General features: G+C 40.1%; 1 protein-coding gene across 3 annotated transcripts; it reads right to left on the bottom strand.

The window, feature by feature from the left end:
- Nucleotides 1–33099: 33099 nt before the first annotated feature.
- Nucleotides 33100–137562, bottom strand: LOC104561327 (transducin-like enhancer protein 4). Of its 3 annotated transcripts, none has more exons than XM_062017556.1 (20): nt 137390–137562; nt 136857–136954; nt 135676–135739; nt 134222–134266; nt 104891–104953; nt 95979–96053; nt 80139–80343; nt 79782–79798; nt 51255–51374; nt 50668–50721; nt 49912–50064; nt 48509–48641; nt 48054–48247; nt 47789–47865; nt 40784–41033; nt 39451–39698; nt 37868–38015; nt 37122–37272; nt 36740–36816; nt 33100–34750 (listed from the first exon to the last, which is right to left on the bottom strand). In XM_062017556.1, the coding sequence occupies exons 1-20, from the start codon at nt 137432–137434 to the stop codon at nt 34643–34645; spliced, it is 2325 nt and encodes a 774-aa protein (XP_061873540.1). In that variant the 5' UTR covers nt 137435–137562; the 3' UTR covers nt 33100–34642. The 3 variants fall into 3 exon arrangements, with proteins under 3 accessions (XP_061873540.1, XP_061873541.1, XP_061873543.1); XM_062017557.1 differs by having other exon boundaries at nt 80139–80340; XM_062017559.1 differs by lacking the exons at nt 104891–104953; nt 134222–134266; nt 135676–135739; nt 136857–136954; nt 137390–137562 and adding an exon at nt 100058–100111.
- Between the last annotated feature and the right edge of the window lie 6617 nt (nt 137563–144179).

Below are 144179 nucleotides of genomic sequence, written 5' to 3'. Positions count from 1 at the left end.
CTTTGCCAGAGCAGGACCACCTACAGTAGGTCACACAGGAACTTATCCAGGTGAGTTTTGAAAACCTCCAGAGAAAGAGACTCCACAACCCATCTGAGCAGCTTGTTCCAGTGCTCTGTTCCCCTCACAGTGAAGAAGTTTTTCCTGAAGTTTCTTTGGAATCTCTTATGTTTAAGCTTGTACCTGTTGCCCCTTGTCATTTCATTGGACATCATTGAAAAGAGCCTGGCTTCCTCCTCCTGACACCTCATCCAGTTATTTAACATAGTATGCGAAATGGATTTTGAAAATAGATGTTATATATTGGTTCCTGCAGTAATCAAGGGCCAGGTCACTTAGTAATAAGAAAACAAACAAATAAACAAATCAACCAGCCTTGTGATAGTAGCTTTGGGAAAGTATATTTCCAGTAGATAAAGTAAAATAGAGTAAATGGTTCTGTAGAATATAAGACAGGCTGCTTTTCAGCCTCTCTCTTGCCTTCAAGATTCCCTATTGCATGAAGCAGGAACAGTAGTTCTCATTCCACCACCCCCTGGAAATCTCCCCAGTGATCCTAAACCAAAATTCCTGGGGAGAATTTTGCCTGCAGTGGCATAGTGATCCAGAGGGGACCAAAAGAGTACCTGTCAACCACCCCACTCTTCAACAGAAAGCTCTCCTCTCCACTGCTTATTTGTACTCTGATTGATGGTACCTCTCTCTCCTATGTGAGCTGCCTGTGGCAGGGCAACTTTGGGGGATTTGCTCCAGAAATGGGGGAGGCAAAGCAAGTTGAAAATATAGGGACCAGGGCTCATCCATATCTATCAGTACTTCTCAGCTCTTTCTGCATATGCATTACACCCCAGACTATCCTACAGATCATGCAATAGTCTGCAGCTGAGTCAACTTCTCACTATAATATTCTCACTCTTAAATATATGAAACAAAATTCAGTGTTTGAGCTGGGCCAAAACAAGTCACAAAACCTACTTTAGCAGTAATTTCAGCAAGGCACACTCAAAAGTTCTATTTATGGCCAGAAAATATATTAATGTTAAACTAAACACAATAATGAAAGTTCTTTTCTTTGATTAATTGAATTATTGTTTTGCTGCCTATGTAAAAATGGATTTTCAGCCCTGATTGCTTTGTTCATGTGTTTGACAGTCTGGAAAGTATAGAATTCCCCTAGAATGTCAGTGAAGAGTTTAGTTTGTCTACATTTCTGAGAGACATATGTCAATGTATTGAAACTATATCTTGGTTTGATTCTTCAGTGTTATAACATGGATCTCACATTTCACCTGCTGCATTGGATGGTCTTCTCATTTCAAAGTTTTATTTGCTCATTAAAACTGTAGATCCCACAACACAGATGATGTATAAAATATATCCAATTAACTGCATTTCATTCAATCCAGAAAAAAACCAAAAAACAAACAAAAAACCAAACCAAATGCTGCTGAGAGTCTGCCAAAGATTTTTAACTTAGCTTTTGCCTGTACTCAAACCGAAATTTTTTAAAAAATGAAATTTTCAAAGCTTTCATACATAATTTTATCATTGATAAAATGCAAGTTGTTCACTCCAATTTCTCAGATAGATATTTCTAGAGAATCTTTAAGATACTTTGAAAAGCTCAATACCCTATCAGATCAGTGGGGAAAGAAGGAAGAGAAACTATTCATAGTTCAAAGCTGTGTTTTATTTTTCTATTACAGTTACTGAGGAGTATAAGCCCAACCAGAAAACTGTTTTGAACAGAAGAGTGAACAATGACTCACAGACCATAACCTGAGTTTCTGCGACAGCTTTGATGCCACCTTGACCTAAAAAACTGACATGATTTTTGAAAGTCATTCCTCCTTTGTTGTTACAGATTCCTGAATCTTATCCTTTGGGCTACAACACATTCCTGTTTCATGTCATTGTGTGGCTTTTAAGCAGTTGGTTTAGAAACCAAGTTACTCACATAGTTAAAAAAACTTCTTAAAGTTTTTCTGGAACTTGTTTCCCTACTGAAGAGAAACAATGTGTGCAGGCTTCCATGGATTTAAACAGAAACAAAAAAGACAATTGATATACCTTTTTATTAACAAAACACACTTAGAAATAGCACCTCTTTAATGGAAAAGAATGAATATACTATAATCAGTAATTTAATTTGAATCCATGGCACAGATTGCATCTTCTAAGGTTTCTTTTTAATTTTTTTTAATTCAGAAATTTGCAGTTCATTCGCTTTACTTACAGACCTGCTAGGCATTTGCAACTGAAGCATATTGGAAGTTACCAAATTCTTTGCTTGTCTGAAGGAATTTAAGCTGACTCGACCTCTCTAGAATAAGATTTCTGACTCCAGAGAAGATCAGCTCCCTCAGTGCAATATGAGGTCTTTTTGCTTAATGATAGCCTTGTATAATTCAGAGATTTAATTAAAAGACAATATAGTTAACATAAAAAATAATCAGACTTACTTTGAAATACATATAAGGCACTACCATTGAAAAAAAATTGTCCACAAGGAGATCTTTTCAGCTAAAATACAGTATTTCTTTCTACTTAGCTGAAGTAGTTAAAATATATGCACCTTGACTACAACAAATCTGAAGCAATGTCACTTTACAGTTTACAAAATAATGAGGAAACACAAATTTTCTAGAGATACAGAAAACACTACTAGCTTATTTCTCTAATATTTAGTCAGTTTTGATGGGTATAAGCAAAGGAGAAAATGTTTCCATTTATACTAAAAATAGTAAAAACTATTTTTAAAATATTGTCACAAACTTGTGCTTCTTAATGCTCTGTTCTGTTTTTATTTAATTTCTGAAAATTGGTATTTCTTTAGCTTTCAGTTTGGTTTTGTATCGTACTCTTAATATGCATTGCCTAGACAAATCTTTAAGATTAACATTACCAAAATATCGGTAATAATACATTCCCTGCAGCTCACTTCCTACTTATTAATAATTTAATTAATTAATAATGTTTGAGGTTTCTTGTTTTGGGGTGGGTTCTTTTTCATGAAGTTGGATCTTCAATACTGTAGTTTAAATGACAGACACAATTCCACCTCTCTTTCCCCATTATGATTTCACTGAGGAATGAATATCTCCTGAGAGAGGATCAAATTTAAATTATTGGATTAAAAATTGCTTATTTTAGCAAAATTACCTTTATGAATTAAATCACATAAACAAGCTTATGTATAAGTGTGTGTATGTGTGTATATATATATATGTACGTATGTGTATGTATGTATAAAAAACAAGGTTATGCACCTGTCAGTCCGTTCTTCAAGGCTCTACAGTTTTGGCCAGTAATGGTAATATTCTGCCATAAAATTTATCATTGGATCAAGGAATTCATCAAGTTCAAAAATTGCTTAGTCTGTAGAACCATGTTCTGCTATGATGAGTAAGCTAAAAACACTGGTCCTTCAGATCCCAAACTGTAAAGAACTACTCCCACCATGCAGGTAACGAACTCTGTTAATGTTCCTGCAGTGATTCAAAAAATTAATCTTCCAAGGGTGCAAAGTTAAATGATAGCCTTGTCATATTTCAGTACCATGGCTACCAACACAGTTCAGAAAAGCAGGAATTTGTGTTGTATTTAATAATAACGAAATAAGATTTGCTGCCAGGAGTTGAGATTATTTGCACTGCACATCAATGCAGTGGGACATTTTACACACTCTAGAGACAGGTCTTCTTTTAAATCATGCGGTGATGTTTATTCTCCAAACTGCAGAATTTATTTCAGATTATATGAAACTCTGTGTTCTAGTTTTATGATAGTCTTAGACCCAAAGACATGGGTTAAGTGTTGGTTTGCATGACTCATATCTCTTATTTTTTTCACATATATTTGAAAGAAAAAAAATAGAATGGCAAGAGTGACAAACACCTTAACTGCTTTGGCATTAAAATGTTATACTGCAATATGGGATTTACAATCAGTAGTAATTTGTGTTTGACCAAAAAGATTACAATAGGCATTTTTCCCAATGTATATTGGATGGAATTTAACACCAATATTGATTTTGAATAAGTATGGAAGTACAGTAGCCATAAAAAAAATGCAAGGAAAATTATTAGAGAAAGATTTGATGAAGTAACTGTTTGCAAGCTTTTTCTTATTAAGATTTTTTTTGGGGTGTTTTTAATTTAGTCAAAATAAGTGTATTTCAAATGGAAATGAAATTGACAGAATTTAGTTAAAAAAAAATCTAACAATACATCTGATAATGTATCATTTTTATTACTGTTAATATGTTGTCCTTATGTAAAGTTGGAGCATAAAAATAACCTTTACATGCACACAGAAATACTGATGATGTTCAAGATTGTTTTTGCACTTTTCATTAATGAATATTTAACTCCTAAAAAGAAACAGCACTATTTGCAATATCTTTAAATGAAAAGGAAATTATTTTTGTACTATTGCTGTCAGGAAAACTGGACTGTATGTTTGTTTTTCTGGAAATGGATTTTTATTTTTGTTTTATTTTGTGAGAAACAATTATACCTCTCTATATTTTTAAAAATTTAATAGATGAATATGACACTTTTCTGGTGTAGCTGTAGTATTTAGAGGAGAATGACACAATCCAATAATTTTCTTGATGTTTGCAATTTTTTACAGACTGTAAGAAATTACCTGAAGGCTTACATAAAACCTAGCTTTCTCATAAGCACGTGGGGATGTCAGTGGAAGGCTAGAGCTTATACAAATGTAGCTTATACAAACCTGGATTAAAACCAAGGTTATTATTTTGATCTGGTGTGAAATAACAACACAGTTAAAGAAAAAAAAAAAAAAAAGAAAAAAAACCCCACAACAAAGTAATAACAACAACAAAACAAACAACAAAAAAAATCCCAAACTTCTTGCCAAAAAAAAGGAGAAATTCAACCTTTTTGAAGCCATATGGAAGTGTACAATGTTCTGTCTACAAGGCCTTGAGGGATGTATGAACAACAGTGGGATAAGGACCCAGCAGAGAAAAGCTGCAAAATGTACTGCTCTGGGCACACAGCTGCATCCTCAACTGGCAGCTGTTAGTTATGCTGTTGACTATGCATCTCTGAGGCCAGATGCTATGCAGGCATATAGCCTCTTTCCTGCCCACTTCCCTGCAGCCCTGATGGAGACCAGTGCCCTTGTACAATGGTGCCTTGGCTGCCCTCTCCTTCTCTCCACAGTCCCACGTGCTGGCTCGATAGAGCTGAAAAGACACTAGTCATCACCAGGGAATGAACATATGTCATGTTTGCAGTCATTTACCATAAGCCTATCTTGATTCTACAACACATACAGCAGTGGTACCCCCAACCTAGCCACCTCCTTCCCTCCAGTACGCAAGACTAGGAAAGAGATTGGATCATATACCCTTATCAGATCTGCTGTCCACCATTTTTATGACAGCCTCTAAGGATTTGAGAATTTCTGTACAAACACTGCCATATTGGTGAAATACATACCCTCATGGCAGCTACAGCATTGATAGCTTGATATAAAATGGTATGCATTGATGTGGTTTACTCCTGTTTAAAATTAGAGTTATTAACTCCAAAATAAACTACTCTTTACCTTGCAGCAGTTTACTTCCTGTGTACAAAGTAGTGCAAACAGTCATGATGTTTACAACTTCAATTAATCTCCTGCTTCAGGAATCACCTTTATTTTATAGCCAATTTACCGATAAAGCCAGCCTCTACTGGATGAAAGCTAAAATTATAAGACTGAAAATGTGTCAGCTGACTTTGAAAGCTTTCAAACACTTTGCTGAGATGAAAACCAAACCCACAGAATCAAAAAAATCACAATTGAGAAAAGGCTCTATCCTTCCCGAAACACCATATTTGGGAAAAGGATAACAGAAGAAATCAAAATGAATGAGGCTCAGCGAGCTACGGAAAACAGACATTAAAAAAGATTATACATTAAATGAAAATACTCATGGGTGTGTATCATGAACCAGATTCAATAAACACTAGAGCAGATGTTTAAGCACTGACTGCAAAGTGTCTTAGGTGCATGCTTAAGTGCTATGCTGAACAGAGATTTTTCAAGTGAAGCTGTTTGTCTGCTTTACTGATTAACAACCTGTTATGTCTTCCGTAAAGAATATTTTACTAATGTTTTGCCCTCAGATACTTTCCTCATTGTCAACATTCCTTTTTAACAGTAGAAATGATTGAATATAAAGAGAAAATCCTAGATATAGACAAAATATTAGGCCTGTACATCCTTTCAAAGTATCCTGTAATACCATGTTTGGAAAAAAAAAAATGAAAAAACCCCATGAGGTCAGTAACAATAGCACTATACAGCTCCACAGAGATTAACAAGGCTAAAAGGATTAACATTTCCTACTTGTTTCCTGAGGGATACAATAGTATTGTGGAAGATCACATAGAGAAAACACTTGCAGAAAAAGTTTGGATTTTTTGACAAATTATGTTTTCCGTTAGCTTTATTTATAGTTTTAGAGCATATGGATGTTGGCAGCCATTGAAAAATTACATCATCTTTGACCCCAGAAATACGAGTGATAAACATAAGAAGATTATAAACCATTTTCCATAGTGCTTTAATGCTACTTCCTAGCTTGCCAGAAATTATTGCCTTAGAAGTAAAGTAGTAAATATTTAAAAGTCTTCACTGTTGGTAGATTTAGCTTGTTAACTGTTAAGGCAACATTAGCATAGATATATTTTAAATAGTGCCATTATCACTCTGGCTGTTTATATGACCAAGTCAGAGCTGAGCTGAGCTCATTGCCACACACCACTGGCAAAGGGTGTTTTGGAAACCACTTCCTTTCCATGGTTGTGGCTTACCCTCTCACATTCTTATTTTCACTAGGCAATCATTCCCATCCCTACATATTCAAAGCCTCACAGTTGTGATGCAGTTTACACTTGATGCCAACCAAACACAAGCCTCCTTTCCTTTGAGGCCCATACCCTGGAGCCACAACTCCACTGTGGAGCCATGCTGTCACACACACCAGTTTGGGAGTACAAAGTGCTTTAGCTCCACAAATGACAAGTGTTAACAACTGAATATCTTCATCATCTCTCTCAAAGCATTTTGAGGCAGTAGGCACTGGGTTTTATGTGCTGTCTAGAATCCCTGGCCTTTTTTCCACCTCCTGGTAGCTGCAGATTGCAAACAGCAGCAACATTAGAAGACAGTAGTTGCCTGTCGTGGTTCAATTTATTAGTTTACAGTGTTAATGTCATCAGATGAAAAGTTATGCTGAAGTGTCAGGTTCACAAAAACACCAAGACCATGGGAAAAAAAAAACAAAACAATGTACTTAAAATTTTTATAAAATATATAAAGTGTATAGAAACTTTCCTTTTCATAGGGTGCTAGAAATATTTTAGAAATGTTTGTATCAGAAATATTTTAGAAATCCATCAGCAAGGTATTTAAGGCACATTTTCTCCTAGGGAAAAGGGAGAGAAAGGCTAAGCTGTTATTTTTGTCTAACCCTGCTCTAGTGGGTTTTTTAAATTTAATTTTATTTATTTCAAACATCTAATCAAGCAACCTAGTGTCTGGAATAGGACGGTGTTGAGGACTAAAATTTTCAAGAGTGCAATATTTTGAATTGCAACCCTATATGCAGGAGAGAAGGGCTGTGGAATCAAACCTCCAGGCTTATTTACTGGACTTGGATTCTGTATATTTCATTAGCTATATGATTGCTCTGTACAGGCAATATGAAGCAAAGGTATCTGTTACACACTCCAAATCTGGAGTCCTGGAAACACTTACTTTTACAAGCAGCACTCAGCTTACTCACTGGAAGTTTAGAGAGAGAGCCTTCTACCACTGTCACCACTGGAGTTGCATGAGGTGGACTCTATACCAGCTAACCACATCTGCCCTGTGTCTGTCCCTGTTTAGGGATAACCTGTATAAATAAAGTTGCACTAAGAAGAATAGTTACAAATCCCAGACAACAAAGTACGTACCCACATTCTCCAGGAGAAGCAGAGGACCAATGGCCAACTTTTGTACTCCCATCAAGTCAATTCAAAATAAAGAAACTCACTAGCACTGAAAGAAAAGAGTGTCCACAAATATTACTTTTAAACTGGAAACTTAATGCTCAAAATTCAACTTTGGGTGAACCCAATTCAAAATAGTTAATTTTCTCACATTTCATGTTTGAAACTGATAAGGTGTTGCAGTTTTTCACAGAATTATTTTAAATAATTGATGATTGTTTACCCTTTACTGTTTGTCATATTATTTTTCCTTTAGAAAGGACTTATAGCTGCATAGCAGGATTGTTTTATCATTGGAGAACTAACATATCATAGATCATTGCTTACACAGAGCTCCAGTCCCAATTTCACCAGATCAACAGGAAATACCACATTGAATTTAATAACACTGAGAGTATTATTTTCAGCTAGGGCCAGAAAGGCAACACAATTCCCATATCCACATGCACACAGCCCTGGGTAAGTCAAACACTGCACTCTGACTCATACAATTAACAACACTTTGGTCTACCTGTTAAGGGGAAGAGAAATCTCATGCTGATGGAAATACTATTGCTACCCTATCAATTATACCTATATCAAAAGAACTGCAGACTGAAGTGTCAAGACGATATGCAATCAATTGCTCTGTGTTTTCACCTTTCCTACCAAAAGAGAACAGACTAGAAACTGTTTTCAGAGCTTTTTGCTCTGTTTTGGTTTGTTTTGATTTGATTTTTACACCAGCACAACTAAGCACCAGTCACGGGATAAAATATTTAAGAGAAAGATAAATTTCTAATCACATCTTCACATGGGAAAAGAATGTCTTAAAAAAACCAAAACAAAACAAAATTTAAATGCCCACATCCAACCACTACCATGCAGAAACAAGAAAAGAAACAAAAAGAAGTTATCGCTTCACTATTAGTTTTCAATATCCGCTACTCAACGTTGATCACATGGTACTTTCGGGACTATTTTATTAATTTCTCTAATCCCTCAGAATTTTTATCTAAAATGTTCTTTAAATATTAAAGTTTTAATTTTTTTAAATTTAAAGGAATTTGCAGAACTAAAAATTACCAACAAAAATTCTACTTGGAGTAAGTTTTCTTTTCTCAGAAAAGAGATTATTATGTTGCAGAGAGGGCCCATGACCCATCCGTGCTGAGGAGGAAGTTACTGTGCTGAGATTCCCCTGGCTGTAGGTTACTCTTCCATCGAATTTTCCAGGTGAACTTCCTAACATGTCATTTCCAAAATGCATCAAACTGTCTCCTTTTGAGTTATTCTTTGTACCATTTTAGCTAACCTGATGCATTTGGACTTAAGCAGCTAACAGAATATTCACATAAACAGCAATATTTCCAGCAATATATTTTTAGCAATATGGTGGGGTGTGGACCTCAGGAGGGAGGAGAAAGGAAGATGCAGGGCTGAGTACAGGCAGAGTACAGAGACAACTATGTCTCTTCCTGTCAGAGTTGTTCATAGAGCCCTCATATTTGTGTTAGAGCTGCTCAAAGAGCCTTAATATTTGTTTTCCTCTGCTTTTTAATCTTATCTTGCTCCATGTGCAGACATTCAGAAAAATAAAAAATCAATTATTTTATTTGAAACAAACAATTCTGTAGATAGCAAAGATAGTAAAACTTTCAAGAAAACTGCAAACATTTAATTTCAAGAGTCTGAATTAGCATGTGTGCTGAAAATAACTCATATTAATATCTGTGAGTTTCTAATTTGGAAAATACACATACAATCCTTTAGATAACTGAAGATGGTCCATGAGTATTGATGTCACACATTGAACTGGAGCAGATCCATCTTCAAGTCTGTATGTGATGTACACACACAAGTTCGCACACTTGAGTACATGTTTACATCTCCATGATCCAGTTGCATGGATCCAAGATTCACGGAGGAACTGCAGACTGGAGTAGACGGGAATCAACGAGATTAATAGCTGAGAGGTTTGAAATTTTCATATGCTACATCTTGTGAAGGTTTGGAAACTTCACAAAGAACAGCAGATGATGCAAGATATAGTACAGGTTTGAAGAAATTAAAATAAAAAGTTATCCCTTCAAAGCTAAAAAAAGTGGTGTGCATATATGTCCGTACATAGGTAGTAACTGTAAGAAAGCCAAAAATCATAAACAGGAATAAGCTAAGAACAAGATCAACTGTCAAAAAAAATCTAAACAAACCCAAATCCCAACAGCAAAGAATGCCTTAAGACAAGTGAGAAAGATCTTACGCAGCTGCTGGATCGAAACTAAAAACTGAACTGAAAATGTGCAACAGCAATGCCTTGTCAACACTAAAACAGAATATGGAGCAAAATGCACTGAGATAATTAGAAGTTTTCAACACCTCTTGCCTAAAGATGATTTTTAGTTGGCAATATCAAAAAGGCTGTGGTGATAGCCAACCAGGCTTATCTATAGAGCACCATCTGGAATGCTAAGGCTGGGGAAAAACTTGAGAGCAGATGACTACACTCAGATCTTACATAGCAACTTTGTAAGTGAGAAGCAAGAATGTTATGGACCTTGTCTATTCTAAGCTCAAAAAACATCAGCAATTTGCAAACCAATTCCTGCACAGAGCTTCAGCTAGAGAATGAGCTGAAGGATCTGGCTTATGACAGACAGAATGAACTAAAGAAACCACAGGCAACCAATCTATTCCCTACACATCCTATAAATCTATCATTTAATTTCCAATTTAAAGGCTAATAATACAAATAAGAATGTAAATGGAGATCCATATGGAGAGCAGTTCCTAAATTTGGGTGTTACTATAGCAAGTACTGTTTGTGGGCTGATATCTCCTGCATACTGCATTAGACTTCCCTGCCTCTTCAGAATATAATCATGCAATCCTACACTGCCCTTACATATCTTTTCGGTATGGATTACATTTTAAAATGGCAAAATAGAAAGCTAATAAGACTGAAACTCTAATATTACTGTTTTGGAAGAGGGATTGGCAGCTCCAGTCATGAAAATAATTTTATAGCATTTTTCAGATTTTGATTGAATGACAAATAACTTCTTATGGCTTTAGAGTAGAAAATTATTATATTTTTGAGATATGAAATACTCTGGCTAAGTATTTTTCACCAAGAGGATTATTAAGCATTAGAACAGCCTGCCAAGAGAATCAGTGGAGTCACCGGAGATATTTAGAAGACACATAGATGAGGTTCTGAGGGACATAGTTTAGTGGAGGACATGGTAGTGTTAGGCTAGTGGCTGGACTTTATGATCTTTTCCAATCAAAATGATTCTATGATTCTAAGTGTTCAAAAACAATAACCGCATAACTTAGCCAAAATCTCACACGTCCAATTTAAAGGTGTACTGTGAACAAAAAAAAACCACCTCACCACCCCATTCAATGTAAGGAAAAAATAAAGATCTCATAAACATGACAGGCCAATCATTAGAAAAGAAAGCATGATAGAATTTTCTATAGCTGTACTATTTGAGGGTCTTTTTACAAAGAGCTGCACTGTGTTTATCTTGTCTACAAGAGAGTTCTGCAACCATAACATACCGTGGCTGCGCCAACAGAAGAGGCAGGCAGCCGCTCTTTGCTTCTCAGTACTACGCATGGACAGATGACATTGTTGCTCCTGGATGACAATCTCACCTGAGTTTAAGATGTCCAAATTAGCTGCAAAAAACCCAGTCTCAATAACAGGTTTCTGAAACAGGATAGGCAGTACTCATCCAAATGGCTGGGCCAAGAAATCTCAGGGAAAAGTCACAGCTTCTAGGGAGACAGCTGATAGCATCCACCAATTCACCTGACAGAGATAGAGAATGTATTTCTACAGAAGGAAAATACTTGTCTTGGAAAGCTTACAAGGCGAATGGACCACATACAAAAAGGGAGATGGAAAAGGACTGGTATTGGACTGGTCTGTTCCATCAAAACATGTGTCTTGCTATGATTGAGACATAAATCTGTGCTCAAAGCTTTTGTCAAAATATGACCTGAGGAATTTGCTTGAGGTCACTTCTGGCACTAGTAAGAACAAATGCTGTGTCCTGAGCCTCGGAGCAGTGTTTTACTAGAAACACAGACTTTTCATCAAAGAAGCAACTGAGCTTGGTACAAAATGTCTGCTAATTTGACCATCCATACTTAAGCTCTTGTTAACCACTAACAAAGACATTGGTCTCCTTGGAAATGTTGGCATCCTTTAGAAGTTTAGACTGATCTGCACTTGGAGAAAACTCGAGGTGTCTATTTTGAGAAAAGCATTGAAGTACTTACTGTAGGACACATCCCTGTCTCAGCATTAATTTCTGGGATGGAATGTTAAGTTATCTTGCTTTATTCTAGAAATAATGCAATTTTGACAAAGCAGGAATACAATGTTCACAGCATAAGCTACGCCAGTAGTACGCAGTATTTTGAGGGTATGTTAAGTGAACATACATTGAGTAAGAAAAAACAGACTATTATGCCCACAGGAATGTGTATTAAGAATTAAAAAGCCAATTTATTCATCTAAATATTTAAGAATCTCTTTGCAAGATCCAATCCACACTCTTTTCATTCAGAAATACTGAATTATCTATGAGAACTAGACAGAATTATATTCAGTGTTAGCCAATTCTTGGTCTGGCAGGCAAAAGAAGCATCTGCTTCATGCCCATATTTTTCATTCTTGTTTTAACAGTCATGAACACTTTCTCAAACTGAAAAAGAACAGGGCTGCAATTCAGATAAATTAAGATTTCTGAATTCTGAAACTGCACTTATTCACCAAATCAGAAGAAAATGGATTTTATTCCCAGAATGTCACACTCTATACAAGAACTAGACAAGGTTTCAGCAGTTTTACTCATCCATTTGCTTTTGCATTTTGCAGTCCCAAGAATGTTTAGTAATGCATTCAGGACCACACAGTTTAATCACCTCAGATACCTATATCACATAAGTACACCAAAGAGCTGTCAAAAAACAGGAAGTCTTCATCCTAAGACATTTAACAGCAGTAAGTTGATCACTGATGTCTTGGGAGTAGAAGGCCTTCAGGAAACTAATCTTATCCTGAATATATCTTCTCTTAATATTCACACCACAGAATAAGAAAAATTAGTACGTATTTCCAAATACAAAGGAGCAAAATAAAATCTCCCTTTTCAGTTTCAGGAGATTTTTTATATTTCCGGTTCTCCCACTCAGAGAACAGAACTACAGAAATACGTACATAGGGAATACAAGCACTGAAATACACTAATAAGGAACAAACATTATGCCCAGTTAGATAGAATGTTGCATAAAAGGACAAGTTCTGTACAAAATATAAAACCTTTTTTCACATATAAGTACAGATCTTCCCTAGATAGAGAAGGATCAAAATATACACTTTCGTGTTTTCCTGAAGCTGAGCCTTAGATGACTCTTATTAAAAATAGAAAAAAGACTACAAACTCTCCTCTATTATAAAAGATACAACACCAAAAAGACAAGGTTTTTCCAACATAAAAAAATTTCCTCTCTCCTTTAAAGTTCTGACACTTAACAATTTTCATTAAGATTAGACTTTTGTTTTAAGAAATCTAACCACTTCAGGCTGACCTGAACTTAAGTGTCACCAAAATACAGGTTTTAGGCAGAATTCTTCTCTGAAATGTTTCAATTACTCTTTCATTTTGCAACAAATAGAGAAGAAAGATTGAACCGAGAACCAGGCAAAAGTCCTAGGAAGTCTAAAAATGTTCCATACAGTTGAAAAACACACATACAGACATACACACAGTCCTTCAGTCTACAATACTATCATAGAAACACAGAATCTTAAGGTTTGGAAGGGACCTTGAAAGATCATGTAGTCCAATCCCTCTGCCAGAGCAGAATCACCTAGAGTAGGTCACACAGGAACTCATCCAGGTGGGTTTTGAATGTCCCCAGAGAAGGAAACTCAACAACTCATCTGGGCAGCCTGTTCCAGTGTTCTCTCAGTGAAAAAGTTTTTCCTTATATCTCTTTGGAATCTCTTGTGTTCTAGTTTGTACCCGTTGCCCCTTGCCCTATCATTGGACATCACTGAGAAGAGCCTGGTCCCATCCTGCTGACACCCACCCTTTACGTATGTGTCACCCCTCAGTCTCCTTCAAGCTGAAGAGCCCCAGCTTCCTCAGCCTTTCATCCCGGTGGCCTTGTGCTGAACTCTCTCCAGCAACTCCCTGTCCTTCTTGAACTGAGGGGCCCAGAATTGGACACAATATTCCAGATGTGGTCTTGAGAGGACAGAGTAGAAGGGGAGGAGAACCTCTCTTGAGCTATTACCCACAGCCTTTCTAATACACCCCAGGATGTCATTGGCCTACTTGGCCACGAGGGTACATTTCTGGCTCATGCTCATCCTGCTGTCTACCAAGACCTCCAGATCCCTTTCCCCTACACTATTGTCTACCAGCTCAATGTACCAGCCTATACTGGTACATAGGCTTATTCTTTCCCAGGTACCAAACTCTACACTTGCTCTTGCTGGATTTAATTTGATGCCTCCCTGCCCAACTCTCCACCCTGTCCAGGTCTCATTGGATGGCAGCACAGCCTTCTGGTATATCAGCCACTCCCCACAGTTTAGTATCGTCAGCAAACTTGCTGACAGTGCCCTCTGTTCCCTCACCAAGGTCATTAATGAATATATTGAATAGTACTTGTCCCAGCACTAACTCCTGAGGGACTCCACTAGATACAGGTCTCCAACTAGACCCTGCCACATTGATCACAACTCTCTGCCTTATTCCCTTCAACCAGTTAACAATCCACCTCCCTAACTGATCATCCAGCCTACACTTTCTCAGTTTTGCTGCTGGATGCTGTGGGAGACAGTGTCACATGTTTTACTGAAATGAAGATAAACACTGGACTACCAACTATAATTACATGGTCTCATACAAATCATAGCAATAGAAACAAGGATGAATTAAAAAGGAAGAGTAACAATATTTGCCAAATATAACTGACAGAAATTAGATCCCAATCAGTATAGAAATGTAATGAGTCCTTTTAAGAAACTGGAGGGTTCAGGTTGTAGTTAGCTTGGAAATCCTGGTTTGAGTGAGAGTAACAAACAGAAATCCCTCTACACATCTATCTCCCTCTTCATACAGCTCCAGTTTACTTACTGTAATAAAGTCTAACTTATGTTTCAAGCTTTGAATCTGAGTTCTTCTGAAATAGTACTTATGAACAACTACACCATTGCACACATGAGCTGGATGGACAAAGACTAAGTGGCAGAGATTAATTATATCAGCATGATCGTATCTTACAAGACCTTCAATGACTTTTTTCCAATAGTCAAAGGGGAAAAAACAACCACCAGAGAAGTTGATAAACATGGATAACTTGATCACTTAAAACTGACATCTAAACATAAAAAATATCTTTTAAGCAATCACAGCAGACTGGGGGTATGCCTGGCATGAGTTTTCCACAAAGTATGCTTATCCTTCTATGATGTGAGAAGTCCATGCTACCTAATCTATTCCTTTAAGATAGTAGACAGAAGGAATATCACTCCCATCAAGAATTGCACGTGGTTGTATTTATCTACCTACAGCCTATATCTGTATTGCATCCTGCTTGACAACCCTGTTAAACACTTGAAGACATTTTTAACGAGGACATAGGTTCAGACTACACAACTAGCCTGATGCCATTCCTCTTTCCAAAGAAGGCAAACTCAGTATCTGTCAACTTCAATTAAATGTCTAATAATTATCTTCTACTCTGTAAGAAAATTTCAACAATCCAATACAGCATACAGCTCTGAAACGGAAAAAAAAAAAAAAAAGGAAACCAAAACTCAGCTATAGTCACTAAAGAAATCTGTTGCCCTAAATAAAGTCAACCCCTAAAGCATACTGGAAGTCTCTCTCTTCTGCCTAAATTGTTTCAGATCTGTAAGTTCCAAAAAGTCTGAAATGTTCAAGCGAAGCCATTTACCCTTTCACTTTTATCTTGTTATTGGAAAGGGAGAGCAGGAGTCTCAAAGCATAATTTCGTAAGTCACTTCAGCTGACAAATTTTCCATTGTAAATTGATGGGATTGAGGTGTTCAGGTGCCTTTGAATAGATCCCCTCTAACTGCTTTCTTTTAGTTACATCTTATAGTATCATTTCTTATGTCTTATAAGTGATTAATATTTGTTATAAAACTAGTGAGAATTTGAGCTCAAGTGAAGGGCTGTTTCCTTTATTTCACTTCCAGAGTATATTGTAAATAATTTTACACAATGTGAAGAGCATACAATACTAGCAAAAACAAAGTTTTTACACTTTGAAATGTTAATGTATTCCATGCAAATAAAATAAAATGAAATATAATAATAAAATAAACCAAAACATTTAAGAGACTTGGTGACTGTATTTAACTGGTTTTCCAGAAACCAAGATATCTTTCCAGAGACGAGTATTAGTCTTTCTTGTGGTAACAGATTTTCTTTCTTGACTCTCTTTCCTGAGCTGCCAAAAACATTTGCCCCTTGACAGGTAGCCATCACTGATTTTAAGTCCATAGCAGGAGCTATTCCCTAACATGGCTTCTTTCACTGAGAGAAGTTTTCTCAGTGTTGTACTAGTGGTTTCTGCAACAGTCAGCGCATTCTTGGAAACATGCTTTAGCTCTAAATTAGGGATGAGATGCTGCAGTACATTGCTCTAAATTTTGCACACCTGTCAGCAGTAGCTTTTGAAGCTTGGAAAGTGCTGCAAGATGATCCTCTTTTTCCATTGCAAATCAAGGTCTCCTTGAAAGAGGTAGCAAATGGCCAAGTACCCACTCACTCATTCCATCTTCTCAGTGGAACACCTCTTCCTGCTCTCACATTGCATTTCCTCTAATAGTGTCTCCCAGACAGCAACACCAGCTGAAAATCTCGACACTGAGTGATTTTTAAACCCACACTGCATTAATAAGGAATAATCAGAATAATACATTTTTTTAAACACAGAAAAAGAAGTGTGAGGTAGAAGTAGGTTGAGCTGAGCAAAAGAGATTCTGGTTTAGAGTAATTTTTGAGAAAGAATATCTTTTCCACTTGTTTATTGCTCTTCCAAAGATACAATATCAGGATTTCAGTGTGACTTCTAATGCACATCTCCATATTCTGAGAAGATTTCCTCAGGACCACTAAAGCTCATTTAATCACTCATCACCATTAATCACCAGATCCCTGTTGTAAAAGAAAAGGACAAGGAATTTTACTAAATACTCTTTGTTAATAACTGTAGTTGCAGCCAAGTTCTATCCTCTTAAGCTCCAGCCACTTGTATCACAAGTGTAGTTTTGCATGGCTTCGCTCTTGATCTTCTGTTTCTGTGAATTACTTGATTTGACCTAAAAGCGTTTCAGGTTAAGTTTCTTGGTGAGTGCAAGTAACAAAACACCATATCATAATCAATAAGTAGATGTCTGAATGCTGAGAAAAACCTCAAACTACCCTCTTTAAGACCTTTGGCAGGAATTCTCAGGGAACAAGATCAGATAAGTGTCATTTATCCATTCTCTTTCTGCTGAAGAAAAGAACACCTCTGTGAAATCTAACATTGGAGAAGAGCTATTCACATTCCTTTTTTTCTTCCTCTGCTTCCATCACCACACACACAAAAAACCCACCCACCAAACCACACATTAAAATAGCCTATTAAAAAAATATTATTTAGAATATCGCAGAGGGAACTGACCAAATGAGGCCTTCATCCACTTAGGCTTGTTTGCAGCATTTATGTTTAAAAAAAAGAATATTTGGGAAAAAAAAGGCCTCTTGAAAACCATATTTGTAGTGGTTTAGGCCCATCAGGGAACAAAGAACACGATTAGCCTCCAGTACCAAAGTGGCTGAGAATTGCTCAAGGGCAGGGAGAGCTTAATTGCCGCTTAAGGATCAGGACAAAACAGACCAGGCTACTCGGTTTGGGGAAGAAAACAGAGAAACAATTTAATGCAACATCAACTAAAACATACCCCAAAAACCCAAAACATAACCAAAATGAAACAACACAGAGTAATACATCAATGAAGAGTCCAACCAGCCTTTTTAAGAACACCTTCATGCCACACCTCCCCTCTTCCCGGGCTCAGAGCCCTGATCCAGGGGTTTTTACCTTGTCTCCCCTGAACGGTTCGGGGGGGCAGGCAGTGGGGGTTTCAGTTAGTCTGTTCCCAATAGCTTCTGCAGTTTGTCCCTCCTCAGGACGGGTGAACTCCACACCAAGTGGAGTTCAAGTTCCTGCAAGTCCGTGGGGTAGCTCACAAGCACGGCAGCCCTGCACGGGCTGCTCCGACGCGCACTTATTCCAAAGGCTGCAGCTCCTCTCTGCCTCTCGTGTGGGGCTGCTCTGTGACACACAGGCTCTCCAGCACGGCCTGGGCCATGGCCGTCTCCCCACACAGTCCCTCGCCCGTCCGGGCTCACTCACATGGAGCTGCTGGTAACTCTCGGTCCTGCCATGGATCTCCATAGGTTGCAGGGGCACAGCTTGCATTCGCGCCACGGCCTGCAGAGGAGTCTCTGGTCTATTGCTTCTCCTTCCTTCCTCCTTCTCTGGCTGAAGGGTCCGCGTGGTCGCCTCCATCTTGTATCACTCTTACACCTCCTGACTCACATTCCGAATTCCCGTCCCCTAAATAGTGATGGTAGAGGCGCCAGATTGGCCCAGCCGGGCCGGAGGTGGGTGTGAACCCAGGAGCCGGGGGAGAGTCCGCAAACTCTTTACCGGGTCTTCACTGCAACCCGCTCCCCTGTTACTAAGCCAAAAGCTGCTCCTTGCTAAACCAGAACAGTATTCTTCTGACAGCTTTCTTTGGACATTAGAAAGAGAAGCACAGATAAACAACAATCCTATTCCAGTCTTGTTTGGCTTAAACAAAGAGTTCTTTCTTCAACTGTGAGTGTCCTTTTGTATTCTGTTTCTCAAATACATCATGCCAAGTAGTTCACAGATTGAACTACCTTGAAGATTGTTGGTAGTCTTACAACTGGTCCAGAAAGTGCGGACCAAGCTTTTTGAATATAAATATCACTTCCACATTTGTATCAGATACATATTTACATAGCATACAGATATTTTTGAACAGTCCTTTCAGCAATACATTGTTTATCGGAAAAATGGGAGGTTTTTTATCATCATCTTTCCCACCTGAGCTGTACTTCACATTTGACTTGTTTCTAAAGAAAATAAACCAAAACTGAGAGTCAGTTTTCTAACATTTTTTGTTCTATAAAGATGAAAACAGATTGGGTTGTGGGGTTGAAGATTTTTTGACAGTTTATATTAGAATTCAAGGAAGTCACTTTTCAAAAGCTTTTTCATACCCCAGGTATTAGTTGCAGAGCTACATGAACAAAGTTGTTTAAAGTGTACCTACAAAGCCTAACTGTATATCCTACTCCTGGCTCCAGACCTGAGGCTTTCTCCCTGCACAAAAATATGTGGAAGTAAAAGGCAATTTGCCCTAGTGAGACTAGATGAAAATCAAAAGACTGCCTCTTTAAGAAAAATACATCATCCTTTATCATTCTGAATGGTTGCATTACAGCTCTGTTACTTTTGTGCTTCAGTTGAGCAAGTTACAGATATTAAACAGAATGGCACATCACAATAGGACATGAAATGAATTATATCATAATGAGTGAACACATCTACTATATTATTATACATAGTCACCTTTTATGTATTATGTAAAAGAACCTAACTTGAGAAACCTATCTCATTTTTCATTTCAAAAGAATTTTGTAGAGAGTAGTTATAGTGTCAATTACTTCAGTATCAAACAGCAGATTTTTTGAAAGCCGTAAGGTGCAGGAAGGCCAAGAAGTACATCACCAGTAAGTACATAACCAGTCACTTGGACAGCACTGATCTTAACACAGAGCAATGCAAAGCAACAACAACAAATTTCAGCCCTATTTTGATACCCAGCAGCATAGCTGCTCTGCTTGGGATGACAACATCGTGTCAGGGCTCTGACAGGCTACACAGAGGTCTTGACAGGGTCTTGGGAGGATCTTTACTGTTCCATTCACCATTGTATTTTACAGGTAGCTGCCTACACTGATGAGAGGTTTTTATTCAGTAAAACTGATGTCCTGTGGAAAATAAGGCAAAATGGAACAAACCATTTTTTTCCATGAGGAAACATCATTCCCAGCAGTAGCTTGCACAAATATGATTGCCTACAGCAAAGAATGAGGTAGGTTAAAAATGACAGCATCTTTTTAAAAAGAGATGACAATGTTCTTCGGATTTTGTTATGTCATCCTGGAATACCAGACTCTTCGAGTATTGAACAAGTGTTCAAGATGATGCTTAAGCCACACATAAGACATCCTGCACAAGCTCAAACCTGAACCCATCAAAATTTATAGATGCTTACACAGAAAATATTTTAACTTCTTGAATTATAATGGCTCATATGGTCTTGTGACGTTTCAGTTACTGAAAACAAGAACTTAATCACAAATAAGACACAGGAAAAATACAAGAAACAATGGAAATTGTGCTATGCATACTGTCTCCTAATGAAGATTATAGCTTTTTTTTTTGTTCAAGATAACAAATTTGGTTTCTACATGTCAGTCATTTGTACCTTATATACATGCAAGCAAAAGGACTGTTGGATGAATGAAATGCTTAAATAGGCTAACTAACCACTTTTATGCAGACAATAATGGTTTAACAACTGCAAGAAACACAGTTCTCTTCAGAGGAATAACTTCATAATCATTTGTCTACTAAAAACCAAATACATTTTAAAGAAATTTTTAAGTATCCCTTTTCTCTTACCATGATAAAGAGATTTACTGAAAACATTAACGTACCTACTCACCACACATAATTTATAACAGAGGAAGAGCTTGAAATGCTTTTATGTAAACAAACATAGATTTTCCTGTGGTTACTAAAAGGCTGCTTTAAACTCTATAGTAGTAAGGGACCTTGAAAAAAACACTGTTTCTGGCAAATCTCAATGTTTCATTTAACTTTTGTGCAATATTTACCCTGCTGACATCATTTTTGTCACAAATCCTTACATAAACAATGTCTGTAATAAAAGCAAATGTACTTTTACCAGTTTAATATAAAGCAGGCCTTGGAATAGAAGTGCAAACAAAGATACTGGTGTAAATTAATAAAGCAGCTTCCAGCTCCTAGAGCTCATCAAGTAGCTTTAGCCATCTCCGTTCATGTAAGACATCACATCTTACCCTGAAAAAAAAGAAAATATAAGGACTCCAAACATCACAGAACAACCAGAATTCCATAATTACCACCACCTGTTATTATAACTGATGAGTAATGATGTATTTGAAAGAGAAAAAGAGATATGCTTACACACTTGCTCTGTCATAGAGTCATAGAATGGTAGGGACTGGAAGGAACCTTTAGAGATCATCTAGTCTCCCCTGTAGAAGCAGGTCCACCTAGATCAGGTCACACAGAAACGCAAGCAGGCAGGTCTTGAAGACCTCCAACTCCACACCTTCCCTGGGCAGCCTATTCCAGGGCTCCATCATCCTCACAGTAAAATAGTTTTCCGTTATGTTTAAATGGAACTTTTTCTGTTACAGCTTCTTCCCATTACCCCTTGTCCTGTTGCTAGATACCATAGAAAAAAGGGATGTCCCAACCTACTGACATCCAACATTTATATACTTATAAATATTACTGAGATCCCCTCTCAGTCTTCTCTTCTCCAGACTAAACAGTCCCAGTTCACTCAGTCTTTCCTCATAAGGAAGATGCTCCAGTCCTCTGATAATTTTGGTTGCCCTGTGCTGGACTCTCTCCAGCACTTCCCCGCCCCTCTTGAGCTGAGGAGCCCAGAACTGAACACAGGACTCCAGATGAGGCCTCATCAGGGCAGAGGAGAGGGGGAGCAGAACCTCCCTTGACCTGCTGGCCACACTGTTCCTGATGCATCACAGGATGCCATTGGCCTCCTTGGCCACGAGGGCACATTGCTGGCTCATGGTTAGTTTATTGTCAACTAGGACTCCCAGGTGTCTCTCTGCAGAGCTGCTCTCCAGCGAGTCAATCCCCAGCCTGTCCTGGTGCAGGGGGTTGTTCCTTCCCAGGTGCAGTACTCTGCACTTGTCCTTGTTGAACCTCATGAGGTTCCTCTCTGCCCAACTCTCAAGTCGGTCGAGATCCCGCTGAATGGCAGCACAGCCTTCTGGGGAATCAGCCAGTCCTACCAGTTTAGTGTCATCAGGGAACTTGCTGAGGGTACACTCTGTCCCCTCATCCAGGTCATTGATGAAGATATTGAACAAGACTGGCCCCGTAGAAGACTCTCAGGTTGGTCAAACAGGATCTCCCCTGTGTGAATCCATGTTGACTCCCCCTGATAACCATCTTTTCCTTCACATATTTAGTGATGACATTCAAGATGAGTTGTTCCATCACCTTTCCAGGGATGGAGGTGAGGATGTCCAGCCTGTAGTTTCCTGGGTTGTCATTCTTGCCCTTTTTGAAGACTGGAGTGACATTGGCCTTTCTCCAGTCCTCTGGCACCTCGTCTGTCCTCCATGATTGTTCAAAAATGATGGAGAGAGGCTTAGCAACCACATCAACCAGCTCCCTCAGCACTGTTGTATGCCTCCCATTAGGACTCATTGACTCATGAGTGTTAAGCTTGGCCATTAAATCTTTAACCTTTTCCTCTTCCACTCAGGGCATGTCCTCTACTGTCCTGGCCAGTCTACTATCTTTACTGGACTGGGCTTCCCAAGGGCCAGCCTTGGTTGTAAAGACTGAAGCAAAGAAGGCATTCAGTAGTTCAGCCTTCTCTGCATCCTCTGTCACCGGGGCACCCTCTCTGTTTAGCAGCAGGCCTACATTGCCCCTAATCTTCCTTTTGCAGATGATGTACCTTAAAACCCCCTTCTTGTTTTCCTTAACTTTCCTGGCCAGAATGCCTTCTATGCCCTCTACTCACATAACAATACTTAGAGAAGGCTTTCAACTACAATGCAGTCTTTAGTCCAAGTTCATCCCTCCAGAACCTGGGTTCAGAAATAGAGAAATGAGACTCCAGTTATGATAATCTATTTATTAGAGATATTTAGAAACTCAGGGTAAGCTTAGTATTTTAAGATTCTGATTTGCCTAGGAAACTACTACAAGCCTCTCTGCTAAGTCAACCTAAGAGTCTAATACCTCCAAGAGTAACAGCATGCATAGTAGCAAACATCAACTGACAGACATTATGATGTCTCTCAGGGAGGTACCTCACTTCATCATTATCTCTGCATAATGAGACACAATGTGTCAGTGTATTCTGGGATATCTACAGATATGTCAGGTTTTCACACCAGCCTGTCTTTTTATCTTGAGTTTTCTGAAGCAGGTGTGTTAAAAATATGTTTCTGTCCTTTATGTAGTCATTCCCAGAAAAAAAAATGCATAGTTTACAAATGAATCCCTAAGTAAAAGATAATAGTTACGCTTCCCACTTTTTATTCGTAGATATCAAAGTCTCTCATAAAGAAACATATTTATGAACTATATATTAATAAGGGATAAAAGCTAAGTTGAAGTGATTTCAGAGAAAAATTTCCATAGGTTCCAATGGAAGATATTATCAGAATATTTGGAGTCATCCCATACTCTAACTGAAGTTGTAGTTGTAGTTATATGTAATATAGCAGAAAGCAACATCAAACATGTTTTTAAGCTCTTCTAGCTTGGCCGGAATAGTATTGTAGGAGTTGATATTATATCTCCTGACCCATAAGGAAAACAAAAGACCCTTAGACCTACTATAAGCAATTGATGTGAAAGTTTAATTATTTAATTGGCAGTTAGTTCAGATGGATCTTTAGGCCCATGGCTCAGTCCAGATCTCTAGTTTGTGTTCTGATAAAGCACAAAGAGCTCAGAGAGGCCCAGGCACTGCACTGAAGTTCTCTTCTCACATCCAAAGAAGCTGCAACCTAGGAAACAAGACAGACAAAAGACACAAAGATACTGACATGTATTTGATGGCAGGGGTCAATAGCTTGCAATGTTTGTAATAGCCAGTGCACAAGCTCTCAATTCAACAGAGCAGGAGACTGAATGAGAGCTGCCCTCTTCACCTATGGTCATGGCCAGGGTGCTCTCATGCAGACACTGATCTTTGATTGTGAGAAAGCTTTCAGATGAAAATCTGTCTGAAAAATAAACTTCAATTTTAAAAAGTGAATTAATACAAATTGTGTGAGATTTTCCATGAAGCCATGAGGCTTTCTCAGAGATACTTTTATTGTGTTTGGGGGTTTTTATTTGGCTGTAATTTAGAATCAGAGAACCATAGAATATCCTGGAATAGAAGGGACTTAACAAGGATCATAATCTTCAACTCCTGACTCCATATAGGACAATCTAAAAGTTAAAACATGTATTTAAGAGTATTGTCCAAAAAATTCTTGAGCAAACATGCACACACACAAGCTTGGGGCTTCCACCAGGGCTTGACCACCCTCTCAGTGAAAAACCTTTTCCTAATACACAATATGCACTTTCCCTGATGAGCTTTAAGCCATTCTCTCATGTCCTATCATCAGACAACAGACAGATCAGTATATCCCACTTTCCTCCTCCTCACAAAAAAGTTGTAGACAGTAATGAGGCCATCTTTCAATGAGGTGAACAAATCTAGCATCCTCAGCCAGTCATCCTAAGTGGTGCCTTCTATTCAACATCTTTGTTGCCTTCCTTTGGACATAAAATCTTTCCTTTATTAAGGAAAATTTGCAAAATGAAGCAAAAAACCAATAATAGAAGGACAAATATCTATCCAGTTGGGCTAGTTAATAGGACTGTGGAACATAAACACTGTGATTGCATGGCTTGAAAAGATAATCTAGAACATGAACACATTTTTTTCCCCTAAAGAATACTTTGCCACAATCCAACGCTGGGCTAGAGCCAGACAGACATATGGGGTAAAAGGCAGAAAAATGAAATGTTTTCCTTCACCTTCAACCCCATCATTTTTGAACAAATTCAGTAACGTTTTTAAAGGAATTAATTCCTTTACACTATGTTGTTCAGTTATGCCAGTCCCTACAAAAACAAACCTCACAATAATTAAAAGATTTGTACTTTTTGTTGAGCTGCAAATACAGAAAACCCAGAAATTGCCAAACTGATTGGAGGCTCTGGTTGGACAAAATACAGAGCTGTCCCAAGAAGCTGAAGGGCCTATATAAAACTTTTTTCTTTTAAACCAAAACAGATTATCAGGAAGTGATATAAAAGACTAAATTACTTTCCTGAAAGACTCACTGAGACAATATAGGCCCAGCCAGGCCAGAGCTAGGTGAAGTATCAAGAACTGCTTATAGGGGCCAACATTGCAGCCCCCTTCATATAAACCCAATACTTTTAGGTGCAGACTCATGACTATTTTCTACATAAGAAATTGCGGCCATCTGCTTGTTTGGTTTCTACTGGGTGTTGCCCTACCAACCTGCTGCATTCCAGTTGGGTGTCATTCCAGGCAGCTAACTTGAATCGAACCAGATTGTTTTTTATAATTACCTGAAACTGGTGTGAAGCCACACAAAATACAGTTTACAGTTTTATCATGTTGTTAACATTGTACATTGGTATATTACAAAAGATCTTTGAAAAGCTATGCAAGATGGCTGACAACAATTTCCCTTGTGGACTGATGTTCATCTTTAGAAAAGAATGTATTTTAAAAGTAAAGAAAGAAAGAAAAAAAAAAAAAAGAGAGGAAGATGAAGGAGGGAGGGAGGGAAGGAAAGGAGGGAGGGAGGGAGGAAAGAAGGAGGGGGGAGAGGAGGGAGGGACAGTTGATGTGAAACAACTTGCACAGTGATCCATCAAGCCAGTACATGCATGTTCACATTCTTCCAGCTTCAGATTTGCCCATGCTGAAACATACAAAGTATACTTGTGGCAGGATCAGAAATTTTCCTTTAGCTAGGCATTGAGAAATGCCTGATTTAGAATACAAGGCTCGTAAAATTTAGCTGGGTGTGAGAAGGCTGCCTGTGCTTCACATGGAACAATTTTGGTTTTAACATCATTTTTTCCTACTCTTCCTGACATGGTAACTGAAGGGATCCTCAAACATCCTTGTCATCTAGCCACACCTCTCACAGCACTGCACAGTAGCAGCCAGTAAAACTGACTACACCAAGCTGTAATCATCTTGCCTCCCTCTTGTGCAGCTGAAATCATCTTCCCTCTCTTCCCTTGCTGTTACTCTGAGCAATTTACAGCTATCAATCTGCATAGCTGCAGCCTGGAATACAACACGGAACCCAGGCATTACAGACACAACCAGCGACAGATGTGGAGGAAGCATCTGCCGTATCTCCGAGCTCAAAAAACTCTAAACACTTTCTTAAAAAAACACAGATCATCTGTCTGGGCTGACATAGTACAAGCCCAGTGAGTCTAAGTAGCTGGAACACGCTGCATTAGAGTCTGAATAGTATGCAGTTTTCCTTTTAACTACTGCTTTTATATAAGCAGTGTAATAATAAACTAACCAAGGGGGAACTGCTTGTTTTTCAGCTGCAGAGAAACACTTCAAATGAGTGTTTTCTGACAGACCTTCTCTCTCACTCTTCTAATCCACCTTCCTCCTCTCCCTCTCATACCAAACATTTTTTCAAAATAAACACTCCTTCATTCTGTTACCATTACACATTCTTTATATATGGAGGTCAAGCACATAGGAAGGATTGCAAGAGAGCTACAAAGGCTATGGACTCTAATGCCATCACATAGGCTTCTTCACCTGCTTTAACTGAACAGTCTCGGTATTGGAAACCTGCTCAAGGTTTGCCCTGCTCTAACAGAAGCTTCTTTAACTCCAGGCTACATTATTTTCCTCACTTGTTTTTTGTGTTAGCACTGTCTTTCAGTTGTAATAACTTTTAATCCTTGATTAATAGATACATGAAGCATTTTATATGGCATTTGTATCTGGCCTTGGTCTGCAACTTTGCCAGATTAAAAAGATGTAGGTTTTTCTTACATGTTCTCCATTCCCTTGATTTTCCAGTCTGCCTGGTAGTCCTTTCCCCCTGTAGGTCCCACTTTCAATTAAATTATTTTGACACAGGTGACCAGGTTTATACCCATTATACCAGGTACAGTCTCATCAGTGCCTTGTACAATGGCAGGACACATTCCTGACCAAGGCAGACTTGCTTGAGCAGGGAGATTGGACTAGATGTCTCTATGTGTTCCATTTAAACCCTACCATTCTGTGATTCTGTGATTCCCTATCTCTGCCGCAAATTTTTCTCCTGACACATCCTAAATCCCCATTTGTCTTTTTCATGGCTGTCCCCCACTGGTATGCTGAGCCCAGCTAGGACTCTCAGCTCCTTCTCCTCCGTCATTTCCAGCTGATGAGCACCTGTGAAACTTGGTAGAGCAGAAGGGTCAGCTAGACCAGGATTGCTGCTATAGCATCTCTTTATTTAAGACTGCTCAGAGGAAGAAAGAGGCATAAATGAGTCTGTAATAGCTGTCACAGCAGTTGTTACAGTCAGCCAAATCATGTGAACACTTTCCATTCCCATTTGCCGAATAAAGACTGCGATCAAGACCAAGCCCCAAGCATCTCATAGAGCGCTGAACACCAGCTTCAGGAAAGTTCTCAGCAGGGGAGGAAGGAATGAAAAAATAGCAGCAGTAACACAATAACCCCCAAAACCCTGAAACTGATGTGACATAGAATCTATTCTAAATAGCTTAAAAGCCTGAATGAAACAAGCTAATTTGCAATTGAGGTGGCATTTTTTTTTTGATCATACAAAGATGTGTGAATAGGTAAACGAAAAGATGACATTACCATTGCTTTGAAAAAAAATATTTATAAGGAAATGTTGACATCACTGTCCATGCTTAGAAGATTATAGAATCACGGAATGGAAGGGGGTTGGAAGCGATGGCTAGAGATCATCTAGTCTAAACTGCTGCTCAAGCAGGTTCACCTCAATCAGGTCACACAGGAATGTGTCCAGGTAGGGCTGAAAACCTCCAGAGAAGGAGACTCCACACCCTCCCTGGGCAGCTTGTGCCAGGGCTCCCTCACCCTCAGAAGAAAGAAGTTTCTCCATCTGCTCAAGTGTAACTTCTTATGTTGCAGCTTGTGCCCGTTACCCCTTGTCTTGTCACACTGCACTACAGAAAAAAAAAACCAACTCATCCCATCATCTCGACATCTGCCCTTTATGTATTTATAAGCATTGGTAAGGTCCGCCCTTAGTCTTCATTTCTCCAGGCTCAACAGACACAGGCCCTCATCAGAGAAATGTTCCAGTCCTTTTTTCATCTTGGTCCTCCACAGGATTCTCACCAGAAGTTCTCTGTCTCTTGAACTGGAGAGCTCAGAACTCGATGCAGTACTCCAGGTGTGGCCTTACTAGAGCAGAGGAGGATAAATTTCCTTGACCTGCTGGCCACACTCAATGCATCACAGGATACCATTGGCTTTCTTGGCCATGAGGGCACATTGCTGTCTCAACAATGTCCACAGCAAATCTACACTGTCAAATGAGCAGATTGTTTTGTATAAAGTTGCTTCATGTCCTGGAGAGGAGAAAGTCCAGTAACTACCTTCATTCTTTCAATGTTGCCATGTTTTGTAAGGTGGCTAGGCATGCCACCATTAATATCGCAAGAGGTTTCCTCTTTATTCTGAAATGAATGTAAGTTGGACTTTGTATCTAACACCTTAAAGCCACATTGAAAGACAAAGAAGTGCTACAACTCACCTACACACCACATATTTTAGGATTTTTTTTCTCCCCACTCCAGAAGAAAAACAAGAGTTTATAACACAGTGGTGCAATTGCCTTGTTTGCACATTTCCAGTGCTTAGTAAGGGGATGAAATACTTGATTCCCCAGAGGTCCTCCTTGACCTTTCCCCAGCAGAAAAGGTCTCCTGGTATTTCAATACAGCTGTGACAATTTATTCCTAGCTAACAGATATCTCGCCTTTAGATAATTCCTTTCATGAAGAAAAAACACTTTACAGAGAGCTCATGCAAATTATTTCTCTACATGCAAGGCAGAAGAGAGCGGAGTCTGGAATCAGAAATGGAGCAGCTTGTCCCACATGGCAACTCCTGTCTGTGGTCCTGGGATCCAAGTCATTCCTATGCATCATTTATGGCACCAAAAACATCCTAAATTACAGTAAAAAAAAATCAACACAGAATTGTTGAAATCCCTCGAAGTTTCCTGAAGCCATACTGGAAAGACATTGAAATGCATTCAAATATACTGTAAAAAATTCATCTAGTTTTTGCTCAGGAAATGAGGTAAGACCTTTGTCCACCAAATCACACTGATATTTTTTTCTTTGTAATGTCAACAGCACTGACTAAAACCTGGTTTTCAACAGCAGCCCTATCACCTATATCCATTTATAACATTACTGTGGATTTTTCCACACCACATTTCTTATAAAATTCTTCAAGAATAATGACGATAAAGCAAAGACAATTACTCCTCCAAGCACTAGCACTGGGGTATTTTTTAAAGAACAGATTTGATTGAAAGGTAAAGATTAGCTTTAAATTCCTCCACCTCTTCTTTTATTTGAATATGAAAAGATGGTGTAATACAGATGCATACCTTTATATGACACTAAAAGACAGTTTGGGTCAATATAATTACTGTAGAACAGCAGAATTTTTTTAAAAATCCTTAAATATTTGTACTTACTGATTTTACCCTTCAGGTGCATTTTAGCATTCTGGGGTAACTGGCTTGGTCCAAATCACAGATGCAAAAATAACTACTAGATGGTTATTCCCTTGATGTGCCTAGAATGCTGTATCACAGCTTAATCCCCTTCAAAACAAGATAAAAAAAGCATTTCTGGAACAACATTTTAGAAGGTAACCACAGGAATCAAAGTGACCCCCCAGAAGAGCTTCTTTGCATTTGATGGTAGGTTTATGGACATGTTGTAAATTTCAGACTACATCATTTTTAATAAAAAAAGACACTATAATACTGTTTCCTTGTAACCGGGACAGAAAATCATTTGGTAAGAGTAAGAACATTTATTGGTTTTGACATAAAAATTTCTTGCTATGAGGTGGAAACACTGTACTCCAAATACCGGAAGAAATGTGAAATCTCAAGGGTTATGTTCAGTAACTCTTGGTTCAAAAGCAGACGTGGCAGGTGCATTATTTAAGACCTTGTCAGAGATGATCTACAGCACACCACTCCAGGATTCATCTCCTGCTATGCCTCAGAAGGGGACTCGCACATGTAAATGTGGAGCAGAACTGGCTGCACATCAAGCCCATACCCTCTTCAATACCACTCTGGTCATTACAAAACGTTAATACCAACAAGTATTCAGAGTACTGAACACAACTACTCCTCCCATATACCCCATGTAAGAATAGTTCTTTGGCTGAGCTCTTCAGAGTGCATTTGCTCTGAAAAACTCAAAGTGGCATTTTTCTCAGTAGTCACAGTTGGATGTTCTGAAGTACCTTTTGTATTGCTCTATTAACTACTAATTTCGTGCCACAAAGACGTAGCACAGTCAACACAAACGAGGAACAGTTGCACCTCAGCTACCGCTTTGAATTTTCTGACTCCTGCACATATAAAATCTTAAACATATTTTATTTCACTTTTTCCCCCCCATTCTTTCAGAGCATTAAATCCTTGAGTAGAAGCTAGTCACACCAGGGTTTCAGTAGGGATGATCACAGATGAACATGCTAGCAGAGAAACAGAAGAGGCTCAAAGGATCAAACTGTTAAAATCCAATCCAAATGGGTCGATTAGGTACTTTATGCTTATAGCAATGAGCTAGATTTTCAGCTGTGTAAGCCTTGCTGTCTTCAGCACAGATGAGCTCATTTGTATAAAAGATCTGACCTGCGTTTCTGTGGAAATCGACCTGCATAGCTACCTTCCCATTTCTCTCATGCAGCCATCAACATTTCAGGAAGATGTAATTTCCATATGTTTCAGTTGCCAGAGTTAAAACAAACACAAAAATAAAATCTGAACTACCCCAGTACAGATGTAACAATCCCTCATACAGGAAAATCACAGCTGGTAACATATTACTTTTTTTTTTTTTTCAAGTAACAGAGTAGTTTAAAAATAAATAGGAGAGAAAAATCTCTTTTGGATAACAACAAGCAGGAGAAATATAATTTAAAATTGTGTAGTTTTAGAAAATACTAGTTGATGGAAAATGCTCCTCTCAAACATGTCTGTACTGGCCAGTCAGAAAGGATAAAGAGATTTGAAAGAAATGGCAGACCTAATGTATCATTGCACTGTACAACATTTGAGAGAGGAAGAATAATATGAAGAAAGCAATGGTTGTATCTTGCGGAGTATGCAGACCACATATGAGGCATATTTTGCCCAAAATTGTGCTCTGCAGTGACATGAGAAACTAAAGAATGAAAAAGGAAGGTGACCTTATGTATGCTTAACTGGCAAACAGAAAGCAGTTGTGTGCCATCTCTCAGCTGCACCGAAGGGGAAAAAAATTAGGATGATTACATATTTAACTGCAGTAATCCTGCATTTTATTTCTAGACTGTTTACATGCCACCAACACAAAGATTAATAAGCAGATACATGGTAGGCTGCTTTAAAAGTATATTACTTTGCTGTCAAAGCTCTCTCTAGTCCAAATTCAGAAGTATATGATGTTTTACTCCTTTTAAAGGTGGCTTTGTCTTAGAGGTTTTAAGTAATCTCTTATGCTTGAACTACTACATAAAAAATAAAACATCCTCTGCCAACATTAAGTGGGTTGTTTCTCTTTTCTTAGAAAATAGAATGTACCCTAGCCTTTTACATTTTTGAATGCCTTTGGAAATAAAAGGTGTCTCCAGTATAATATTTGTAACAGGTAAATTATGTGTCTTCAGGCAAGAGTAACAACTGAATGCATCTGTACTATGTTTATCTTTATGAAGCATTATTGTAGTCAGTAGCACAGGACCTCAATATGAATGAAAACTTACATTATTTTGGGGAACAGTTGGAAAAGGGGAACATTTGGAAAATTCTCCACTGTTAACACTAGGGAAACTGAGAGTTCTGAAAGAAACTTGCCTCTACAACTCTCCTCCATCCATCACCAAGTATCATCCAGTCGCTTGCAGTACAGGAAAATAACCTGTACTTAAGCCTTCCAGAACAAAAAAAAAATTCTCAGCTTGGGTCAACATACTGACAGTCAACACAAACTGGTATCTCACAAGCAGGACAGGCTTACATGCCTGGCAATTCCCAACATGTGCAAGGCTGCTTTTCAGAGAGCAGGAGAAAGATTTAATTCCAATTTCACTCAGGGCTTTTTTTCCACTTCTCCTCTTATGAGCAGCACAACTCGTCCCCACACCATCTCAGCCCCAATACTGTGTATAAATTAACTTCCCCTAGTTCAACTTTATCCTGTGTCTTAACTCACCGGAAACTGGGATAAACTGTTAATCTAAACCCAATTGTAGTCAGGAGAAGCCATTCCATGGGTACAAACAGGTTTTTTAAGCTTGGAAGGGGATTTAAGCTTTGGTGTGAAGCTACAGTGCAACACCATTGCCCACATCCTGCTGAGCTCCACATCTACCCCATTTCATTCTCTCCAAAGTGTATGGGACAACATAGAGCTTTGTACCAGACAGCAAACGACACAAACAGGAGGTGGCAAACTCCTGGGTGACACAGCCAAAGTCTTGCAGCTGATGCCTCCAGGAGCTCAGAATCACTGCAGTCCGGTAAGGTGGGAAACTGCAAATTCACTGCTTTTGCTAGATTGGATAAATTTTGTGAAACTCTGTATCTCCTCTCAGAGACAAAACTGTAAGGCCCCTGTGGTGGCACACCCTGTGACCAAATGCCTGCTGTCCTTGCAGACAGTGTTCTGCACATATAACAGATTAGATTCCCACATGCAGAAAGAACAATGGATCGAGGGGAAAAAAGTCATAGAAAAATGCATCTTAGAAGTTACTTATGTTTAATGCTTAAAAGTCTGAATGCACAAACAATAATCTAACATTATAGAAGCACTGGTGGTCAATACAATGCATTAGAACTATGTACAATGACACAGTTTAGTATCAAAATCTTTCTACAATGTAGAGTATTACGAAACTGTTAATGACATCAAACACTAAGCACTTAAGACACCATTTTTTGCTACCACATTTGGAACTTCAATGAACAGTCCATTTTAACTTGCAGCATCAATCCATTTCTAGTATGAAATTAAGTAATTTTCTACTTATACAATAAGATTTATCTACACAGGTCTTTTGATTTTGATCCATAGCAGCAAAGGCACTGTACATCAGCAGATCCACAGACTTAAAGATTTTTTTTAAAGCATTCAAAAAAAAGTCACAGATCATAGTTTAACAGCAACAACAACAACATAAAAAGATAATACGTTGTCTCTTGCACAATGGCTCAGTCTGCGTCCGTTTTAGGGACATCCAACCAAGACTTGGATTGAACTGCTGGCGAACAAAGCAAGTCCTTATCCCAACGAGGATCCATTCCTTTTTTTTAATGTCGGAATGAGTACTCTTGAAAATCCTACCTTGGAGGTCATTGCTTTTGTAGTTTGTATATTGGTAGGCATCCATTCTTATTTCAGTGCAGTTTCCAAAGAACATATCAAATATTTTTTCGTAATCTCTTGTAATTGAAAAATTGCCCAAAGACACATATCCCCATTTTCAAGGAAACGTTGCAAAAGTTTCCAGTAGTAACAAAGGTGACTCTTTGAGGCAACTTATTGTACTCTCTACAATATAACAAAGAGAGGTGTTTATATTAAAAAACCTAGCTCGACACCAAAATGCTTTATGTTTACCAACAGAAAAGCATTGAGAACAAATCTGTACACAAGATGCTATATTAACGTTGCAAATATATAAATTAGCACATTCTTACTTAAAGTGAGTTTAATTTAGACGTGAACTGAATTTGCCATTCATCACAGGCATGTAGAGCACTGGCTACAGTTTGCAATTTCCTAAATTTCCAAGACTGTCTAAAATAGTTAAGATACAGCATCTTCCCACCAAATAATTATACTGTAATAACACTTAGAGGTCTCATCCAAGAACAGGACTAAAAAATATAACAAAGTTTATTTTATTAAATAGAAACTACAAGTCTATTTAGTGTAATTTTAATTAATCTCCTTAACATCCTTCTCCAGGATCCCCAATTCATCCACCTGAAAATAAAACACAAAGTATACGATGCACCTTTCAAACTAAAGCCGGGTCGGTCAGCTTTATTTAGTCAGTTTGTTGTTAGAAAGCCTTCTTTAAACAAAATAAATACATTACAGCTATAATACATAATTAAAGAGTCAAGTTCACTGTTAAGTATGCTTATTCCATCTTCTTTCAAGTAGGTATCTGACAATTTGGTATCAGAACTTCTCAATGAGCATTCACAAATCAATAGCAAGTTAAGAAGGTAAAAATAAATTTCACAACTGTGATGAGCATTTAAGTTCCCAGTTTAGAAAGAAAAAAAAAAAAGGAATATACAGCAAAGTGCTAGGAGAAGGTGTTCTGCCTGCATTTGGATTTGTCTCTAATAAATAACTTCATAGACTGTAGCTTTCTTGTCCCCGGAGCCAGTCACAATGTATTTGTCATCCACAGAGATATCACAGCTAAGCACAGATGAGGATTCTTTGGACTAAAAGAAAGAAAAGAAAAAAAAGAAAGAAATTTATGTCTTTCTAATCCTTCAGTACAGAAGGGCTTGAAGATTGATTGCAACAGTTTATAAGACAGGGAATACACCAAAAGCTCATTTAAATATCAGTACCATTGTGGCAGCTTTTGTTACAAGACTGTTTCTCCAAACTTCCTCCACCTAAAGCTCTATGGCAACAGAGCAGAAAGGGAAGTGAATGTTACGGACCCAGAGACATTCTATCAACCAAAAAAAAGAATCAGTCCTTTCTATAAGCTTTACAAGCAATAAGCATTCATTTATTAATATTTTATGTCTTAGCTTTTGCTCAAAAATGAATGAAAAGCCATCCTCTCTTTCTTTCCTTTTTTGGTCACAAACCAGAAATCCCTTTGGATTTCTACACTACAAAGCCCTACCCACCTACAGGTATGAACCAAAGACACTTCACAGAAATAACTGTACCTCTTCTCACTATTTCCTGAACACAGAATAAAAACTTGTGGACAAAGAAACTTACATTATCAGGGAGGATGCAAGTAAGAGAAGATACTTTAGTGGAATAGAATGTGCAACAGCATGCAGCAGGTGAACAGGAGGCAGGAGATGCTAGGATGCAGTAGCTCTGTCTCTTCCAGCTTTTCTGAGCTGATTCGTATATGTTGTCACATTTTACTTGCTGGTATACGGCATGTTTTCTTTATGTAACATGTCCACATTCTTTTCTGCCTGTTACTGCAAGCACTGAACACTTCCACATCATGCAAATTTTTTGCCAAGAAACTGCTGCTGCACTGCACGAAGTTTCTTTCTCTAGCTCTCATTAAGAAAGCTACACTGAGTTTTAACAACACTGTTAAAGGAGAAGTGTTCTGTTAGGACAATTTGGGCTTTCTGTGGGATGTGGTTCCAGAACTGAATAGCCTCCAATAAGAAAACTCAAACCTCAGCTTTCTTATGTTGTCTTGGTTTCATCTGGGACAGAGTTAATTTTCTTCCTAGCAGCTGGTACAGGGGTGCTTGAGCATTGGTCAGTGGGTGATGAGCAACTGCACTGTGCAGCACTTAGTTTTGTTTTTTCTTCACTTGGATTTTACCTATTTTCTTTATTATTAGTAAAATATATAATAATTGTTATTATTATATTTTATTTCATTTTAGTTCATAAAGTGTTCTTAAACAATTATTTGGGGTTTTTTTTCCCTCTGATTCTCCTCCTTTTATCATTGCAGGGGTGTGTGCATGAGTTAGCAGCTGTGTGGTGATTAGTTGCTGGCTGGGGATTAAACCACAGCACGTATCAATGTAAACTGCACTTTCCCCAAAGGCAGAGATGTGGTAGGTATCAGTACAGGTGAGACCTGACCATTTAAAAGAGAACACCAGTTAATTAAAAAAAAAAATCCAAGCCTACAGCTACCTGTAGGTGAGAGAAGAGAAGGACATGACAAAAATTCCACTTTGCTTTAATGGTACTGAAGCGGCACTAAAATTGGGCACAGAGGGATTAAAGACTGTAATAGAAAGGTTACAACTTCCAGTTACACTCCATGAGGCTCCTCCACAAGGACATAGTCCAGCTCTGGAGTCTGCCCATCCAATCCACTGACTTTACTCATCACATCCAAGAAAAATATACACGTTGAGTATGACTTTCACTGACTTAGTCACATTTTAGACTTCCAGTGACTGCTCACCTAACAACACAACTTAGGTATTGTATTACAGCTATATGCACAAGAAGGTGAGAAAGAAGGGTATTAAAAACTTTCAGATTCAAGGGCTACTTTATTGTAAGGGCTAAACTATTCAAACAATTAGAAAGGACAAAAGTGTATCCGTCTTTAATTACTGATGAAGTCTTAAAGGAACACAGTAATTCGACAAGAATTTCCATTTTAAAACTCCTTAAGCTAATGACAGATCCTGAGATGTGCAGCTCTACTGCATTGTAATGTATGTGGAAAATGGCTTTTGGGAGATTATTACCTGGAATATACTGGCTCCGTAAGGTGTTCTCCAGGCATTAAGAAGATTATCTTTTCCAGTGCTTACAAACCATTTGCCTGAAAGAGATTGTCGAAATATTATTGTTGCATTTTGTTTTCAAACAATCCACCCCAAGAAATAGATTAATCATCAAAACAATGAACTCACACATTAATAGAAAACATTTTCAAAGAACAATCACATTATTATCTGGTTCCACTACAATGTTCCATTACAATATAAACAATCATATAGAATTTTCTGAATATGTACATACTGAAATTTAACATCTAATTTTTAACTATATCTCCAGTTTCATTTAAAGGCAACCTTGAATTAATTTCTCAGAAGGAAAAACACTGGCATAAAAACATTTGCTTACCACAGTGAGCAAATTTGAGTGACAACACACAGCTCTCGTGAAGATGCAGCTGATACTTGTCTGGCTTAGTAACATGCAGCACTTCGACGTTGCTGTTCTCCATTCCCACTGCCAACCACTCACCAGTTGGACAATAGCCCAGTGAGAAGATCTGGAATTAGCACAACACATGCTTCAATCAATAAAGGAATGAGCCTGAGATATTCAAAACTGACTCTTGCTTCACTGCTAACACTATGTAAAACCACAGTTTGATATACTACAGTTTTAAAAACATGATAATCCAATTGCTATACTAATCAAGACAAATTAGTCCATGTAAACGAAGCTCAATTAAAACTGTAATAGTAAAGCACTGAATCAAGCTATAAAAGTTAATGTCCTAGCTTATCTGACAGCATTTAAAAATATTTTCAGAAATGTTTTTCAACAAGAATCTACAGAAACAGAAAGAGATTGCACACAGAAATAATTTAATCTGGCCATTCTTTCATAAAATGGATTCTCTGCTACTCTCGTGGGAGAAATACTAATCAGTCAAATGGTCATAATACAGACAGATGTATAGATGCCACATAAAAAACCCAAAATCCAAACAATCAAACCCCAACAAAAAATGAAACAGAAAAAAAATCGACAAAAAAATGGTGTGATACTAAGTGAAAAAACATCCCAAACCCAAAAGTGCTTAGTTTGGAAAACAGTGACAGATTTTTCTTAACATGTCGAAATTTCTGAGATTGAACCTGTGATGTGAAGTCATGTTGCTGTAGCTGTCTGCCTTCTCTGAGATCCCAGGATCTGACTGTATTGTCCAAGCCCCCTGTCCATAGTTTGGTGCCGTCATTAGAAATGTCAATACAGCTTGCTCCATCCGTGTGGCCCTGAAATTGCCTGAAAATATTGAAAAGCAGATACTGCACACTCTCACACTGGAAAGAGTTGCAGTAGTATATATAGATATATATACTATATATATATATAGATAAATAGATAGATACATCCTTTTTCCTTCATTCCCTGACCCAGAGACGTTAAAGACAACGGTAACGTAGATTCCAATAGCAATCTGAGATTAACACAAACTTTGACATGACCACTTGAGTTTTGAGAGGAATTAATGAAACAAGCAGGACAGACAGCCAAGAGCTGATCTGACTTCAAAAAGCACACTGTACAAGTCAGATACTCTGGGTATCTTTGCTCCTTACTGTGCAATATCCATACTTTGTCTGAAAATATCCCACTCCCCGCCAAAGGAACGTAGCACAATCATCAAAACTGACAGTTTCAAAACAATCTCAGATTGTCAACCAAGTTGGAAAAAAAAGGAATGGTCTAAATGGGAACATCAGGGAGAAAAAGCCTGCCTTTATATGCAATACTAACATATTACACGTAACATACTCAAAGCACAGTGCACACAGAAACTCTGTATGACTGGCTCCTAGCTTACTGTACATTTGTGATGATAATTTTGAAATGCGGTAGTTTACACACATCTTTACCCAAGACATATTTGTTACAGCAATGACTAAAGAGACTGGAGTGTGAGTGCAGGGTACTGTATGGAAACAAAGAACCTACGAAAATGTCAATATCAGCTGATCTTGGGAAATTATAGCTATGGGCTGCTGAACAGGCCTGGAATTACGAAACTCTCAAAACCTATACACAATTATACAGACTTTTGTAAGGCACTACCATGGTTATTGCCTAATGATGAACTACTAGAAGCAGCTAGGCTGACAATATGGGGAAAACAGCGTATGTATGCAGGGGACTGGAACATCTGTCATATGAGGAAAGGCTGCAGGAAATCATAGAATCAGAATGGTAGGAGTTGGAAGGGATCTCTAGAGATCATCTAGTCCAACCTCCGTGCAGAAGCAGGTTCATCTAGTCTAGAAAAGAGAAGACTGAGGATCTTATTAATATTTACAAATATCTAAAGGGTGGGTGTCAGGAGTTTGGGACATCCCTTTTTTCTATTGTAGCTAGCAGCAGGACAAGGGGTAATGGGATGAAGCTGGAACACAAAAAGTTCCATTTAAATATAAGAAAAAACTATTTTACTATGAGAGTGAGGGAGCAGTGGCACAGGCTGCCCGGAGGACTTGTGGAGTCTCCTTCCTTGGAGGTCTTCAAGACTTGCCTGGACATGTTTCTATGCAATCTGATCTAGTTCAACCTGCTTCTGCAGGGGAGTTGGACTAGATGATCTCTAAAGGCCCCTTCCAACCCTATCATTCTATGATTCCATGAAGAACATGTAAGGCTGAGTCTAATTAATTTTTCGCAACCTGATGATCCACTTCTGTCAACCTACCTTACTAAAGTCTGGTTATGCAGATCCCACACTGCAATGTTCCCATCACTACAGCAAGAGAAGCAGACCTTGGAGTCTGGGCTGATAGCTAGGGCATAGCAAGCTGGAGCAGACGATGTCAGCTCTGCTTTGATGCGAGGAGTTGGAGCTGCCAGGTCCCAAATGGATAATGTGCTGGCTTCCCCACCAACAATCAGGGTGCGGCCGTCGGGGAGCAATCTGCAGGAACGGATGTAGTTATCTCTGTTCTGTGGAGACAGAAACCATCAAGAGATTACTCATGAGGAAAGGAAAACAGCATTAACATCAGAGCAGAAATCCATAAAAGTATTGTATTCCCTCCTGGTTTTAATGAGCCATTTATACTTACGACAATGATCAAGTGTATTAATGCCAGAAAATTACATGACATTAGGGAAGTACTTAAACTTGATCTACAAAATTCAGTAGTGAGAGATATTTAATCTTAATTAGCATCAAAACGCAAAGACCTAAACCCAGCCCAAAACAATTCCAGATAGCTGTATTCAACAGCTTGTGTAGAAAGTTACATTTTCATACTCTGTTTATTTCAGCACATTAACCTCTCGGCATGGGAGAGTGCCAAATTCCCTGCATGCTCCCCCCGCTCTGCTCCAGCGAGACTCGATGCCACCATCTAGGAGATGTCAGAGGAAAATATTTGGGCAATTTTCTTCATTTGTGTAGCAACTTGTACAGCAATTCATTATATGTCTACATGTGCTGCACAGTTCTCATTTTACTGCCTCTGTAACAAGAAGCAATATCTTACTGAAAACTGGTAAATGACACAAGAAGAGTTGCTAACAATGGTTTATCATGTTAGCACATTCAAATAATTTGTGAATAATACTCAGGGATTTTTTAATTGTCACATTAAGACACACCAATACATTCATACACATACACAGACACAAAATATGTGACTCAATCTTCAAATATTCTTGGAGAATACAGCTGCAAGCAATTTTCAGCATGATAGGATATCAAACTTTAAGACTGCCAACAAATGTCTAAGTTTATAAGCACTATTTGTTGTGCTGTTTTTATCTTTACCAATACAATTTTAAGATATAAGAGATGTTTTGATTCACTTGGGGTGGGGCGGGGGGGGGGGGGAGAAACCACAAGTACAATATGTAACATACTTCAAATTCAGTTCTAAAAGAAAAAAAAATTTAAGTGAAATATCAAGCTTTGATATCAATGACAGCACTCAGCCAGTCATTCGTTTTTTTACCTCAATGGTATCATTTCAATCTTAACACAACCTGCTATCTTCTTCCATTTTTGCATGCTGCTGTTCACCTACCAGGCAGTCCAGCTGAGAGACAGGGCTCTTGTTGCCAGGGTGGCTGATATCCCAGACTTTGACACAGCCCTTCCCACCCGTGTACACGTGTCTCGTGGGGTTGCTGATGGTAACCGCACACACAACTTCCCCGTGGTTCAGAGTGTTGATTTGACGGGCATGGCGAGGGATTCCTGGACCGATGAGGGCATCAGGAGGGAAAGGAACTGGCTGCATCTGACCATCTGCACTTACATGAAATGAGTACGCTCTGAGGGTAAAAAGAACACAGGGGCTCATTTAAGCCTGTTTAAGAAAACACAATTAAAAGTGTGTTTTCCTTGTAGGCATTCAGATTGTGCACTCAGCTCCTTTTGCAATATTTGTTTATCTATAATACGGTCCTCAAAGCACAAACTTATGTACTTTAACATGGAATCTCATAGAATCATATAATTGTTTTGGCTGGAAAAAGTCTTTAATATAATTGATTATAACCACTAACCTAACACTGCCAAGTCCACTACTAAACCAGATACCTAAGCACCACATCTACACCACATCTCTTTTAAATATCTCCAGGGACAGTAACTCCACCACCTCCTTGGGCATCCTCTCTCAAGGCTTGACAATCCTTCCAGTGAAGAAATTTCTTGAAACATCCATACTAAACCTCTCCTGGTGCAACTTGGAGCCATTTCCTCTTGCCCTATCATTTGTTACTTGGGAGATCAACTCATTACAACTGCCTCTCAGGTAGTGGTAGAGAGTGATGAGGTCTCCCTTCAGCCTTCTTTTCCCTAGGCTAAACATTCACAGTTCCCTCAGCCAGTCCTCATCAGACTTATTCTCTAGACCCTTCAACACCAGCTTTTTTGTCCATCTCTGGACATGCTCCAGCACCTCAATGTCCTTCTTGTAGTGAGGAGCCTAGAAGTGAACACAATATCTGAGATGCAGCCTCGCCAGTGCAGAGTATGGGGGCACACTCACCTCCTCAGCCCTGCTGGTTACACTATTTCTTATACAAGTCAGGATACCATTGGCCTTCTTGGCCACCTGGGTACACTGCTGGCTCATGTTCAGTCCACAAATACCCCCAGGTCCTTCTCCTTCAGGCAGCTTTTCAGCTACTCTTCCCCAATCCTGTAGCATTGCATGGGGCTGTTGTGGTCCAAGTGCAGGACCAGTACTTGGCCTTCTTGAACCTCACACAATTGGCCTCAGCCCACTGAATCAGTCTGTCCAGGTCCCTCTGAAGAGCCTTCCTGTTTTCTAGCACATCTATGCACCCACCCAGCTTGGTGTTATCTGCAGTTTTACTGATGGTGCACTCAATCCCCTCATCTATATCACTGATAAAGATGTTAAACAGAACAGCTCCCAACGCTGAGTCCTGGGGAGCACCACTGATGACTGGCTACCAACCAGATTTAACTCCATTCACCATCACTCTCCAGGCCTGGCCATCTATCCAGTTTTCACCCACCAAAAAGTACACTCATCCAGGCAATGAACACACAGTTTCTCCAGGAGGATGCAGCGGAAAATGGTGTCAAAGGCTTTACTAAAGTCCAGGAAGATCATTTGCACAGTCTTTCCCTCATCCACCGAGCAGGTCACCTTGTGACAGTAGAAGGAGATGTCAGTCAGGCAGGACCTGTCTTTCATAAACCCATGCTTTCAGGACCTGAGCCCTTGATTGCCCTGTACATGCTACCTAATGGCAGTCAGAATGATCTGTTCCAGAACCTTCCCCAGTACTGAGGTCAGGCTGACAGGCTTGTAGTTTCCAGGATCCTGCTCCTGGCACTTCTTGTAGATGTGTGTCACAATTCATAACCGCCAGCCCGCTAACACCTCCTCAGCTATCCAGGACTGCTTGTAGATGATGGAACGTGGCTTGGTGATCACTTCCAATGGCTCTCTCAGTACCCTTGGATGGACTCCATATAGCCCTATGGACTTGTGTGCATCTAAGTGGAGCAGCACATTGCAGCACCAGGTCAAACACCATTTACAAATCAAATGAGCTTTTACAACTCACGCAATGATGATGTCGGGCATGAGTAAGGATTCACAATGCTAATTTTAAACTGGGGGTACAGGGAGACCACAGCAAGAAGGGAAGGGAAGGGAAGGGAAGGGAAGGGAAGGGAAGGGAAGGGAAGGGAAGGGAAGGGAAGGGAAGGGAAGGGAAGGGAAGGGAAGGGAAGGGAAGGGAAGGGAAGGGAAGGGAAGGGAAGGGAAGGGAAGGGAAAGGGAAGGGAAGGGAAGGGAAGGGAAGGGAAGGGAAGGGAAGGGAAGGGAAGGGAAGGGAAGGGAAGGGAAGGGAAGGGAAGGGAAGGGAAGGGAAGGGAAGGGAAGGGAAGGGAAGGGAAGGGAAGGGAAGGGAAGGGAAGGGAAGGGAAGGGAAGGGAAGGGAAGGAAGGGAAGAGAAGAGAAGAGAAGAGAAGAGAAGAGAAGAGAAGAGAAGAGAAGAGAAGAGAAGAGAAGAGAAGAGAAGAGAAGAGAAGAGAAGAGAAGAGAAGAGAAGAGAAGAGAAGAGAAGAGAAGAGAAGAGAAGAGAAGAGAAGAGAAGAGAAGAGAAGAGAAGAGAAGAGAAGAGAAGAGAAGAGAAGAGAAGAGAAGAGAAGAGAAGAGAAGAGAAGAGAAGAGAAGAGAAGAGAAGAGAAGAGAAGCACAGGTCAGGGCCCTCTGGAAGGCAAAAACAGTTGGCTGGTTGCTGCAGAGCATAGTGGATAGTTGAGTGCCAGGGGACATTTGGTTGCCCTCCTACTGACTTTAAAGTGCAAACTTAGTTGGACTGCTGCCAAGCTGCCCCCAAAGCACTGCAGGTCTTTTGCCCCTTAAGTGAAACCTCCACTGTCGAGGGATTACAGTTGTTGCCATCTGACATGGCAGACCAGTAAAAATGCACAGGACTTTTTTCACCCTTCTTTTGGACTTTTCTTTTTTTTTTTTTTTTCCTCGTGGGTGTGTGCAGAACTGACAGAACAACTACAAATCCCAATTTCTCTTGCCAGAATCAGGGCTCTCTCTGAGAAAGAATGTGGCGTGTGACTGCCAGTTATGCCAGTGACTGCCAGTTATGCCACCTGTGAATAACCTATCAACAGCTTCATCTCAAAATATTTTCCAGGGAGAATAGTTACCTTTTGAAATTGTCTTGTTGTGAGATGCTACCTGACACATCACATCTATTACAACAGCACAAACTTTATAAAGGGGTTCACCTACACATAACAGGGTATGCTTAGAGTAAGGCTTTAATTTCCTTAGATATAAAAAATCATCACAGTACTGATGAAAAATCGATTGGCACAATGGTGGGATGAGAAAGGCAGGCAAAAAAAAAAATCTCTTTATGAGAATACTTAAGAAGATCATCTCCTTAATTGTTTCTTCGAAGTCACAGAAGAAGCCAGTCTTCAGAATTCAGCTACTGAATTTGCTATTTAAGATTCATAGTGCATTAACACTAGAACAGTAATTTACAATGGGACAAATTGCAACTGCATTTTCACCTTTCTGCCCTATTCCCAGAGCTTTACACATTCTTCTCATTCTGTGCTGTTTCTTGTTCTGGCAGGTCTGAGTGACAGATCGTATCATCATCATCCATTTTTTGACATTAAACACATTCAGGAAAGGGGAGGACAGATTTCTGTGGTTGTCAGAAGCAGCAAACTGCTTGTATGAGTAGAATTAGGGTTCAATTATCATACAGAAATCTGAAATATCTTCCTTATTATCTCCCTGATTCCTGTTTGCTTCAGTAAGGTACCAAAAAAAGTGGTTGATGGTCAATTGAAATATCTAACAAATGAAACCTCATTATCATCTTTTCTGATTTCTGTATGCAGTCACTCTCTGCAGAGCCATGTTAAGCACTGAATTTACAATACTTTTATGAATGTAAGCGATTTTCAGCATGCTTATAATGTACACGGGGTACATATTTCACAATTACAGAAATAAAGCTTAATCTGGGGTGATTCGTGACTACATTATTCTCACTCCATTCATTACTCCATACTAACACATGTGATTAAACTGTTCCTTTGTTGTTTGATTTGGTTTTGTGGTGGCTGAGTGTTGTGGGTTTTTTTCCCACTCTGAGAACTAACACCACATGTTGCTTATTTGAAGTACTCTAAATTTCTTAGAAATATCTGACACCATGAACACCTGGAGAGAGCACTTTTGTCTTCTTTTCACAGTAGCTACCTTTTCTATTTATATATTGTACAATCCTCAGCATTTTGATGTATTTCTAAAGTGAAAAGAGAGTTATTAGGGGCCAGATCCCCGATGTGCCACACGCTGCCCACTCCATTTCAATAGACACTCAACAGCGCCGAGAATTTACACAACTTTCATTCTAAGGCACAAGAAAGAATAAATGAGAAAGCAACAATCCTGAATGATAGCTGTGAAAAGTACTGCACTTAAAATGAATAAAATGCAATCATACTAAAGCAACCACAGATTTTAAATGCTTCAGGCCCCACAGCTGACAAATGACAGTTACATTTAAAACAGTCATCAATAGGTCAACAACACTCAAAATCCTCGGAGATGCATGAGAATTTAACCAGTTTAATTTTAGTTTGCCTCATATTTTACTCCTCCCACCTCTACCACAAGCAAAAAGTGAGCGAGGAGGTCTCTGCATACCTGGTATTGCTGTTTCTCAGACCACAGCAAGAAAAGTCTGGTAGAGTCAGTTGTCCTTTCCAGGCAACTCACTTCATCAACCACAAAACTGAATCCAGATACCATTTGGACAATACATCGAGACATTTCTAGGGCATGTTGCATGTGTAGGATGAAGATCTGTGTGCCATAGAATTTTTAATGCGAGCAGCTGGTCAAGAAGCTGCTGTATGCAAATTTCTGTGCTCGCCTTAGGCAGTTACGTAACAAGGCATCACAACTAGTCAAAAAGTCAATTGTAGGTGGTAACTAGTGTGACATCTGATGGAGCAGGACATGGCTTACGATGTGTTGACATAAAGCCAAGTTACAGGCACTAGGACTGATTGCTTATCACCATGACAGATTATTAATCTTTCATGTACACAAGCTCACTGGCAGGTAAGCCTATGTATTATTTTATAGAATCATAGAATGGTAGGGGTTGCAAGGGACCTTTAGAGATCATCTAGTCCAACCCCCTGCAGAAGTAGGGTCACCTAGATCAGGTCACATAGGAAAATGTCCAGGCGGATCTTGAAGACCCCCAAGGGAGGAGACTCCACACCTTCCCTGGGCAGCCTGTGCCACTGCTCCAGCATCCTCACAGTGAAATAGTTTTTTCTTATATTTAACTGGAACTTTTTGTGTTCCAGCTTCATCCCATTACCCCTTGTCCTGTTGCTAGCTATTATAGAAAAAAGGGATGTCCCAACCTCTGACACCCATCCTTTAAATATTTATGTTAATAAGATCTCCCCTCAATCTCCTCCAGACTAAACAGCCCCAGTTCCCGCAGCCTTTCCTCGTATGAAAGATGTTCTAGTCCCCTCATCATCTTGGTGGTCCTGTGCTGGACTCTCTCCAGCACTTCCCTGTCCCTCTTGAGCTGAGGAGCCCAGATTGAACACAGGACTCCAGATGAGGCCTCACCAGGGCAGAGGAGAGGGGGAGAAGAACCTCCCTTGACCTGCTGGCCACACTCTTCTTGATGCATCCCAGGATGCCGTTGGCCTTCTTGGCCACGAGGGCACACTGCTGGCTCATGTTCAGTTTATTATCAATCAGGACTCCCAGGTCTCTCTCTGCAGAGCTGCTCTCCAGCAGGTCAATCCCCAGTCTGTACTGGTGCATGGGGTTGTTCCTTCCCAGGTGCAGGACTCTACACTTGTCCTTGTTGAACCTCAGGAGGTTCCTCTCTGCTCAACTCTCAAGCTGGTCAAGATCCCGCTGAATGGCAGCACAGCCTTCTGGGGAATCAGCCAGCCCTCCCAGTTTGGTGTCATCAGCCAACTTGCTGAGGGTACACTCTGTGTCCCCATCCAGGTTGTTGATGAAGCTGTTGAACAAGACTGGCCCCAGAACCCATCCCTGTCAAACTCCACTGGACACAGGCCTCCAATTCAATGATGTGCCATTAATCACCACCCTCTGGGCTCTACTATTCAGCCAGTTCACGCAGCCAGTCGTACACATGCATGCAATTGTGTGACTACATCCAAACCACTCCTCCACATCCTCCAAACACAGTCACGCATTCGAGAGTGAGAGAAGGAATGGCACAAACATTTCCTGTCCTTCAAGCTCACCAGTATTGTCTGGTCACAGTTTCCCACAAATACCACACAAGAAGTGGAACTGAAAGACCCTTACATAAAATCTGGATCAATTTGCATTGCTGATTTATTTTTTCCCCTCTGTAACTTGAGAGGTGTGAACAGAGAGTTCTTCGTATCTGTTTAATTCTTTTTCTGAGGCTCATAACAAGCAAAGTCTGGTAGAGCAGGTCACCTTTTATGGTCAGTTTCATCAAGGATGAATTTGAACATTATGATACAATAATTCTTTCCATTATTTTAAATCAAACAAAACATTTCAGTGTTCCTTTTTCTGCACACTGCTGTTTATAGTAGCTGGTAAGTTCACAAGTAATTGCAAGGCTTTTGTGAATAAAGAAATAATTTCTTTAAACTGAGAAGCAGAGTACAGTAGAGAAGGAAAGCCGAAATCCTGCTCCAGTCTGCATTTCCACAGAAGACTACCCAGTCAGATTCAGCTTGTAACACCTCAAAGTTCCACTCCTTTTTCCATTTATTTCTGTGGCCTTTACTCTAGATCGCCCAAGCTCTTCATTGGCTGCTATTGGTCTTTAAAACAAATCTAAAAATGCAACTTTAAGGTTAAAAAGTGTTTCGCTTGCTCTTGCCAAATAGTTGTATTTATTTCTATTCACACTGTAATTTTCAGTATCTAGGGGGAACTCCAGCTGCTAAGGGAATGCAACTTCAACGGATGATTGACTTTGAAAGTTGAATGTTTGATACTCACGGTTTTCCTCCTGGGATGCCTGTGAGATTGGGAGGGATGCCTGGAACTCGCATGTGATGATGTGGATCAAAACCAACCTATAGTTTTCCCCAAGCAAAACAAAAGGTGTATGAAAGATGGAGTTAGGCAAAAGAAGACTGTTTAATTCATGTTCTCCATAGCATACTCCTCAGGTTACAAAGAGACTGAACTAGATTTAACCCCACAGGTCTCATATTTAAATAAACCGCTCTCAACACCAAACACGCCGATGGCAAATACTTACCACTGGAGATCTGCCGTAAGCTGCCGCTGCTGCTGCCGCTGCTGCTGCGGCACTCATTTGAGGGGAAATATTGTGTAGACCAGCATAGGCAGCTCCAGGGCTGGTCAGCTCCCCATTCATACTAGCATGTGGCACAATCCCGAAAGGAGTAGGATAAGGACACGGCACTGCCATAGGCGTCCTTAAACCTGAAGCTATTGAGCGCAAAAAACAGAAGTCACACAGCCATCCCAGACTCATCAGATGCAATACTGTTTAACTGTTTAACAAACAGTAAAATACATATATATATATATATATATATATACACACACGCTACATTAAAGTGAAGAACCATCTCAGCATCCAATTTAAGCAACTGTAATATACTCCCTCATCACTGTAGATTCAGAGGGAGCCTCATCAGGGACAAACGGCCACCACTGCACACACCACTGAAATACACGGACACTAACCTAGTGGGTCCACACCTGGGGGTTTGCCAGGCACTGGCCTCAGTCCGGGAGTGGAATTGCTGCCTGGAGTTGGGGCATCAGTTCGTGGAGTTGGGGTATTTGATTTAGACACAGGAGTGGTAGATTTCTCATTCTGACCATCAACAAGGAAAAAAGAAGTTTATTAGTTATTTTACTTTTTAGCAAGCAGTTGGAAAGAAATCCAACAGTGGAGCGTGAGTGTGATTGTGAGCAATATTTAGTGCTTAGGTTTGGGTTTGGTCCCTGGCAATGAAAGAAGCTTCTTAGACAAGGAAAAAGATGGAATGACTTTAGGAATTACCTACAGCCTTCACAGCTTTCCTCATCAGGAGCATCAGTATGATTCAGAATGAGGTCAAAGACTGAACACCATTGCTATCTGAAAATTACAATAGCAGCAGGTGAGAAATCTGTTAGTTGACTCATTCTGTTCATGGTGAACCTGCTCCCACTATGAGTTTCCAGGACAGGCCACGCTGGATAGATAAGAGCAGAAAAAACATCTATAACTGACCAACAACTCATGTCCAAATGTGGTGCTTGAAACACCAGATGGACACAGTGGTGGCTATAAAGTCAGCAACTGTGGTGCAGTGCCACTCTTGTGACAAGCTTGTTCGTCAGACAAACTGCTGACTCTTGGGCCCAAATCTGTCATTCCATCCCCTTTTCCTGAGCACCACATACACTTCAAGTTTTCTATTTATTTTATTTCTTTAAATAATTGCGTACCCTGACCTGCAAAGAACTGAGAAGGGAGTTACTGTGTAGCTCAGGCAGATGATTGACTGTGGTCACAAACAAGAAAGGAAAGAACACCCCAGACTTGCGGGAAACTCTATTTTTTTGCATTGTGATTTGTGAAGTCAAGGAAGGCTCTTGTAAATGACAGATTACTTTTTATATAGAAAATAAAATTATTGTTGTTGTATATGGCCTGGTAATTCAAACAAAGCTAACAACCAAATCACATCCAAGCAGGGAACTGAATTTGCTATAAACCACAGGACAAGAAAACAGCTCAGGGAACCCCTGTGTACTTTTATTTATTCTCAGAATGATAGTTTGTCATATGAGGAAGGAGAAAAACATCTCTCGGCACAAAACATCTATCATCTACCCACATCACCAGTGAAAATAACCTCTTCCTATCCCCCAAAAAAGGCTGCGGACTTTCTCCTTACAATTTTATTATATTCACTTGAAGAGAATTAAAAAAAAAAGAAAAGAAAATATTTTTAAAAGATACTTAAATTAAATAAATAGATGCCTCACAGTGCATTGCTAATAGCTGTGGAAATCCAAATCGCGCCCCCACAGAAATATGGTAAGCATGTATTTCAGCATGTGATCATGGGCCAGGAACACTTTGAAGCACTTACAAGGCTAAGTTCTTTGGATTTGGAGGAAGGAGTACTGCTGGAGGATGCAATAGACGCTGGACTAATTGGTGCATCTTTCTTTAGCAGTCGAGTCTTGTCCAAGCCATTCTCCCGTGGAGAATGTGCTGGGCTCCCACGGGGAGAGGAAGGATCCTAAACATCAGCAACATCAGTTAGTATAAAAACTTCCTAGTAGCCACTAGTGCTTGTCTTGCACAATTCTCACTTTGGAATTCAGATCTTTCATAAACAGTAACATTTTCCTTCAGAAAAATAGAGATGGATAATGAAAAACAATATTTTTTTTTCTTTTTAAAGAAAGCTTTAAAATTTGATGCCAGTAACCAGGAAAAACCATTAAAAATCTACAGATACTGAAATAGGCAAGTAAATCCTATTTGTCAGTTGACAGACAGAAAAGGTTTGATGCACTTGACAGCCTTCATAAAGTTCACAAATGAAGTCATGGCTAGAGTTAAAGAAAATACAGATATACGTTGTTATAAATTGCAATGGGTTGGTCTCAAATATCTCAAGCAGACTTTTGGTTCATACAAGAAACAAAAAGGTCCTTTGTATAACTGTTACAGATCTGATTTGCATTCTAAAGAAAGGTGACCTGAGTGAATTCCCTCAGGCATTTCAAGCTCCTTTATGAAAGCAAAGGTAGTAATCTGTTCATATATCCAATATGAACAGAAACCACAGAAGATATCACCATCCCTGTAAGATAGAAAAAACCACCATTGTGTATACCTCATTGGAAACATCAACTACCAAATTGTCGTCGCTCTTTTCACCATCGCTGTCCTGCAATGACAATTTTTAACGTGTTAAAAACATTTATTTAATATCCCAACTTCTCTCGAGTATTCAGAAAAAAACCAAACAAACCAGTAAAACGGAAGGCTGCCCATAACTATGCAACATAGTATTTACTTTTATCAGGCTTTACATGGTGATACAATTCTAATACTTAAATCACTCATAAGGCTTCTTTTAACAGGTTGCCACAGCTCTGGTGAACTAGAACACAGGATAAAAATCCTCACCCAAAGTTGCACTGCACTGAGATGCAGAGCCAAAACAGTATCCAGATCTACCAAGTCCCAGCCTAAGTAATGCTCAGTCTTCTTGTCACATACTTTCCTGGTGCTCTGTATTTATATTGTTAAAAATACTGTAAATCCTACACAACAAAAGCTTCCACCCAGCATGGATGCTGGAGGCAGGCAGTTAAACCTGTTAAAAAATTGATCCTCAATTTCAAAATTAGTTATGCATCAGGAACTGGGTGAAACTTCAGAGGAACACTTAAGTTCAACAGTGCACAATTTACTCACGTAACGAGCTGCTATTTCCTTCTCTTCTGTTTTCTGTTTTTTACTATCTGAAGAATAATCTGTCGAATTTCTGTGCTTTTCTGCTGTTCTGAAACTGGCTGAGGGAGATACAGAAGAGCTCTGCAGTTAGAAAAGAGATGGAGAAAACATCATCAGGTGCTCATTCAAAATAATGGTTCATTTGTCACCATCCTTCAAAGCAACTTAACTCAATAAAATGATTTGAGGTTGTTCTTACAGATAGCACTTTTGGGGTTTAATCAGTGATAGCTACCTACCAAGTGTCTTGTATTAAAAGTACCCAACGCACTGCGGACAGATAAAAGCTGATGGATCACAGTTGCTATCTGCAGTGTCAACAGGATGAACACAGAGCTATTTTGGACCGTTTTATGAATACTGTGCATTGGCCAGGTTTTTACTTGTTTCCTCTACAAATATGCAGGGTTAAATCAATACTGCCGAGAAGAGGGGTTGGGTGTGTTTGCCTGTGTAAATTAAGTGGCTCAAGGTAAGTCACACTTCAGTAAATGAATGAAGACTGCTATCAGAGAAAGAAGGGAGCTTCTGAACAGTCTTGAAACAAGAAAGAATAGGGGGAAACACCTAAACTCATTTTATTTTGGCACCTTTTACCCTTACAGGTTGCACATGCATGAAATAGACAACAGTGGCTCAGCAAGTCCCTTGCACTCTGCAGCCCCCATTTTTTAATGAAAAATAAAGAGTCCATGTACGGGACAGGAGAGAAAGGTGACAATATGTACTCTGTGTAGTATCATTCAATAATTCTGCTCTACTGTTTTAAACAAGGCAGGCGACATTTATCAACTGACACCGTATTTCCAAAGCTTGGTGGAGCCTCTATCTTAGTATACAAAAAAGGAAGTAATGAAAGACGCAAAGTTCCCTCTGGGATTGATTTTAGCAGCAGTTTTTGGCCATAGTTCAAGAAAGCATTTAAGCATGTGCTAAACTTTTTCTCACACTGAAATCAATGGTTGAATGTACATAAGGATATGTTGAGGCATTTTTCAGAATTGGAGCTGACAGTAAGGAAGATGAAAGTAATTCTCACTTGAAACCCTGTTGACTGCTTCTGTCTCTCTGTCTTCTTTATATAAGGGATAGGAGGAACAACAACCAAAAACTCCTCACTGCCGAATTTTACATCCTCCCATTCCTTCAGAAACACTGGTTTTAGGATCCTTCCTGCATGCACTACAGACAGCTGTTGTTTTGCATAAAACTACAACAAAGCAATTTGATTCTGGAGTTTTCAGCACATACCTCTCTAGGTTTACTTTATAGCTAGGAACACAAATGAAGAAATTAGCATTTACATTGTGCAACTTCTGTTCTATCACTATAACTGAATCTCTTCCTTTCCTTATCTTACTATACCACAAACTTCTGGAAAGGATTAAGAACACTTCATAGTGCAAGCTAAACTGTGGCTGCTGCCCAAGTCACGTGAGAGGGCTTTCTCCCTGCTGGGACACTCAAGTTCTCCTCTCCACTTCTCTAAAACGACAGCAGGTGGAATTTGCAAGAAATCTTCCACCTCTCTGACTGGTAATTGCAAGTTGCCTTTAAAGTATAGTGAAAGGAAAGAGAAATTTTGGAACAAAGCTAGTGCCAAACACAGTCTATGCCCTTCCATTTCCCTGCCTGCCTCCACCTCTCTCTTTCTCTGACAGTATAAAATAAGTAGACAAGGATTTCTCATCCCAAGCAAATATATTTTAAAATACATGCACTGATTTAGCTTTAAAGCAGATCATTAATCAACTATTACAGGAAACAGCAAATAGTAACAATGTTATTTTTGAGTCTGAAGAGACAACACATGTTAAGACATTTGGAGACAGCAGTGGCAGCCAGCACAGAAGCCCTTAAAATAAAGGCCAAGCAGAAATGCAACATGTAATGAACTGGTGGCTTAAAAAAATGTATTTGTTTACTGCAACCATATACCACAGACTTTTGGCAAAAGATTTTAATAGTATGCTCCTATTACATTCATATTCATTTACAGTTTGGGAGCCAATAGCTTGTAATGTAAATTCAATTCATTATTTCTCAACTTCACTCTACAGAAAGCAATTTGCTTTAAAACGAAGAAAAATAATCACCAGCAAACTACAAATTAGAGTAGTGTCTAAAGAATTAAACTAGTGCACTTATTTAAACAGAAATATTTATTTTCATAAACTTGAAACCATACAGTTTCATTTTTCACAATCTAGTTAGCTATGTGCTATGTACAGATACCATTTTAATCTTTGATTTCACTGCATAATAAAGTAATAAATTAAAGCTCCCTACTAGAATGATAAAGTAGCTAATTATCACTAGCATATAAAGGATGAGCACCACATTGGGCATTAGGGCAATCCACACTGCTTAATGATTTTATTGCTTCAAAGATGGATCAGACCTGATACCACTATGAAAAGATCTTGCCGCAGTATCTCACTTGACATTAGCAGAAAAATGGAGAGAAGTGACATCAGGAAGAATCTAATTTCCCAAACTGGAATTTGGCTGGTAGTACTAGGACTAACATTTTTTTGCCTCAGGAGTCGGTTAGTTACAAACCTAAACATTCTCAGTTTTAACTGCTTCCTTGCACAATTAATAGTCAATTAATATCCCCGTTGTGCTTGCTTCTTTTCCCTTCAATATGTGGTGTACCTGCCACATAAAGATCTCTAACCTCATGGAACTGCTTGTACTGGTGCTGACAGATGTAAATTTATCTCTTATGCTAAGTAATACAGATATATCATGTGCACAGCCAATGAGCTGTGGTCTAGATCATTCTATGGACCTAATGCATATGATTTTCACAGTGTGAAGGACAATACGATTACCCACACTGTGTTCCCACTATTGTTTACAATATTTTTTCAGCCTATAAACACTTGAAAGGATCTATTTCCGGTGAGAAATACCAGGATGTAACAATGTCCTCATGGTTTCCACTGACACCAGTTTGCTAGATATAACCCTGTATTCACCCACACCTTGGTTCCTGAGTGTTCAAGTCTACACACTTCAAAACAGGTCCTTATATTTGCAGACTGTGCAAGAGAACCTTCATAGAAGTGTAGTGTTCAGCTGTCAAATTCTGCCCTGTTTCTTGATTAAAACATTGGTGCTCTCCTAATAGCTTTAAGAAGCTGGTATTGCACAGATACTTTGAGCAATTAAGTGATTCAGCATTATGACTTAGCAGGCTGTAACTTAATGGGCCGGAGTCCTCATTTTAGTAACTATTAAAATTTATAGAGAAATAAAGTCTTCTCACACTGCTGTTTTCTTCAACAAAATGTGTTAATCTACCAGAAAGTAGCATTTTCCTGCTAACCAACGAGTTTGCTTACACATAATAATTAGATCAGACACAGGAAAAAATACTCCTTGGTGAAAGGATATTTGGTTTCTGGTATAGCAAGGCCTACTTTTTTCATATTTTGCTTAGGTAGAACATTTTTACTCATGTTACATACAGCACAAAACACTAATAAAAAAACAACTGAACACATACATTTACAGAAAGGCTGAGCACATTGCCTTGTTCACATAAGTTGCTTAAGTCAGTTGGAACAGTCTGTTTCTGGTGCTGAACCCACAGTGTGTTTTGCACTAGGCTTTGTAAAGCATGGCGTGTCATCCTTCAGTGTCCGTTTTGGGTAATAGTGGCAGTAGGCATGGATGCCTCCCAAACTGTAGATTAATATAAATGTAATAGGAGTATACTATTAAAATATTTTACAAAAGACTGTGGTGTATTGTTGCAGTAAACAAATACACTTTTTAAGCCACCAGTTCATTTAATATTTCATTTCTACTTGGCCTTTATTTAAAGGGCTTCTGTGCCTGCTGCCACTACTATCTCCAAATGATATTGCAGATGAAAATGTCTCTCAGCACAAGGACATCTCTGTTTTCTCTCCAACATTGTCAAGGCAATGCACCTGATGGAGTACTAGTGTCACACAAGTGTGAATTAGGTGAACATAAAGAAGACCATGAAAGCCTCTCACACAAGTGCAAAATTCTCACCAGTAACAGGGCAAATGTCAGTATGCTCACTGTCTATTTGGGTAATTAATATTTAAAATTGTTAGGAAAAGAAAGAGAAAAAAAACCCCAAAACCATTTTACCCCCAACGTCTACTGGAAGTTGCTTGCATTAACAGAAATGACTCACACTGTAACACAGCAGAAAATAAATCTATACAGTCAGATTGCACAGTCTGTCAAGCGCTCTCAAATCCCACAAGCTCCAACTTCCCATATGCAAATTCCTGCAGATGACGACCTGGCCTGAGTAGACTAAGTGATAATTAAATGAAATCAGTGTTAAAAGAAATGACTAGAGCTGACAGGATGAAAAGTCCTCCCACATAATAAAGCTGGTAACTCTTTAAAGCATTCACGAATATGACCATTCCCCAGTGTACCCTTACTACTATGCCAAAATGATGTATTTGGAGTGTAATAATTAAAACAATAATTCCCAACAAAGTGGGAATTACAAGATAATTGACCATCTTGAAGTACTAAGCAAACTTCAGTAAAAGGCAAGGATGCTCAATGCTAAGGTCAATTACGGTATAATTATCTGAATTACATTATTGCTGTTATAATGTCTGTTGAAAGTATAAAAAAACCCCATAAAAATGGATACAATATGCATCTCAGGGAAACGACCAGGCAGTAATGCTGCTTCATTGGCTGCTGCCAATGGATGGATATACAAGCATCAGAGTTTGGACTAGGATAAAACTGTATGCTTAAATTGGGAAATAAAAACAAAATAGAAGAGCTGCAACCAGAGATGAGATAGAGACTGTTCTGATGAGAAATGAGTGGTATAAGGTGGGAGAGGTCCCCCCAGAAAGGTTATAGTACAGGGCAGAAGAAACACCCAAGCGAGAGGAAGGGGCAGTCCAGGGCAGCCCAACAAGACCATGTGCCCAGGGAGAAAAACTGTAATCAAGAGCCCCCACACAGGAAACATAAGGCAACACCCATCTGTCTAAAAAAGTGCATTCATTTACATAAATCGATAGGTATCCACAGGCACCAGTACATTGCTTCTATTAAACTGAGATGGTGTCAGATGGTCCGTTGTGGACTACTGCTCTGCAGACAAAATGCAAAGCAGTTGCATAGTGCTTCTGTTCCTGAGGTCATCCACACCCACACTACTGCTTTGCCTGTTTGCTGTTGCTGGTTTTGCTGTTACTGCATGCCAGCATCCACTCCAGTCTCACAGATTTTGTGCTCTTTGCTTTAATTTTACAACACCCCCCTTTCCCATTCTTACTTAGGCAGGCAGGTTTTCCTCCAAGTGGGTCTATGGGGTGGGCTGTCGTCAGGTTGCAACAGATAACCAATATCACCCAGAGCACCGCTTTGGAAAATGTCTATCAAATGAAGGGAGGCTGGTAGCCAAATTATTCTTCCAACATATATCACTGGACATAGCAAACTGGTTTAATATCTTCACCTTTCTCTTTTCCAATTTGCTTCCTTACTTACTCAAACTGAAACCCAACTTCCACTCAGCTATACCACGGCTGCTGTTGTTTCATTTGCTGTCTCTTCACTTCAGCTGCATTTTTAGACACTAGACAAAGTCTCAGTAATTGCTAGCGAAAAATGCTACCAACTAGCTCGGAAAGATACAGAACAAAGTTGTTCTTAGTATCACATGACCCTGCCTGAACTAACTGGATTGAGTTTAGTAATCAAGCTTGTGATAATTATTTTTAATACAAACTATGATTAAAATGCAAACTTTGAAGTTTTATATAGCATTTTTACCCACTAATTAACTTCACTAATTGCAAAATTAATGAAGTTAATTAGTGGATAAGAGTGTCATAAAACACATCAAAGTCTCCATGTGCAGTGCTGCTGCAAGAGCAACAAGACAGCCATGAAGACGTTCAGAATAAAGATAATGTGTAGGCTCAGCAGTTAGCCTTGGAAACTTACGTATTCTTAAAAGTTAGAAATATAAACATAGATGTACAACATATCTAAGTCTATGATTTCCTTAAAAATGTCTGTGTAACTGTACACTGGTCATCTGCTTGCCCTGTTGGTACCACTGCAAACTTTAAGCTAATAAAAGCATTGAAGTTGAGATACTATAAAATGGATGATAAAACGAAAGATAAACTACTACAGTTGTACATGTTAATTCCAGTCATGTATTTCAACACACATTTATCAATTTGCTGGAAAAGCTAAGCGCGCCACACAGCAGAAGGTGGACATACCTAGCAATTTTGACATATAATCCTATCAGCATGTGCTGTTGTTTCTCCAGCCTCTCCTGGTGTACAGGTGCATGGTAGTGGCATGAAAAGTAGGTGTTTAAAGCAATGGTGAGGGCTGCTGGCTAGCCTTTCACAGATGGATTTTTACAATAAATCCTTTAAAATACAGCCTCTCCAGTAATCACTGCCTGAAGGACATAACACATATAAGGCCTAATCACTGCTGACACTATGAGGGTCAAAGGATGGAGAGAACTGATGCAGCTTAAGTACAAGCAGTGAAGCAGCAGCGGAACACAGCTGTGAGGCAAAAAGGAAAGACGGGTTTAGGTTAAAGTGTATCTTAGCATGGGCATATGAAGGTAGTGAAATCAAGGAGTATAGTAAGAATAACAAACCCTTTCATAAGCAAGACAGTTTGAAAAAAGGACCTGGTTTCAGCAGGGAACAAAAGAAAAAAAAAATAGATGGGCAAGAAAAGGCATTAAACAGTTGTGGTAGGTTTACAGAGCTTCAAAGTTCACAGATTGCATTTAGCATCAAGTCTGCTCCTGCCAACTAGTAAATATTGAATTTAATTAATCGTAACACAACCCAGGCATTGTCAAACATCCTCCCATTTAATCCACAGAGCAATTCACCTGAACCTTTCTCCATTCACCACCCCACACTTCAAACTTCTCCCCTTTGAACAAACCCCAAACTAAGACCACATGCTTCAGCAACAGCAAAGCAGGTAATCTGAACAGAGTGAAATGATTTGCAAGGAGGTGTTAAGGCACAAATTGCAACTGGTACAGGCAATACTGAAGGTGAGCCCCAGGACATATACAGGATGGAAAGGAATTCTGTCCCTAATGATCCCAGAATACATAAGTGCTCCTGGATAACAAGGGCATAAGCCTTGAAACGCTACTAGACAGAGAAAACCGTGCTGCTGGCATTTTAGAAAATAAATGGCAAACCCCAGGACAAACATGCATGTTGGTCACCACAGTATACAACCCCCTAAATGCTATTTTAACCAAAATCAGACATACTGAATCAGACATATTGAGACGGAGACATCAAAGGCCACCAAGTTACAGAGATTCAGAAGAACTGAGATTAAATATATTTGGAAATCTGAGGAACAGAAGAATGCCAAGAAAATGCGGAACTACAGCTCGCCTCTCCTCAAATATTTATTTGGGTTCCAATTACTGGTCTTCCACACTATTTCCTTCAGTAGAGACCTGAAACAGTTTGAGCAGCTCTAGCAAAACAGAAACAGAGCGGACAGTACTGGGAGTTAACTAGGGAGAAAGAGCAAGGAAGAGCGCACAATCACAGGATAAGAGAAAAAGATCAACTAGCTGGAGCATTCAATGCAGCAATTTAATTGTGGGCTCACCACCATGAAAGGGAGAGAGCGGGATAACCACTAGCCTACATTATAGACTTTGATACAACGGCACACCACAACACAAGAAAAAGCAGCACTCCATGAGCATTCTTCAAAAGCCAACAACAGACACACATAGAAAATTCCCTACATTCAACATATCTCCAGAATATTAGCATTAATTATATTTTCATAGCAACTGCATGTAAACAGAACATACAAGGTAATTTGGTTAGCTTTTAGAACAGTAAGAAAAGACTATGGAAAGAATGTTTTATGATAACCATTAAAGGCCTGTGTCAGTATGCTTTACACTTTGTTTAAAAATATCTGCAAGAATCAGAAATTCCTCTGCAGACTAACTGGCTTTTGCTTAGAGACCTCTTTTCAGACCGAGCACCACAGTAACACTGTTATCCTTTCACTTTGCACAGTGATTAAAATGGACTGTACGGCACTGAGCCAAGCTGAACACAAGCACCTTCCTGCAGTGGCTCAAGCCACAGGGGTTATAAAATTCTCGTCAGTACTAGCAACAGAGGTTAGCAGGTAAAAAATACACACACCTACACCCCTCGGATTTTCCATGTTAAAGTAGTAATGATCAGGCTCTAAGCGTTGCCTTCTGTGGGCACAGCTAAGTGGATTCGTTTTTCATATGACAGGTCCTAACAACCCTCTCCTGGGATTTGCATTCCCTATTGCATCCTTCATTTTGACCAGAAAGACATAACCTGGCACTAATTAGCTCTTTTTTGTTTCTCTTAAAACCACAGAGATCATGTTTGAAGACAGTCCCACGAGACACTCCATTTAGCTACCTTCAATCAGGTACTATGCCCCAGTGCCCCACATTTCCCATTTTAGTTACATCTAATGTGGGTTATATTCATGGCAAAGGCATCAGTTCTGAGTTTTCACATTGCTGTTCCTTTCCAATCTATCCATATGTATCAACCCTTCAGGGAAGAACACTTCTGTTTTCTTTCCTTCTCCTTGTTTGTCTCTAAAGAATTTTATAGTTGTTTTGCTGCTGAGATGACCTAGGAGATGATAAGAAAACAAAGCCAATTATTGTTTTAACTGAACGCTTCAAAGATAGACCCGATCTTTCCACACTTTCTCACTTGTTTCCATCCCTCTCTCCATTTATCATTCAGTTCCTTCCTGGCTTGATCAGAAGAAAAGTTATGGGAAAAGGGGTAGTTTTCAACAGCTAGGTTTTCTAATTTTTTTTTTAGGTTTTCTAATTCCCTAAAAGATTTAGGAACCCCCAGCCACAGTGCTAAGCACTCAGTGAAAACAGAATTAATTATTCGAACATTCTCCTAACTGGGGAAGTGGATTTAAAAAAAGCCAGATGCTACTAAATATTTGCAAACTCCAGCTCATGGTGATTCTGAATCAAAACATTTTCTCAGTTGTCTATAAAAACATCTTCCAGGAAGAAATCCTTGAGCAACACCGTTTGCCTCGCTGCCCAAATAACAACCAAGTCCCTTACATCTGCCGCGCTTCATCCACACTCACTTACTTGCATTCCCAAGACCCTTGTTCAGGAAATTATCCCATTTCCTATTCAGGAAAGCACTTGAGCAGATGCCAGATTTAAGGCACACACTTTGATCTCAGGAAAGTCACAAGGCAGATAAAGAAATGAGAGGAATGTCCATATATGCTGAACTTCAGATGCCTACAGCGCATTACCCTGAATCTGGACCTTAGACTGCTGCAAAAATTATTGTCTCCAGTTTCATTCTTCAAATCAAGAGCTCTAGTAAGTGCAATGCATGGGAGGGATGGTGAGAATAAAGATCCTGCAGTCAACCTTAAAGCAGTTACATCAGTACATAATAGCATATTATTATTACATACAACAGCTACTTTGAAGACAAAAAAACAAAACACGGTCCTTTCTGACAAATTTTTAGATGCCTTACAACTCCTGAACAGCCTAGAGCTTTGTCAAGAGAAGCAGCAGTAGCTTTTACTTTTCTGGATGTTTCATTATTTATATTAGACAGGTCATGCTGTTAATTTTTTAAACGTTAAAAGTCAGGCTAGCTGGAAATGTTTTGATGTCAGCAATGAGCAGCCAATACATTTTTAATTCAAGCTAAAAGAGAGGAAAAGCAAGAATCTCCCTCTTGTTCTGCCCCTACATTCTGCCAAGTAGTTAACTGGCATGCACACACATGACCTTCTGTTCTACTCAAATGAGTTATCTTAGCTAATTTGTGAAGACTGCTCTCTCTCATTTAAGTACTTCACAATATGATCCATCTTTCCCTTTGCTGTTGTTAAAGGAAGACTATAGTAACTCCCCTAAAACAGCATTCTGGCAAATGTTCCTAAATTGTGTAATTCACTAGGTTTAACTCTGTTGTTGCAATCACTTTCAAGGCAGACAGGTCTAATACATTATCATTACAGCTATATAATCCTGAACCGAATTTTCCTTGGCTGAATTCCTAACACTTTAATGCTGAAATCGATCTGTTTTAAAAACATCATGTGAAAAGTTTTTTAAATACCATACATGCTCAAGCTCTTTATTTTAAAAGGTTTAGAAAGGAGCTGATGGAAACAGGAGACAAAAAAAGAAAAAAAAAAAGTCTTATGTTCTGTAAGTACATTTTGAAGAGCAACAGGCATGTTTCCAAACAAACTACTGCTGTGTACAAATTACCCAGCAGGGATAGAGGTAGCAATACCTATGGTGTGGGTTTATATCTGAGAAGAAGTTGACATTTCATCAAGGTTGTCTAGGAAACTATTTTAAAAATTGATTAATAAAACAAAATGAAAGATGTTTATTTCTATTTGGGATGCCTCTAGAGAAACTGACAAGTAACACGTATATTAAAATGATAAGTTCAAGGTACTTTTCTTGTTGATTGTAAATAACCTCCCAATGAGCCAATTAAGAGTGTGGAGATCAAAGGCCCATGCAGCACTACAAAACTAGGAGCTGCAGAGTTAAGGGAAAGCCTCTCCAGGTCTCCTCAATGTGGAAAATTTCCTCCAGCCACCATTGACTCAGGTAAGTGTAACAGCAAAGATAAGCATTTTTGGACTTGCTTTGGAGTACATTAAAAACCAAGACACATATTTTCATAGACATGTAACCAAGAAGCTTGATTTTATGCACAGTCAGAAGTTATTTTGGTTGTAAAGACTGTTCCAGATGAGACTGAAATACATAGAGGGACAAGGCAAAAAAGGACGTGAGAAGGATGCATGGGGTAACTTGTACAACAGTTTTCTCAGTTGGGAAGGGTTATTAAATCCCAGATTGCAGCAGTTTGTCAGTGCTCTTTGGTAGCTGCCCAAGACCATGACTTTTCAATGTAGAAGAATAGCTGGCAAAATATTTCCTAATGCAAGGCATAACTACTGTTATCTCTGCACACATCATCTGCGAATTTGACATCCATATAGGACACACTTGCCCTCATCAGTGAGTGGGGACTTTATATGGAGTACACAAAGCACTGCTAGTGATCTAGCCAGAATTTAAGAGACTGAGTTATAAGTCACATCACCGTTTAATAATCAACATCTGGGCTGCCTAAGCAATGGCAGACTTCCTTGCAAGGCCACCTTGCTTACTCTCAATAATGAGCTAAATCCTGCCCTAAGACAATCTTTAATTTTTAAGTAGGTCTTCATTACTGTTTTCTACTACGATGGCAACAGAACCTGAGCCTGCTCAGTCCTTCCCTGCCCCTTATATTACAGGGTAGGAGGTTAAGGAAAGCCTTTCACCATCTGTTGTGACTTGTAAGACCCATCGGACTGCTCACTGTGTGTAGACTGTATTTCTGACAGTAAACGTAAATTTATATTTAAAGACACCTAGAGCACCAGATGGAGCCCTTACAGTGAGAAAGTGTAACAAGCTCTTTCACAGCAGGCACAATTGTATCCGGAGCTCCAACTTGCAGATGGAAATCCTTCTTTCTTGCCTACACACTCTCCCCACAGGGCACTTTCGCTACTGACAAAAATCACATTCCTATATTCACCCCTCTGGGGCTGCTCCCTCCACAGCGACACTGGAGACAGTCTGGGAGGGTCTTCCAGGCATGCAGCAGCCCATGCTGGCTACTCTGCTAGTTGGCAGTGGAGTACTGTGCTGAAAACCTCAATCCATAGCTGAACAACCTTGCTCTACATTCGGCAGTGGCAGTGCTGTGCTGTGCTGGCATGGCCCTAGGCCAAAGGCAACACGATGGGGAAGAGTTTTGGCACAAGAGTGCTGGGCTGCTGGAGTCGTGCTGCTGGCGGGTGATGTGCTACCAAGATGGGCTAGCATTAGCCCCAGAGTTTCAGCAGTGTGCCTTGTGGCATGGTGTATATACTGTGTGATGGCCGGTTAGCCTGAGTGGGACATCTCATGCGTGCTCCACTTGCTGTGATTCTCAAAACAGTGCAGGGGGCTAACACTTTACACTAATTCTGCTACATCTATAACTCTGTGTGGTACTGAAGGATTCATGTCACACACAAGACCAATGTAACTGAACCCCAACGAATGATGAAAATTCAACCAAAGCTTCTCTTCTGAAAAAACATCGGGAGTATACATAGTCAACTGAAACCAGAATAAGCCCAAAAGGGTCAAGCTGACAAACTAGACCACATGAGCTATCACCAGAAAGGAGCATGCATGCACTGAGAGACTGAGAGATTTTAAATGAAGAATTAGGTAAAAATGGATCACAAGGTAACACTGATGCCTGAACAAAAAACTAGAACTGTGAAGGATAGAAAACTATGTTTATATTTGGGTAATCAAGATTTGGTAGTCTGCTCTTTCATCTGATTGTGTGAAGTCAATTAAGCCTCTTCATGCGTCAGTTCATTATCTATAAAACAGGGATAATTTCAGAAGCCTAGAGAGCACTTGTTTCCCTTACAGTGTTGTTGTGAGGGATTTGAAGGTACTCTGGTATAAGAGGGATGGATCCATTATGCTAGACTGAAATGGAAAAATGGGAGGAAGAAGAGCAATTCAGTATATCTTGTATCAGCAAAATCTCAACTGGATGACTAGAGCAATATAAGTACAATAAGAGTGCCTATACTAAACTCCAGAAATTAATAGGTCAACAAATAACAACTTTAGCCAATTCTTGGTTTGCATACATCTGTACCCCACAGACATCAGAAATGTAAAAGAGGGAACGCTTCTGCATCATATGTAAAACTGTCAGCAGTTAAACTCATAAGAACCTAAAGCTACTACATGTAACTAACTTAATACTCTGAACAAAATTTCAGGAAATTTCAGGTGGTTGTTGTTGTTTTTCAAATTACCCATGCGTAACAGAATTAACCAGGAAATGTGCTATCTGCAAGCTTGTCATTGACATTATTTTTCTCAAATTAACCTGATGTATTTGAAATGTGAACAAAGCCAAACTTGCAGCTGCCTAATAAACTCAAACCTGTACTTTAGAATGTGTAAGGCTTTCTCAGAACCAGCCAGATGATAGATAAATGTCTTTGATTTTAAAAATGCAGAGCCAGTCTCCCCATCCTTTCTTTTACTAACCAAGTACACAGTCTTTTATTGCTTTCTGCTATGCAGTGTTTGCACTTACAGCACTCCATAAATAAGAAAAATAAACAGGGTGTGTGCTTACCTGATTAAAATCCAATGTAAATTATATGCAAAATAAGCGCAGCCCACTGGTTCGTGGCAAGTTGCCAGTAAAGACCTTCTGTGCTGAAGATTTTGCACCACTGATTTACGGCATCATCTCTCTGCCATACCTCTACTTCTGTCTCATTATTTCAAAGTTTCCTGCTACATTACTCTTTCCCATCTTCACTCTTATTCCTGTCTGGCCAGTTTACCAGTCCATTTTCTTAATATCTGACACCAGACATTGAAAAAAAAAAAAAAAAAAAAAAAATCTTGCACTGTGATGCATAATCACTTTGCAATTTGGGTGAGTACAATCCAATCTCAGTCTATGTAGCAGGCCACTTCTCTCTCCCTCTTGCTCCTGTAATCATTCAAAACTATTAGTACTCCAGTGAAAACCCTCTCCCGAAGCACTTTCCTGCTTCTCAGGTCTCAGCTTCTGGAATCTCCTTCTTTCTCTCGGTGAAGCACAGCTTGGGGCTAGTCTTACAGGTCTGCAAGCAAAGCAGATCAGCCTAAAGAGCTAACTTCATCTGACCAAGTACAGGGGAAAGTGAATTTCACATGAAATCAGAAAACTATCCAAGCTTGATTAAAAAGCATCCAGGCAATGCTGCAGAATAATTACATTTTGAGGGTTTTTTTTTTCTGAATTCTTGCACAATTTAGATTATCAAAAAGTGGATTTCCCAAGTGCTGTGTAGACATGATTATGGATTTTTTTTTTTTTTTGACTGGGCTTTAAGTCCTTAATTTTCTGAGATTTTTCATTTTTCTTTCATTCAAGGTTGAAATTTTCTATGAGAATTTCTTTAGTCCTCTGTAGAACTGTTCAGGGTACTCCCCAAAGAGGGAGACAAAAAGTGTTGGGCATTTATCATGCATAAGCTGATATTTACAGTAACACCACTCCCAGTATGTGTTTGCTGGAAATAGCTTGGCATTTTTTCACTTTCTTTTAATATTTGTGGGATTAATAACAAATTCAGGCCCTGATCCCACAATATTTAACATCTGGGCAAAATGCTCCTTGCTGAGGTCAACAGAACCATGGTTTGGCACAACAAACACAATGCATGTTACAAGAAACCTTAGCAATGGCAGCAGTAAAAGGCAATTTAGTCCTTAACTCTTGTACTTCCCTTCTTCTCTTATTGTGAAGAGTATAGGAACAATAAGGCAACCATAACAAAGGGGAATAAAGAAAACACTTCACAGATGATTGCTCAAAGTGGGTCCACAAACACCAGGATTACCTCACTACTAAGTCACTTGCTTTTAGGACAACTTAAAGCTGCATGAAGGCAGGTGACAAAAAACTATACCTGCATATGCCAACTTTTGTGCTCTGAAACCCTTTAAGCTCCTCAGACACCACTAGACACACATGCTACAACAGTAGAAACAAGGAATACCTTTGTATGCCTTCAGACAGTGAATATAAAACTGTGGTGTTTTCACCCCTGTAAACTCTACTGCCACCTTCCAGAAGAGCTGCACAACACTTTTAGGTGCATTGCTACAAGAAAACTATAGCATTTTGAAAACATGCAGCAGCATTTCTCCTGCTAAACAGTTAGACCTTTTAGATCATACACTAACTTCCTCCATGACCAGCCAAGAAAACCATATTGCACAACACATTAAATACATTAAGGGTCTCAATCAAACAATACTCAGGCACAAAACTCAAGAGCCAGAGATGGCTAGAACAAACTTGCAGCTTCTCCAGGGCCAAAACTGCCTTTCAGCAAAGATATCCTAATGTGACTCTATTCTTCTGCCTCTATTATCTGTCATCCCTCAAGACAGATTTGAAAAGAAAGGACAGCTGGCAAAAAAGAAGCAGTGACAAAACCGTGAATCCGACAGAGGTAAAAAGGTTAGTCTCCAGGAGCCAGAAACCACAAGGATAGGCATCTTAGACACACATTTTTAAATGCTTTCTTTCTCTCTCCTTCTCTTCCTGAAAGACTAAATGCAAAATGAAATCATCTTAGAGAAGGACAGCCGCCTCCCCCCTGTGCTCAATCATTCCAGTCACACTATGTTGTCCAGTAACCTGCATTGATAATTCCTCATGAATAAAATGCCAACATTATCATCCACAGCTATGTTGTTGACATGCTTTTGCTATTTCACTAAAAATACCATTAATTTTCTGGCTTCACAACAGCTGAGCTACTCCCCATCTGAATATACAAAAGAGTATTTTGTTTAAAACAAATTAAAAGCGTTCCAGTAAATGACTTCAATTTTGCTGGCTATACTACTTAGTGTATACTGTTCTACTTAATCCTCTCTTTTCTCAACTCTACCCTTTCTACTTCCCCCTCCTTTTCTTTCTTTCCCCCCACCCAGCCCCACCCCCCGCCCCTTTTAATGCTTAATCCTTTCATGCCAGGAACTGGATTTACCCAGCAAGGCATACACAGTCGGAAAGAGCTTCAAAAATATGGTGCCAAAGAGTTAAGGCACTGGTGAAAACGCCTCTGCTCTGTTTTTATTCACTTATGTTTGCCAAAACATATTTAGCAGTAAGAAAAGGAAAGGAGAAGGGAAGCCCCCAAATGCTGAACACACCTTCCATTTCCCATCCAGATAAGGGTCAACATTTCCCATTTAAGTCGGAATGAAAACGATCATTACTGCCAAGCCTTCCTGGCATCTCACCACTTTATTTGTTCCCATTTGTATCTAATGCTTTTGTCAACAGTTCAACAAAAGTCAAAGCAAACAACCCACTACAAACACTAGGGGTAACAGCAACAAGAATGAATCCTTCACAATTATCGAGCCCAGCTGCTCAGAGCCTGTCCAGGCTGCTTTCATTTACAACAGTGTCAACAAAAGGCTGAAACCCAATAACTAGGTGGGTCAATACTACCACTGTAAAGCCTCCAGAGAAGGAAATGCTGTTCTCCTGCTTAACTGCTTCAGCAAACATGCAGAATAATTCAGTTAGATAGACAAGTGCTTGCCTAATCATTTGTTGTGTGAATTATTCAAGGCTTTCCTCCTAAACTACTAAACGATGGCTCTTCAAATATTACAACAACAGATGTTGGACAGGAGAAAGGAAACATTAGGCAAATTCTAACACAACAGAGAGGTAATTTGTCGTGGAAAGTGTTAACTCTTCAAAGGATTAACATCCTCATACACCTTGCTTCTGATGTCACTGTACAGGGAGCAAACAGCTTTTAACACACATGTGCTCGGTACGCATTAGTCTACTAGCTGCCTGATCTTTAGACAGTATCATCAAGGCTGCTGCCTACTGTTTTTCTTCCTCTTTTTCCATCCAAGTTGTAAAAGAATTCTCTCCAGAGAATATGTAACGTGGATAAAAATAAGCACAGCAGCTAGTCAGGTGGATGCAGAAAGGAAACATGCATTTATTCCCATCTCTTTCTCTCCCTCCACTACTCTCCTCGATCATTTGATCTCTTCTTAATCATCCACCTTAGCGTTTCCTTCCCTGCAGCCACAAGGCAAATGTTCACTTGCTTTTCTCCAGAGGTTTCAGAAACATTCATGTTTACACTTTCAAAGAGCATCGAAAACTTGTCATACAGCATAGAATCAAGGGCTAAACATTGCATCCTTTACTTCAATTGCCTTTTTTGTGTGAGGAAACAGCCACCTCCAGATGTTTGCTTCCTCATTTTTGTTGTCTTTTGTCACAACCAGGTCATTACATTAACATATTCTTTTTAAACTTTAAGTAAACTTTAAGAACTCAGGCAAATTAGGTAGCAAGTGGCACTTGTTTTGATTTAATCTCAATATTGGCAAGAACAACTCTGTCTACAAACAGATGTTTCTCCTAAGACTAGTTTACTTATACATCACAGTGCAGTGTTGGATGGATATGTATCTCAAGTCAGAACACAGTATCACATACGCTTATATTTTATTTTTGACATCTACAGTAGCAGTTGTGCCTGCTGAATAACTAGTATTCCAGGAGAATACTTGGTGCTTTTAAGACTTAGCAAAATTGTACGACAAATTCTGTCTGTATTTTAAATTAAAGCATAAATTTTTGTTTCTATAATTAGAATCTGCAACATATTTTGTTTGTAAAACAAGCAGGTTTACAGTGATTGCATGGTATCAATCTCTGGAGTTGTGTGCTGTCAACATAAACAGCCCTTTTCAATCAAATAAAGTTTTCTTCCTCTTTCTGTCCAAAACAATTACGAAACACTTGTCTGCTAAGTAGCCTCAGCTTTGTCACTTTGTCATCACCACAGCTGTTAGTATCCATTTCAGCCCTACTTCACTTGGTGGGAAACTTCAGTTAAATTTACTATTATAAATCAAGTTAGTTGTAATGATACATTTGTTTTTCAGCATTAGTAGGACTGCTGCACTCATTAGCTGTATTTGCAAAATGGTGTAGGGTCCGTGGAGACTAAAAGCACAACAGAGAGGTATTAGAGCACTGAAGACATTCGGTATCTAAAGGGTTGCAATTTGCACAGATTAACTCAGAAAAACCTGCACAGTCTGATGACAGATACTCCAAAAAGAACGGGGAAGAACACCATGCAAAAATGTTTCTTCTTCCTCAGCCCCTGGAGCAGGAAGAATGATCCAAATATAGCACCTCCAGCCTTCACCACTGCTGGAGGCAATGAAGTTACCACAAAACCTTCCTAAAGATTGCAAGAGCCCCACAGAAGGTCTACTAAATACTTAATTGCTTTCAAATACCTGTGGTGTGACATAAAGATTTTAGGCTACCTAGGTGGTGAGCATACATTGCTTTTCATAAAGGCACCAAACTGACCCTGGACAGGCTGCCTCTATGCTGAAAGCAGGGTGCCTTTGCTACTCTAATGCCTATTATGCATCCTGACAGAGCACTTGGAAAGGTACTGTACTCCAGGAGTGAAGGACAGAAAAAAGTGTTTCTCTCATCTCACAAGGTTTACTGCAATTGATTTTAAAGGGATTATTTAAAAAGCATTCAGACATTGAATTCTTCTCATATTTTGCGGTATGGGACAGCAAAGCTCATTACGAAATACTATCTGCAGGTCACTGCAAGAAACTCTTTTCTCAAAGCAGAGAAAGAAAAGTAAAACATTCATCTCCTCAAGGGCTAAAATAAATTGCAGTTTGGTATTTTTAAAAGAAATAGATGGGAGAGAAAGCAAGCATCAACAGGTATGGTTTCAGCAAACACAGAGGACAAGAAATACAGACACATAGTTATAATTACTGCAAGCCAAATACAATGATTTCCTAACGCCTGGTGGTATAACATCATAAGGCAAAGCTTCATGTTATTTAGGTCAGCATTGGCTTTTCAACTCAATGCGTGCAATGCTTTCTATATAGTCTTGCCACTTTGTCATTAAAATAAAATGAGCAAAGGACTCAGAAATATGTTCCTGTAGTTGCCAAGTTTTGTGTAGTGTGTGGTCTGTGCCAAACTTGTACCACATACCTTCTGCAGACAACCCTTCTTCTAGGACTAGCTGTGATGAGAAGACATCTCTCCTGGCCCTTCTTCCATACACTTGCCCTCCACCTCTGCAGCACATACCAGTCTGACAAAGGACACCACCAGCAAAATCAGTGTTATTATTCACTTTGATCTGACAAGATCAATATAGCCAAAAAAAATGCTGCATGCTCTCTCTCAAAAAATGGTGGCTTGAAGTGTACACCAGTTTCACTGCCTGGAGAAGCTACAACAGGTTGCTTACCTTGCAAACAAAAAAGGAATAAACTGTGTTAAAATGTTTCTCTTCTCCCTCCCTTCTGCCCCATGTAGTCTTAAGTACACATTTAAGAAACTCCCACAGCTGCATTCACTGCCCCTTGACATGCGAAAAACAGAGGTATAGCTGTGCCTGCTAATACTCATATGCAAAAAAGCAGCGTCCAACTGGCTGAAGTACGTCACTTAAAAGCACCTCCATACTCTCTGCTTGGCAAGTGTAAGCTTGCCGCTCAGGAAGAAGTCATACAGAGCAATCTGCCGTCCTCTTACTGCAATTAGCAGATTAATGTGGCATTTCACTTCCAATACCTCGCTGAAACAGCAGCTGCATCCAGCACTTGCAGATGATAATATATACACAGTGTTCCCCCTACAGTCCTCCCCGAGACTTGGTGGAGAGCAATGGGGAGAGTCTTGCACCGGCAGCCCAGCACAGTAGAGAGCAGTGGGGAGAGCCCTGCCTTGGCAGCCAGTGCCTAGCCCAGCACCCTGCTGCTGAACCTCAGGGACAGGGTAGTGGGAGGTGAGGAGCACGGAGACTTAGGCACCTGCACGGGCACTGGTGTGACTAGAATGTAACACCCATGCTTGGTAACTGCACTAGGAGGCCATGGAAACTGCTGTCCCCTGGGTTTCGCATCACTCAAATGCAGCTGTGGACAGGCTTCTTGTCAGGCTGGCTATCACACTGCTGACCTCTGACATGTCTCCATTTGGAGTTTTTGTGAGAGCTACCTCTCAACTTCTGTTTCCACTATGATCCACTGATAGCAAAGCACAGTAGTAGTGAAGTCCAGTAAACTGCAGTGTGGACTTATTTCAATTTTCCCCTCAGATTATTTTTTTCACCTCAGACTGACAAGCCTAATAACACCTCAACTTAAGACAAATATTTTTTTATTGGTTCCCCTGCACAGCCAAAAGGAAGCTGACAGCATGTCACTAAGAGTGCCGTCAGGCCAAAGCAAGGCCTTCCTCCATCGGATGCACTGCCCAGGGAGACCCAGTATCACTCCCTCTGCTAGGCGCTCAGGGCATCGCTGGGGGACCCTCCAAACACTGCCCCAGTCAGCACAGTCCCATCAGTGCCAAGGAAGGAACAAACTAAAAAAGATTAATTCACAGATGTTCATGCATTTCACACATTGGGTGCCCTGTGGTCCGTTGCCAGGGCAACAGGAGACCACCGGTGTGCACTTTATTGGCTTTATGAAGTGCGTCTCAGGGGCCATAGTCCGAGAAATGCTGCAGGATAATTGTCAGGCTTTTCAGAAGCCTTGTTTTGTGTTTATCCACATTTAACCCTCTGAGTGTTATTAAGAGCATCACTATGAAAGTCTGGTGCACTGAGAAAAGTGGAGACAGAGAGGAGAGAACATGCACACAATCTCCACTTCCAGCCTGCAAACTCTGTAAAGTGCATCAACACCTGCTCCCACCCGCCCAGTGCTGAAGTTTTCACCCACAGGCCACAGGTAAACTGGTCCCCAGATTGTGGTAATGCAGGACGCAGCACAGCAGTGCCTGGGGTCAAAACTGATGCTAGCAAGTGTAAAGGCAGCACAAGTGTCGCATTAGACTAACAGACTGCTGACAGTACAACATGTTTGCTCAGTAACTTTTAAAGAAAAAACCCTCAAAAAACCCCAAAACCTTCACCAACTTTTTAGATATATTACAAGAAAAAACACACTCTTGTTCTGAATCTCAACATGTGAGCCCCTCCAAAGCCATGGTCCCTGAGAAAAAGGAAATTCCCATGTCCAGATGATGCTCAGCTTTGCAGTGCCAAGGGCTACCACACCATCTATAAATTCACCCAAACTAGACAGAGCAATAAGCTACCCAGGACTCAGCTGCTCCACCTCCCCCATCACCTGCTTCTCCTCCTGTTCTCTGGCTGTCCTCTCACTGTCTGAGGCAGGACTGGGGATGGGGGTTAAAATCACAAATGCCACAACGCTCCAAGCAGCAGCAGCCACCGACATCAAGCACTAATTCAGCAGGAGATGAGAAGGAGAAAGCAAGGGTGGTAGAGGGGATCAATAGATGAAACGGCTTGCATTCAGGCTTACAGGAGAAAAAGCACACAGAGACAATCATTTCCTGGGAAAAGCTAAAGCCTAACGAGAATTTACTCTGCCTCTTTTATTCAGACAACCAACCCCTTTGTGGCAGGGTCTTCCTGAGTGACAGGAACTCAGGGCCCCTTAATAGGATTTCCATATTATTTCCAACACCTGCCTAGAAGTTATTTGTTTACATTGAAGGAGGCGAGATTCTCAAATCAGACATCTGCTTCTGGTTCAGGCATATCTTAGGAAACCATCTAGAAAGAAGCTTTGTTGCTATGGAGACATTTTTATTTTCTTCCCTTAGTTGGCTGAAAAACATTAGCATTTTGAATTTTTTGTTCTTCAAAAGGCCAAATGTCTCTCAAGAAAACACAGAACTTTTCAAATTGCTATGCAGAACAGGCTAATTGAGCTTTAGATATTTAATTAATTATTCAACTCAATTAGAGCTGTAGCAGAGAGTGGTGGGAGACACGGTATAACTTTCACGCAAATTCCCCTCAATGGCTGATTCCTGCTGGCCGGCCTAATTGCTTCTTCCCTCAAAACACAGCTAAAACTTTTTAAGTCATGATACACTCAGCAATCTTGCATAATAACTTGGGAATCAGTCAGGACACTAATTTCCTTCAACTTCTAAAATCAACCTAAGAAACTGGCAACACTTAGACTGTGAACATGATTTTTAGCTAGTGCCATAGAAGGAAAAGGAAGAGCAATATAAATATTAGTCCAAATGTTAACTTTCTACAGGCATTTGGCAACTTTGGCCAGACGATAGAGACTTCCAATGCAAGTCAGCCATGCTGCTGATTCCAAAAGGTAATCTGTTCTCCTTCCCTCCCTTTAGAAGAAAATCAGGATGCCCAAGAAATCCATTGACATGCATTTAGGATGTTTCAAGTTACTTTGGATCTAAGGTTTTAAAGACAACTGAAAATCAAAATGCTATGTGCTCAACAAAAGAGGAAAAAAAAAAAAATCACAGTGCCAACAGAAATCTTTAAGGTGAAAATCAGCCATCTAGTTTATGTCTCACTTTGACGAAAATTGGTATTGCTTATTTTCTCCTGTTACTTTGACTAACATCTATTTAATCCAACCTGCAAATGCATTCTTCATTCCAGACACATTCACCGTGAAAAAAAACTCACGTAAGCCATGAATGCCAGCAGCGAAAGTATAATTTTAATTGCGCACTTACAATTGAGAGAACTTCAAGTGAGATAATAAACAAATTAATTCCCTCCCTTTACTTCTTTTCCCCCAGCTATTACATTGTCAAAGCCTTTGCATTGAAGAAGACCTTTCCATCCACCTCTTCACCCCAGCAAACTTCCTCTTCTTACTCTATGACATGAAGTCATAATCTTGTGTTATCAACATCACAGCTTGTTGCCATGGAAATAATTAGACTGAACTGCTCAGGTTAGAAATTATAGCCCACGTAAGTGTTTGCCTCCTGGGTGAAGGGAGCATCTGGACAGAGAACAACATTTGAGTTACCCTAAATCCCCAAGTGGAAAGATGAAGTTTGAGAGTGAGAGGCACTGTAGGAGTTTGCCCAAATGTGGGCACACCACGCAGTGTCATCCTGTGGTAAATGGCTAAAGGGTGCAAGGAAAGATGGCAGCATATAGTAACTACAAAGAAGGGGGGGAAAAAAGCTATTGAGTAAAGGAGGTGATACCATAAAAAATAGCAGAAGCAGATAATTCTTTGATACCTTTCATAGGAACGATCTACATCAAATTGAAATTCCCACATGACTTCATTAAAAAGGCAAATGATGTGACACTGAACGAAAGAAAGAAATATAAAACTCAGTTCAAGGGGAGAAGAAAAGAAAAAAAAAACAAAAAAAAGAAACAGGGACAGTCATAACTGATGTTCAGTTTCATGTTCTAAAAAACTGTTAGAAACCACAGTTTGAATGATGTGTTACAAGTGTAGCCATGAAAAGGTTATTAAGAAAAAAAAGCAGTGCCAAAAAATAAGCTCCATAAGATAGACCAAGACAACAAACAGGACCCCGCTAATTAATATTTGTTCTGCTTCAGTAGATAGTTACTGGACGAGACTGTAACAAACAAGCATGTCTCACCCAATCACATCATTAATCCCTTCATATTCACCACCTGAGGACCAACTATGCCCCATAGATATTTATTCATCTGTTCCACAAACAAACAATTACAACATATTTTCTGGAATTAGAGCACCTGTTACATTCGGCACCACTCACACACACTCACAGGCCCAGAGGCAGATATCAATTAATACTGAAAAAAATTACTGTATCACAAGCCAACAGAAATTACTCATTATATTTTGATAACACTACCCCCAAAACACCCAGAAGATCAAAATCACAGCCCTTGTGGAGCAAAGTTTAGTTCTCAAAGTTTATGCTCAGCTTAAAGCTACCACTTGATCATTACGGAAAGCAAAACACACACAATGCCTCTTTTCCACACAGAGAAAGACACCAGCAGAATCCATGACATGAGCTTGAAATATTTGTTTTTAACAAGCCTGTGAAGTCTTTATCAGTTAAAGTAGAAAAATATCAAAATGATCAGGAAATGCATCCTGTAAGTTTCTTCATACATGTAAAAGATAACTACATTTCTTTGGTTCGTTAAATGCATTCTGAATGCAAAGCCATTCGGCGGAACACTCATGTCATGGGAGGAAATCTTATTTAAAAGAAACCTGACGATTCAGACAAAGTCCACAGCAGCACATTACATATATTTATATGGTGTGACTCTACCAGCAGAAGAACAAAGCCCAAACAATATAATTACATTTGGTAATATCCAAAAGTCTTATAATCTGTCTCAGGCACTTTGATTTTAAACTACCTTGCTCTTTCTAGAAGCATTACACTCATACGACTTTCTTTTTTTAAGGTATCAAATTACAGCTGAAGGAGTAAGAAGCTTACTTTTACTTACATACTAAATGAACAGAGGTCTAAACACTTAACATAGCTAACAGCAGGAGAAGCTGTATTGAGATGCACCAGAGCGTCTACTGCCACAAATGTAAATGGAACACAGGAATCATACCCTTCCACTTTCCTTGTATCTGCCACGCATGTAATTATTAGCCTTCACACAGATTAAAGCAAAGGTAATCTTATAGCTAAAGCCACTTGAATTTGCCCTGACAGACTACTCCTAGCTCACTAGCATCTTGGACAGAAATTCACCCCAAACCTGCACTTGATGTACTATTTTCAGATCTTTTCATTTAAAACACGTTTTTGGTTGTTTTTTTTTTCCCAAGAGGAATCTCAAACAAGCTGTTCTATTCCTAGCATAAGATTGCAGCTTTTAATTATTGACATTTGTTGCTGCTAAAACAGTAACACCCAGCAGCAAAATGAACAGAGTCTCAACTGCATTGGTAAGTCTTACTAAGGCAGAGTCTCTGCCCCAGATAATTTAAAATTCAAGTGAAAAACCAAAAAAGCAATGCAGCACATGAGTATTAAAAAAAACAGACATGGATTAACAACAGATGTGGTAAAAACTTACATGAGTTGAATCCTGTGCATGAAGCAGCAATTCAGAGGACTCTAAGAGTCCTGAATAACCTGCTAAGGGAGATCTGGCCACCTCCTGCAGGCCAGCAACCCAGTCAGCATCCGGGGGCAACTCCACTCCAGGGGTTGCAGTGAGAGCCACAGCAAGAGACTGCTAGTACTAGACTGCTTTCTGACAGGTGGTGTTTTTGCACACAAAAATGTTTCCTTAGCTTCTTCACAGAGTATGTTTAACAGAAGGGATTATGTTAGGGACCAGAGAAACTTTGTCACATTTGTTCCACAGAGGGTACCAGGGCTGGAAAGAACAATGTGCCTCAAGCATCAACAGTTCTTGTAGAAGGTGGAAAAAACCTTGCGGGGTGCAATTAGCAAGCAAGAATCCTCTGCAGAATAATCCTTTTTTTTTTTTTTTTTAAAAAAAAAGGAACAAAACTATAAAATAAAAGAAGTTTTGTTTATTCGAATGCATTGAAAAGAGAACACACCAAGTCCTTTGTGAAAAGCTGCTCGGTTAACAGTGGAGCTGTTTGTCTTTCTGTCGAAACATATTATATTCCCTCAGAGCCCTTAAGCCAGGGCTGCACTTTGAGCAGAGCCCTGGTGCTTGCCACCCTCCCTTCCCTTTGTCTGCTCCACAGCCTTGCTGCTGCATAAAGAGCACTCCCATGACCCAGTTTACCATGTCGAGAGTTTTCCCACACTTGGAACTTTGTAAAGGATTCAGAGGACTGAATCCAACATGAAATCAAAGAGCTCCCAAAGCCACCCTCCTCCACAGTGTCGATGTTGATTTATTATTTAGGAACAGCTCCTGGACAATTTTGTGTTATCTAGACAGTGACTTCTCCATTTCAGCAGCAAACTGACTGTGCCGGGGAGGTGGTGGGAAGGATGCAAGCCCAGCTTGGCTTACCAGGAAGAAAATGTCATGTTTAGAAGAGTGATGCAAACTTTTTCCCTGGTCTGAACCAGAAGGAGGGCTGGGACCAGCACAGGTAGAGACAGCCTGTTTTACAAAGACAACTGCCCAGAAAATTCAAAGTGCTGGAAGTGGTGGCAAGAAATGGGAAGCTTCAGCACAACTCCTTTCTTTGTAAAAATGGTCAGAGTATCTTTGTTATCTGAATCATACACTAAAGTGTAAATTTCCTCTTTATGAGCTATTCTAAAGTCTGCCCTGCTTAATAATCTGTATCAGCACGAAAACATTTTAAAGTGTCTCTCACAATTAAACCCAGGCACAACCTTGTATAAATCAAAATTTTGCTACCATATCAAAATGTTACACTGGGGCTGTATAACATTGCCCATATCCTCATTACATGCTACACTAATTACTACCAGCAGATTCAGAATTTTCTGCACATTAGAGGCTTTTAGAGGAGCTATAAAAAATTTCAGGCACCATTAATTTAAATTTGTATTGAAATTTCCTTTTGACAGATGGCCAAAAATTACTTACTATTTAGAGTACCAGAGCTGCCTGTTTGCACATTAGAAGAGGAAAGGGAAAAATTAAAAGCAAGAAGGAAATTTATGTCACGTTCATTACCTGTTAAATGTTAAGGAGTATTACCCTGCATGAATAAATTATTTCATACAAGCACACAGACTCCAGCTGCTGGCAACTGGCACATTCTGGCTGACAAAAACCATCTCAAGTCACACAGCAGACAATCATAAAGCCTCTCTTAACCAGGAGCCACTTAAGGGAGGACAGATCGATATAACAAGCGACTAACTGCTACTCTGGGCATCACTGAAAACATTTAAGGAAATTAGCAAACTATTTCACCTTGCAAAGCTGGCAGCAAGCCCCATAATGCTGATACACAAGCCAACTCACAATCTGAACACTGTGCAAGACAAATATCTACTTATCATTTCAAAGTAAATTGGCACAAAGTAACAACGCCCTCCTCTCCTTCTTGGAGCTGTATGAGTAACAGTGCCTTTGAATCATTTCCAGACAAAAATCAGCCTTTTTGGTATAAACACTCCCTGTAACACTCATGCCAGCATAAACATCCCAACATCCCACAGATATTACAGAAACATGGCTGGTATATTTTGTTTAAAAACAGCACTTGGCATATACTCATTCACTTTCTGAAGTGAAATGCTTGTGGTTTCAACTGCACAGCCATGCAAACTCACTAAAGAAACCAAGTGGGTTTGTATTGCCACATTTACAATTTCTGCCCTACTTGTACCTGTTTGTTTGGGTGAAGAAAAAAGATCATGGACTAAACCTATGTGTTCCCAGAGAACAGGGGGTGTTCTTGGGAAATCACCATTAATCTGTACTCAGTCTTGCCATATAAAGCAATAATTCCAGTTTACAGACCTCATGACACGGAAGCTGAAGTGAAATCTGATGTGTTGTCCTACGCCAGCAGATAGACAGGTTTAGTGCCTTTGCTGCTCACAGTACAAAAATGACAGTTCCTGTCAGCTTCTGGTTGTTATGCAGAGCCATGTGGGTAACAGCAAAACCAACAACCATCATCTCAGTTGCACTCGGCTGGGACATGGCAGAGTTGCCAGTGGCAGAACGAGGACACTAGGGAAGGCTGCAGGACACGTCCCCACTTGGAGAAGCAAAGGCATACCACTCACACAGCAGCCACTGCCAGACAGGTCTCTGTTGAGGGTCAAGCCTGTGACGAGCAACAAGCTCTACAGGCGCTGTCTAGGGCACAGCAGTAACATCTGCTTGAAAGCTCCTGATAATCTTGTCTAGTGCACCCAAGAGTCATGCTGTGAACACTTCTGCCATTTGTCCAACTCCAAGAATAAATTACACTTTACTAAAAAAAGAACTAAAAGCTTGACAAATTGGTTGTGAAGTGCTCTAAAATGTGGGCATAGGTCCTGCCCTTTGTGAGAGAAGCATGTCTTCCACTTCACACTCAACCTCACCTAAAAAAGTTTAATCTCATGCTCTTGAAAATTGTGCAAGCCATTCAGGCTCTACTCTGTAACCACATCCAGCTAACCAGAGCTAGGCAGATAACTGTGCAGCTGGCAACAATAGGGTCTGGTGCAAATTAGTAAACTGCCAGCTGCAGTGAGGAGAGCACAGAGATGCAAGAGAAGGCAGGGCACCTCCCTACCCTACCTCAGGAGCCTCTGAGAGACTCTGATGGCTATCCAGTACGAACAGGCATCCAGGCACATATGCTGAATCATAGTTGTATGCATCACTGAACACTCAAAAATTGCAGGAACCACAAGATGTGTGTTTTATCTGTTTTTACGCTACTATGTATAGGACTGTAGACACACATAAGCTGCAGAGTCATTCAGAGTCTGAAAATTAACTTTTGGAGAAGGAAGGCAGGATTCTCAGTGCGAGTATCACCTTCGTCACAGCAGGGAATGTCAGCTTTCTCCTCTCCAGTTCGCAGCAAGCACCTCCCTTCTCCTCTGTGACCAAAAGAGCTCTTCTTCCCTAACTGGATTATTAGGATATATCCGAATTACAGTTTACAGCCTCCAAATGACTACAAGCTATTGGCAAATTCTTTCTGTCTCAGAGGATTGGGCGGAGACCCCTGGTAGCTCTTTCCTTGTACCCAGGAATAGCCTCAGTGCTGGACAGCACAATGCCTGCAATCCTAGGTGCCCCACTAGTAACCAGCCACTTTCTCAGTGTGATACACAGTCTACACAGGGCTTTGCTAAGCAACACAAGCATCACAACCCAGTTTCACTTGGTGACTTTTTCTACTGCTCTGGGCCATACTTCAGAAAAAATGTGGCACGTAGCTCTTTTGAGCCACCCTTCAACACCTATGAAATAGAGTCCTACCTTGATGGAGTCTCTGTCTGCATGCAGAACAGCACCCGTGTGCAAGGAGGGGAGGAGGTAGTGGCAGAAGATGGGGAAGTGAGGTGAGAGAGAAAGAAAAGTACTAGTTAGTTTACATAAAATCATACATTTATCATACTCAGAAGAAAGAATCCTGATGTCTGTTATATAACAAATTGCACAGATGTCAACTTTTCTGTAAGGTTAATTATTAATACTGTGCAGTCAGACTTATAAAACTGCATTTCTAGCATTTTAACATAATTTCTGGCTACCACTTTAAATACTGCCTTCAGAAAAGAAGAGAAGAAGAAAAGAGAAAGGAATGAAGCCACATACTCATCTGGCAGCGCCTACCTCTTTGGTGGTCATTATCATGGTGCTTCTTCTCATCTTTAATTGGGAGGTGGGATTGTCCCCCCAGTGCGCTGGACAGTGCCAGGAGACCAGCACTGCTGCCAATGGGTGGGATGGTGGGAGGCTGCAAGCCCGAGGGGTGCGGGGTAAGCGGGACAGGAAGTCCATGTCCGTGTGACAAATGCTGGGCCTGGAGTTGTTGCTGCTGTGAAAAATGAAACATAGATATTGAATTTGTTCATGGAGAGGGGAGTTGCCCAACTGATCCTGTACCTCAAACATGATTGATCAGATCAAACAATGCATCTGATCAATCCAGGCATCAACTCTCACAAACATCCTGACATTTGAAAATTGTCTGGATGTTTGAACACAACAAAACTGGTAAACCAAAGGCTGAATTAAAACAACATTTTTTTTTTTCCAAAAAAGAATAAAGGAAATGCATTTTAGTTTTGATGAATTTTTTTTCTCTGACAGAGGTATTACATTTTACTCTGGCTAGCAGAAATGTACTGTATACCTGTTTAATCAAGAGATATGTAATTATAAATGCAGTTACATAATCAAAAAAAAAAAAAAGCTGAAAATTGAGAAAATTAGTGTTAAACAGTTCTCCCAGCACTACTGCACAGTGTGCAGTGTGAGTTAATTTGAAAGAGAAAACCTGAATTAACAATCCAGAAAAGGAAACTGGTTGCAGCCACCGTTTTAAGCCCTTTAAGTGTCCTCAGCGGTACTTGAGCAAATTACTAAAGAAAATCTAATGTAGCAAGGCTTGGGTCCTCGTGTAGGCTTGCTCAATAATGCTGAAATAATTGGGCACACTGTGCACGTTTAGTGATGCTTGAATGAAAAGCTAGAGGCCTGCCCTTGTACTCTTCTCTAGCTGCTGACTCTGTGTTGTGACAGGTTTATTTGAGTGGGACTGTGATGCATGCACCAGTAACTGTGCTGACAAGAGTTTAAAGTCATTTTTACCAGTACACTGGCAACACATAGAGGAAGGCCATGAGAGATTTGATTTGGAGTGCTTGACCTCAACCAGGGCTACATCAAGCTCTCTGCTATACTAACCATTGTGGGGTAGATAGTTTGTTGCTGCTCAATGGGAAAGTAGAAGGGGGGGCAGCAGACAATGTCGAATGGACCCCAAACCAGTGAAAAGATATGTTAAACAGATCCCAAGAGGGACTTGTTGAGGTTTAAGGCTTGCCCACTAACTGTCCAACTAATTTCTGTTCATAGAGTAACTACATTAGCGCAGAAATTCTCTTTGGTTTTGAGCAGTCACTGCTCAGCACCCAGGGTAAATCAAATCAGAAGTCCTCTAGGACAGCTCCTTTTTCCTGCACATCTATATATAGAACTTCTGAAGAATAAATAAAAACCTAATTCACTTTACATACATACATTCCATTTTAAGCTCCTAATTGTGAAGATTCAAGTCCTACTTCTGAACTCAAATTCACCTCCCACTTTGCGATCCACATCTTTAATGAATCAGGAGACAATATGCTGTTCGCTTGATTTTTTTTTTCCCTTCTTCCCTAGCATGAATCTTTACAGAAGGGTGAGCTGAAAGGTAAGACTGGAAGTCACATATATCATGCTAGGTAGCTTGTGTAACACACTGCACGCCTGCCTCCCTCTGCACCCCTCTGGGAAGGTACAGATCTTTCTCTTACTCTTGGAAATACAACCCAGGTGGTAGAAGCAGACTGGCAGTGGCACACACATGTCATTCACCCCAGATCAGTGTCTGAAAAAGTGAGGGAACGAACCAAAAGGAAGGGAAAGAAAAAAAACTAGAAGTAAAATAAATAGATGAGGAGCATGGGGGGGGAAAAAGAAAATCAGACAGAAAATTCTTCCAGGTTGAAGAGAGAAGCCTCAATCCTTTCCCTGCCTGCAAACCCATGTCATTGCAGCAGGTGCTCCTTCTTGTAGAAAGTATCAAACACATTTTGCTTGCTTCATGCTCTTCTGAAGGATGTTTTCTTTCTCAGAATTTTAAATTAACTACAACAAAATGAAGCAAGAGCCAACAGTGTATTGTTTTGCTTCAGGGTTTGAATGGGGCTGCTTTACAGCAAGGGAATAATCTGCAATACCTAACTTCGGGAGAGAGGAGGAGAACATAAGAAAGAAAAGGAATGGCAAAGTAGTCTGTGTTCTGGAGTCTCAATTTAAACAAGGAATTTCTCATTGCTGTTCAAAAAATGTGCTATAAAGCACTGCAAGATGATGTTTGCCTGAATCTGCTACTGGCTTGAAGCAAAGCCTTTGAGAAAAGCCTGAGACTATCAACAGTGACAGATCTTTTTCCTTGTTAACTATTTCCTTGTCGACCAAAGTCTACCAAGTTAAGGGACACTCATTGCATACACATCTGCCTACTGACCTACCCAATCTGCATTATATGATCTCCTCTAAGAGCACAGGATGGTTTCCAAAGAGCTTGAAGAAAACTGCGCTTATGAATGCAATCCCCTTTTTTATTGCTCTTTGTTGAGAATCTCTCTACATACTTTGGCAAGACAGTAGCACAGACTGTACCTTGGATGTAAAGAACGTTGTTAATGCCTCCCAAACATAATATGGCCATTAAGAGCAGTATGAGTAATGACTCTTCAGTACTTAATGGCTTGAGATCACCCAGAACAGCATGACTGTCCAAGTCCCTCTTGGCCAAGAGCTGACATGTTTTCACTGCAAGTTGAACTGTAGAGAGCTTTGAAAATAACTGGAGTAGGAAAAAAACCTCAAACCCACAGCCTTCCTGACATGAAGAGACAAAACTCTTCCACTGAAAACAATAGGAACATGAAACCTGGAAAGAACATGACCCCTGCAGTCTCCAAAGTGCCACTCACTGATACAGCAGAGATTTTGTGCAATTTAGTCACATTGTAAACACACAAATAAAATACTTTCCTATGAAAATGAGGTTGTTAAATAAATCTAGGTCAACACTCAATTTCAAGTATACCTCCACAAGCCTGTGCCCCACAGACACAGATAATGTGTTGCATGTTAGACTGGTGTGGCATTAAAAGTTCAACAACTGGAGCAAGATTGTGTACTACGACTGAATGGGAACAGGAAAGGACCATGCGCTTCTCCAACATGATGAGTGACATTGTATGGCGAAAGTGAGCTATTGGTCCAAAAGCAGAAATGACAAGAATTCAAGTGACACACTGAGCAGGCTTTTGATCTCAAAGTGTTTAAGATTAAAGGGAATTTAAAAAAAAGAAACCAAAACACATAATTAAGCAACATTTGCTATTAGGCAAACTCAAGAAGCTAAAGACAAAGTGTCAGTGCATCTCTAACTGCCATTTCCGACATTCACAGCTCAGTTTTGCTTTTTCACTGCTCATGGGCATCTGCTTCCTAGGTAACCTTTACATAGCTGTTCAGTTACAGAGAAACTGACAAAAACATAGGCAACTCCTTAACCCACTGGACATCAGGTTAGCGCTATCAAGTGTTAAATCAGGTCATCACCTCCAGTCATCAAAACACCAATGAAATTGAAAAGTGAGACAAGTGACAGATATTCCCCTCACAGAGAAATATTCCTCCATAAAGAGGGTTTACATTTGTTTCTGCCTATATCGTTAATTTAGATCACAAAATTTGTCACAATTTAAAAACTTGCAGGGGAAGCCTGAAAATGAGCCAACTGAGCAACCACATAATTTTCTGATATTGCTGTAATGCTTTCACTTTCCACTTCATCTTCTCTTAGTTTTCTTTACCCATGTTACTTACGAACCCTTAGCATGTAGTTAACTGTAGACAACCTCATCACAGTTGCCTATAAGTCAAGCATACATTTCCAGTATCAATGTACAATAGGTGAATACTTTCAAAGGCAGAAAACCAGGTTTTATCATGCTGCAATTTTTCCAAAACTATTTAAAAATAAAACCAGCAGTACTTAACTACCAAGAAATATCCCCTACAGAACTGCACAATAGATTGCAATGTTTTTAAGAAACATCCAACACACAAAAATGTGAGAGCAAGGGTAAAAGAAGATAAAAAGGAGGAATGCATATTTTGGTAATAAGTTTAGAAAGTTGATCATTTCAATCAGCTCAGTGTTAAAAACTGAAGCATCACTTTCAAGATATACTAACACACGTAAAATAAAGATAACACATGGTTGCTACTGAACCGGTTTTCTTTCTTTGTTCTAAATTTTCTGTATATTCTTCTAGTCAGTTTACAGTAAGAAGTAAAATAACCCCAAAGTCACATCTAAACAAATGGGTAAAAAGGCTTTGTAAAAGTTTCTCATCTGAGTATCATTAATTTTTACAACTGCAATTCTAAATACTGATGCTTAGCTTAACCCTCTTCCCAACAGATCTTAAGAGATTAAAATTAAAGTAAAATGAGATAATAAACATACTAACAAATTAACTTCTAATGCTCTCTTGTTCTAGTTAGCACATTCAAAGCTTATTTTCCTGGAAAACGTTCAAGTTTTTACTGGATACTTTCCAAGCAGCTCTGTGTCATAGTAACCTACCACTTTTGCTCTTAGAAATCATGAAAGCTCACAGCAATTATCCAAACAACCTGAACATACTCCTCTAACTCTAAAGACATTTCTAATCTTAACAAATGAAAGTCTGAAAAAAATCTTGTTTATCTCTACACCTAAGTGCATCATCCATACCTGCAACACTGCTGGAAGGGGACCTCGAAAAAAAAGGAGTGGATAAAATAGCCTCATAGGTTTTAAATTTGTTAGATGAAGTAATTAATTGATCAGAGAGAATCATAGTAAGATGGCATACACAGATAAAAGAGTAACTAAGATGAAGAGGAAGATAAAAAGCAATGGCTCACAAGGACACAATACCAATGTCAACGGTTTAAAGGCCAGCAAGAAAGTAAGTCTGTAGGCACACACAGTTATGTCTGTGCTGAGGATAAATTTTTATCCACCATGCCTGTTTGCACTCCTGACACAGTGTGCACTATTTGGATTTCCCTTGTACAGTTCTCTTTCAAACCAGAAAAAAGTTTATCTGATGTGAAGATACAACACAGCAAAACAGCCTAAAAAGAATTGCGCAGCAGTTACTCTAATGGAATAGTCCTCAATCTATAAACATATATACCATAAGACTGGTTTGCCACAGACTATGATAGAGCAACCTACTATCCTTACTCTTTCAAGGGAGAATGACCACTTTGCAAAGGAACATGCCTGGTGTAAAGAAACAATACCAGAAATTAGTGTAAACTCTAAATACCCATAGTTAATCTGCAAAACACAAAGGTTGTTTCTCTTCACAAGAGGGAAAGAATGCACAGGTTAGATAAAATCCAGCAAACAGAATGAAAAACAATGAAGAAGGAGAGAGATAAGAGAGAAGACCAATAATAACAATTTTTAAAAAGCAAATACTAAACTTCTTTAGTCTCTGAGAATCAGTACTGTATGCCTTTGAGGATGCTGATTCTACTGGAAGAAAGCAAGTGCCACTGACAGAGTTATGGGAGGAAGGAAAAAAATCAATACCTGTCATTAATCAGAAGGGGAGCATTTAGAACTCCTACATAAATTACAAAGAAACTATCAGAATCGTATCTCCACAAATTGTCTCAAAGATCTTTTAAGTGATCTAGGAACAAAACATCCTCTACCAAATCATATTGTGGGATGAAAGGCAATATATGCAGAGCACATTTCCGTTCTTAATCACACGTATAGGAATAACTGTCAGGATACACGTTTCATCATTTGTCCTTCAGTCCTTATGACTATTTTTCACTCAGTGAAACAATGTAGTTGAAGGACAAAAGTAACAAAAAATTATACAACTCACTATCAAATAAAACATTTGCTGTAAAAAAAAGGCTAGTATTTTAATAAAGGAAAAACCTAGTTCCCTGCAAAAGGCCAAGTGTGCCTTCCCTCAGAATCTTTTAAGTTCAGTATTTCCTTCTCTTACAGGATTCCTCTTCATCTCATGACATTAAGGGTAGAGGGAGGAAGAATTAGGCTTTTTAGAATCACTTTCTATCACCTTAAAAAGGGCAGAAATTCTTGCATGAATCATGCTACTGAAGTTCTTCTTTCCTTCTTTCTTCCCATCACTAAAGAAAAGAAAATCCACATTCCCTGCAAAAGAAGGCATAAAGCACCAAATGCAAGTAACATCGTGTGCCAGTGGCATGAGACATGCCACGCATAGTAAACCTCCAAAACTTTTTCACAAAGAAAAGAACAACAATGACTGGATGCCTTCTGTTACAGATGAACAGGTGGAAAAAATCAGCTTTCGATAAGTAGGCACACACTAGTTGAAGCACCTTATTAACCAGTGCTCTACTCATGTCGTACCCACAGACACTGGGAAGATATTTTCTTTCCTCTGGGCTTACAGTACAAAACCAGTGTCCCTGTTGTGGCCTTGTGAACCTGAGTCCTTTGTTTAGAACTAGAAAAATGACAGTAATTCCTGTGCTTTTCCAAGCAGAGTCCTAAATAACCTTCTTCTGGGGTCCTTGCATGAAAAAGTTTCTGAAACCCTGTGCTGCACATACTTGATTATAAAGTGGAAAAAGTACCACCTGAGATGTACAACAAATCAAACAATAAAAGCTAGAAAAAAAGCTAAGTAATGCCACTAGTCACAGAGGGACTTGTAGTTGCCAAATCTATAAGCAATTCTACCACCAGAGCTTTTAATGTGGCAATTATCATGTATTTCCAAGCTTCCTCCAAAGGTACAGTTTAAGAACCATGTAAGACTTCACATAAGACTCACGTAGTCTTCACATCTCACATGCATCTTTTTAAGTCAGTTTTCTGGATAGTGATTACCAAGAAGCACAGACTAACACTACATTTTGTCATGCTTGCCATACACATACACTGTGTTGGATTTCAGCAAATTGTCTTTGCTTGGGATAAAAATCTGGGTTGCTTGAATTGATTCATTCTTCCCAAATCAGTTTTAATAAAGAAAGTCTTGACAAGGATCAGATCACCTGGATTTGAGCCACAGCTCCAGGACCATGAAAGGACCACTTGCTCTCTTTGCCTCAGCCTTTTCCAAAGGTATAACATGGAAAACAGTACTTCCTTGTTTCAGAAACATTTATGAGACTAAGTTCATCAAAACTTATGATGCATTCATCATTTGACAGGCTGGAGAGTTGGACAGGGAGAAATCTGATGAAACTCAACAAGGGCAATAGAGTCCTGCATCTAGGAAAGAGTAACCCCATGCACCAGTACAGGTTTGTGGAATGAACTCTTAGAGAGTAGTGTAGGGGAAAGGGACCTGGGGGTGCTGGTGTACAGCAGGATGAGCATGAGCCAGCAATGTGCCCTCATGGCCAAGAAGGCCAACGGCATCCTGGGATGTATTAGAAGGGCTGCAGGCAGCAGGTCGAGAGAAGTTCTGTTCCCCCTCTACTGTTGTGATTTGGCCCAGCTAGCACAGAAGCACCATGACAGTCTCTCGCTCCATGCCACCATTCACCTCCACCCTTGTTAGGATGGCCGAGACCCCAGCCAAATGGGAGTAAAACGATAACCAAGGTTGTTGTGGATTTAAGACAAGGGCAGGGCGGGCTCACTGCCAATTACAGATCTGGGCAAAACAGACTTCAGTACTTAGAGATGAAAGTAGTAAAGATTATTCTACAAGAAACAGAACAGAATAAAAGCAAAAAGGGAGTAGGACGATGAGAAAAATACAACCAGTACTTTTAAGATCTCCCTACCCTATCCCTAGCTCACTGCTCCCTATACCTCTACCTCCTCCCCGCTCAACGACTCAGGGGGACAGGGAATGGGGGATGTGGTCAGTCTCTCACAGATGGGCTCTGCCACTTCTCTCTGCTCAGATGAGGATGACTCCTTGCATTCTTCCTCTGCTCCAACACGGGGCTCCTCCCCTGGGACACAGTCCTTAAACTTCTCTGGTGTGCATTGTTCCCAACAGCTGTGGCTTCTGCTGATACAGGTTCCCTCACACAGGATGCAGTCCTTGGTGAATATCTCTGGTGTGGATTCTTTGCCACGGTTGAAGCTCCTGCAGTTATAGGGTCCCTCTCTCAGGACAAGGCGTCTTCTTGGCATAAGTTTAATGAGCTGCTTTGTCGTGGGTTCCTTCCCACAGTTACAGCTGTGGATATTGGGTCCCATCCTCAGGACACAGCCTGCTCCGGCCATAGTGATAAAACGTCCCTCCCTCAGGACATGGCCTCTTCTGGCCATAGTTTTAAAGAGGAAAATCACTGCCCCTGTCTCGGGGTCTGTAGTGAAGTGATTGGGTCCCTCCCATGGGACACGGCCTCCCTGGCTCGGGGCCTTTAATGAAGTGAATCGCTGCCCCTGGTTCAGGGTCAGCTTTAGCAAAATGAGTCTCTGCCCCTGATACAGGGTCATTTTCAAAATGAGTCTCTACCACTGATGCGGGATCTTTAAAGAAATGAAAATAAATCTCAGCTTCACCAGTTCTCTCCTTAGAACGCAGGGGAGTCTCTGCTCCAGCACACCTCCTCCTCTTTTTCATCACTGACCTTGGAGTCCACATGGTTGTTTCTCTCACTGTTCCTACTCCTTGCACTACCACCAGTCAGAAGACGAAGAAGGGACAGAAGAAGGAAGAAACAGGAAGAAGCCTCCTCTTCCAGCTTCTTCTTAAAAAGTGATTGTGGAGGCATCCAAATGTCTCAACCCCATTGTGGGTCTGGTTCAGAGCTGGGGAGAGTTTCAAGCAACTACTTACAGAAGCCATCTTTACAGCCCCCTTTCCCTTACCAGAAATGGCTGTCATGTCAAACCATGACATCTACTGAGCCCTCATGAGATTGCATCTGGAATACCGTGTCCAGTTGTCCAGTTCTGGGCCCCTCAGTTCAAGAAGGACAGAGAGCTGCTGGAGAAAGTTCAGTGCAGGGCCACCAAGATGATGGAGTGTAGCATCTCCCTTGTGATGAAAGGCTGAGGGAGCTAGGTGGAAACTGAGGGGTGACCTCATTCATGTTCACAAATATGTAAACAATAAGTGTCATGATGTTCAATGATAAGACAAGGAGCAATGAGTATAAGCTTAAACATAAGAGGTTCCAAAGAAATATAAGGAAAAACTTCTTCACTGTGAGGGTGACAGAGCATTGGAACAGGCTGCCCAGATGGGTTGTTGGGTCTCCTTCTCTGGAGACATTCACTCGGACAAGTTCCTATGTGACCTCTTCTAGGTGGTCCCGCTATGGCGGAAGGGTGTGGGGGGGTGGACTAGACAATCTTTTGAAGTCCTTTCCAGCTCTAAAGATTCTGTGATTCATATACCAAGGAAGTGTTCATGAGAAGTTCACCAAACAGTATGGAAGGAACTGTCTCATTCACAGAAGTAAAAAGGTTTAAGATCTCTTAAATTTCTTCTTCACAGATGAACTTAACATATGGAAACACATGCCTTTTGCAGTACTTTAGTAACTAGTTAAGCACTAAAGCCCTTACTTTCACCTATGTTTAGGACTGAAGACATCAAAAGAACTACTCACATACCTGAAGACAAGTAAATGCTTAAGTGATCTACTGTATGGAGTCCTGGTCCTAATTTATAGCTGTAGGCAATAGCCTACAAAGTGTGGTTGGGAGGAAGTGTATGTAGATGACAGATACACAGCCCTATTAAGGGGATTCCGTAGTATGAAACCATGACACAACAATAACTGTCTTTAGGCTACTGTACAACAAAGCTACATATTTAAATAGGTTGCATTTCCACTAAGCAGGTACACACGTCTGATTCAAAATCAAAGAGATTCTTTATACACTTTTTCCACTTTTCCAAAGCACTGGTGTAAGGCCGTCATTGAGGTAACACACAGCACATAATTGTTGAAGGAATCTAGTGGAGCTGGTTGGAGACAGTTTCCACACACTGGAGTACAGAACACCTTGGCAACAGTGTTTTCTCCTTTCTATTGTGTGTGAAGTGATAGTGTTCAACAAGAAGTAATAAAAAAATATCGCATATGCTTATTACATCAAAGATGAAGAAAATTCTCCATAGGACTCCTCATATCTGCACTTATAAATCCTAATTCAAAAAAACCTAGAGCAGTCATTTTGCTTTGGAGCCAGCGTTTTGAAAACCTTGAGAAGCATGGAGGCAAAAATCATCTTCCCTGCCTGATCAGATACAGAATGTGAGCCGTAACACTCATGTCACATGCATTTACTTAAGCATAACGAGCAGGGCCTCTGGCATCAACATATTGGCAGTAAGATATAATAAGCGGTCTGAAGTTCACACTGAAATGACATTGACTGCTCATATAGTGATAGACCAATATGAATTCAGTAGCTACTACAACAACCAAAAATATGACGAAAAGAGGAACATCATAGAATCATAGAAAAATACTAGCAACCCATTTCACATCTAGAAACAGTATTTAAAATCCATCCTCATGTCAAGTTTTTCCAGTAAATACAGAGCCTGGAATAATTTACATTCTAATTAATTCACTCAAACATCCATAAAAATATCCTGTGCCTCATTTTCAGCTTCTTTAAATCAGGATAATGCTGCACATGGAGAAAATCTACTGCAATTAGGCCTCACCTGCAAGGCACTCCTTGAAGCTGACACCTGGCAATAAGGGAAGAAAAAAACCCAAATATACAAAACATTTCTTTTCCCCCAAAAAACAAGGTGACTTTAACCTAGCCAGACTTCAGATTAATAATGCAGAACCAGAAGTGCTCATTCAAAAGCCTTCTATACCTACAATTCCTCCTACAAGTCAATTTCAAGCACTATGCAGCATCAGAAATTTGCATATAATCATACATCCTCAATATGCAAACAGAAAACACAAGTAATTAAATGGGGAGGAATGAATTTCAACATATCTTTAGAGTGCACAAATAAACACAACTCAAAGCATCTAACCACTATGTCAGCCTCCTCTGCCACCTTCCCACCATATCAACCTGAGTACAACACAGAGCACATGGCCAACTTGTTTTACAGCTTTTACGCTTCAGCCACCACTTAATACACTTTTGAACAAGCAATACAGAAGGGCTGGAAAGACAAGTGACAGTTGCACATGTGATACAGTGCACTTGCTCATTCTATCACCATTCCCCACCCTTCCAAAGCTTATGTTTCTTGCCAGGAACAACTTTGCCAGTCAAACTGGAATCAAAACATTCATCCTCAGTTGCATTGGTTCAGTTAAAAACCTTTGCTCTTTCTCACAGTGCTAGCACACATTATAGACAGAAATTATCTACCCTCCACATGAAGTGAGAGATGTCTCTCCACATTAAGCATCCATGCAAAAAAAGTGCCTTGGCATTTGGTGGCAGAAGCCCTAAACCATAGGCACCACAGGCAGCAACAACAGCACACACTGAGGCCAAGTTCTTATTACAACTTATGTGCACTTATCTACACCACACTGCTTTCAAAGATCTCTACGTCTGTGATGCCATATTGTTATTTTTGAAACAGGTGTTGTTCTTCAGAGCTGTAAAATGGACTATTTGCTTGAAAGCAACCAAAAATTTCACAGTTTTTGAGATGGGACAAACAAGTGCCTCAGTCTCAAACACAAGGTACAAATTGTGACGAGCAGCATATTAAAGAAGGAGCTATATAGCCTGATGATTCCCTGTAATGACACAAAAGAAGCCCTTTCTTGCAGTAACTGGCATTCGCTTATTTTTAATAAAGATAATAAAAACAACATAATAAAATCCAATGCTTAAAAATTAAAGCAAAGCTTTTTTTAACCTTTTTTTTTTACACTCATATACACAATGGTAAAGGAAAAATCATTTAAATCATTTCCTTAATAATATAAGTAATATTTAAATAGATTTAATAGTGTTGCTCCAAACCAATGAATTATGAGTTTAAAACCTATTAAAATGTAATGTTTTTTTCCTGAGCTGAGGGGAGAGAGATTTAAATCCACTGAATTTTAATATTTCAGCTTGAGCTGCAGGAGGTAGAGAAAGTCCAAATGAACTATTCCATCAGCACCATTCAAGCATGAACATTTTAATCAGTTTTACTTCCTTGGAGTTCTCCAACACAGTTTACGCTGTCATTCTGAAAGCACTTAACACAGAGGGTGTGAAAAACCACCAAGGCTTGTTATTGCCTTCACAATTGATGGCAAATAATTTTGCAGACTTCCTATCATTAAAATGTCACTGCTAAAAATTGAGGTTCAGCATTTCTTGTGCGAAACTGCATTTTCTTTTAACACCATGACATACCTGTTCTTAAGTTTTTGGTACATTTATCTCTCTCCATGTGATAAACAGGCACACAGGCAGTGGCCCCCATTTCTGTCTTACTACTCAACTGCAGTACTAAACTGACTGTTTTAAACAGAGGGGAAAAAAACTCAGAAGACTGGTAAAATTCTTAGAATGTTACAAGTTAATTCCCTGGTTCCCTTATTAAAACGTAACCATGTTCACAGAGTATGTTCCTATTATATAGTATAATGTTTAAAAAATCAAAACACAAAACAACCAAAAACATTTTAAAAGAGTTAGACAACTCAATTTAATAATACACAAAATGAAAACATCATTCCTAATTAGATCATATTACCGATCTAAGGCTACAATTTGTGTCTTGTTTCAAAAGCGTGATCTTGCAGATTCTAATTTAAAAACATGGCAGCTATGGCACACAGCAAGATAACTGGATACATTACACTGCTCATTCCAGTCTGGAAAGGAGCTCTGCATATGCACTGCAAATTGCTCTGAGCAAGAATGTTTTATCATACTGTCCATGGCAAACACCAGATGCAGAATCTGGGCGCCTGCAGATTTAGCCTTCCTAAAGTATTCTTACATCATATAGTTTTGGTTTACATTTTTCTCCCTTCACCTCTCCAGAAGAAGATATATGATATTTAACTTTTTTCAGCCTGTCAACAGTTTTAAACTGAACATGACCTGTGAAAGAAGTCATTATAACTGTGTTTCATTCCATTAAACACAACTAGTTTATTGTCAGGAGAACAAGCAGTCTCTCCAGGTTCCTGGCTCACTTCAGTATTTTGCATTTAAACTGCATGGATCAGTGATTTGGTTCATTTACCAATGAAGATAGAATAATATTGCAGAGTTAAAAGGTGCTTCATCAGATTTCATTAAATCAGAGTATATTCATACAAAAACATATGCATGAGAAACACAGAGATGCAGTTTGTGCACATTTGACTCTTTTCTTGTGTCATTCCCCATTCTGATTAAAAAAAAAAAAACCCAAGACATTTTTAATTCAAACTTAAAGTTCCTCTGTTTGAACCAGAACAGGGCCTCCCAAAGTACAGAGAAACCTAAACTACAGTTATATGTCAAAAACTCAAATACTGCTTCTGTCTTCATCTGATGTACAACTCAATGGGTAACCGTAAGATTTTTATTTTTTTTTAACACTGTAAAAGAGAATACAAACTTTCAAAGCTTTTAAGTATCACAGGGTTAAAAGAACACCAACTCAGTCTGACTGATCAAACAGCAAAATTAAGCAAATCAATATAATTAGAGTTATAAACATAGGGTTTTAATACCTTCTTTGTTTTACTTTTCTTGGCATTTACTTTACAAAGTATGACAGAGACTTTTTTAGTCAAATGCCACATTTTCAGACTTCACATCTAAGTGTAGACACATTATTGTGAGTACTCATGCAACTTGAACTTCAGCTTTTCTGACAACTTGCTATCCTATTTACTCCTTTTGTTTAATGAATCTCTTAAAAACTCGATTAGATTACTTCTCTTTAAACATAACAAATAATAAATTTTCAGTCAGTATTGCTCCTATTTCTCTTAAAACTAATATGAGGGCCACATGGCATTTCCTAAGACAACATAAAACAGTAGAGAGAAAAAAGGTAGTAAAGTAAAAATCAGTCCCATGAAGGAAGTGAAAGTTTTCCAATTTTAATGCACAAAACTCAAATTCGGATATTATGAAGATATGAGGCAACAGAATTTCAACTGATTTGAAAAGATACATTTAGACAGTAATAAATAAAACAGAAAATTCACTTTTGTCTGGTGGGCGAAAACCAACAGAAGTCACTGCCAGGCTCCCAGACAAGCATCTCATTTGTTTACATTTATGCTGTGTGGTTTAGTGGTTCATGAAAGTGGGATAAACTTTAAGAACGCAATAACCAGTATCTACAACATTACATGTTTAACATCAATCAAGTTTCTCTTTACTAGAAAGCAAATCGCTTTTTGCAGTCTCACTAATATCTACAAAGATGAATGGAAAAAACGCACACAAGTAGACTAAGCATACATACACAAACAAACCAGTATGTGCACATAGTTACACACACTAGGTATGCACATGCAGCACACACATTAAAAAGCTTCTTAACAAAGAAGCCAACCTTTAGCTACTTACTTTATGCAAAGAATGTTAATAGAAGGCAATATTTTTGGTTAGGTAATGAAAACTAATTGGGAAATTATTCATCTCCCACTCTCCCCACTGGAGCGTAAAAGACATACTACAAATGTTATTCATGATTCTACATGACTCGCTCCAATTCATCCTCTTCTTTCTAACGGGCACTTCAGAGGAAATAAAGGTTACTCTCTTCCATTTATATCTTCTAATTGACTAACACTGTTTTCTTGTGGTCAGAGGGATACAAAACAGAGTTAGAAACAGCCTATTAAAAACAAGCTACAATCTGACTGCTGCTCTACACTACCGTCAGCAATGATCAGAGAGTCCTAATTTCCTTGTTAAAAGACAGAGGCATAATTGAAGCAATATCTTCACTTCAGATTGATTATTCTGCGACCCTTATCCACATCTTCACTCAGTAATTTGAATTTTAATGAAAGTAAATGGAATAATTAGCATTTCAAAGTGTGTTTGATACACTGAAGAAGAAAAAGGAAAAGAGTTTTATGTATAATCTATACACAAAAGAAAAAGCATTTGGGAAGATGGGAAGTACAGTTGTAGTGTCTTCATTAGAATAACTTAAACAACTGCTGGCACCAGCTGCATAATTATACATGTGAATAATGCGCTATTAAGCTATGACTTCTCACCTTTATTTTATGTAGTGTGAACAGCCACGACTTTAGTTGTTCTGCCTTTCCTCTCCAGTTGTAAAATGTAAACACTGTGGCAGCCCATACCCATAAAATCTCACAGGACTGCTCTATCAGGCTAATACCACTGGCAGTAAAGCTTTTACAAGCAGGGCTCCACACACACATATTTTTAGATGACTAGGAGCAGGGCACCTATGAGCACATCAATGGTGAATCATTTTGCCATTGATTTTTAGTTATTAGTTTTGGTTTGGCTTTTTTTTTAAAGTAACAGAATATTTTCATATGTTAAAAAAAGTGAGGTGAACATTCACTGTCTTGAGCCATCACCCTGAAAATTGTGTGGGCAGTAAGGATGAGAAAAACTCACTCAAAGCATAATGTGTGACATGAAGGCTACCTTTTATTTTAACTGTAGAAGCAGACTGGCATGTAGTATGCAAAGGAAGAAACATCATTTAAAAAGGAGAACAAAAAAACCCCAGACACTGACAAAAGCTTTGGGGAATGGATACAACAGAGATTACCCTATGAGTCACCTTGGCAGAGTGAAAGCAGAAGTTTTTAGGTAATAACCTGCTTTTATGAAGTTCAAGCTACCGAATTTCACCACTGCACAAAACTTTTGCCCACCACATGTAAATGAGTCAATACAACAAATAAAGAAAAAACACTTACAGACAGTGTCAGAGCTAAAACAGAAAGACCACATACCCCAATGATTGCATTCAGTTCTGCCATGGTCACTTGCTTGGCACGCTCCACAGCCTGCACCACTTGTTGCTGGTGCTACAAATGAAGATAAGAAACAGAATAAAATTACTTGTTTTCTAAACTATTAAGCACATATTCTTCCTTTCTTTGTTTTTCAAACACATGAAATAACTGAAATTGGGGCTTGAAATAACTGTTCTCTTACAGAAATTCACATTCTGTGTTGATCTGCAAGAGTATTAGGTTAAGTGGAGGATTTTTTTACATCATTACTTGCCACAAATTGCATCTTTGCTCCCCAAAGAGCTATTTTACAACCTGGCTAAACAGGGAACAGTCTGTCTTTTGTTCATCAGCACAGTGTGCTCTTGTATTTATTTACATGCCAACTTAAAATGTAGTCACTTTCTTTACAGCCACAGAAACTTCTTGATTAAAAAAAAATAAGCATATTGAAAAAGAAAAGTAGGTATTTTTAACAAGCACATGGCACCCACATCACTGAAAGACACAGAGATTCTCCTTTCAGGTGCATTTCAAAGCAGTTCATCCATAAGAAAGAAATTTAAAATGCCACTCACAATTCTGTCAAACATGTGAAAGAGAACTAATTATTTCAATTCCCAACATGTAAATTTTAATAGCTTAAAAAAGTCCATCAAAAACACATGGTCTAATTAACAACATAGTTTACAAGCTTCAGTGGTTATATTATCTCAGTTTGAGTGATACTGTATTCCTGAAGTAAATTCAAAATTGCTGTATGCTGAGTGCTGATTGATATTTTTTTGAAAACATCAACTAGAAATAAAATAAAGTCCTCATCTTGCAATCATATCCATGCCTCTTTGGAGCTCCACCGGTGGTAAATTCATCTGCACAGGAAGCCTTACACAATTAGGATTACATGTGACAAACTGGTGCAAGAAGGGGGTCAGGGAGAACTGCAATGGGTTGTGTGGTCTGCACTGGGAGTAAGCCATCTTTCATTTACAATCACAGGTTTAACAAAGACAGAAGTGAGCTCTTGTCTATCTCAAGAGGTGCTGAAACCAAAATGATGAAACACCAGCTCCATATCAAAGTCAACATCTGGATGTTCTTTGGCACAAAGTTTAAGCAAAGAGCTGAGAGAGTCTCTTTAAAGCTTCCAGTTTTTCCTCCATGCTGGCAGAGCAGGGGCAACATACAGACCATGCAACAACACCTCCCATGTGTCCTTACCAGGGCAGAAAGTTGCATGAAATGAGGTAGGGACCCAAATCCTCAAGACTTCCTTTGAAACAAGAATAGGTGAAGAGCATCAGAAAAATTCTTCAGAGAGTACCCTTAGCACCACTGGAAGAGAGGGCTGTAAGGAAGGACTCCACTACCTCAAAGGCTCAGGTTTAGCGGTTCTCAGTGCAAGTAAACAAAAATAGCATTTTCACTTATAAACTCTTCCATAAAAGCCTTCAGGATCAGGAAAAACAAGCCTAAAATTCCACCCATAACCATAAGAAAGTATGAAAAACGATCAATGCAAATAACGAAGGAGGTAATTTAGAAACATTCCTGAAAGGAAGAAATAGGTTTTAACGTTTGTTTGTTTTTAAGCAAAGAAGAATTAAATTAAGGAAATGCCAGGAGAGCAAATAACATACTGCTGCAAAAAGAATAACAGCAGTCTCATTTAGCTTTGTAAAGCTACTATGCTAACACAAACCAAATCTGTCACTTATAAGCAGACAGTGTAAGGAACAAAAAGCTGACTGAGCAACTTGCTCTTGGCATTCAGAGCAGAGGGGGTTTAGTGTAGTATCACCAACACAGATAACTAGTAAAAAATAAATTATAGTTCTCCAGCCTCCAGTACCTGATTATGTGTTACCATCTTCAGGTTACCATGTTAAGGATAGGTACAACCTTCTTGAATTATGTAGCTGAAAGCCTGGTGACATACTGTTCTTTCTATATTGTAATGGGGCAATCATAAAAATTATACCATAATTTTCTGGTGCAGTGCAGCAACATCAAAAAAGGGTCACAGTATTTTTTTCATCAAGTCATTAAAAAAAACCCCTCAATAAATGCTTTGTTTGGTTGTGTTTTTTTTAAATCATTACTGAGGAGTTTACAGCCTTCACTTTCCTACAACCTCCTAGGCAATGTATTTTGCTCTGAGGAAAAGAAAGGGACCTAGCCCTTGATTTGTGTGTGTGACCATTCAATTCCAACACCCAGTTACTTAAACTCTGTTCACAGGGACACAGGCAAAAGGAAAAACTTCTGAGTTATTTACAGAAAGCTGGCCTGTAAACATCACAGTTACTGTAGAAATTACTCCAGTTTTCATCCAGGTTTTGGAAAAACAAGTCACCTCCACAAGAATCTGAATGTTTTCCTTTCCTTTATAGCAAACATGCAAAGAATAGCTCTCAGGAGTATTCAGGGAAAAAAACACTATTTCCTTCACTGGTACGGGGAAGAGAAGGTGGAGAGGTACAGTATCAAAAATCTCACTTTAAGATTTCTTCTGGAAAGCACCACAAAACAAAAATTCCCTAAGCAGCCACACAAGGCATATTTCATTGATTCTAATAGGTTTGGGATCAAGCCTTCATAAAGAGGGAAAAACTCATGGGCCTTGTAACATTGAACCTAAATTAGGCACAGTAGAGACAATTAAAACTCTCCTATTGCTGGCTGCTTTAACATTGATTTAATCTGCTGTGGTACAGTATGCAAAAGATCTAAAATAGATGGTTTGTATTAGCATCTCCATCACTTCCACCCTGTTGCAGCAACTAAGCAGTCAGGCTCAGCTCCCTGAAATCCTACAGGGACGCCTGCTCTGAGTCACCCTGAGGCTAATGTAAGTCACACGCTCCAGTGGATAAAGATGAAGGAAAGCAGAGTCAGCCATGGGTGGGCAGATCCACATACATGGTCTGAAAAGCCTACTAGCTGACCCCAGCATTTCTGAACCCAGGGCAGGCAGGGGACTCTGGTATCAACCGTGGCTTTGGCAATGGTGGAGATCTCCACACACAGGGAAGGAACCCAACTAAGCTCTCGGAAACCACAACAAATCAAAACCAAGGTGAAGGGTAAGGGGCCTGCGAAGAGAGACAGCATGGGTACCCAAGGATGGATGGTTTCAGTGCTTATCATGTCCTCAAAAGCCCTCCACGGCCGGTGTGCTAGTAACAAGCAGCATCATGTTAAAAATCAAGCAGTATGCATTAGTCTGCCTATCAAATGATCACATAATGATTTACAGCCAAGTGAAAACAACAGCAACATAAAAAGATTTACCTTTTTCCCGGCCAAATATATACACAGGCTTGCAGTTTCCACACATATTTAATGCTAGCCTTCCTCTGTGCACACAAATGACAGACTCATTTTCTTCAGTTATGGGAAAACAGTATTTTGTATTGCATTTAACAGGCCACCAGAGCAATGAACTCAATACCCTGCCCCGCCTGTCATGCAGGCTAGTATCAGTTCTCCTTTTTCACTTCTTTCCCATCTGTTCTCTTCACTCCTTTTAGCTTTCTGTAATGAGTGGTGTGTCTCCACTTGCCTTTTGTTGGAAAATCACCTCCTTTCAGTCTCACAGTGGGTAGCAACAACAGAGACCACAAGAAGGATGTAGGCTTTTTCACCATCACATTGTCTCACCACACTGTCTAGTCACCTAGCCTTGGCTCCTGTACAGGCATTTCAGCATGGCAGAAAATATCTGGGCTCCTGATACCATGTCAGAGCTCCCAATGACAGGAGAGCAGTGCTGACTGCAGCCAAGCAGCAGAAATTCCCCTATGTGCATGCACAGAAGCTGGTGTTAAAAGCACCTAATTCCAGCCTATCTCCAGCACTGTCAAGAACACCCAAAGCAGAACTCACTGAACAATTCACTTTGCCTATGTTTTATTCACACTATTTTGTTGTATTATCTGTTTAGAGGAAGTACACACTAGGTCTTGCTTAGGAACTGCAGCAGTGTCATTCTGAAAAGCTCAGTCTAGGGCTTGCATAATGAAAGAAGGCTGTGCCAAGAACACCAGCAAGAACCAGAGAGGAAATGTACTTACCATGGAGTACAGCACAGGGACCAGCAGAGTCACTGAATCCAGGCACCATAAAGGCAAGACACAGTAACCACTTAACAAAGATGTAAGAACGTTATTAGCAATATATGCACAAATGCTAATAAGATGTCTTCCTTAGCAGAAGGATTACAGCTGACAGCTTCCTTCTACTTACTGTTTCAGCTACAGTCTGGGGGAAGTCTAAGATGGTGGAAAATATTTTGTCTTCTCAGCCTCTTGTATCTCAGACCAATAACTATTTCCTTTTGAACTGCATGAAAGGACTCCTGTTCTGCTTCTATATAATAGATTTGACACTTATCATCTGAATTTACTGAACTTTTAGAAGCACCTCTAGAGAGTATGTGTATAAAGAAGAGCAAGCACTGTATGGCCCATATCTGTCTCATAAAAGGAAAACCATCAGCTAGTATTAAAGTGTTTGAAAGGAAAAGACTGCATGCAAGCATCTCCTTTTTGTATGTTTGGGTATTTGCATGCCAGTGCTTGGCATTTTACTGTACTTCTAAGTGTCTTTGACCACCTTATTGTGCTGAAAACCCCTTTTAAAAAGTAACTTTTTTAGCCTGTTATTAACTAGTTGACTGGCAGTTGGAAGGGAAAGTGCACCTTCCAAAAAAGTTTATTACTGCCTCATCCAACCTATGACATGCTTGCAGTGTGGCTTGAAAGCTGACAGAGGAAAATACCGTGAACAACTGGCTGGCTTCTCAAGCAGCATTTGCAGGTTGTGTTGTGCTCCACATTTCCACAACTATGTTCTTAGCTGTAAATCAGATGGCTTGCATGTCTCATGAATATAAACACAGTTGATATTTACTCAAAAGACAGTAACCATGATAAATGAGTATCTCACACTGAACAAATACCACCATCTAGCACATGAGATCGTTCAGCGTTCAATAGCCAACAAGGTCCCACAACAACAGCAACAGCTTCAGCCAGCCACACACAACACCTTGACCAGACAGGAAGCAGCCCCAACTTGAAAGACACAAGTGTCTCACTGTGGTGCAGCTGGTAAATTCAGTTAAGAAGCAGAATAAACTAGTAGAGGCATGAGCTATGGCTTTAGACCCAAAATGTATTGCGTATTACTAGCTAAATAATTTGACAATGTTAACATCAAACAATTTATATCAGCTGAAGATCAAAACTAAGTTAACTGAGTACTAACAACATCCAAGTATTTACCTACAACCTTGCAGACACTCCTTTAATACAACAGGAACTACTTTGAATACATTGGTATCTCACATCACAGGGAAGTAGAAAATTACTGTCACAACACAGGAAGCCCGCAATCACAGCAGAAATTGAACACACATCACCCCTGAGGTCCATCTCATGCTTTGACCACAAAATCACTCTTTCCTACCAAAATGGGAGGGTCATACTTCTTGGCACTGTTTTTCACAGTCTGCTTAAGAGTCAGAGTCAATGTGAAAATAAGATGTCACTTGATTGCATATTTAGGTAGGTTAAGAACTTTATTTTCAATATATGCTCAGATGATGGACTGCAAAGTAAAACTGAATTAAGCCTTTCAGGAGAATTTCATGAAAAAAAGGCAGATACACAGTATCTGTAGGGTGATGTATTCTAATTGCATACTTTTCACAAAATCTCTAGAGATTTTGGCCACAATTTCTTACTTCTAAGTGAGTTATCACAAGCCATTGATTCCTTACAAAGTTAACAAGCAATAACACAAGTTAACCTGGTGCTATTATAAGGCAATAATGTTGCCATCAGTGCATATAACCACTGTATTTTGTTCATTTTTCCCTCAGGCACAATACCAAGGAGCCTGATCACATTTTTTCGGCCACTATTCCACAATTATACATTATGCAAAATGCATAAACAGCAAAAGCATGCAGCAATTCAATTCTCTATTAATCTAGATGATGAAATATGAGACTTACATTAAGACACTCTACTTTGTGAAGACACAAATTAGACAGAAACCAAGACTAGCAGAACACTCAAATCCAGAGGTCAGTTCTCTTGCCTCCTCAGCACATGCCAATATAAACTGATTTAAATAAGTGTTTCTACTAAGGTCAAACAATCAACAAGACTTCTCTAACCCTTGTATGAAAACTATCAGGATAAGTGGCAGTTAAAACACAAAAAAAATCATTTTTTTGTGCTTCTCCTTTCATTTCTTCTATACTGTTTGGTTCCCATCTCTTTTTACTAGGTAGACTAAAAAAGGACACTTGCGTCCACACAAGACAAATATGTACATTGGCTTTTTTGGAAGTACTGCCTTTTGTCTTTGTCAATGCACATATAAACACCAGAGTTGTGATTTTTTTGACCTCTCCATCTCCTCTGTGGCCCAAAGAGCTTTGACATCATGCAACATGCACAGAGGAGGAGCTGTAAGACTTGGTGTGATGACGTGCAAACACATCAAGGAAATTTTATGGGCCACAAATGTAAAAAGCAGAGGCCTGACAGTACAGATGCTGTACAAAAGACTGTTTTCAGATCTACAGCTGCGTAAGTCAAAGCTCTGATCTAAAGTCTAACAAAGTAAACAGCAGTCATTAAACACAGTGGCGCTGGTGTGCTTAAGCCCTGACTGGGTGCTTGTACCCAGGACAGAAGTGGGACAACATCACTTTCTACACTTACAATATGGATTATCTGTCTACTTACATAGTTCTTATAAGTGGCATATTAATTACAAGTTACTGCAATAGTTAAGTCCAGAATTACTTTAAAACAGTTCTCCATGCCTAGTTTGAGGGCCAGGAGGCTGTTAAACAATGACCTTTGGCTCATAGTTCACAAGTTACTGCACGTGAATATCACATGGGAGACTTTTCTCAATGGAAGAAAAGGATAAAGTATAAGGTGCAGCCTTCAAAGCGTTTTCTCCCTCTAAGGCAATATTAACTTTCAGGAGAATAACTCCAGGGAAATCTAACTCCAAGGACAGCATAACATGATGCATAGAGAGCAGAGAAAAAGGAGAGATCCCATGGACACCTGAATGGAATGTTGGTAATATAAAAGCTCAAAAACCTACAGCTTCGGTTCCTTTTTTTTCCCCTCTCAATTCCACATGAGCATGTAGAGGGGTTGGAGGCTAGGACTTCCAAAATCAAAGGTTAAGGTCAATCAGTCACTGATAATCAAATACGTTTTCCTTCAAATGTATTATAAATCCATGTAATCTCTTTGCCTGTCTAACTAGCAAGAAAAACCTGCTCTAAGAAAGCACATGCAGTGAGTTTGTGGAAGCAGAGCAAGTAGAGTACTTGTAATAAAGTTCTGTTTAGTATTTCAGCTGAAAATAACAATATTAGTATCATCAGTAGTGTAGTGGTACAAGGTTTCTAAACACAGTATCATATACTCTACAGAAGATGTGTATCTCATGGAAATGCTGATCCCTAGCCAAAAATCCAGCTTTTCCTGCTAGTACACATCCCTGACTTTGTTTCCAAATTGTGTCATTTTAGCGCTCACTTTAGCATGAGTATGAATCAGCTTTACACCTCATTTTTATATGCCGTGCTATTCCTGCTCAGCAAATAAAACCCTGTAACTAGACATACAGAGATTCTGTAGTAGTCAAAACACAAAACTGACAGCTACTTGTTTCAGATCCATGCAGGACCTGAATTCTGGTCCCCTGGCAATATAACTAGACCATTATATATCATTTAGTTACCAAAAATCATCTTCATAAGCAGAGAGTACAGTGGCACTCACAAACACTGTTCAGGTTCTAGTTTTGATAATGTTATTCTGAATTCAAACACACACAGGTGCACATGCATGTGCACAGACAATATCAAGCACACAGCCTCTCATTTACAGTAAGATGAGCAGCTCTCTTGTAAAGCAATGGCATTTTACTAAAAAGGTAGGAGAGTTACATTGTGTTCTCAGGCATTATTTTTTACAGATGCAATGCACAGAAATACACCTCCCAGCTTTGACTCCTCAGCTACCAATTTTACTGAAATGGAACCATGTGATAAATAGATGCAGTGCCAGCTTGTGCCAGCAGACCCTAGACTCCAGCCCCTTTCCTCCACCAGGGAAAGTCGTTAGGCACCCAAGGTCTCCTTTCATGAACTTCACTTTCATTTTACTTCACAGAGGCCTGTGGCTCCAAGGCTTCCTTCCTATCTCCCACCAACTTCCCCAAATCCCAGTACCCCTCAAAGTATCTACAATACACTCAAGATAGTACCAGTAAATCATAATTTGGAAAAAATTAGTGCTTAGAGGAAACAGTCCATATCAAGTTTCAATCTTCTGTCTATATTCCCCAAACCCAGAAAATATGAAAGGATTTAAGGTAATAAGTAACATGAATGCAGAGAGAAAAAAGGGAAAAACAAACAAAAAAAGCTGTCTTTGTATGCCTGCTGCATTGAACATCACTACTCAGTATACCAAAGCACAAGTTTCTGCTGAACTTTAATGTCTGCTGCCAAGAATGTAGCATAAATCATCCCTTTCCAGCATTTTTGCAAACTGTCCTCTGATTTCAGATTGAAAAAGTCATAATTGTGTGAAAAAATGCATTGTACACTACAGCAAAATATTGAAGCAACTAAAGTTTGCTTAGCACACTCCAAAACGTTCCATTTCATAAATATGTTTACATTATAATATAATGGGCTTGGAGGAGATAATGACGTTAGAGTGATAACAGCACAGTAGCAAGTCATCTACAAGCACCAAGAGATTCATAAGGAAATAGTCTCAACATAAAGTCCCACTTTCGTAATAGATACAGTGAGGCAATAATTTAGAACAGGACCAGTACAAACAACTACCTACCTCTTGGGACAGGAAGGGAATGACTTGTGCACATATAGCATTCAGCCTCTTGACAATTTCTGCCTGCAAGTGACAAGAAGAAATAAGTTCAATTATATAAATTCTCAGATGCAATTGTCACTCCCAAACACAGGAGACTCATTTATTTGGTTTCTTTCATCTCCAGTCATTTGCTGGCCAGGTCAGACTATCAAAACAAAAGTATCTGGATACCAATTCAACATTACCTAAGGAAGCTAATCATTTCTGCCTAAAAAGATGTCCTTAAAAAGCATAGTTTAGAAGCAACACAAAGAAAAGTTAATTCTGGTTATGCAATCAAAGACAATTAAAGAAAGAAATCTTCAGGAGATGTAACAAAAAATATAAACCAAAAGCTGCATGTTGAACTAAACTCTCTCCTACAAGGCAAAAAGGATAATTTCAAATTACAGCAATGCTTCTGTAAGTAAAGGGAACAAATAAACCTGCTACTTCTATACTAAACACTGCATATCATGAGAACATTAGCAATACAATACACAACTTTACCAATAATCATTCTATCACATATTTTAGAAAGAGATACTGTAGTCTTTTATCATACTTATGCTGTTATCAAACCCAAGGTTAATCATAGCTACTTTCATGTTGCAGTTGTGATCAGCAATTAATAATATACAATGTTTTATTTCCACATTGGAGATCAATTCTTGTTCTGTGTATTTAATCTGCAAATCTCACTAGAGACAGAGGAGATTTGGAGAGAGAACACAAGAATTACAGCTCCAGAAACAGAATATTTAAAGCCATGTAGACTTTCCTACAAAAAATCATAACTTTCTTATAATAAATTGTAACCAGGCTCAGTTCCTCATTATATGGTAGAACACAATGCTCTTCTTCTCGTGAAGTCACTAACCAAAGATATAGAAACTTCTGCAATTTGGGCTTCCTTCTTTTAACAGCAACCCTTCCAGCCTTTTTGCTATGGTGGCTTTTAAACTGTGAATGCTTAGAGAAGAATCTATAGAACAGAAAGGTTCAGAACTAGCAGTAAAAAAAAAAAATCAGAATCATCTATAAAATAAATCTGAGTTCAAGGATTATTACAGGTACACAGCTTTGTAACCAGAAGACATATTACACTGGAGGGAAGCATGCAACAAATTGCCCTCTTGTGAAGAGTGATATATTGGTGGTACACATGCTACCTGGCAATGTAATTTCTTCATTTCTCTGAAATCCATTGGAACTCCAGTAGTTTAGTTATTCAAGAATTTCTATATTATGCCATCCCAGTATCTTCTCATTGGTCTTCGATGCTTATGCAAGTCCTCATCTCATTAAAGTTATGCATTTTAATACACTTTTTTACATTCATCTGCTACATCTTTTCTGTTTATTCACCATCATAGGTATCTTAAAGGACACTTAAAACTATGTTCATCACAAAGCTAAAGTACCTTCTAATTTCAGAGGTCTATATATGCCTGTAATACCAGATATCCCACAATCTAAAACTTGAATACCCTGTTAAATAGACAAGTGTTCACTATACTAGTTGACACAGAGATTTACAAAGTACTTGTTAGGGAAAGCAGTATAGCAAGCAACAAGATGTGTGCAGCTAAGCCTCTTCCAGAGAGGCTGCATGACCCAATACAGCATAGCTTGAGAAACAGTATTTGATAAAAGAAATGTGGACTGTAGTATAATGTACAGCTGCAAAGTACCTGTGCTGCAGTGGTTCAAGCACCACTTAGTCATTTCCAAATGTTACGTCTCAGTCATGTTGGTACTGTTTTTTAAATAATCTGAGTGCCTTAAAACCAAAGAAAAAACTATATATCCTGCTCTTCGAGGCTTTCCATACGAAAACTCTATCATGCCACCTGAATTGAGTTAAAGCCCCTCTGACCTGCCATTAAACATACATGCACACCTTAGGGCACGTGATGCTTGCTTTGCTGCAAAACTACTCCTGCTCCTACTCATCTTCAAAATGACTGTTGCAACCTCATCCACCTCCTGTGCAGGTCCTAGGGGTAGCCTTTGCCTCAGCTGTGCCCAGGAAAAGATGACTCTTCCACCACAGCTTTGTTAACTGGATGCCTCTACCACACTGCTTAGGAACTGAGACTAAAACTGGCTTGAAGTGCCAGGGAGGAACTCGGCATGTAATTTTAAAGGGCTTGTAGATTCATAGATTTTAAGGCCAGAAAGGGCTGTTCCAATTGTCTTATCTGACCTCCTGAGTAGCACAGGCTGTAAAACTTCACCAACTTCTCCATCAAACCTATAAATTCTAGTTCAGCTAGAATACACGTTAGTCAACAAGAAACATTTTATTCAACGCACCTTGAAGCATTTCTCCTGAATTAAGGTACTTGTACTCAATGCCAGTTATTGCAAGCTATTTCAGATACGATGTTCTTCTTTTGCTCACTTCCCTTCCTCCTCCCCAGAAGAAGTATGTTTCTCATCCACTGCTCTTCTGGTCAGAAATGGTTGAAACATATTTGCTCAGTATTTAAAAAAAAAAAAAATCACCTCTGGCAGATTCTGAGCCTGGGAAAGAAAGCTAAGAAAGCTAAGAAAGTGTCTCCCAAAGAGCTGTAAGTAACTGAAAAAAGGCAACTGAGTATGAGTGGTTACACAACTGTAATAAACCTCTTAATATAAGTCCCACTGGAGTGCAGAACAGCAACTCTCTTCACGCTGTATGTAGGAAAGTGAGCTTGATGGAGATAGCAACCAGCACAACCTACATAGAAGAAAAAGACTGAACTAACAACTTCAAGAGATGCCAAGACATTCTCCAGCAGCATTTCTCAGCTAGGCAAGGGGCCCACTAAGGCCAGCCACAACAAAGCTGAGAAGCTCTTGCTGCACCAAAGCAGGTGTTTACACTAAAATAGTCTTCACTTCCTCTAACATATGTTCCCAGTTGATATGAAGGATATCACATTTTCTGTACCAAAAAAAAAAATTCAACCAGACATATTCATGTAGTAAATATGAAGTACCCTCTGCCTTGACACAGCAACTGTTTTTCCAATTAACTGTATGGGGTAACACCATCATGGCAACAAGTTTGATTGTTTACCACAAAATATACAAGAGGAGTTAACCACAAGAAGCTAGCTAGAGTGGGTTTCTTGCTACACTGTCCTAGAACTTGAAGGTGTAGGTACTGATGACATAGGTTCGCATCTTGGCAGATCTATTCCTGCTTCCAGTGGAGAGACTCTAGAAACTTGGTCTTCTTTGCATAAGGTACCAATAAATTAAATAAAACATGAGTCCATGTTGTTACACTCACATAGATTCTTAAAACTCTATGTTTAAAAACCAGCTTAGGATTTCTTCTTTTCTTACATGTCAGGCCAATGAGTTTTTCATGATCAATCTAATGGGCAGGAGAAGGAAAAGCTATGATTCTGTAAAATCAGGCAGCCAGTTCCTCACATGGAAAGTCAAAGTTGCCTCAGAAACACGGCTGCTTCCACAGTCATCTAATTTTGCCTCTTTTGTCCCATGAGATCAGGCTTTAGAGAGGTATCATTTATTTACAGGCCTTTCCATCGTGCATCAGTTATCAGCCAATAATACTGTGGACACACACACTCCTAATGGCCTATGTTTTGAAACCAAGTCTAATCTGATAGCGCAGCGCCCAAACTCCTTTTCCAGTATAGCCATTAAAGAATGTAGGTTATTGCTGTTGTCACCATTGATATTTGTCATTGTAATGTAATTAGGGTCCTAAAATGATGCATTACAGCCCTTGGCACAGCTTCTATTAAAATCTTTTCTTCTGCTCACTGAACTGCGACCCGCTTTCTGATGAATAACAGACAGACAGCTTTAGGGTGAGGAACAGATTCATCAAAGAAGTATTTTTCAGCTCTGGAAATTAATTAATTAAATAAATAAACAAATTACAGAGGCCAGCCTAAGAAGAAAAGTACAAGGAATGGGGGATGATGGGTAGGGGGTATGGAAGAAAAGAAAGAACACAGCACATTTGAATTTCATCTGACCACTTGAAATTCTGATTGCATCTGATGAATCTTTCTTAGGACAATATATTCCCAGCCTGTGAATCACATGGTTAATCAGGGCTCTAATCTGCTATCCATCAGCCTATGCCAGCACTGTAACTTCCAATCAAATTTATAGGTTATGTGGGTCACGCATCTCTGAACAACTACATTCACGGATATCCCATTTAAACTGGCACAGATTCTGAAATGCTGTTGTTAGGGTTACTGAAAGTTATAATACTATTCAAAGCTTTATGAAAGCTCCTGATAAACAGCTGCTAAATTATTGCCTGTGGATACAGTGTGATGCTCTGAAATAGCATTAATGGCCCAATAAAAGGGCGATTGTTCATGCCAAAATATAAAAAGGATAGCTTTTGCTGCCAGAGTTTGTCAAATATGTTAACAAATACCGACACTTCTATTACTCCTTTCCCAAAACACAAAAGATGGTTGGTTTTGCACAAAAACACACCAGTACAGAACCCGAAATGATAAGAGAGAAGAAGGCAGGGAAGGATAGGGATGGAAATATCTCTTTACTATCTAATGCAAGCTTGTATTGCTTGCATCCTTTGGAAGAAACCTACAGTTCTGAGCTCTTTTCATAGCCTTCTGCATAACATCTTTTTTTAATAAGTAATATTTATCATTTTTTAACAACAAAGTTGTTATTTTGTGTGTATAAAGAGACAATAATAAAATCACTGTGCCAGAATCTGATCCAAGTAAAGGAATGAAGACTTATACCAGTTAACGGTCCCTCAGCACTATTGCAGGGATACAACACAAGAGCAACAGCTTAGGCCCCTGATGCAGCCAACAAAATATTTTTTATCAAAGCCAATGGTTAAATGGTACTTAATGGCTAGATATGTCTAAAAACCTGACCCTTAAGTTCCCAAGTGCCTAAATAGCATTCTGAAAAATGTTCAAAGACAAGCCTGTGGCCAAAGCTGGTTCTTGGGCTACAACCACAGACTCATAGCTACCAGTTGTACAGAGATGAGACCACGCGATAGACCATAATATACCCAAATCCCTTTGAAGAAGAAAACCTTAAGAGCTTAATTCAATTTACAGTTGCCACACACAGATAAAACAGGACTTAAGCACACAGTAAAATATGGAAATATGTTTAAGTGCCTTGATAAGTATTTCAGCATATGTCCCAATTCTTAGCACAGATAAGGGCTGAAAGAGAAGAAAGAGTCACATAAACTGGAGATACTAAGTGTTCTAGCACTTAGGGAGCTCAAAATCAATTTGTTTCTTAAAAATCTCCATCTGCATTCTGGTTTTGGCAGAGAGAAAAAAGAGAATTGGGACATTATTTATAGCATATAAACTTCAGGAAAATGTTTTCACTATATTTCATGAAGTTCCATAGTTATTATAATTATAAAAAATTGCTGGTAAAGAATTACCGATGGAGGCTGGAGGTCTGTCAGTGGAATGGAAAAAAAAAAAACTACTATATGTGTATTGTTGAAATAAAGCAGAATAATAAAACACTATTGGGAAACCCATTTCAGGAGCCAGTAGGAAAAAGAATATATGCAATTACACTTTCAGAAAAAATAATCTGAAACAACTGTTATTTCAGCTTTAATTTGTTCTACACAATGCAGCCTTTGCCAAAAACATCAATCTAGTTTATTAAGTGCTTACTAAGAACACATGCACACATCCATAATATCTAAACAAGCATTTCACAAATTAGTGAGAACAAAAAACATTATTACACTGTATGAGACATATCACAATTCTGAATAAAGCAAACAAAAATGCTAATCTTAGTATTTCACAGAAAATTAACTCTTCTTTCATAAAGAAGAATGTGTTTTGTTTTAATCACAGACTGTTGTAGGGAAGTGCTTACTCCAGTTCTACAGAACTGGAGGAAATATTACAAGCCTTGAATATAAAATTTCTCTTCAGCCCTAAGGGAATGGTGGTTGGAAACTGACCCTCAAAGAGTCTAGTCTTGTAGTCAAAGACAGTGTAAGGAAAAGACCTCTGTTGAGAAGGATACTAGGCAGAAAACAACTTCTTCACTGAGCCAATTGCTCACATTTTAGGAGATTTAATTCAAGCAATGCATATACAGGTTGAATACAAGTGGGACAACCCGACTCTGACGAATAAACATAGGTACATTTGCCATGAACCTTCTTTATAAACATCCCCGTTAAGCTCATGAAGTGCTGTAAACTTGATACTCAAGGTTAATTTAGTTAATTGTTCAGCACAAAATCCTGTGTACAGCAATATAAAGCAATAAATCAGAGTGGCACAATTTTCAAAATCAATTTTGTAACGTATATCCCAATCCATGAGCTGCCAAAGGGAATTGAAAAGATGTGGCCTTTATTTAATGTCTCAAGAAACACATGGAGCTAACTGAGCAAGAAAGGATACATATTGAATCATTAACAACTAAGACAATAAAAAGCAAGTCAAGTAAGGTGGCATACCAACATACTTCAAGCCTCTCACCTAAGGAAGCTGATGTTTTGGTTAGTATTGACTTTCATCAGAAAGTAGGGGAACAGAGGCATGTAGCCTGGAGATCCTCATATATCTTTCAGCTGTTCAGGCTACCACCAGGCAGCAAGCTGTATCCTACCCTTCCACAAGCACCAGCGGAGCATCCAGAAAAAAAGGCTTCAAGTGGAACTTGAAATGGCAAAGAATGGCTTCAATTTCCCTGCTTCGAAGGCAGCAGGATACACTTGCTGAAAATGTAGACAGAAACTGCTAAAAAAGGGACAGTGCCACAGAAGGTGCTATTTCTATCAGTAGAGCTTTCAAGTCCTCTATAAGGTGCTATTACTTCACTCGCCAGCAAAACTCAGCATTTCACTGCAGTACTTGTTCTGTGAAATACAGCCTCACAACATAGAGATGAGCAGTTTCCACCACTCTCCAACAACTGAAGGAAACTGACTTCATAGCTTGAAAACGCAAACAAAACATTTTATTAAGCTTACAAAGCTGTGGCATCACACAAAGACAGCCTTAGCTCCAAGTTCAGTCTTTTGCTGCAATTAGGTCAGAATTTCCTGCTTTTTTCTCTCAACAGCTGAATAAAACACAGCAGTATATGCACAATCACCAGTCTCTCACTACTATTTACTCCTTCACACATCCCTCCAAAGAGTCTGATCACAGTTCTTCTAAACTGGCACAAGCTGGTCTGAGCCTGTACTTGCAACTATATGCATATGGTCATTTTAAAACAGAGTTTTAATTTAATTAGATGTTGAATGTCCCCTGTTTATTTACATCACAGGTTTGTAGCAGGTAGCATGAAAAGCAGTTATAAAGAAATATAGCAGAGTCAAAACCTGTTCTCAGTAGGCTTATGTTTAAATTGGTGTCCTTAACTACCCTGTAAAAATACTATGGAGGCAGAATTTCAGGAAAAACCTGAAAAATAAATTTTTTAAATTTCCATATATAGTGCTTAGGAAAGGAGGTTGTGATGATCTCCTTTTAATATTATGACAAAATTAAAATAATTTTCCCTCTTCAAAACAGAGCTGTCAATGTCTACTTTTGATCCCCACCAGCACTCACCTCTCACTCACAAACAGAAAAGACTCAGAATCAGCTATAAGTACTTATTATCCCATATCCCCTCTTATGTATCATCGCTACAGTGCTTACTCTGAAGCTGCAGGCTCCAAACGGTAATCATTAAGAAGCTGATATACTATCACAGTTGAAAATTGTGAAGACTGGGACAGACTTCCTGTTACATCTCTGAAGTCATACTGCTTTCCGTTTTCAAGCTTGCAGAAAACACTGCAACCAATGGTAATACATAATAGTCTGACAAAAGGAAGAAAACTTAAGTTTCTCCAGCTACTTTTGTGTTGTTCCAGGTTTTAATGAACTACATAAAGGTGATCAACAAACTTATAAAAGCAGCAATCAGAAGTCCCTCATACAAACATGAAAAGCAACGTGACTGCTGAACTCAATTTGTTTTCTTCCAGATTCATTTGGAGGCCATGAGTCATCCTTTCTTCATCAGGAACAGGCTTAGTTCTCTTCCACCACTGGTTTCTTTTGTTTACCCATCTCAACCCTGCATGTCATGAAAGATGGAGCCCACAGCCTTTCTGATCCATTGGTAATTGTACTTGTTTATGTTTGCAGCCAGAAAAGGTTAAGTACTAGGAATCAGCACACTGATCTATCCATTGGATTTCTTTGATCTGGTTACAAGTACTCTTACACTGTTTGAAAATGTTGCCATGTTTCACCTTCAATCTCTCATCAATTCTTCCTACTCATTAATTTTACACAACATGGTGAATAGCAATGAATTAGCTTAAGAAAGCTATCAAAAATCTCTGGTATTTTTTATTTTAAGGAAAAGCAGTCTACACAAAGAAAACATCATTTTAACTCCTTTGCCACTTCCTGTTGTACCATGAAAATGATCAATATTCAGATGCAATCTCCACAGATTAATCTAATAAGTTTTTGTATTTGAAATAATAGACAAAAATCCTGTTCCTTTTAAGCCAGCACACAAAAGTGTTATTTTACCATGGAAGGATTGAGCAGTGGATTTTACAGCAATGCTATAATCGAGCTTCAATTTTGGAACCTTGTAATGACACAAATTCAAATAAGGCATGTTAGTATCTCAATTTTTAAACCAAATGGAAATATGATAACTGTTCATTCTTTCTGAAGTCAAATCAATGTTTCATACTCTTCTGGTGGTATTTATGGAGCCCTAGTTTCTAGAATAAAGTGACTGGCCTTAGAATCAGATTAAATTTAAGATACCTTTCTCCTTTTCCCACCTAGAGAGATCTTTTTTCCTCTTTTTGGGTTTTTTTGGGTTTTTTTGTTGTTGTTGTTGTTGTTGTTGCTGTTTGATTTTTATTTTTTTCTTTTAATGGAGACTCAACAAGTGAAAGTTACTAAATACTAAGCACATATAAGTAGGACACATTTGCCTTGACTCTGAATTTAAAAGCATGTTTCAAGTTTGGGTGCTGTATCGTGACTTCCTCACGCTTTGAGATGGCAATGCCACGTTCCTACTGAAGCACCAGCAATGAAATTCCATCCTGCAGTACCCTACAGATGGGCAAGTTGAACAGGACGAAAAGTAATGGGATGAAGTTGGAACACAAAACGTTCTATTTAAATATAAGAAAAAACTATTTTACCGCGAGGGTGAAGGAGCCCTGGCACAGGCTGCCCAGGGAGGGTGTGGAGTCTCCTTCCTTGGAGGTCTTCAAGACCCGCCTGGACACGTTCTTGTGCAACCTGATCTAGGTGAACCTGCTTCTGCAGAGGGGTTGGACTAGATGATCTCTAAAGGTCCCTTCCAACCCCTACCACTCTATGATTCTATAAACCATCACCAGCCTCGTCACTTGGGACTTACGCCATACCGTGTAGGATGACATAGTCAGTCAGGATCCTGCTTCCTTTTTTTTGCAGGAGATTGTCCTGAGAGTAAAATGGACTGTACCAAGGAGATGGTGAACTGAGTGCATTCATCCAACAAGGAAAGATTGTAAGTTCCAGCATTTCACACATCTCTGCCAACACTCAGATGATACTGATTCATATTTGTACTTTTTAAGTAAAACACTTGCCACAAAGACTAGCTCAACGGGAATGGATGCCTGATACAGCAGAATGCTGCTTCCCTAAGAATTACAACAAAAAAACAGTCTGCAGCTCTGACTCCTATTGAGGAGAAAATATTGATATGAATTGTCATTGCTCATAATTTTAGTCACTGTAAATCATAACTACCTCTGCTGAAAATAACTCTATTTGGATTTCAGCCTTTCTGCAGCTGGGTTTTCTTTCTATTTTTCCCCTAAGTAAAGGAGGACAAGGATAAAACAGGTAATTTTATCCTTCAACATGTGAATATCTAACATGTGGTAGTTTCACTAGTGAACTATTTCTAAAATAATCCCACAGTTTATAATTCTCTTTTTAACTTTCCTAAGGAGATACACTGGCAAGGCAAATGCTAAGACATGAATGTTTAATGTTCATGAAATTCACTTGTACTAGACAGCTGGATACACTAAGTACACCTTGATGATCTGAATGCCATTCCCCCAGTAAACTCCTGTCAGGACAGACTCTGAATAAAGCATCACTAAATTACATTTATCTTTAAATTATACCAGCATTATTGAAGTTTTCAAATAGTCTTCATCCAAGATGGACTTCAGCATAGAATTCTGAAGAAATACAAAGTTTAAAAAAAAATGCCATAAAAGCGGAACAGGAGGCGTGATGCAAAGGAGAACTCTCTGGTTGGGAAATGTAGATTTCATGAAACCTCTTCCAGTGCTGTTAACTCCCTGTGAGATCACACTTTGTGTAGAGAGCTACTATGAACTGAATTAATTTCAGACAAATGCTCCAGATGCACCATATGTTAAGTGCACTTTTCATCATACTGCACCTACAGACTTCAATTAAAATCTAGAACATAGCAAGTAGGTCAAATGTAAGCAATTGAAAGGGGTAAACAATCAACTCTGTAAACAGATTAACTGTATGATAATAATATCAACATATTTCTACTTAAACTTGTTCATATCAGAAATGACATCAAACAAGATTCCTTCATAACTCTGGTCCAATTTCACACCTATGACCACCCTATAAAGACTTTTGGGCCAGAAATACAGAGTACATACACACCAGTTATACTTTATCTGCTCTTCTAGAATCATTGAATGGTAGGAGTTGGAAGGGAGATTATCTAGTCAAACCCCTCTACAGAAGCAGGGTCATCTAGATCAGATCACATAGGAACACATCCAGGCAGGTCTTGAAGACCACCAAGGAAGGAGACTCCACAACCCCTCGGGGCAGCCTGTGCCACTGCTCCGTCACCCTCACAGTAAAATAGTTTTTTCTAGAAGGCATTCACTGTAGCTTTAAAAACGGCACTGAAGAGGCCCTCCCTTAATTCAGCTACTCTTGCTCACCCCACCTTTGTGCTACTGTAATTTCTGCAGGTATATGGTGAACTAAGCAATGACCTTCTCCAAGAAAAAACCCAGCCCCTCTCTGCTACCCCCCCCCCGCCAATTATTACTTTTATAAACACAAACATCACCCCAGACCCAGTTCACCATGCAGTTAATCCAAATGCAGGATCACTTCTTTCATTACCAATGCCATTTTCTACCCACTTGAAATGCACAGAAAACATCAGACATGCAAAACCTCTAAGATGAGACCTCTGTGAACATCCCTTTGAGCTAAAACACAAGAGCACAGTTAAGAGTGTAAACCAAACAGCAGCACTGCTGGCAAGCTGCTCATCTTGCCAGATATCAATACTCTGGATATGAGAGGCACACCATTCCGCTTCCTCCAATACACTGCAACCCAGACATTTTGCTATCAATTACATCCTGAACTTTTCACCTCTCAGTGAACCAGCATCACAAACTGGTTTAGCTGCAAGTTTTGACTTTAGAGCTACCTGTTGTACCATTTGGTAAACCAAATCACTAGTACCCAATTGCACAGTGAGTTCAAAACAATAAATAAATAAAAATTAGCGTACATCAGTGCTGGGCATAGCAGCTTGGTAGCAGTCAGATAAAGAGATTATATGTTGTGGTCAAAACTGAAAAAGAACATATTCATAAAATGATGTCTTTTTTTCAGTTATAGCAGACAGCACAACAGATAGCAAAACCACATTTCCTCGTATGCTTGGTTTTTTTTTTCTTTTCTAATCAATCTCTGTTTTTTTGTCATGGAGTAATTCTATGGTTTACCAAAATGCAGTCTCCAGGCTTGTTAATTTCATATTTAGTTTTGCCAGGTCTGTAATCTTGCCACCTTTTTAATCAAAAAGGTTTCAGGCAAGTATTTACATGAAAAACACTCATTCAAATCCTAACATTTTTATCCTCAAAAATACACAGAGTTTCTATCTGTTTTGGTTTATGAGAATGTGTTTTGCACAAACTATTATAATTACTCGTTTTCATAACAGCAGCTTCCCATGAAAACTAGAGACTTAGTTGTGCTATTCTGTTTGCATTAGAAATTTGGCAGTATACAAGAAAAATCGTTGAACTACCTACTGACTATTTGCAAACCTGTTTGTTTATAACTACACAAAGACAACATAATAAGCCACGGGAAGGAGTAAGGGAAATAGGCTTGATGTCTCATGGATAGACTGTGTCTCCTTTGTGTGAGCTTCAGGTAAGAAAAAAGAGCAAACCGTAAAAATACTGACCTTTAATATAAAGGGAAGGCAGTTTAAAATCACTAATTTATTTATTGAAGTAGTTACTTTTCACAGCTGTAGCATACCACGTTGCATAGGTGAAAGCAAAGAGAAGTGAGGAAAAGGTTTTCTAATGGTCACCAACAAGGGACAACTTGCCAGCGCAAGTGCAGCTTGTGAATACAAAACTGAAGTTGCCTTAAACTAGCTGCAGAACTGCTCAAAGAGATGGACAAATACTCAGTACAGTAAAACTTTGCTGACTCCTCAGTGGTACCTGAGCAAGTCTGTTCAATGGCGATTAAAGCACACCTGTGAGCACTTCAGTTGTATTCTTGAACACCATCCACAATCACCAAAAAGCGCTTTATCTTAACACTGTACCTGTGAACAATTTTTTTAAAAATAGATGGCGTTTTCCACCAGTGCAGCCTAAAGCAATACAAAATTACTCTCAGTATCCACCACAGAACTCATGTAGAGCTAATTTGATATAAGGTTAAATTAGGCTTTATACAGCTGTACTGCCTAAGATAGACTGTATACCAAGAGATACTATAGTCTTGCTAAATTCACAGCTGTTCTGCCTCCAAAATTAGAACTCTTCTGAGAAAAGGTAACCAAGAAAGGTGGCAGCAAAGTGATGCTCGGATAGAGAAAGTAACCTACTTTGCCATTTAAATTCCACTGTTTCACAAAAGTGGGAAAGCACAGCATCGTTTCAGTGGAGATCACCAAACATAAAACTCTCCTCCTGTGAAGACAACCCTCAGACCAGTATTTCTTCTCCAAAGTCTAACTTTCATTTATGCTCAAAACTACATATACAGCTTCTCACACCTGTGGAGTATTCGAATGCTGAGTAAAGACTCAACTCAAGCTGTGATCCTCACTGTTGGACACTATGCTGGTCTGCCTAGTCAACTGATAACTCACAGTATCATTATCTTCCTTCAACTTCTGAAACAAATCAAAGAAGAGCCTTGAACAGATTCATTGCCTAATGGGCAAGCAGAAATTTAAATGAGGTTAAAGAGAGACTGAGAAACTAGCTATTCAAGACCTACATCAAGAGTCTTCCTCAGACTAATTCTGTACAGAACCAGGAGGCACAGAAAGGTTTAAGAAATCCTTAATTTTCCCTAACTTTACAATATAATCACTTGTACTAGAGAATCAAGATTCCAGTGTACTGCGCCCACTGCACATATAGCAAGAAGTCATACCTCTGGCATGTGCAAGGTTTGAGCAGGTAGGAAGAAAGTAGGGGCACACTATCAATAAGGGAAGAAAGTTTGTTTTGTTTTTCCCCAAAAATCCCACCCAGGTAAATAAGTAGCATTATCCCATTATCTCAGAGAAGAGTGACTAAGAAGATAGATGATCAAGGGTACACTTCCCTAACATAAACCAAAGTGCTGAATGCATTAGTGCTGAAAGGTACATCACTGGAGCATGCTAATTGAAGCTGAGATGGGAAAGACAGCAGAATTCACATGGGAGAAAAAACAAAGATAAAAACTGTCTTGGGAAAGAGCACCCTGCCCCAAGCATCTTACAATCTAGACAGATAAACACTGACACTTCTAAGTGACTCCCAAGAAGTACTATCTCACCTCCCTTTCTTTTTTTATTGCTCTCCAAAAAGTCTTCTATGGTAAGGCTTATACATCAGGAAACAGTATTATTCCCACTTCTCAGAGAACTGAAGCAGTCAAAGCCAGAGGTGAAGTCTCCAGGAGGTATGTAATGGGAATTTTAAAAACGTCTAAGCAGACTAGACATACAATTCAGGCAGAAAGTCGGCAACAGAAAAAATATTCAACATCTTCAAGAATTCCTAAGCATAGTGAGGGCATCTACCTATAGATTTACAGATGTACCTTTGGATCTTAAGACAAAGGTGCATCAAATATAAAGACTGAAGCACCACAAGAATTTAGGCATTAAAATCCCAAACTACAATCTTCATTCATCCCCCTGCCTCCCCACTCAGGAATGACATGATGCTGAAGTCATCAGAAGTACACAGGAGTCTCCATGTCCAGCACTGAAACTCCCCACTAATTCTGCTGAGTCCCCTTTCCAGATGTGTTCACTAGGGTCTTTAGCTTAACAAGATCAAGCTCTTGGCATCCAGCTCACAACTGAATCCTGCAAACACACTCTCCCTGCAACTTCCCAAACTCAATGCTTCCCCACCCATGTCCTCCAGGGAGCTGAGAATCACTGCCAGAATTATTCCCACACAAAATACAGCATCGGTACGTTTTAAAAGAAATAAAAATAGGGTGGAGAACAGATAGACTTCTGTGTAATAGCTTAGTAGTTAAAAAGTTTAATCAGAATATTATATACATGACTTCAATTCTTTCTTTACTTCTCCTTCCCACCTCCTAGAATATCCTGTCTAATAGGCTTCTGTGAACTCTGAGAAGGAAATACTCCCAAATTCTTCCACTGGAGAAGAAAAGTCCCTTTTCGAGTTCCTGCTCAGAATCATTATACATAAAAAATCACCATCAACTAAAACATGTAAATTGGTTTGGGATAGGGACTGGAAACCAGCAAAACTCCTTCCAGCTGGCAAGTGTCTTTCCAGGGCAACAGCACAGCACAGATCTCTCTTCTTTCAGCTCCACTAACGATTAAGAACGTCACACAAATAAGACAGCTTTCTGTTGTGTATCTTGGTCATTTTCCTGGGACAGAAGGAAACACGGGTTTCACTAACAGATGGAAAAGTAGCTGAGCTAAGATGAGCCAAGAGCATTGCCTTAAAATCTGCACTACACTTACAATTTAAAAATAAAGTTTAGGTGCCACTCTTCAAAAAGTGATTCTGAAACTGCTAAGCCAAAGCATCATGTCTTAGTAGCACCAACTTTGGTGTCTCTCAGCCCTAAAGCAATGAGATTTAAGACACACCCATGACCTCAACACTTCCCTATGAGCTAATCTCTGTACATGCTGTATTTCTTAGGCTGCATAATGAATTGCTTAATTCAGACATCACAAGCATCGCCCTGCCCTCATTTAGCTGGCCCAGCAGCCTTGTGGTGCAAAAGCATGTAGAGCATCCCTCCTATCTCACTGCAGAGAAAGGTCAAAGCAGCTTGTCCAACGTCTCACAGGAAGCCCTTGACAGGGTAGTCCAGAAACGTACACCTGGATCCCTCCAAGCCCTCGACTCTAGTAGCGGCATATCTTTCACCTGTGAGCTTTCTGCTTTCCTTCACATTCATTTAGAGAGGTATTGCCCGAATCTACTGATTTTCAGGCTTTCCAGGTTCTGTCACAGGCTTAAACAAACCTCATGACCCTTAATACAGTGCATACTTACAGCAGCATTTTTCTTTGAAAATGTGTAAACTAAGATTATCCCAGAATTCTTCTCATTCACTTGTTAAAAATCAATGCTTTAGAAGAAATACACACCTGAGTTCCAGAGAGAAAAAAGAACTAAGTAAACAGCAACTAAAAAAGGGACAAAATATCATCATTTTGTACATTTGCAAGGCCTGTATGTCTATTTGGCTGAAAGCATATTTGAAAAGGAAAAAAAAAAAAAGTTGTGCATGCAAAGAAGCTGTACACTTGTATCTGAAAAGGAAAGTCTCATGTCTTTCTACAGAGGTACATTTTGAATGTGTATAATAGCAAAACTGCTAATGGTAGTTTAAAAACCATCTTGGAACTCATTTTCAAGCAGAAACCTACAACCTCAGAAAGAAACTATCCACATATATATTCATGGGGGCTCTCCTCATGTACAATCTGGTGATACTGTTGCTCTTTACATTTCTATCTACATGATCAGACCTAAGACCATACTCAGTCAAATGTGGTTTTAGAAAACCAAACCATTCTTCAGAAATTTCCAGATATCACTTCTTACACTGACAATAAGTAAAACAGGATTCATGTTTTGGCATTACCAGTCTGTAGAGTCAAGCCAGAGAATGTTGTGAAGGAGAAAGTACCTAAGTGTCTTGAAGAGATGTATGGAAATCAATTTTCCTTATGCTGTTCACATGAAACACAGACTATTAGCTTTAATTTCCTTAACAGCCATCTCTAGAAGCACATGGAAAAAAGGAAGTAGGATGTCACTCTCAAATTAAACCAAGAGATTACATACAATTTAATTTTCAAGAGTAACATCTCCATATTTATATACAAACAAATATGTAACAAGTAACTCTGACATAAGAAGTCATTTAATGTTTGGAGAAGTTGGTGTCTCACCAGTAGACATTTTGGAGCAACAAATAAGCAAGTAACTCTGATCAATGCTTTTTGTTGATGATATAGTTGCTGTTTAGGACAAGACTTAAGAAAGAAAATATACAGTTTGTCCCCAGAAATTAAGAAGTACTGATAAAAATTTTAAGTAAGGAACATGCTCAGACTGCAACAGCTTTTTGCAATTAGGACAGCAAAACTGACTATATGAATACCTAATATATCCTTCCTTAACATGGTGACACAAACAATATGAGGTGTAATCTTCCTGTGTTATTCAAACACTATGGACTCGTATTTAAGAAGAGGCATCTACTTTGTATTTAGTCACATACTCTATAAAAATGCACAAAGCAGATAGTAGTACTGTTGCAGCTTACTCTCTCTCGCACATCAACACAGTGTCATCTCTCAAAAGGGGCACAGTGGAAGTGGATGGTTATCAGAGTGAATGGTACTGCAGGAAAATAGAAGATGTGAAAAGAAAATCAATTAATGAGTTTCCTCCATTTGTTACTTGTTCTATGTCTCCTCCCTCAAACCAAAAGTCCAGCGTAAGAGTTTTGGACTTACTTTGCTTTTCTCCTCCAAATGGTATCACAAAAGCAGATCCCACATTTCCAACTTTTATCTCCAAACAGAATTAACAGAGTAGCAGGCAGGATGGCAACTCAAGTATCTTTAGTGCTATCTCTTGGTAACCTCTGGAGCATAAGAACAAAGGAAAACTCATAGCAGTTAAGGCACTGCTGGACCTCATTATACTGCAGACCTAGGTTTAGGAGTCCTCTTCCCTCCACTGCAAAATGTATTCATTCAATGTTCTGTAATTCTCTAGAGCCTCTCATCTAATAATGAACATTAACAAATTAAATCTTAGATCACTCCCCATCATGTAAACATCATCATCATTTCAGAAAGGAATACAGAGGCATAGAAATGTTAAGAGACTTTCACAAAGTGCTGCAGAGTATGAGCTCACAGAGAAATCACAACTGGTAATCTGTCAGATACTTTAAATTAAAAATGGCCTCTTTCTCAGATCTGAGGCAGTCAATCCCCTGGGTAGGCATCTGGAGGTATCCAGAGCAGGGACCAGAACAGATATGAATGCTGACTTTTCTCTGCAGACTCACAGTGCTTCACAAAGAATGAGTATTAAACTCATCCTCCTTCATCCTGCTGCCACCATAAAAATCCAGCTGAGCCTCACATCCCTCTTAAAGCCAAAACCACAACGTATCTTGGCTCAAATACGGGATTCAAATGTCATTACAAAAGTCTACACTGTCACTGTCTACTTGGCTATCAAGCAGCTGGATGGCAGCTTGTTCATCTCAAATCCAATGCAGGATATCCCAAGGCACACAGTAGACCAGTCAGAGACACTGCTGGAGCTACTGACGGAAACCTTGCTCTGCACAGCCCTTGGAGAAGTGGCTTTCATGAAATCATGTGGACAAGCACTACTAGGTCCAAGTATGCCCCCTTTCCCAAACCTTAGCTGGGCTGCACTAGTTATTTTGTCTCACTTGCATTTTTTATTAGGAAAACAACACTATATTTTCACAATGAACTCCAGAAATGTTTCAGCTGTGAGATATGGCTCAAAAACTCTTTATTCATCCCTATGAAAGGTTATAAATAGGAAAAAGTGGCTACCCAAGACAAAAACTTTTTTCAGTTATTGCTTCATTTTCCCCATGGTTTTAAAAGCTAAAATTTTAATCCAATACTAAATAAGAGTTGTTGGTTGACCACTACACAGAAGTTAAAGATAGCCCTCCGTTAGTTGTCTGCATTACAAAGAATGCACAAAAACAGAGGTCCACCTCCTGTGCCAACTACCAAAGACAAGAAAATGAATAACCATCATTCCACTTTCTCCCTCAAATTCCACCTAAAAATGCACTTCAATTTGCCTCACAATTAATTTTATGTTAATGCTGTCATGTTAACATGGTAAATGATATGGCCACTGAGCAACTGCCAAGAACATCCTGCAACCCAGACTTTCCAAACACTGAGGTCACTACACCACCATGCAAGCCTCTTCCCACCACTGTGCCAGCTCAGCAGGCTTCAGGTTACCAGCTCTTTCCTCATCCCCTGCTGAGGCTATCCTTAATCCCATGGGCACCTCTTAATGAGTTTTGAGGAAGCAACAGACCCAGGCTAGAACATTTTGCTGCTGTTACTGGGTTTAAAATTGCCAGCGCTAACGGCATTTGCTGTCACTGCCTTCAAGTATCATAATGTTTTATTAAGTATCTGCAGAGTGTGTGTGTTGGCCCTTCTGTGTTGTCATCTATTCATTATGGGTTGAAAGTCAAAAAAGACAAAGGGAATAGGACCCCTTTTTCTTTCCAAAGTACTCTTCTGCCATAGTACATCAGCACTGGCTACACCTGTAATTGAAACCTAAGTAACGTCTTAGCAGCAGCCTCACCATGCCCTCTATGTAGTGTGACTTGATCACTGGCTACTCAGTCCTAGGGCAACCACTTCTCTCTGGGGTAAGCCAGGACAGGGTCAGAACAAAAAACAACCATGACACTAAGAAAAGCCATGCATGTAGCCAGACAGAGAAAACACAGGAGAAGGTTATTATATTTAAGATAGAGGAAAGAGTAGCATTTCTAAAAATTAAATGCTGTTGGTGATCACACACAACATGAGCACAATTGACAACGAACAAAAACTAGTGGCAGGATGTATTGTTATGCTGATTCTTTACTGCATGAAGGGGACAGATTTTTACTTCTGCTTAATTGTGATACGCTCTGCCAAGGTTTTTAAGCAAACACAAGAAAAAAGCACATGTTCTCATTGACAATGTTCCACATCCCAAACACAACAGTGAAACATTTTTCTCCTTTGAAGAAGCTGAATCTCATCCAGCAAATGTCAGAAACCTCTGTCACTGTAAGATCCGACAGAGAAAGAGTTTAAGTAGAGCAAAACAAAGAGGTTAAGTTAGAAGAACTCCATTCAAAACCATGTCCTATGTTCTTTCCCCTTCTAACATAATGTGGATTGCCACCACTGTTATCTGTGCTGTCTTATGATGTATAATCCACAAAATCTTAGTAAGCAATTCCAGAAAGAGTATGTACATATTTAAAAATACCATTGGTATTATTTTTCCTTAAAAGAGTACATCTCACACAATCTCGGAGAGTAAGAAATGATGAGAAAAGTTGACAGCTGTATCTCATACACAGTTCCCTTGACTTTATCATTAATCTAGGGATGTTTCACTTCTTACTTGCAAAAAAACATTATGGAAGAATACTGGAGGAAAGAGACCCAAGATGGTCTCTATTCAAAGATCATTTTTTCCAGGTTCAGGATCAGAGCATCTCAGTGGATAAGAAATCAATGGAGCCAGGAGATTCGTATGGTTAAAAAGGGGAATGTTGGGCAAACTGAAATGGAAGAAAAGAGTCTATAGATCACGGAAGGAAGGGATGGCCACTTGGAATGAATACAAGGCTGTCATTAGAGGATGTAGGGAGGCAACTAGGAAAGCTAAAGCCTCACTGGAGATTGTCCTCAGGAGCCTCAGACTCCACAAGAAGTCAGGTTGAAGGAGGAGTTTTGTTAGGCTGATGAGGACTGGGTTAAGGATCAGTTGAGAAGTCTGGGTGTACATAAATACATGGGCCCCCATGGGATGCACCCACAGGTGCTGAGGGAGCTGGCAGAAGTCATTGCTAGACCACTCTCCATCATTTTCAGCAAGTCATGAAGACCAGGAGAGGTGCCTGAGGATTGAAGGAAAGTAAACGTCTTCAAAACTCTTCAAAAACGGCAGAAAGGAGGACCCAAGTAACTACAGACCGGTCAACCTCACCTCCATCCCTGGAAAGGTGATGGAACAACTTATCCTGGGTGCTGTCTCCAGGCATTAAAAAGACATGAGGGTCATTGGGAGCAGTCAACATGGTTTTACCAAGGGGAAGTCATGTTTGACCAATCTGATAGTCTTTTATGAAGATGTAACCAAGTGGATAGATGGTGGTAGTGCAGTGAATGTCTCCCACACTGTCTCCCACAGCATCCTTGCAGCAAAACTGAGAAAGTGTGGGCTGGATGATCAGGCACTGAAGTGGATTGTTAAATGGTTGAAGGGAAGAAAGCAGAGAGTTGTGATCAATGGTCTAGTTGGAGGTCTGTATCCAGTGGAGTCCCTCAGGGGTTGATGCTGGGACCAGTACTGTTCAGTATATTCATTAATGATCTTAATGAGGAAACAGAGGGCACTGTCAGCAAGTTTGCTGATGATACTAAAATGGGGGAGAGTGGCTGACACACCAGAAGGCTGTGCTGCCATTCAATGAGACCTGGACAGGCTGGAGGGTTAGGCAGGGCGAAATCGAATGAAATTTAACAAGGGCAACTGTAGAGTATTTCATCTGGGAAAGAATAATCCCATGTACTAGCACAGGCTCGGGAATGAACTGTTAGAGAACAGTGTAGGGGAAAGGGACCTTGGTGTCTTGGTGGACAGCAGGATGACACAACCCTGCAATGTGCCCTCATGGCCAAGAAAGCCAATGGCATTCTGGGGTGTATTAGAAGGGCTGTGGACAGTAGGTTGAGAGAGGTTCTTCTCCCCTTCTGCCCTCAGGAGACCACATCTGGAATATTGTGTCCAGTTCTGGGCCCCTCAGTTCAAGAAGGACAGGGAGCTACTGGAAATTGTTCAGCACAAGGCTACCAAGATGATGAAGGGAGGGGAGCATATCCCTTATGATGAAAGGCTGAGAGAGCTGGGGCTCCTCAGCTTGGAGGAGACTGAGGGGTGATCTCATTAACGTTTACAAGTATGTAAAGGGTGGGTTTCAGGAGGATGGGACCAGGCTCTTCTCAGTGATGGCCAATGACAGGACAAGGGGCAATGGGCATAAGCTAGAACATAAGAGGTTCCAAAGAAATACAAGAATTTCTTCACTGTGAGAGTGAAAGAGCAGTGGAACAGCCTGCCCAGGTGGGTTGCTGAGGCACCTTCTCTGGAGACATTCAAAATCCATCTGGATAACTTTCTGTGTGACCTACTCTAGGTGGTCCTGCTCTGGGCAGGGGGGTTGGACTAGATGACCTTTTGAGGTTCCTTCCAACCCGTGATATTCTGTGAAAAACTAGGAGGCACAAGCCAAAATCAGTTTGACAGCTTAAAATTAGAAAGAAAAATAAAAGAACCCTAAATTTTTATCTTACGATTTTAAGCCAATATGGTGACTTTCTAGGGACTGGCATGACTTAACATTGGGAGTTAGAAATACAGCCCACCATACAAACACATAACTACAAAGAGACCAACTCAAGTTTACAGTGGTGACTATAACTTTGACTTGCCTGACATTGCATATTTAAAAATCTTAGCCATAACGCCACACTGTTCAATATCAGAGTATTATATACCTGTCCTGTGCTAGGAAAGATGATTCTTTATATCTAAATCCTATCCATGCAGGCAAGAAAGCACTATTTAGAGTTCAATTTACTATCTGTTACACATTTCATCTACATTTAAAAAACATTACTAAAGAAAAAAATAAGTTATGGACACCTGCTTTTGCCACTGTGCCAAAACACTTCCTGCTGAACTATAGAGCTAATGCCACCACCAAGACAATCAATGTCAAGTGAAAAATATTACAGAAGTACTTCAAAGTACCAGTGGAACTGTAAAAATATAACCTCGAACAAGACAAAATCTATAAAATTATACCAATAAACAAAGGAAAAACAGATATTCTTAAAATCACTTGATGATTTTGTATTTAAAAATAAAGTTTAAATTTTAATTTAAAATTCAGTTTCTTTCATAGAGTAACATTTCTGGAGTATAGATAGGTTTGGCTTTAAGTATATTCTCATCTGTTAGTTAATGTAAGAATTGGTTATGTATACATCCTGTGTTTCACATTATCATCTTTGTTCTGTTCCTGCTGTGCCTTGTGGCTAAACAGATTTTATGAAAGTCGGTGGCAACAGATGTGCTGTATCTGCAGACAATAAAATAAGTGACTTTTAGGACAATTATAACTGGGTTGTTCACAAATTGGCCCATGTCTATCATAAACCCAATTCTCTGTTATGTCCACAAATAGTACATCACAGTTTCTCATTTAAGAAAAAATAAAAGTTAAAGTAAGACCTAATTGATAATTGATTTAACACCAAGGCTGTCAAATGGTGATAAGAGTCACAAAATCTGTTTCCCAGCTTTAATGCACCAAGTCCATGGTATACACTGTGATTGATCTACGTGAGCAGCCCCTTTACTTTTTGTAACATGAACCAAAATACGAATCCCTGCCTCACAGAACTTACAAGGGCAGTGATTTCCCATGCCTGAATCCTTAACCTTAGTTATTTAACTGTGGAGCCAAGCAGCCAAACATTTTCAAGCCAGATTTACTATTGCCACTGCAGGCTTAATTCTGCTTTCTTAATGTCTATTTTGTGCACTGAAAGAGGTCCTCTAGGAAAACTGGTAATGAGACAGCAAGTATAGACCTGCACCACGATGCACATACACAATGGGGCAAAATCAAGCTTACACAAATGCTGTAAGTCTGGGCATTGCAGCATCCCAATACCTGACTTTGAAATCCATCTGCTAGTTAATTTTTTTCCCCATGTTGAATAAACTCAGTACTTCCTTTCTGCCCCCAAAATGAAGATAAATCTCTACCACATAAAAATTATTATACACAAAATAGTGACACAGCTTTCCTCTCCAGGCAGGCTGTAAATTCTAGCTGTTTAGCCAGAGCCTTATGGCAGAGTCGTATTTCCAGCCACACTGGCCAGCACAAACAGCCAAGCCAGCAGCAGTGCCTCCCACTGCAGGGCTGCACACCACCTCTCCCCACTGCCTTCCCACTACACTGCTGCCCAAAAAAAGGGCTGGCAGTTCTCAGCAGAATGGTGTCCCTTATTGCAAACTGCAAAGATGATGGAGGTTCATGAATTTAAAAAAAAAAAAAAAGAGAATGAAAAATGATGCAGGAGCTTTTTTTCAAGGCAAGCTGTTAACTAACCCAAACCGCGGAGTGACCACTGGCCTCCTCTGTAATTGTAACTGGGCCCCTAAACTAACACCATCATGGCAATTACCGTCTTTCAAACACAGAAAAATGCTTTTAGGCTTAAGCATTGTAGAGCACAGCCTTCTACCAGTAAAAACAGAGCACATGTCTTAATTTAAAAGTTTGTTCAGCATGTTTTGTGCTGCTTCCCAGTGTCTTAAGAATCAGATTGAATTGTCAGACTAAGTAGGGGAAAACAGCACTTTCTTTTGCTTATGAACAGCAAAACCAGGGAGAAGTGAAAGTTCTTGTCCTCATGCACGGTATTCAGTAGCTCTGGGGGGAAAGGTTGTTTCAACAGTAACTCATGAACAAGTGGCAATGAACTTCCCAGCAATTAATGGGCTGTCTAACATCTGTACCATGAGGCAAAGAACGCATAGAATCTGGATTCAGAACATAGCAGTTACTACCAAGTAAAAGGTTTGTTCCTTAACTACAGAATAACACACTTTCTAAATTTTCATAAGCTTTTAAGTTTTCCTGCTGGCTTCAGAGGCTAAGTAACCTAAAACTGGGACAAACAAGTCTCAGTTCTTAAACTGATTTGACAGATTATTCTTTACGTTCTGCAACTTTGATGGAAAAGCCACTTGTTCTTCTCTTCTTCCTTAATAGTCCTACGTGAGCTACAGTTTTCTAGATTTTGCTTGCAATCTGTCTCATTTTGAAGTTTTCCAGTTCAGTTCTGACTACCCACTGCCTATATCTCTATTAAATCTTTCCTACTGTTTATAATGGAGAACGAATTCAGTCAGTATAATTTCAGCTGGCTCTCCAGCTATTCTTCAAATGGAAGACAATATACAATATACACTCAACTACTGACTGTGTTTAAAAAAAAAAAAAAGTGCACACATGCATTCACATACATTCATAGCAAGCCCAGATCATTGCCAAAAAAAATGAGAGGAAAAAACCCCAGTATTTTTCCATTACATAGCTAGTGCATATACAAACTACTTCTCTGTGATATATGCGTTTTACGGCCATGAAGATGAAAAACGGTCAAAACCCTGCCCTAAATTAAACAAATTGATTCCCATCTTTACCTCTTTACCAAAATAATTTACTAAGGCTTAAGAAGCAAGCAGACTCAAGGCTGGGATGTTGTACAGCCCATCTATTAACTCAGTCAGCAATAAATCTACCCTTACTCTCCATACTACTTTCTTAAATAGCTCACTATAAAGCCTCAACCTAATTAAAAACAGCTTTCTCGGCAACAGTGGCCTTGATTTCACTTATTTACACATTAACTGCAGCCTCCGTTTGGCCAATCCGGTCTATTCCCTGTACCACACAGGGCCTTTTATCTGCCCTGGACAGCATTTTCTCCAGCAGATGAAGTAGATGCCAATTGATTTGCTGTCGAGCATGGTAAATTAATAGCAACAAATTGCTGAGGGCCCCATCTCGCTGCTCCACCATGCTTCGGCAGTTTTGCTTTATTTGCTCCATGATGGGCAGCAGTCAGGCCTCTTCAAGTCAATTTCTTCTTAACAACCTGCAATACTTTTCAATGGTGAAAATAGAGCCGTTCCTTCTAAGTCAGAAATCAATATCCTATTGCCCTTAGAAAATGCTAAACAAGCAGTATTGGCAATCCACTTGTTACTAGAGGGTATCAGATATAATGCAAATCCATACTGCTTCCCTCCTCGTAGTTATTACAGTTTGCTAAAAGGTTCCTAATGCCATTTATCATCATTTACCATCGACTACTGCAACTATGATTATGACATCCTATCAGCTAGCAAGGCCCTTTCATTTCTATCCAATTAATATTTTAGCAGCACTCAAAAGGTTGTTGCCCAAGTCTTGTAATAAAATTTACATGGATTGGACTTAACTATTTTTTAACTGTAATCTTAAAAGTAATTTCATTTATTTTTTTAATACTCAGATTCTTAAAAGACCTGAATTTTCCTTCAAAAATGCTGAATATCCTTAGCATGTGTATTAGTTCACAGATGGAGGTCTGACCAAAAAGAGTGGCTCAGAATTTATATATTTACCTCCAAAAAACCACAACTGAAGTGAAAAGTGAATGCTGTATCCTATTACGGTTTTCCATCAGTCCCATTCACAAATATCTGTTGCCTGTAGCCAAATACAGTCACCTATTCTAAGCAATGATTCTGAATTAAAACCATCAGTAAGCATGTCAGAGTACAGCAATTTAAATCAACTGTTTACCATAACACTAAAAAAGCTGAAACCAAATCACTACCACCACAAAATGCAACAGTACATTAGAAACATGGAGCAGCACATCAACTCCTCATTTACAGACTGTCGGCTAAGCCTCTTGAAAGTGTTAAAAGGCAACTTAGTATGAAATAGGCAGACCATTTCTTCAGACCACACTCAAACATTTGTATTTATGCTAATATTGAAATTTAAAACTGTAGAGAAGTGTCTGTTCATATTGCAATGCAAAACCCCCCAACTCAGTGCCTTTTCTTGTCCAGAGTGCATCTATTTTGAAGTTCTATTGATCCTAGTACTGAAGATCTAAAATTAGCTTAGCATTTTAGGCTATAACACCACATGTCACAACATAACCCACACTTGCCTTTAAAAAAAATACAAATGACTAATTCTACCAGTCTAATGCTATTTACTAAGTTACCAAAATTTAAATTAATTATGTTCTCAAACATAATTGTTAAAAATTGGCAACATTATGCAGGCTTAATTAAGATTAAATCCAATTTACTAAATGTACTTTAATTGGTACTAATTACATTAGCTTTCCTTTCAGAATGACAAATTCCCCGTAGGTTTCACTTTAATAGTCTTCTATCAAAATCAACACAGGATGACTGATGATGAGCATCGCACGGGGGGGGGGGGGGGGGGGGGGGGGGGGGGAAGCAATGCTCTTCCCCCTTCTCCCCCCTCAGACACACAGGCACACTCACTACCGCTGCTCTCTATGCGTTTATCCTTTTATCAATTTGCTAAGTCACAGAGTCATGACTCCATCACAGCCATCATTTTCTGTTCCAGTGAAAAATTTCTCTAAAAATAAATACTCTGTGGCTGGGAGCAGCCAAGAAGAACAGAAGCTTTAACAGAAAAATACACAAAGGTTTCAAATATCAGGGCCACCAATTACTAGGGTACTTCCAAGGACTCCAGGGAGTCCTGCTCTTGAACCCTTTGAGAAGCAAATCTAATAAGTGAATAAGCCTAACTTGATCTTGAGAACTAGGCCCAATTACACCGAAGGGCAACTTCACTGCATTATTGCCTGCTTTCCATTACAAGGGCATCCAGCAAGTACATCTGGAAAAGAACCTGAGAGGAACCAAGGCTGTCTGCCCAGAAAAACAAATAAAGACAGATATGCCTCTGTGCTAAAGTGAAAAAAAAAAGAAAGAAAATATAATAAGTAGGTGGTTTGCAGGGCTGTCTGTATTTCATAATGTGATAAACTGCCTCAGGATTTTTTATATGATTGAATTTAGAAAGGGGGGGGGGGGGAGAAGAAAAAAAAAAGGGTGAATAGCTCAGTTTCAGTCGAGCAAAATTCAAAGACAAGAGAGGAAGAGAAGGGAATTTAAGGTGGAAGACTAAAAAGGCTTCACACACATCAAATGAAGCAATCAATGCTATCTATATAATGCCCCAAATTGGACCTTAATGCTGTGCTCATAAAGCAAGATGGGAAATTTTTTGCAGTTACCGAAGCAAGAGAGGAAAAAAACACCCACTGTTGCAACAGAAAGGGAGGCATGAGGGATGTGCAATTGATATCAGATTTAAGAATGATAGTGAACAAGTTTCTTAGCTGCAGCTAATTTGAATCAACATGTGACAAGATATTTTAAGTGTTTTGCTGAGAATACGATACTAAAATTACTAATTCGAACAGCCTAAGCAGTAATGGAAAAAGGTGTTTCATTAAAATTACAGTCTTTTGTAATCCCTACATTTAGTTGTAATTAAGTATTTAATTTCACCAGAATATCACTGATGGCTCCATTGTCGTAACTGTATACAACTTCAAAGTAAAGCATTTAGACATTAAAAGGACTTTTGCTGTGGGTTCCCCCCATCCACACCACTCCCTCCCTATCCAGTCCCACCATTTAATTACACATCGCACCTGCAATCTGGTTTTGTCTCACAGAATTTTGTGCACTCAGCCTACAACTAATTGCTGTAAAAACACTGTTATCTAGAAATATAAATAAGTTTGACTGCAATGCTTGCTTTCAAAAGCATAGGTAGGTGGCCTGTAAGGACTCTGGTCTTTGTGAACTGTTTGTGTATTTACTGCTTCACTGATGGGAGGCAGGAAGGGGTGTTTTGGGTTTTCAGTTGCTTGTTTGCATTTTTAATGGAACCTGAAACAACATGGCTACTTATTTCGGAACAGACACAACACCCAGGAGAGTCAGTGACCAGTCTTTTCACCAGCCGCAACCACAGCCTTTTTCCTCACTCGTTTGTTAAACACACTTGTTGAGTCTTGATAGTTCCTGTGAGGAAGGCGCCTGAATTTAATGGGTCTACACATGTCTGTAAAATAACATGTATGTAACCGGACCCGTAAGTTTGGAGCTGCAGAGGCAAAATGCTTTGAGGCAAGAAATCCCACCATCTTCGTATTTGTATGCCATCGAGTGCAAATGGCCCTCATCAGTGCTCTGGCAATGGGATGCTAATGGAATACAAAATATAATAAATAATAAATAACATGAAAAAACATTTGACTTGTATGTCTGCTCTCAACAAGATAAAGAAATCCTATTTCCACAACCCAGAGAAGTTCCAAATCCCTAACTTTGAACAGAAATGCATACAAACCAATTTTCAAATGGTCTTTCTTCTCCTATCCAACCATTTATTTATTTCTGCAGTTTACACTCCCCAGTAACGCTGTCAAATTGCTCAACCGTTTGCTAAAACGAGTTGTCAGTATTAAACTCTACCATATAAAAAGTTCCCTCACTGGAAAAGAGGTCAGATGTTTCATTCATTCTCCTCTACAGAAGGTTAAAAACATATATTACCAAATAAGAAACTCTGATTTACACTACCATGCTCCATCTGACTAATCTCCTGCTAATCTTGGTTGTGATAGACTTCAAGGCATAAAGCCCGCATGCTAACATCCTCACATGCAGAAAGCTTCCTACTTGGGAGCTAAGACATAGGTTTTGGACAAAGGTCCAAGTATGCAGCCTGAGGAAAACACGAAGCTAGCTGTGCATCAACAGCTTTTCTAGCTCCAGCTTACATCAGTATAGGTTAACTTAAGTCTTTCCACACTCAAATACAAATCCCCTGACACCTAGTAGGCCTTTGTGATGTAGCTATCATTCCTAAACAAAACCCCGGAAGGTTAGGGGTCAGGTAGATTTGAAGGTACCCACATACTCATCCCTACTCACATACACCCTCTCCCTGTCGGGTGTAAGATTACTTGTACTGCCATGCAAAGATTTCATGTAGAAAGTCAAATGAATAATCCACAACTGATAGTTCATACCTTAACCTACACAGGACACAAATACTATACACAAGATGGAAGTTTCACCGACGGGTTAAGTACGAAAAAATTACCAGTGCACTCAGGTATGCAGTCAAAATAAGTCACACAGAATACGGATCTGTTTTAAGACTGATGGGAGAAATTATACAGAACATTCTTACACAAAACAAATTATCCACCTACCTGTTTATGCATCTCTATATTCAGCCCATAGGACATCTCATAATACTAGGAAGGAAAAATTCACTGTATTAGACCTTGCAATTTTGAAAACTATTCCAAAATTCACTTCATCTCAAAAATCATCTATACAAAGAAATACAGACCTAAATATATTCATTGGCCTCAAAGAACTCCTGGAAATTGAAAAAGCATTTCACAGCAACCTTTCTTTTCTTTTCATTCTTTTTATTTCTGCTTTAATTTCATTGCTTTGTGTCAAATTTACAAAGAGCAGCCATAAAACAAAGAAAAATCAGACAACAACAACAAAAAAAAATCATGAAAACTAAGCACAACCAGAGTTAACAATTAGAAGTAGGGAGAAAAAAAACACACAAAAAATGCTCAAGATATTATTCCCTAGTACACATAAAAGATGCCAAAAAAAACGCCTGAAGTGCTTGAAGCCGGAGACTCATATAAATCAACGAAGTCTAACAGACCAGTTATTCAGTATCTTACATTTAAACACACAAAAAAAACCCCTTAAATTAAATTGCAGGGATGCATAAAAAAATTAAAGAGCATGGAAATGCAGAGCCAAGGCAGATACACCAAGCTACATATGTCCTGTTGTGCATGAGTATTATAGGGAACTCAATTCAGTGTGTAATGTTAGCACCAAACAATCTCCAAGACTTGGGCGTATCAAGCATGAAAAAGACAACTGAGAGCTTTAACATCTGCTGATGCTCTTGGTTAAGAAATTTTCAAGGTTATTTACTCTTTTTTGTGAATACAAGAGTGCTATTTGACACATATAAAACGAAAAACTAATCCTTCGTGCATGTACAAAAGAATAGATAGCAAGTGCTCCTCAGGAGTTACCATGATCCATCATGCAATTATGCATTTAGAGATGTCTTCCTATGCACGCTATTTAACCAAGCAAACTACAACCATTGAGGATATGCCTTTCCCTGCCTTTCTGAATTTAGTGAAATGACGAACCAGCTGCCCAGGTGCAACAGTTCTAGCAAGAAAGTAGGCTTTGGCTTTGTGTAAATACATGTACAATTCTGGCTTACTCTAATCATAGAAAAAATACTATGCTGAACCGCTTTACATAGACAAGCAGGGTTGCTGGGAGAAGCCAGCTAAGGTGAAAACATCATCCCCAGGTATGCTACTAAAGTTGTACATGGCATTTAAGGGCTGACAAGTAATCTGCTAGCACTTGGAAGAAATATCCGCAATTGCTTAAAAGGTTAAAAAGCAGGTTTTGTAAAGAAAATAACTGCTGCAAACAAGTTATAAAGCCCTGGAACTAAGGATTTATAATAGAAGCACTGATGCAACCTCAACAACAGCAGTGCTATGGTAATCTTTTTGTTCGCCTCCAGCGATCTGAATGTATTTCGGTCTCAGTATACCAAGCTAATAGACATTTTGAATTGGTTATGCAGCTTGCTTACCATGACATAATGTCGCTGCATCTCTGTCTTCTCACTGGCCAGTTTTTCACATTCTAGCTTTAAACTGTACAAGACATAAAAAAGAAAAGGCATGGGTACTTCATAATACAAAACTCACATTCTTCTCAGCACAGGCTACTCCCCTTTCCAAGCATTTCTCTGATACACAAACAGAAATGTGCATTCCAGCTCTTGTCTGGGAGTTTAGGGTGGGGTCTGTACTTTTCCTCCGTCAAGAGACACTGTGCAACATCCTCATCTATGCCAACTGCATGCAGTACACCGGAGACAATTTTTCTCTAACAAAAAAAATCTCTGCACTGGTTCACAGAAGCACGCAGGTATTCATACCTCTAACACTTAAGCTTGAAAAGCCACTTACAAATCCTTAATTTGTGTTTCAGAGTTTTTATTTGAAAGAGTTTGAGTCACCTCTTGTTTTCACTCAACCCAAAGAGTTATGAAAGGTGTCTCACCACTTCAAGACGCAAAAAGTTGTTGGGATTTTTTTGTTGTTTTTTATTTTGCTGTTACTGATGAAAGAACTGCAAGGAAAATACTGCAGGTAATTTAAGGAATACGGTGGTAAATATGAACACCTCCATCGGTTATTTTGTTTCAGAAGCCCGATAAGCAATGCTGCCAGAAGTCACTTGTCACTTTGAGGACACAGCGCTCTTTCACCTAAGGATAATGAAATAGCTTGCCGCCTCACTTCCAGGTTATCAGCACTTGACATGTCAATGAAAGGCGCGAGGGGGCTGAGCCAAGACAAGATGCGTGTCCTGAGCGGCATTTTGAATGAAAGCAGAGGACGAGCCCAGACAGAGAACATTTTTCCATCAACCCTCACTCCTCAGAAAAAAACCCTCACTGAAAAAACAATATAAAACAAAACACAACCCCACAAAAACAACAACAACATCAACAAAACACAAAAAACCCCACGCAAATCACAAACATGAGCACGGGGAAAACAAGAAGATCCGCTCGCCCCTCTCGGCTCGGGGCCCCTGTGAGTTCCCCCCGGGGCGCGCTGAAGGCTGGTAGCGGCGGCGGGACGCGGAGGGCCCGGCGGAAGCGCTCCCGGCGGCGGAGTCCCGGCGCCCCGGCCCGCCGCTCCGCCGGGCTGCGGCAAGTGGCGAGCCCACACGGGGCTGGGGGAAAGTCGGCAGCGTTACCTGTGGTACTGAGCCTGCAAAAACTGAAACTCCTCCTTAATCCGATCGCAGGACTCGGAAATGGTGAATTTAAAGGGTTGCGCTGGCTGGTGAGGAGCCTGCAAGCAAGCAACAGCGGGTCTTTTAATCACCCCCTCTCGCCCGCCCGCAGCTCCCCCCGCCCGGCCGCCACCCCTCAGCTGCCCCGCCGTGGCTCTCGCACATGAGCTCCACGGAGGCGCAGATCCCCGACCCCCCAACGCCCCGGACCTCCCCCTCGCCCCTGGGGCAGCGGTGGGATGCCCGATGCGCCCCAGACTGTTAACTGGACGGGGCCGTCGCGGGGGAAGGCGTCGCCCGCTCGGACCCCCCGCACCGGCCGCAGCCGCGGGACGCAGGGCGGGCGTCGGGACCGCCGCGCTCCGGGCGGGAGTAACTCGGAGGAGCCAACTCCGGCCCGGGGCGGCGGCACGGCGGACAACAATAAGAAAATGGCTACAACTCCGCGGTGCCCACGCCGGAGCGCTGCCCGCAGGGCCGCCGCCGTAACTCACCGGGTGCCGGGTCTGCGGATACATCTTGCTCAGGTCGCGGATCATCCACGCCGCTTCAGGGGGCGCTGGCGGCCGGAGCGGCAGGGATCAAGGCTGCAGGCGCGGCTGTGGCTACGGCGGGCAGGGACGCCCCGGCCCCGCCGCCCCGGGGCTGGCGGGGCACCGCCGGCAGCAGTGAGGCGCGGCGGCGACGGCGTCCGCGGCGCGGAGGGGCCGCTGCCACATCCCCCGGGGGCGGTCAGCGGGCGGCGCCGACCAGCTCTCCCGAGCGCGCCGCTCCGCGGGCTCCGAGCCCCGTACAGCGGCAGGCGAGGAGGAGGGCGGGGAAAGCCCCTCGGCCGGTGCCCGTGTGCGCTCCGCCAGAGATCCCCGCCGGCAGTTTCCTCCCCTCCTGCAAACTTTTACTGCCGGCGCCGGGTCTCGCGGCGCCGAGCGGAACGGGGCAGGATGGCTGCGGCGGGCTGGCGGCTGCCCCGAGCACTGGCTGTGCGCTTCCCTTTTGTGTCGCGGGCCAGTCCTCGCTGCTAGCGGCCGGACCGCATCTCCCCCGCCACTGCTGCTTGGCCGCTCTTTTTCCGATATTTTTTGTTTGTTTTTTTGTTTTTGTTTTTTTTTAATTAAAAAAAAAATCAGAGAGATGCAGGAGAAGATACGGCCCGAGCTGCTTTATTTATGGGGGTGTTTTTTCTCTTTTCCCTTCCTCGCCTTTCGAAACTCCGGGAAGTGGCGGTGGCAGCAGCAGCGGGGGCGCCGCGCGGAGCAGAGCCCCGCGCGCGGCCCAAAGGCCCGGCCTGGCCTAGTCCAGCCAAGCCTAGTCCAGTCCAGTCCAGCCCAGCCCTGCTTTGCTTTGATTTGCTCTGCTCTCCCTGGCCCGGCCCGGCCCGACCCGGCCCGCTGCCGCTCCGCGCCGCTCCCACTGCACGCTCTGCCGAGGTGACTCCTTTGACCAAATTTAGCAGCAGCTCGTCATTAACATTCTGATACATATTCACCGGCAGCCGGAAGACCGCCGCCCGCGGAGCACCCTGGGAGCCGCAGTCCCCGCGTTCCCCCCCCCCCCCCAGTTGGCCCCACGCACCGCCGCCACTGAGACTTCGCCTCCCGTCGGGCACCGCGGTGCCGCCCGCCTCCCTCGCGCACCCCCTCGGCCGCTCCGCCCACGAAGGGCGTCGTCGGCTACCAATCAGCGGCAGCCGCACGTTAATCGCCGTTCAGTATTAATGCCCATCATTTCCCCTCTGACAAATGGGCACACAGGCCCGAGCGAGGAGGGGCGGGGGCGGGTCCGGCTCTGGTCCCCACGTGGGGGCGTGATGTGACGCGATACCGCAGCCAATGAGGCAGCTGGCCCCGCTTCTCCCCCGCTGTTTGCCCGCCGCCCGAGGTGGAGCCTCGAGATCGCTGGCGTGCCGTGGCGCCGGCGTTCGAACAGGAGAAACATTTGTTCAGCCGTCAATCAAAGTAACGTGGGCTGGTGTCGGCTGTCGCTGCCGCCGCCTCCGCCTCCCGCCGCTGCTCCCGCCGCCTCCTCCGCGCGGGGCGGTGGCGCGGCGGGAGCGGGGGGCGGTGGGGGGCGCGCGCCCCCGCCTCCCGCCCCGCCCGCCCACGGCCGGCGGCCGCCAGGGACGCGCGCTAATTACGGGGCAACGTCTTCTTAAAGAGACAGGCGCGACGTGCCGAGGCCCTGGCGGACCGCGACGGGAGGGCTGCTCTCGCCCTGCCTGCGATCGGGGGGGGCTCTTCGGGGGCGGGCGGAGACCCGCGTGGTCTACCGTGCGGGACGCGGAAACCCGCGAGGGCGACGGACGCGGTGTGCGGGCGGCCCCCTGCCCGTGGCCGCTTCACCTTCCTGGGCTGCGCGTTGCCGGGACGGGCCTCCCTCGGCAGCAGCACAGTGTACAGGCGCCAGGGCCGGGGGGCTGGTGCGGACGCCGAAAAGGTGCAGCGCCGCAGCTTAACTGGTGCCCGGTGCCGCTGAACATGGCCAGGACAGGCGGAGCGCGGCTTTTTCACGGTCGCTGAAGGCGGCGTGACTTAAGGCTTTCTTTCCTGGTGGCTGTACTTAAGTGGCTGTCTTTGCTCTGTGAAGCGGTTGCAGGGAGAGGTGTTAGCTACCGCCAGAGTCAGGCTAAAACACACCACCTTTAAGTGATGTAGAAGTACATTGACGTTCGACGGGTCACTTTCAGCCGGCGCCAGGTGGGAAGGAGGCAGCTGGGCCCCGAGGGCCCGGTTTCTGAAGGGGCAATAAACGGCCCCGGAAATCGCCGACGGAGAGGACTGGGCGGGCTGCGCGGCCGCGGCGGCCGCGGCTCCTGAGGCGCGCGGGCTCCGGAGGGTGAGACCCCGCCCGTCCGGTCCGGCGCGCTGCGTACCTGCCCCGGTGCTGCCAGGCCCGAGCGCCAGCGCCTCGCTTTACCTCACCTTCCCCCAAAAAACCCCCACAACATCCAGCACCTAGGCGTGCTGTGTCCTAAAAAGACTCCAGAACCAATTTTCTGCCGAGCCCCACTGCAGACAATGCCGTTCAGTGACGTACACGTGAGGGACAGAGTCGGGATGAGGTTTTTTTCTATCTTGGCCTGTCATGCTTAGATTTGCCTTCAAGCACCTTGTATTCCCAATGAACTGCGGTTTAAACCCGCATGCAAAATAGATGCTGTTTAGTCACATCATTTTTTATGCTTGTATTCTCAAATCTGTAGTCTCAAAACTTGCACTTGTCCATTAGTGTCCTAACGATAGTACTTCTGGGATACTTCAGTCATAAATTCTCTTTACTCCCCTCTGATCTCTGGCTAAAGCCAGCAACTAACAGGACAGCTGGAGACACCACCGAGTTTTTGCCTTGCTTACATGATGTCTGAGGTGGTCCAGTAGTCAGGAGCCGAGGACTCTGAAGCAGGATAGCAATGGTGTTGATGAGGGTGGTAGTGGTGTCCATCTTCTGCCACAGCTCAGAACTGCAGGAGGCACTTTGTGGAGTACTTTGTAACTGACACCTGCTTCCTCCATGGTGAGTGCTGTAACCACCAGCATCTGGAGCAGTTTGTGGAATCTGATTCTGAATTCATTTGAAGCAATTATTTTCCTAAAATAGCAAGTGATCCACTGGGAAATGGACCAAAATATGGCCTTCTCATCCTGTTTTTAAACTACTGAAAATGTCTACACGTTCAGTGTTGCAATACTCAGCCTCCAGCCCACTTGCGTATTTTGTTTCTGATAGTATTTTGTTATTTACCAACTTCACAATCAATGTTCCAGTGGGATTTAGATGGCTAAATATAGTTTAAAGATTTGGAGATAAAACACCAGCTTAATTTTGATTACACTGTTTCTCAAGTGCTAAGTCTTCCAGCACCAAAAATGTTTTTAAGAAAGGGGTCATGAGCACCCTACACTAGGCAGCAGAGCACTTCCAACATCTCTGAAGAGGAGGACGTTCACCATTTGTCAGGATCAAGTCTTGACATTCAGAAGTATGGCTGCCAAATCTGCAAATGCTTAAATGCCTGACACTCAAATCCTTGAAAGCTGTGTGAGAATAGAACTCGCTCCACAGAGCTGCAAGCATCTCTGGAAGTGTGATGGGCAAGAGCTCAATGGATTTTGCCTTCAGATCCACAGCCCTGGGAAGGATGAGTCCAGTTATGAAATAAACACCTTATTTTCAGAAAATAACAGCCGAATTTTTTATTCCTTGTCACCTAGCATGAGTTTGGCATAAGGTACAGAACTCCAAATGGAAAGGTATTCAACGCTTCAGAAAGCAAACGTTCAGCTTTTTGGTCAAAGCACTCTCTCTTCTTCTGGAGGGTGTTTCCCAGTGATGTTAGTCAAAATATCAGCACTATTCACTCTTACTTGCCCATTAATCTTTAGTGAATTTGTATGTCTGGAAGTAGGGCAGTCTGGTTCGCTAAGCTTTAGCAAGATGTATATATCCATATACTGAACTTTTATGTAACTAATCACGGTGTATTTTTGCAGTTTTGCAGCATTCCAACAAGATCCATGAAACCCAGAAGTTTAAGAGAAAGTGCACATTGACTTGCCGCTTTTAAATTATGTGAATTAAGATCAGAATGTCAGTGTAATTCTATTTTCCCACCTTTTGTCACTTATGACACAGGCTTTATGAGTCTTTAAATATAGGCAGTTTTGTATTTAAAGTTCCTTGTTTTTTCCTTCCTTTATGAAAAATCTTTTGTGGTAGATTATATAACCTGTACTATTATCTAGCAAGTGGTGAAGATAGCTTTTAAGTGTTTTACACATCTTCCTAAAGATTTCTCAAAAGTGAATCGACTGCAGGAAATATTTAGGCAGTTTTATATGCACAGTAAGTGTACTGAGTTTTGACTGCTGCAGAAAAACTTATGAAAATATCACAGAGGATCCAGAGGTTGCAAAACATCGCATCCACTCTTTTTCTCCTATTATTGAGGAGAGGAACAATGACAAAGGACCTCTAATAAAGGGTCTAATCCTGAGACTCTTTTATGTGCAAACCCACAGGTTTTCTGTCAGGAAGGACTGCAGCTCAAGACTAAGTGAGTTGTGCCCAGCACTGCAACTTACCACAGTTTATTTTGAGACCCAGTTACTAGGTCACCATGCTTTGTCAGCTGTGTACACACACACGCATGCATGCACACACGCACAAAAATAAAGTGTTAAACTGATAAATCAATCAGTTCAAAATGCTTCAGAGTAAGTCTTACATCAGTATATTTACATATTTAGGTGCACTGTGTGACAGGTGCTCTTCTTATCTTTCAAAAAGATAAACTCAGGTTTTCAGTTGAATCGGCACCAAGTTCTTTCTGCTTAAAACTTTTAATTATGGTGTTAAGCCAGGTTTTAAGGGTAGAAGAATGTAACAGCATGACACATAGTTTATATTCTAGTGTTTTACAAGTACTGTCAAGTGAGCCTCTCAGTATGTTTTTAAAACACCCTCTACCTACAACTTCCTAAATGAGTTATTAGTGACCTTAGGGGTATGTTGTAGCTAGTAAGGACATTAGGAGAGTTTATGATACTATGTATAATACCGTGATTTATATCATAGAATCATAGAACCATTTCAGCTGGAAGAGATGTTTAAGATCAAGTCCAGCCTTTGTCCTTGCCCTATCAACCACTAGACCATTTCCCTAAGTACAACATCCATCCATCTCTTAAACACATTCAGGGATGATGACTCTGTCAATTTGTGTCTGTCTCTCAAAACAAGTTTTACATGTTCCAAAGTAATTTTTTATGAAGTCTTTACATTCTTTTCCAACATTTCCAAAGTCTCATTTTATTTAGCCATTTTATAGGCATTAGTGTTTTTGATTCATTGTCTCACTTTATTTCTGCTTGCAACGATACAATTTCACTCACAAGAAATTCTCTTAGGATGTGGAAAGAAAACCTCTGTTCAAGTTCACAGAAGTAGGTTTGTGTTTTTTTTTCTCCAGGCTAGCAGTTCAGGGCCTGTCATCTACTGGAAGCTGAATTTTCAAACTTATACAATGCAGAATTGCTGAGACGGCGATTTGAAATTAAAGCAGTATTTCCTAGGCAGTGCTTCATTTCTCATTGAAATCTATGAAGGCATGCTTGAGGTTTTTTGTTTTGTTTTATTTATTTGGGTTTTTTTCGGTGGCAAACTCATGACAGATTTTTGGGGAAGAAAATTTAACTACCTTGTAGAAGACTCATAAAGTTCTGTGCCATCATTAAGTTGTGTTTATGTCCTTTTATCACATTTGAGATGTTTGTACTACCTAGATGCCCTTGACTTTCTGCAAGGGAGTGATTTAGTCTTGAGGCCCACCTGCAACATTTGTTAAATGGGTGTTTGTGGCTGTTTATCCCACATTTTGTGGCAACATTCTTCTATCTTGCAGTAAATATGGAATGAGTACAATATGGCTTGAGCTGACAAAGCCACAGCTGAACAAAGTGTTTTCACACAAATCTACTTACATTGTAGCTAGATAGCAAGTTATACCCCTGATAAGAATACAGTATTTCTTAGTACATTTTATTCATAGGCACCCTGTTAATCTCAGTAACTTAAAGTCCACTGTTTACTTTGCAACATTGGATCCCAAATTTTTTTAGCTGTCAAAAAATTGATCAGATGGTTTCACAAGAGAACATATGGGCTGGTCAAAGTGCTGAAAGCCAGAGGTGGAACAAGGAAGAAGTCTCTCACTTACACAACATAGTCTCCCTTGCACCCACTCCAGTATAAGAGGAACATGAATTTCTCTCTTAGGAGTGATGACTGTATGGAAGGCATTATCCTTTGGCAGAGAGGAACCTCATGAGGTTCAACAAGGACAAGTGCAGAGTCCTGCATCTGGGAAGGAACAACCCCATGCACCAGTACAGGCTGGGGGTCGAACGGCTAAAGAGCAGCTCTGCAAAGAGAGACCTGGGAGTCCTGATTGATAATAAACTGAACATGAGCCAGCAATGTGCCCTTGTGGCCAAGAAGGCCAACGGCATCCTGGGATGCATCAAGAAGAGTGTGGCCAGCAGGTCGAGGGAGGTTCTTCTCCCCCTCTACTCTGCCCTGGTGATGCCTCATCTGGAGTACTGTGTCCAGTTCTGGGCTCCTCAAGAGGGACAGGGAAGTGCTGGAGAGAGTCCAGCGCAGGGCCACCGAGATGATCAAGGGACTAGAACATCTTTAATAAGAGGAAAGATTGCGGGACCTGGGGCTGTTTAGTCTGGAGAAGAGGAGATTGAAGGGTGATCTTATTGGTATTTATAAATATCTAAAGAG

This window comes from Colius striatus, chromosome Z (assembly GCF_028858725.1).
Source record: "Colius striatus isolate bColStr4 chromosome Z, bColStr4.1.hap1, whole genome shotgun sequence".
NCBI lineage: Eukaryota > Metazoa > Chordata > Aves > Coliiformes > Coliidae > Colius > Colius striatus.
This window is presented reverse-complemented; position numbering and strand designations above follow the sequence as displayed.

Coding starts and splice junctions, on each gene's coding strand:
- LOC104561327 (XM_062017556.1), bottom strand. CDS start 137,434: ATGATCCGCGACCTGAGCAAGATGTATCCGCAGACCCGGCACCCG. Junction 136,955..137,389: donor ATCCGCAGACCCGGCACCCG/GTGAGTTACGGC, acceptor GCTTGCTTGCAG/GCTCCTCACCAGCCAGCGCA. Junction 135,740..136,856: donor TTGCAGGCTCAGTACCACAG/GTAACGCTGCCG, acceptor TGTCTTGTACAG/TTTAAAGCTAGAATGTGAAA.